At 35.4% G+C, this 144,179-nt stretch overlaps 1 non-coding gene across 1 annotated transcript; it reads left to right on the top strand.

Annotated features, from left to right (window-relative positions):
* The first annotated feature begins 30,382 nt into the window (after positions 1-30,382).
* Positions 30,383-30,489, top strand: LOC143678385 (U6 spliceosomal RNA). The gene has a single exon (XR_013173197.1). It is a non-coding gene; the product is annotated as a U6 spliceosomal RNA (small nuclear RNA).
* The last annotated feature ends 113,690 nt before the right edge of the window (positions 30,490-144,179 follow it).

The raw sequence follows: 144,179 nt of genomic DNA, 5'->3' as shown, positions 1-144,179 counted from the left end.
AGTGCATGTGTAAAATGGAATGATTTCTAAATGTTGTGTTAATTTCTTTTCTTTTTTTTGATTAATAAAAAAAAATTAAAAGAAAATATATTCACCAAAGTTATTTTTTAAATCTCTTTTCTGTGTTTTCTTACTGGAATTAACTTTCATTCTTCAAACATAAGTTTTTCTGCTTATTTATTTTGTCCTCTCCTCCATGATGCTGGTTTTCTCCATACATCTGGAGAGTCTTGGCAGTTAATCCATATTTAAGATTGAAGGACTGGACAGCTCATATGAGTTTCCCTTATTTTGTAAGCAGATAAATTCTATGATGGGCATGCCCTATGATTTGGAAGTAGCTTGGAAGTGTCAATGGAGTGCCGATCTCAAGCTTTGCTTGGAGTTGAGTGATCAAGAACATGGTGTTAAGATGAAGCATCTAAATTCTAATTTGATGAAGGCTTTCCTCTAGGAAACGCTAGAAGTTTTAAGGCTATTCTAATGAAAAAAAAAAAAAAGGTAGGCCTGTGCATGTGCACGTATGTGTATTGATGTATGACTACTCTGATATTACCTGCAGTATGACACAAAGCTGCTTCCTTCCCTGCATAAAGATGAGAGAGTGGGAGAACGGAGGACTCTCATTTTTCCATATATAGATCTTTAATCTTCCTCTTTTCAGCTTCACTTTTCACTCCTGTTCTTTGTCAAGTCTACAGACTCTAATTGAAGCTCCTCTGGGGTTCTGAGAGAAATGTAAACTTGTCAGAGTATGTTCTGGGTTGCAGCTTCCTCTGATCTACCCACTTTATCTCATCTAAGAATAAACTGAGTGCTCTTGTTTATTTATGAATACTTCTTTCTCAAGGAATTAATCCATTTTTGCACTTCAGTACTTGCATTTCATTGGGGTAAGGGATGAGGGCAAATACCTATGTTCATCTTAAAATGTAAGGTGTCTTTTAGAATGTCATGCAACAAATTTCATCATTTTTTTTGTAATTTTAAATGGCATCTCCACAAGTACCTGATATATAGAATAAGGAAATTAATATAAACTTGCTTTCCTCTAGCTCTCTTCTTACTTCCTTTACCTCAACTCTTCTCAGTTATCACATAATATTTAAATAACAAAGTTGATAACGTCTACATTTTTGTAAGCATAACTGCATCCCTTGTATTTGGTCTATATGGTGACTCTAAAAATGCAATGCCAGAAATTGTGTCTATAAATTGCATAATACCAAAATTGATACTCAAGGAATTTTTAAAGCAAAGGAATATTTTAACTTATAAATGTGATAATATGGATGATATATATTTTTAATTTTCCTCAAGTATTTTTTACTATTCTGTCACAACAAAAACATTTATGTTATATAAGGAATTTAACCAATGTTTGATAAGTTCTGCATTGTTATTGGTCAAGTAACATTTCTGATCTCCAAACACAATGACCTCTTTGCTGAAATCTTTCTTCTCACCCACCATGCATGAAATCTGATTGGTCTTTCTCAGCCTCAATTTTCTTCTTCTACCCACACTTTTATGGACTAATGGTTCAAATTCTACACTAAAAACGATTGTTTATGGTTTGTTTTTGTCTCATATTTAGCATCTCACAGCCAAAATTTGTATTTTAAAGCTTGAAGTCTGTCTTCCTTTGAGTTTCTGTTTCACACTTCCAGTTGCCTGTAGAACATTTTCACTTAAATGTGTCATGGACACCAAGACAGAATTCATCATCACTCCCATCCCCACCTCCATGCTGATGATGCTCCAGTCTTGGGCATCCTATGTTTTATTTATTGCATCACATTTTACCACGCCTGTTAGGCCATAACCTTATCTCTCCTACTCCTCTCCCATTAGAGTTGCCTCATTTATCATTTAATCTATCTCGCCCTTTACATTTGTTTATTGGTACCCAGGTCATTTTTGCCTATATTTCTGCAATAGTTCCGCAATGGCTTTCCTAACTTCTGTCACTGTGCTCTCAATGCATCCTTCCTACTACTATCCCAGTTATCTTGCTACAACCAGGCCGTACTATTTTATGCTCCAAAGCATTCAAATGTCCCCCAGTGTCCTCAGAGTACAGTCTACCATTCTTAAGCTGCCACTTAAGGGTTCCCACAATCCTGCCTGCTTCATCTCTACTCCTCTGCACCTCTCTCATGCAGCCAGTTCTCTTGCCCCATGCTTTTCTGTTTGAAGTGACTTCCTTTATACTGTCTGCCTGTCAAAATCTTATCCATCATTTATCTTCCAGCTCAACTTTCTGCTATCCCATAATGCCTTTCCTGATACACTTCAGTTGAAGTTTTGCTTGCCCTTTCTAATTCCCTGTTTAACTCTGTATCTCTAATATACTTGTAGTCAATTTTGGGGTGATTTTTCCCCAGGGATATTTGTTCATGTCTTGGGACAGTTTGATTGCCATGAATCTTAAGGGGACAGGGACTTCTGGCAACTGGTGGTTATAGGTCATGGATGTTGCTAAACATCCTACTATGCCCAGGACAGCCCAGCAGCAAAGAGTTATCTGGATCACAATGGCAAAAGTGCTAAGTTTAAGCAATCCTGCTTTTATATACTACTTGTTATACACCTCTCTAATTATAATCATTTGTGGCATGCTTAAGTCTTTCACTAATGTATAAGACATTGAGAACATGGATAAGTGATAATCTATATAATTTCCCTCACTGCTAACACAATAATTGTAAAAGGTTGTAACTTAACAAAGTCTTATTGAATTGAATTGTGGACTTTTAGCAAGCAAGTGCTTAATATCTGTCTTCAGGTCTCAAATATTTTTCTTGTCTCAACTTTGAACCATTCCTCCAGCCTCTCTAATCTTCTTATATTTTCCTGATTAGGCATCTCTCTATTTTCTTTCATACCATCCTTTGCTTACATTCTATAGTCTTTATCATACTGCATTATGATTTTTCCTTTATTCATTTGACTTTCTCACTCCACTGTCCTTATGGGTAAGAACAATATGCATATATCAGGGCATCTCCAGAGCCTGGTAGTTTCTGGAGGAGGTCTTTGATAAACAATGTGAATTAAATGAATAAAATAATTATACAAAATAGTTTTCAGAAAACCTATGAAGCAATTTCAATTTTTCAAAGATTTTTTATAATGAAAATTAAAACAGACATCTGCCTCAAGTAACTTAATCTATGCCTTCTATTTTAGCTATTGTGCATATTTGATAGCCTTAGGGAAATAGTGTACACGATATCTGGGTGAACCAAATATTCTCAAACTACATATTTCTTATTATTATATTTGTTCATGTTCTGACAGGGGCTGCCTTACTTCAGTGTTTCCTAAAGTATAGTTAATGGACAACCTGCAGCAAAATCATCTGAGTGTGCTTAGCTAAAAAATGACAATTAAAATTTCTGGAGTTAAGGACCACAAATAAGCTCCATGGGTGATTTTTTATGCATACTACTGTTTGAGAATCACCAATTTCCTTGTATTTTCCCATTTGACATCATAAAGCAAGCTTCTCCCTTCTCTTCCCACTTACCTTATTTTCATAATATGTCAATAGTAATATCTACTATTTACTGAAACTTTCCTAAATGCCTAATAAATATTTTTTCTAAATGCCCAATATTTTTTTTTTACATTCCCACCAACAATGTACAAGTTTTCTTCATGTCCTCACCAATATTTATTATTTTCTACTTTTAATAATAGCCATCCTAGTAGGAGTGATGGTTTTGACTTACATTTCCCCAATGACGGATAATGTTAAGCAGCTTCCATATGCTTATTGTCCATTTGTACATCCACTTTGGAGAAATGTATAGTCAAGTCTTTACCAATTCTTAAAATTACATTTTATCTTTTGATTGCTGAGTTGTAGTTCTTTACATATTCTCAATGCCCAATATTGCAATAAGTACATCATGTGTATTATAATATCAATTGTATATTATAATGTCAACCAACTTAAGAGGAAGATTCAACTATTATTTCTATTTTGCCCTGTGGGATACCAGGTACTGAGAGGTTAAGGAATTCATCTAAGGACACATATAGAGTGACTTTCAGATCTTGTTTCAAAATTCATGTTCTTAAACATGATACTTTCTTGCCTCAGCATCTTTTTTCCTCAGCTGATCATGAAATGTTCTCCAATTGGGGATTTCCATTTATCTTCAGACAACTCAAATATATTCAGATTGACTTCATTATTCGTGACTCAAAAGATTAATGGATTTTCCAGATGTATTCCATTTAGAGGGCTGGATTAAGCTCTTATGTTTCAATATCCTTAATTGATGAATATTTTCAAAGTGTTTTCCTTTCAACACATGATGGAATCATTAGTAAATATAGATTTAGGACTGTTGTGAAAAGTTAGGCTAAATTGCCCATCACTGTTTAGCAGTTTGAAGAAAACCTCAAACATGAAAGGCTTTTAAACCTTACTACTGGCTTGACATGAGCTGGCAAGGCTGTTATCACCTGATAATGCATTTCCAGGTGAGCTAAATTTTCCATAGGCCATTGTTTCCTGTAGTGATGATAGCTTGTAGTTGCACAGCATGCTGAGCAGACTTGAAAGAAATTGCCTTAGATGGTACATAGAGCTGCACAATTAATGTGCTCCATTCCCGAGAAAAGCAAAGAGAATATAATGTTGGATGGTCTCATGTAAGAAATATATTTTCTCCTCAGCTAAACACTCACCCCTAAACGGTCTTTTCCCCTCCTGAGAGGATCCAAGAGCTGCTTCTCAGGCCAGTACCTGGCCCTGTGAGGCTCTCGGTCAAGGACAGAGAATGAGAGCAGACACGGATGATGCCACCCTCTATTCCTACCACCTGTTTATTGACTTGGAAACTCACGTTTGTTTGTCTTTATCACTGCCCAAACTGTTCTTCATCTAGTATTTTTCTTGGCTGCTGCATTCTGCTCTCTCCTCTCTGTGTAGTGTATCGTTGTAACTGGGATCCTGATGGCTCTCGTTTTACGTCCAAACGGTTTGAGTTTCCCCTTACCATATGGTCATCCTGATGTTACCATTTGCCTCAATCATCCTTTTTGTAGCTGCTTGAACATCTTAATTGATCTCATGAGCTATGTTAGGGATTTATAACAGGCATCAGTATAATTCATCACATACACACACACAGGCACACATACGGATTTAGTCTTTTTTTCCGATCGGATGTGTGCTACATATACATAGATTACATAGATATGATTCTCTAAAACCTAGATTTCACCTTAGTGATAACATAAATGAGCTTTCAAGGGCTGCAGCTCACTAGAGGAAACAATTACCTATGTTCACTTCTTCTGATAAGGTATTTTCCATTTCTCTGAAGTGTTTGGTGTATTCCAGCATACTTAAGCCTTTTCCTCCTGCTTAAACAAAGTGACAAATATACTCAGTTTTAAGAGTTTTCTGAATAAGCTGTGAATTCTTATTTTACTAGGCACCAACATTGTTTTTCTTACATTTTCACTCATTTATTTTCGGAATCACTAAGATGTAGAAAATCTTTAAACACTGTGAGTTCACATTTTTTTTTTTTTAATCAACCAACATACAAAACTTGCATTGGGCCTCTCCATATTTATCAGTTATTTCATAACTTCTCTCATATTTGGCATTATTTCATTGACTCCTATGTCATCAAAGAAAATTCTCAAAAACAGAAGCCTATAACTATGTAATCTCATCCCCGCCCCAGCCCCTCTAAACGCAGTAGAGTGAAAGCTAGCATTATACTCTAGAATGCCAGTTTACAAAATTTCCTGATGGGTGTCTTTTAGGCCTGTCAAGTTAATGTCCACCTTTCCTGTGGGAAGGTGATTGCCTAATTAGGTTATTCTTGCTTAATTAACTTATAAGTTTATTACAATCTGAGAATTGTGCTCATCTTAAGTAAACTTATCAAGTAAGCAAAGGTAATCTTTGATGTAATCATTAGCTTTCCTGTACCTACCAACTGTCTTTCTTTCTTTCTTTGTATTTTGTAAGCAGGGAAAAAGCCTGCTTTAAAATGTTGCATTCAGTTTTACATCAAGAGTTTGTACCTCATCTAGGTATGTTACCTTTGAAGACTGACACTTTAAAATTGTGAAACAAAAGGATTTATCTTCAGGCAGAATATTGAAGTATTATGATGATTTATCTCTTGTGGGCCCATTGGATGATGCTCTGGTCCCTTGAAATCGTATTCCTGAAGTTACGTCTCTTGTGTGTAGTGCTTTGCAGAATATCAGACAGATTTCCTGACTCTTTCTAGGGGGAGGCCCGTTGGGTCTTCTACAATCTAAAGTCAGATCTCTCCAAGGAGAAAAGAGAACATTGAATGTCCTAAATAAATAATAGCAAAATGAATCTGAGGCAACATGAAGCCCAGAGTTTTTGTTCAATGGTGTTGGCCCACTGGGGAAAAAATAGTGAATAAATCATTCTCAGTAGGCAGTAGGCCATAGAACTTATTTAGTGTACCTATGAGATTTTACACAGAAGATCCAGGGAAACAAAAATTACACCTTTTGCTTGATTTAAATTTTTTTTTTACTTTTGTATGTGAATTAACATATTTCATTTTAAGTGGTTTAAGTTGAATAAATGAGTACAAACAAACACTAGAGCACATACTTGGCTGGCTGCATTACTTAGACACTTTGAGCCTCATTTTCCTAAATTCTGAAATAGAAATATTTGAACTTACCTTTTATTTGAGCTCTGAGATGGACTAAAAAGGCCCTTTGTAAGTAGGTTAAAGTTTCTGCAGAGTGGCTCCAGATAAATTCTTTTCATTTTGGAGGGCAGAATCATTGAGACAGCATGGGTCAAATTCTAATTTTATAACCCTCTAACTGTGCAATTATAGGAAAAATAGCTACTCCTTTAACATGGGGATAATTGTGTCTGTCTTTGAAGGTTGTCATGAGGACCAAATGGTAAAACACATGTGCACAGCCTGGCATTGGGTAGAGTAGGCTCTTACTAGTTATATTTTCCTTTCTGATATTGAGGTGTGTGGCAAAGGATGAATCTTTCTTCTAACCAGTATTAAATCTACAGACAGTAACAAGACATCCAAGGATAATGCTATTGCTATAGACACAATTCTTGTAAAATACAAACAACTGAATTGAAGTTTACATAATTGGATAACAACAGAAATGAGACTTCCATCAATAGAAGCAGATCCTTGAATGAGAAATTGACAGAGGTAAATTTTGGGAAATCAGCTTGAAAGCTGCTAAGGACAAAGGATGACAAACTATGTATTCAAAAACATATAGAAAGGTGAAAATAAAGGAGAATGAGGGATGCTTCATTCTAAACTTGCAGGTCTAGTCAAAAAGTCTTTTGGCAACCAAGAAGGTTTAGACAAAGATAGTGCTCTCGCTATTCTTCAAGGCTGTGGTTTGAGAGTAGGATTTGGGATTATTTCAAATTGTAGTTAATTTTAGAGCTTGGATTACCTAAGAGGTGAATGTTATCAGAGGCTGTGACATTGCATGGGCTGTGGCCGGGGCCTGTGAAGACACTTGAGATGGCCAAATGAGCCAGGATAGAGCTAAAAAGTGTGGTTTCCCTCCTAATGGCCTCAAGGAGAACCAGGAGGCATGCAGAGGACAAGAAAACAAGGAGACAGTGGCATGACTGGAGGGAGTGATGTTCAAAAGGACTCCAGATTTTAAATAAACACAAAGGAAGAATGATTGGGTAGCAGCAGGGATTATTCCCACAGAGGTGATAATTGACGACGCTGTAACTGGATGAGATCGCCAAAGGCTAGAATACAGAAGAGGACTTCAAGGATGAAATCCTCCTGGGTAGGCCAGCGCTGACTAAAGGAATAGAATCCCGAAAAAGAAATTGTTCTGTGAAGTGGATGGAGGTGGGCATTGAGCCTGTTTTTCTGTTTGTTTGTTTTTTTGCCCTGTGGCTCCCTGTCAGCCTATTTTGGCACATTCATTTGTTGATAGTGAGTTAGAGGCTTGTTTACCTAATATCACCTCACCAGCCTGCCTCAGGGGAGAAGAAAATCCGCCATTATTTCTGAAGTCATACAGTCTCTCTGGTAGTTAGCGTTGTCTCCTTTTCAAAGTCTCTTGATTCATAAGGGCATTTCTCACAGAAAGCCCTTGCCTCGGACCCAATGCCACTCATCTGTTAAGAAGAGGGTCCACTGCTAAGAAGGAGGAAGCTTGTCAACGTAGGTTAGATATGTTTCCACTTCTCGCCTTATTCTGTGACCAAGATACAATTTTAGCTCCCCATCACAACTGCATTCAAATATGTGTTCCGTTTAAAAGTACCTCTTAACTATTATATTCGTATATTGAAGGTTAAACAGTAAACATACAGTTTCTGTAGTGATTTAACTATGGAGAAATGTTTTAGATGCTTAAATTGGGATTATCTGGACCTTATATTTGTTATCTAACATTGCCTAATGTCAGGGCAGAAATGGACCACTAACTTGTTGAGAATCATCTTTCAGGAGGGAAGACATGTTCCCAAAGTATGCCTGAGGAATCAAGATTTTGCCATAGGCAAAGGAATTCTATTCGTCTGTAAATCTTTTTCTTTAATATGCTGCTTAAAAACAATAGCAGTAATTTATCAAGGGTTTAGTGAACACCAGGTACAGTGCTAAGGGTTCATAAGTATTGTCACAGCTAACCACAGTTCTGTGAGTTGCTTTGTTATCTTTATAAGTTATCATAACTGGGACATTTTTTTGGAGTGAAGGGGTAGCATTATTAATAATTACACAGGCATATACGGTCCCTTTAAATAAATGCTCATCTCATTATATGAAAATTGAAACATAGAGACTTTGCAAAATTTGCCATGACGAGTGCAATAAATAATTCAGGAATAACATAGATAACTTTATTATTTTCTTCTATACTTATAACAGTTGTCTTAGTTCTTGAAAACTAGCAGTAACAGAAAATTTAATCCTGGAACTAAACCATTTCCACATTAAAACTGGGTAAGTGCATTGTTAATTGAGGTTTCCTCACCCTTTCTCCTAGCCCACAGTGCTGTGTGTTCCAGGAATACTGAGCTCTCCCAGGCATCGTGACAGTTGACCTTGTAGGGCCCCCTGAGACTCTGGAGTGACTCCTCTACAATGCGTCTGTTGTTAAGCATGCTATCCTACTCTGGTCCTCTACCCTGCCTCTCTCAGGCCTCTGAAACTGCTTTCCTCAGTCCATATTGCAGTGCCCTCTCCATTTCGATGCCTATATGAGACACCCAGCTTCTAGGGATTTAACCTGGGAAACTGGGCCATGCGCCTGTTTCTCTGGTATCCACCTCATTCACCTGGGGTTCCTTGCACATATTTCTGGACTTGGCCCAGAAGACTGAGGAGTTGCACACCTGCTCAGACACCTAGCATCCTTTAATCAATACTACTCATCACCTCACCAATTTTTCTTCTCCAGACATCTGGTCAAATTTTTATCTCCTTCCACAGTGGCCAGAACCTTCTCTCATACCTGATGCATTCTCCCTTTCTTCTGTGGATTGTGGCTTAAACTCTATTTCCTTATTTTTACCATTGATATACAAAGATAAATTTTTACAATTCTAAACATAAATCTTTTTTTTTCCACTTCTTAAGCTTAGGTCTTGCAAGCTAAACATGCTTTTGCATTGGCCCTATCATCTCTATTATAGAATACCAGAAGTTCACAAAGGAACTTAAACAAAAACCTGACTGCTATGACAGTATTCTTGGGCCTTCACATGTTTGAGGTAACAAGACTGAGTTGTGTGGAAAGTTTTAATGGTGAAAAAACTGCAAGGTAAAGAGGATCTACTAAGGATTAAAAAACAAACAAACATCAGGACAATTATTTCCAGGACTTTATGACCCTATTAAGTTTCTTTTGACCAAAGCACAAACATTTCTCTATAAATGGATTCATAATATAAATATTTGGCATTTTGATTTATTTTACTGATATGCATGTTCAGATATAGGAAATTCCAGTAAATAAAAATTATGTCAGATATCTTACTCCTGTGCTACTGCTCAACCTCAGGCCCATTTTCAGGTCTACAAAGACTCCCTGTGGCTTCTTTTCTCTTTTTTGCTTATGTATAGATTTTGCTGTTTTCTTTCAGTAGTTGCCACTATCCACTCATATTGTAACATTTCTTGTAATATTTCTCCCAAAAGCTTGGTTGTAAAGTGGAACACAATACCCTCCACTTCTTTAAAAGCAGTATTACATGGAAGAAAAAAACAGAATACTTCTGTATATATCTCTGTATACAATTAGAAAAAGAAATAGACACACATGCATATAGACACACACACCTATGATGTTAGAACATTCCATGGGTATAGTTGTTTTCAATTTAATTTGCAATGTTTGACTCCTTTTTGAAATGTTTAAGGAATAAATCAATGCCTAAGTTTCAAGTTCCAGGACTGATTTTACTAGCTATGTGACCTTGACAAAGTTCTTTAATTTATCTGAACTTTAGTCCTTCATCTGTAAAACTGACACTACAAAGTAATACTGCCAAATTCACAGTTGTTGTCATAATAAAATTAGCTTAAGGAGACTAAATCAAGCCCTGGCATAAAGTTGTCCTTCAGTGCATGGTCGTGTTATTTTTTTCCCCTTTCTCAAACTAGAAAGAGAATCTGGAACAAAAGGGATAACTTTCATAACCTAGAGAAATAGGGAAATGGAACTTAGGATTCCTTCCTACCCCCTGCCTCTACCATTGCCCCAAATGGACATCCCTATTTCATTTTTCATGGAATAAGTTGTGTTTTTGAAGTTGTGCTCTGGTTACTATATCTTATCATAGTTTTGTACGTTCTCCCTGGAATGATGTGTAATTTTAGCCACACTGGCTGATAATGCCACATTAGGATTACAACTGGAGACATTACAAGCATGAGAATTGGCTTTAATGTAGATGAATTTGGTCTATTTTTCCTCTTTTTATTTTTTTTTCCTTTTCTATTTCTAATTCATCTTAATATTAAGCAAACTGTGCTTTCTTCCTTTGTACAAATAGTTTAATCAATATTCTTTCAATTGATCTAGTATTTTTATGTAAATTTTATTGGCATGGTAAATAAGCCATTCCAAAAGGGATGATGTGAATGAAGGAAAGTGAATTTTTAGGAAGGACAATAAAATGGCAAATCAGAAATACTGCAATTTAAAACTTAGTAATTCACCCATCAATAAATGATTGAATTCCTTTGTTCCAAGTAGAACTTGTGTTAATAAAGAATACACTAGAAGTTGCAGAATAGCAATGATTTAGACACAATAAATCCTAGCATTAAGTTTAGGTATGGAACTTTGAAACAGCTTTTCTTTGGATGGCATTAGACGTTTTTGTTTTTTTTTTAATCTTTATTGACTTTGAGTATTTATCAATTGATAGTATGGGATAGGTTGGCTGGTGAAATGCTAAGAAAGCATGAAAGTAAAGTCAAGCTATTTCAAGATTGCATTACCATTACACTTGTTCAAGAAACGATTTTCTTCCTTTAAGTCTAGTGCATTATATTCAGAATTTCAATAACTCATCTGAAACATGTACCTCTAAAATTATGTAGAAGATAGAACTTAGCACATCATAAAATCAAGAACACAGGATTTGGGAGTTGAACAGGCTTGGGTTTAATGCCCAGTTCTGACACCAACAAGCCACCACCTCTTTAAGCAGTCTAAATCAGCCCGAGTCTCAGTCTCCTCATCTATAAATGAGAGTAATGCATCTATGAGTGAGTTGTCAAGAAAAATAAATGCAACAGTGCATGAAAACTTCTCAGCATGAAGACTGACACGTAGCCTTCAATGAAGAGTGCCCTTATTAAAGTAATATCATGAAATATAAATAGCTACCAAGTTGTATAATGATACATTTTTCAGTCTGTTACACTAGATCTTCAAGAACTTCTTAAGCTCAAGGGCAAAATCTGTTCACCATGAAGACTGGGATGTGCTGTAATGTCATGGAAAGAGCACAGACATTTATTCTTCTGACTAAACGTGTGCGCTTGAAAATCACTTTACATCTCTGACTACCAGTTTCCTCAATTGTAAAATGAAAATAATATGTCTCCCACAGAATTTCTGTTGGAATTAAATAACGAATGCTAAGTGCTTAGCAGAGAACCAGCAATGAGAAAGTACTTCATGATGGGGACAACTAGTGCAATAGGCAAGGCTTGCTCTCTTAATAAATACTGGTCCCTGACAACAGCATAAATGTACATATTTTTTTTTCTTTCACACTTATTTTCTCATTTTGCTAATATAGCTGCTTTGAAAGTTGGTATGAAAGGTGCCATCACTTATTTTATGGATGAGAAATCTTAGGTTCTGAGGCATCTCTTTCTTCATATCACACAGCATAACAGCTACACAACTAGAATGGAAAAGCATATCTTTTAGCGCTCCACTTTTGGTTATTTTCTGGGACAACAGATTACATTGTTATTTCAGAATTACTGAAATGTTTTTATTCATGTAAGGACTTTAAGGCCACAATTCCCCCTGCATTAAAACAGAATGGAATACACAGCAATCTTCAAGCCATTTTCCTCCAAAACTTGGAATCATAAATGTGACTTTGTTTTTAAATTTCTTTAAGAAATTTCAGAAAGTGTGCCTAGGAAATCATTAATTAAAGTTGACTTTGTTCTTCTTCACTAAATAGAGTGACTAAATAGCATGGTTTTCAAACTGTAGTTTGGGTTCTTACAAAGAAAACTTGGATTTTCCTGTATTTTTCCACTGCAGGTGAATTTGATGTTCAAAAGAATGAGAAGACTAATGAATCTGATTAGAGCAAGGCAGAAAGTGAGGAGGATGTGTGAACTTCCCCACACAGATATCTAGCCAGCTAATTTAAGCTTGGATGTCTGTTACTTAATTTTATTTTAAACAAAATTGGCTCTATTTCCTGAAATACATGATTTAAGTATGTACTTCAATCTTTACCTGAACTAGTCTAATTTTGAGATCCTAAGATCAAATTAGTAAGGTAGGGCACACATAAAGCATGCATTTTCAGCTCTAATGTGGCTCTTTATTTACTAACATCTTCTGATACCTAGGTGCCTCATACTAGTGACTTGTATTGACACAAAAGCTTTTTTTTTTTGCAGAATTGTTTGCAATTATTTTTTCCATCATTTTTTTTTTCAAAATGTGCTCCATATAATCAGTTTTATTTGGTAAAAACATACTGATGACCAAAGGCATTTGTGCGATACTGGGTTAAATTATGTAAGCATGTAAGCAGGGGACAATAGAACTCAAAGTTTCCTCATTTTTTTGTTTTTTAATCAAGGGTCACTCTTTACATAAAGCATTGATTCTTTATAGTTTCACATGACACATACTTTGGTAGATCTTATCTGAGCTTGCATAGTGAGGACTTTATTTAATAGCTATATCACTTTTCCATTTTCTATGTTGTAAAATAATTGTAGGGTGACCAACTTCTCTGAGTTGCTCCAGGATTTTTCTGGTTACAGCACTGAAAGTCCTGCATCTCAAGAAACCCTTCAGGGTGAGGCAAACTGGCCTGGTTGGTTATTCTCATTGAGCTGGATTCATGTTATCTAATTTGACATTGAAAAATGTGATTATCATTGTAGTGGTTTTAAAACATGTACACAAATGCTTTTACACTTGTCCCATTAAGAGGCAGAGTTTAATTCCTCTCCCTTTCAATATAGGCTGGCTTCAGTGATTTGCTAAGTAACCTTAATGACTCCTAAAGATTAGGAAATAAAAGGCAATGCAGCTGCCTTAAACCTGGCTCTATCTCTTGGGGTATATGCTTTTGGAGACACAATCTCCTGAAGCTTTGATGCTTAAGAAACCACATGGAGATAGAGGATACCTAGAATCTCACCTCTGAACCCCCATTCCAGCCTCAAAATCTTTGTGTCTTCCCAGCCCTGTTTCCAGACATGTGAGTGTACAAGCCTGCAGGGTGATTTCAGCCACAGCCACCATCTGACTGCAACCACCAGAAGCCTGAGCAAAAATTGCCTAGCTGAAAGCAAAACTGCAAAACTATGAGAAATATCAACAACAAATGATAGCGCTTTTACACCACCAAGTTTATTACCCAGCATAAATAACTGGAACAAAACTAGTGATACAATCCATTCTGTCCTATTGAGAAGATATTTTTCCAGGTTAATTGGTACTTAAGATCACTGAACTAATGTCTTCACTAGTCTAAGAAATATTTATTGAGGTCCTACCACTTAATTTACTTTGAGGTAAAACAAACACAAAAAACTTACAACACAATTATATTCAACACATTTATTTAGTACCAATTACATTTATGTATATATTTATTATTTATATGCTGTTATATTTATTTAATTTAAATATATATCACCCTAAACCTAAGTATGTTACTTTAAGTTCTTTTATGTTTTTATTACTACACAATAAAAAAAGAGTTTACTTTAAATATTGACTAATAAATAAAGAAGGGAAAAAGATGAAAAAGAATAAAAGAAAGGAGGAAGGAAGGAAGAAAGGAAAGAAGGAAGGGAGAAGGGAGGGACAGAGGAAAACAATAGGGATCTCATTAACAAGGTCAGTTCTAAAGGAAATCTGTAAAAATAAATAGAAATACATGAGAAGAATAAGGATTATAGAACAGTTCTTATAGTTTTCTAGAGATAGGTTGGTACGTGAGTTAGGGTAGCTGACTTTCCCTAGAGTATATGGCATTATGCGCTAAGTGAGAACAGCTTAATATAATGTGTTGAGGATTTGTGTTTGATGGAAGCAAACAGAGAATTTAGGGTTTGATTCAAATTCATTAATTTGTTCATTGATCCACTCATTTATTCCACAGTATTTATTTATAATTATTCTGAGTCCAGCAATGTTATAAATATGAACTACAGTAATAAGCAAGCAAAGGAACATTCCTCTTTTTCAGGAACTTACATTTCTAGCAAGGGAAACTAAAATTAAACCAGCAGAATAATTATATCATGAAGATTCTAGAATTAATGAATTTCATGAGAAAAATTCATAAGAGAAGAAGAGGTTTATTTTTGATAAGGCAGGTAAGAACTTTTTAATTAAAGTCATGATATCTAGGCAGGGACTGGAAAAGTGAGAGTTAGTCATCCAAAGGTCTGAGAGAAGAAATTTCTAAGCAGAAGAAACAACTAATGAAAAGCTCCTGAGGTAAAAAGGGCAAGCAGGCCAGTGTGGCAAGAGCGAAGTGAAGGCATGGGAGCCATCAAAGAGTTGGGAGAGACAGGCATGGAAGAAGTCCCAACCCTCATAGGCCACGCAAAGTGCTTTTGATTTTACCCTAAGTTTAAGGAGAAGTCATTAGAGAGTTGTGATCAATGAAGAGCCATGATCTGACTTAGGGTTTAGAAGATAACTCTGCCTTCAGTGTGAAGAATAGCCTGTGAGGAACCAAAGAAGAAGCAGAGAGGACCCCCTAAGAGGTTACATAAGTAGTTAGAAGAGAGTTGATGGGGGTTTCCACCACAATAAGTGGTCAGTTTCTGGATTCGTCTTCAAGGAGGGACTACTTGACATGACAAAGGATAGCATGCAGATTCTGAAGAACAGTGAGATATCAATTATGACTGATAATAGCATTTATATTATTGTGATAGGTCTTCAATCCTCTCTATCAGTGTACCCCTACATGTACTAAAAGAGAGTACCATCAAAATTCTAGTATATTCTAAGAGTTTTATTTAATTAACAAAGCAATAAGATATTCCATGAATACAAGGTAATCTTACAAATGAGTTATGAAAACATCCTAAGGAATTTACAATTCCATCAAATTGTAGTTGTTTTCTTTATGTTAAAATTCTGCTAATGTATACAGTTACTGAAGCAAAGCATGTCATTTTATAATATAATAATGTTTTCTATTTGAAGTGGATATGATATGTACTTCAGGAAATACATTGTTAAATGTGTCTGCATTTGAATAATAAATCTTTAATAAATCAATGAAATTAATAACCACTGTATCCAAAAAAGTAAATGAGCATTATGTTCTTCTAGTTGCTTCATACTCTTCCTTTGGATTGAAGAATATTAATTCCTTCAGACAAAATGGATATTAAACTTTTACCAAGAAAATAAATTTTTTACCACAAGTTTTATCCGTTCATGATATCTGGAAAAATTTTCTTAAAGCATATCCACTATTCCATGTCTACGAGATTATTGGGTTTTCTTATTATTATCTTCAAACATGCTTTGAAGTTTTACAACTTCAAAAAGTTTTTGAAAAAACTTTTTGTTTTTTCAGTTTTACAAAAGTTTTCCAGTTTTACAAAAGAAACTGAAAATAAATTGTATTCATCACAACACTGTTCAAAAATAAGAATCCTAATCAGGAAAACACACTGAAATAAGGAAGATTGCACTATATCTCATAAACACATATGATTTTCTGTGATGTGCAGCTTCTTTCCAGTGGTTTTTTTTTCACTTTTTCAGAAATGGTTTTCATCCATTTTTTCCTCTTGATATCTGATAGTTTCTTAACTTTGTTTTGCACACTGTTTTTAAATCGATTAGTTGATCTTTTTACCTTCTAATCCTTTTTCCAAACTTTTCTTGCTCAAATTTTTATTTAATCCTAAGTGGTCTGTTCTTTAAGTTTCTTCTTGCCAGTTTTAATGGTCCGTAATTTCCAATGGAAATTCTGCTGCCAGAATCTTCCTTCCTCTAGTGTTAATGGCTGCCCTTGAGAACCTGCCCTGCCCTCCATCAACTAATTTGAGTCTTTGAGGGGGCAGACAAAACAGATGGTTGGCACAGGCTAGGATGATTCACTGTTTGAAATCATGGTGAAACATTTTTGAAATTGGTGAGGGAGAGGGAAGCCTGACATTTGACAGAGCCACGTAAAAATTGCAGTATCCAGACGAAGTTCAGTTTAATTTTGACTGTTATTTTCCAGATGTACTGATCATATGATTACAATTTTATGATTATATCTAGTATATACCTTTTCCCAAATGCACTATAATCATTTCAGCAAAATGAGTTTATCATCGAGTGTCAATGTCAAGACTATTCACGAAGTCACAGTCTTGCCCTAACATATTTCTTTGTGCTTTTCATGACTTGTTGAATATTTCCTCTATCCTCATTCATTTGAAGCCTACCTATTTTGTGTAATCTGTCTCGATATCACCCAACTGACTTCTTCACAAATTAGAGCTACACTGGAAACTCAAATTAATTCAAGGGAATAAGAAAACAATATATTTTATGATACTATCATTTATAGTCTAGTGCCTCAAATTTATGACACAAGATCATGTGGAGTGAGTGACCTGTTACAATGGTGCAAGGTGGGAGCACAGGTTCAGTGTCCGACAGGAACTTTCAGCAAATGATCCCTTTGCTGCACAGAATAAAGATTCCCAAAAAGACAAATCATCTCCTTCCCTTTACATAGCACACAGAGTTCAAAAGAGCTGGGGAGGAAGTCTCGTGGACTGCCCGTCTCCACGGGGTGACCGAGTTCTCTGGGTTGGGGTCTATATAGATGCAGCTCTGCCTACCCCCCTTTGCGCTGGAGAAGAGAGACAGATTTATACGCTGAGGGTGGTTTTTATCCACCTCGGGGCAAGAGGGCCCTGGCACTGAAAATTCCTGTTCTGATAAGTATCGGGGCCTACCAGTTCCAGGTTTCCGGGTTTAGGGTCTGGTCGGCATTTTTCATTAGACTTGCCATCTCCCCCAGTTTGTAGAATGGCCCACAATAGAAAAGGAGGTGAGGGGTGGAAGGCCAGAAGATGGTCCCTTAGCACATGTTTGTGTTGTTTCCAAGGAGAAGGTGGGGCTAGCTGAGGTTTGTGAGATGGTCATTTAACAGGTTCCCATGATTTCCCCAAAGAGACTATATTACGGAAAAGTACTTATGGGATTAAATCATTGTGGCTATATAGAAAGAATAATGAAATAATACAATTTAGACAAAATAAAAACTGAATCATTTTACTCTAAATATCTTCCTAAATTGAATCCAAAAGTTACTTGTTTTTATTTTATTTCATTTTAATGAAATATAACAAAAGTTTTGCAAAGAAATACCCTGAAGACTGAATCTTATAGACCAAGCATTCTTAATGGAGGGTGTTCCCTCTCCCACCAGGAGCAAAATTTGGTTTTTAGGATATACTAAAAAACATCATAGATATTATAATGCTTTGTGGCTATTCAAAGGGCAACAATACATAAACATATAGCAGTTTGTGAATTAAAATATTATTGGTAAGGGGATTAAGAATAGAATATTCTAAAAAGGCTCCTTAGGAGGTATAATGTAAAAATGTTTGAGAAATATAGCCATAGAACAGGATTTTTGTTTTGTGCCAATGTAATGGCAAATAGTTTATGACCAACCTTCCTAGATATTTCTAGATAATTTCCTGAACATCGAATAGCAATCAACAGAGGCATGAGTTTACTCATTCAAACATATATGTAAAGGGGATATTTTTAAGTAAAATATAAAAATCCATAGACGGGAGGATGCATCAGTCATAAGGAACCATCTAATAGACCATGTTTAAACATGTACACAGAATGTTTCCTACCTAAACATAAGAAGGTCTATAAAACATATTCCAGGCAATATCTCCCTAAAGCCATTTCCTTGCACTAAAATCAGCTGTGAAAATGATGCCTCCTTCCTTTCTTTCCTTGCAGATATTAATGCAATAAGAAACTGGAGCAATAGAAAAAGAGTGGGTGAGTTTTGCAACTTAATGAAAACATATGTACATGCATAACACACAAACAAATATTATCTTATATTGTCAATATTTTTACTAATAAAATATGTGGAGATTACAGGATCAGTTCAAATATAAAGAAAAAATCACGAAACTAATTTAGTGCTCTGTGTGCTATAGTGAGGTCAAGGTGAAAAAGTCTCAATACATTGGATTGTTTAGAGGAAGATAACTGGTGATCTATTAAAAAATACTTTCACCAGAGAGATTGGTCCAAAGTCAGATTTTAGGGGAAGAGGCATTCAAACGTTACTCCAACTACTCTGTCATTTATCACACTGCATCTTGTATTTTGTTGATTCGTTTTGTCCACCTCTGGATCATAAACAACACAGTGGCAGGACCCTGCATGCTTCATATATACACACAATTACATACCATGTTTAATATATGCATATGTACAACTTTTTCTAGACATTATACAAATGTATAATGTCTAGAAAAACTGTGTGCACACATGCATGCTAAAATGATATTTTGAAATTTAAAACACTTGCACAGGAATGAAGGCCTAAAGGACTAAAGGTAGACTAGCCTTTGAATTAATTAGTGTATATGGAAAAAAATGAGAAGGGTGTTAGAGGAAATGGTAGGAATTAAGGAAGTTAATTTTAGGACTGGCAGTGCCTGGAACCTCTCCACAGACTGTTAGACACATTGCAAATAAACTATGCTCAGTCCAATTGCCTCACACATTTTTGGCATTATTGTACATCTCAAAGCAGTAAAAATCTATAGGAAATTAGAGACATAGCCAGGGTTAAAACTTTAATTAAATTTATTGCTAAACTTGATCCCAAGTAATGTTCAACTTTTATTTTCTGAACTCCTTTTCTAATGTTCAATTTATTATATTCTTTGATTTCTCATATTTTTCTTGAGTATGATGTCTTTAGACATATGATTAGAATCTTTATGTTTAACAGCCAGTGGACACCACCCTTTCCAGACAGATTTATAATCTTAATTTGTTTTAATTTGCATATTAGGTATACTAATGTTCATCTAGTTGTCTTTCCAAGTTATAGCAATAATAAGAAATCACTTTAGTTATTAAAATTTAAAATAATATGCTAAAGTTTCTATGAGAAAGGTGATTAATATGCAAAATAAGACAGATAATATCAGCAGAAGGATGGGAACTATCCAAAATGATTGTAAGTGCTCTAAATAAAAAAACAGTAACAGAGATGAAGACTGTCTTCAAGAAGCTTATAGGTGAAATAAAAACAATAAGGGAAAAACAAGGAAGTCTATAGAAATCACCCAAACTAAAACAGAAAGGAAAAAAGAGTGTGTGCGTATGGATAAAAAGCAGAAGAAAACATCCCAAAGGTGTGGGAAATAAGCACTATAACATTTGAGAAAATAATCTCAGGAAGAGAAGAAGAAAGTATTAAGCAATGAGAAATTTTGAAAAATATAATGACCTAGAATTTTACAATTTTATGACAGACGCTAAACCACAGATCAAAGAACCTGAGATAACATCTACTGGGATAAATACTGAAATACACCACACACACCCAACATACACACCCACCACACACAGCCAATACACACACACAACACACTTACCCAACACACACACCCAACACACACACCCAACACATGCATATGATATTCAAAATGCTAAAAACAAAAGAAAAAGAAGAAATACTGAAGGAAGCCAGAGGTGGAAGAAATAGCATTGCATAAAGAGGAAATGTGAAAATAATATTTTCTTTGGAAACCATGCAAGTTAGAAAACAATACACTGACGTATTTGAAACGATAAAGAAAGACGTGGTCTTCTCAGAACTCTATACCCAGTGAAAGCATTTTTCAAAAATGAAGAAATAACAAAGATTTTTTCATACAGACAGATTAAAGAAGTTCATTGACAGCAGATGTACATCATAAGAAATGTTAAAAATAGTTCTTCAGGCAGAAAATTTATGATATGAGACTGAAAATATGGATCTACACAAATACATGAAGAGCATTGAATATGGAATAAGTTCTTTCTTATGTTTATTGCCCTAATGGATAGCTCATTGCATAAAGGGAAAGTAGTAGTAATTCATTGAGTATTTATGGCATAAGTAAAATAGGCAATTATGACAAAATGGCACAAAGGATGGGCAGGAATTGAGCAAATACTGGGTGTGAGGACTTTACACATAAAGTGAGACACATCATTTGAAGTAAGATTTTCATTAAATAGGTATATCATAAAAGTTGTGGTAACCATACAAAAATACAGAAAGAGAATAAAAATAAATCAATAAATTGGATAAAATGAAATCATAAAAAAGTGCTCAATCAACACAAGAGAAGGCAGAGCAGGAGAAGACAAAGGGAACATATGGATAACATCGAAAATAGCTAACAGATGCAATATTTTAATTCAACTATAATAATCTAATTAAATACGAATTACTTAAATACACAAGTTAATGGTCAGAGATGATCAGGTCAGATAAAAAGCAAGACCCATTCATATTTTGTCTAAAAAAAATACCACAATAAATAACAATACAGGTTAAAAATAAAAGGATGGAAAGTATTATTTTATGCAAACACTAAGCAAAAGGTAGTTGGGATAACTATATTAATTTCCTACAAAGCCGACTTCCTAACAAAGAAGATTATCAAGGATAGGGAGGGATATTATATAATGAAAAAAGCAAATATAACAATATAAAATATGCAAACTCCTAACAACAGAACTTTGAAATACACAATGGAAGAACTGATGGAACTGAAGGGAGAGATATAAGTGCACAATTGTACTTGGAGACTTCAGTGCCCCCCATCAGTAATTGACATAACAGGTGGTCATTGACAGTACAATCAGTAAAGATACAGGCAATGAGCAAAGCCACAAGCCAGGAAGTTTAAATTAAAATTTATAGAAAACTCTACCCAACAACGACAAAATAACACTTTTTCTTCAAATTCAGAAGGAGTATTTACCAAGTTAGATCATGTTCTGAGCTGTAAAACTAACCTCAGGACATTTAAAAAAATTGAAGACATTATAAAGTACGCTCTCACACCATGAAGGAATTATGCTACATTTCAACAGCAGAAATCTATCTGGAAAATTTACAAAATGTAAATGTTAATAATGCCCTTATAAATAAAGCACGGATCAAAAAGGAAGACTTCAAGGAAATTAAAAATATTTTGAACTGAATGAAAAAAAAGTAGAGCATATCAAAATTTGAGGGCTGTAGCTAAAGCAATGCTTGTGGAAACAGATAGCATGAAATGCTTTTATTGGGAGAAAGAAAGGTCTCAAATCAATGATCTGTGCTTCCACATTAAAAATTGATTTTGTACAAAAGCTAATTAAGCCCAAAACGAGAAGAAGGAAGGGAATAAAAAAATTATAGTAGAATTCAATGAAATTGAACATATAAAAACAATGACCAAGAAATTTAAAGTCTGTATCCTTGAAAAGATCAATAAACTTTATAAACTGTACAAGTACTGATCAAGAAAAAAAATAGAGGAGTACACATTACCGATATCAAGAATGAAGGAGAGGACCTCACTACTGAGAGAAAATGTTAAAAAGGCAACAAGGAAATAATATGAACAGCTTCATTCCATAATTTCAACAAATGAGGTGAAATGGAATAATTCCCTGATAGACACAAACTACTGGAACTCACACACTAAAAAGATAATGAGTAGTCCTCTATCTATTGTAAGAATGAGTTACAGTTACAGATCTTCCAAAAAAGAAAATTTCAGGCCTAAATACTTATATTGGTAAATTCTAACAAACATATAATGAGAAAAGAGTACTCATTCTACCCAAACTATTGCAGAGAATCCAAGAGGAAGCAACTCTACTCATTGATCCCAAACTATTAGAGTGTGAAAAATGAAAACTATTAAGTTTAGAATGGAGAAACATGGCAGACACTACTTTAACAAAGTCGCTGAGTAATACATCACTAGTAACAAGCCATATTCATATCATGCATCCCCCTGATATGATGGAATTCTACTCAATATCCATAGCCTCAGTATAATCATTAAAAAAAATCACGCCCAGTTTGAGGTACGTTCTACAAAATACTTGGCTATTAATCTTCAAATTGTCAAGATTGCAAAAGAAAAAGAGACTGACCAATGGTCACAGATTGAGAAGACTAAGGAGAAATGACTCTTTAATGCAATATAGTATCCAAAGTTGGATACTGATATAAATGTTAAAAATTACACTGTGGTAGAAGTGCTTAGTTAATACTACAATACCAATGTTAATTTCTTAGTTTGGGTAAATGTACCATGGTTGTGCAAACAGTTAACATTAGAGGAAACTGAGTGAAAAGTATGCAAGGGATCTCGGTACTAGCTTTGCAATCCTTCTTCAAATCTAAAATTATTTCAAAATAAAACGTTTAAGAAGTTGATTTAAAAATACTAATTTCTTGCCTTTTGCTACAGGGCACCTTTGATCATATGCTTTCTTGTTCCATTCATATGGCTGTTGGTATGTAAATTGATCCTGAGTATTACTCTGTTACTAAGGTATTTATTAGGGTTTATATGAATTAATTACAAAAGAATTTCAATCACAATTATGAAAGATTACATCTTAAAGAATGAATTGCACCACAGAAATCACTTCACTTAAACATTTGAAAATATAAAATGTCACTTGTCCAAGTAAATCTAATTAGAATTTACTCCTAATTGATAATAATGAAAGACCCTTGCTAGTAGGATAGGTTACTTCTTGATTCTAGTTTTAAGTAATTTAAAAATTGCTGAAAGAAGAATTTAAATTATTTTTAAATGGAGATAAACTCATGTAAAATATGTCATCAGAAACATTTTAATGATAATTATTATAATGAGCACCATAAATTTTTAACTGATTAATTCAATCACAGTGATCAACACCCATTTTTATTTATTACATCAAGAATTCTAGGGCTACTTAATAGGCCTAGAAAAAAATGTTTCTGTTGAATAAATCACTCCCAAACTGAGTATGTGCACAGATTGAGTTATTTTGCTATACTAATATAATGTAGAATCACAAAAAGGGAATATGACATTAATTATTAGCCTTCTAATCCAATTTATATTTTTATATTAAAAAACTTGTAAGTTGGAAAAAAGTATGTAAAAAATGCAGAGTTGCCCTTTGATGCCCCTCATGCACGCAGTTTGTTCTACTATCAAAACCTTGCACTTGTGTGGTATTTTGTTACAACTGATGAAGACTATTATTCTAAGGATACTAATAACTATAGTCTATATTTACGTTAGAGTTCAGGGTTCTCTATATTGTACAGTCCTGTGTTTGTTTTAAAATTTTATTCTATTTTTATGTAGGAACCCCAAAATTTCCCCTTTTAACCACATTCAATTATTTAATTCAGTGAGTTTAATTATCTTCACAATGTTGAACAATTTAGTTTTTAAAATAGTTGAAAAGATTGAAGTACAGAGGGTGTATGAAACTGTCCCCAAATCACACTTTTGTAAAGAGAGAGCCAGAAAAAAAATTCCAGTTTTCTTGACTCCAGAACAATTGATTTACTTTAGCCATACAATGCAATCTCAAAAAAAGTGAGTCAAAGGAAATTAAACACACACACACATTACAGCAGCTTCCTCATGAACAAGGGATTAAATGCTATTTAATGAAATAACAATCAGAGATTATTGTTGGCCTGAGATTGGTTATTGATTTCAGGAAATGTTAATATGGCCTATAAATTAGCTGTCATGATCACTTAATGAAAAGTAAAGGTGAGATCAATGATGGAAAAGGTTACAAAACAGATGTAGTAAATTTATAACTTTCCTGCAAATCTAAAACTATCATAAAGTAAAAATGCTATATGAGAACACACAGTGGCAGGTAAGATATATTTCTTGTATGTATATGTGGGTTTGCATGTAAATAGATGCAATAATATACCCTGAAATATGGATAGACATAATCTCTGACTAGTGAGAATGTAATTGCTTTATCATATTTTAGTTTTGCTTGCCCACATGTCATTAATTTGTGCAATACATATTTAAGACTGCTATAATAATAAAGGCTGATTTAAAAAAAATAAAACAAAATTATTTCCATTACTCTAAAACAGAAGAAGCAAAACCATAAAAAAATGATACGAATGCTTTGCTTATGGTTGATACAGTCATTTAAGAGATTGAACACGAATCAGATTCTGTATGCATACATACACAAATAGACTAATTATTTACATTTTGAAAACAATTTCAAGAGATGTTTTCAATCTTCCAAAGTAACTCCTATTGACATGAGCAAATCATAGCAAACATTTTAGCAAAAAACAAAATTGTAGATAGTAATAACTATTCAATTCAGAAGTTCTCAAAAGGCAACTTTTAATACACAGTTATTATAAATAAAGTGATTATTTTTCTTTGAATATACATAGTATAGTGGGCATCTTTCATAGCACCAATCAATTATTTTGTTTTTAGTTTTGGAATTATCAGAATAGGTATTAGAAGCTCTAAGAAAATGGATTTCTTATTCTTCCAAATGCTAATTCTAGCAATTCAACTTAAAGGAAAAATTTTGCATATCAATTATGAATAATTGTAATAAATGTGTTTCCTAGTTTTCTCTTAACTTGTATAGTCTGTAGAAAAGAAGTATCTCAACCAGTAAGTTAATAATATAAAAATACTTTAAAACTATATAACAGTTGATGCAAAAAAACAAGAATAAAAAGAGATAGTACCACCTCTGGGAATTTATATTTTATTTCTCTGACATTATCTTACAGTCTCCCAGATCGTTCTCACCATTTTAAAAAAATGTATGCTGGATTTAGCAATGTCTTTCTCTTCACGTGTAGATTTAAAATGAACTGCAAAACAACTCCAGTTTGTAGAAAAAAATACAATACATGACTGTTTTTTCCCCAACAGTTGAAAACTTGAAAGCCTTGATAATCCCTAACATGAAAAACAAGTTAATGATTTTATCACACAATCAATTCATAGACTCTTTCTTATCTGATCTTATTGACAATGACAAATGAAAGAGCTGTCTGTATCCTGTATCACTGCCACTTAAAATATGCTGTGGAAATAGTCCTCCTATTTTCCCACACTTAATAGAATTTATTTTTAAGTCAATTAGAATGGAAAGGAACAGAAAGACTCCTTGCCCAGAAGCCAAAAGAAGAAGATTCCAAATACAATTATATTTAATGGCATTTCATTCAAAGTCGTAAAAAATTCTGCTATTTGTAAATTTGACGTATGTATGCCTACCTATATGTAATCTCCAACAATTAAACAAAGGAAAGTGTAGCAAAGAAAAAGCAGAACAAGTAATATAATAAACAATCAGAGACTAATTTTGGAAAAGAAAACAAAAATAATGATTTTTATGTTTAAATCGGATCTTAAATAGAATTTCAACACGATTATTTTATATTTGGCTTGAGTAAATATTTCAACAGTAGTCAGCTTACTAAATTAAAAGCGAAGTTTGCTATGTGAAAATTCCTTATATCAAGTTTTTTTTTCTTTTTGATGGAAAGAATGGCTACTTTCTTATCAATTGTATATTGTAGAATACATTTTTCAATCATGTTCAAGCAAAATGTATATTTTAACCACTGCATTTCTCTTTGAATGGCAGATGTCTCCTACCCATGTTGAAGTAAACAATAAAATTGATCTCAACTTTAAACACAGGATGAGTCCTGGATTTCTGTTTCCTGCAACATGGAAGACTAGATATTTACAGTTTCCCTTCCATGTAGCCTTACTAAAATATTATAATTCATGAAAAGATTGTTAATGCATTATGAACAGATAGAAATTAAGAAAAAAAATGTTAAGTGCACATTCTTAGCAAAAGTAATACTTATGCCAAAGTTTGCCATGGGACTATATGAATAATCTTATTAGTTTGGGCATGAAGATATTGGGTCATGAGGTTAAATAATAATGGAGAGATAGTGACGTTTCAAAACACATCTAATCAGAGTTCCAGGGGCGTTAAAGAGATAACTAGAGAGATCCATTATTCAAGACAATGCTGGATGAGAATTTTCCTGATTAAAAGAAACATAACAATACTTGGATTCAAGAAACCAATCCAATTCTATTGAAAGGAAAAGCAGAGAAATCTGCAATTGCACAAATCATTTTGAAACTACAGAGCATCAATGAAAAAAAAATCTGAAAAGTAGTCAAAGAAAAAAAAACACAGATTACGTAGAAACAAACAGCAAGAAAATCCAGAGCTGAGTTTTTAACAGCAACAAAAAGCAAGAAAGGAGTTAATTATGGCTTCAAATTTGGTGCGGTGGGAAGGAAGCAAAATCCTACAGCTAGATAAATTGCATTTTGAGTATTTGTGAATGAACTAACGTGGGCAGATTTTACTAGAAGAGAAATCTAAAACACAAAAAAAAGAAATGAAAGAAAGTCAGAGAAGTAGTAAGTCTTAGTGAGTCAAGAATATGGTAAATTTAATATTGTACACATAATGCCAACCTAATGTTAATTGTATAAAACATAGATGGTGTCTCCTGTCTACGGTTAAAAGTAAAGATAAAATTGAAATATTGGATCCCAATAATATAAGAAACAGTAAGGGTGTGTTTTAATTGAAAAGTAATTCTAACTACCTATATTAATTAGAATGAGAGTACAAATATTTGCTCAATTTTTTAGTTTAATTCACATGCTAATATTTTCTAGAGTAGCCATCAAGAAAAAGAAAAGTATAATTTCCAAAATAGTACAAAGGAAAAAAGGAGAATGGATTAGTGATGAGGGGAATCTTAATCAATCTAAAACAAGTTAAGGAAAACACCTAAAACACTGGCAAAATGAAAAATTAGAGGAAGTTCTTAACAGAATACCAGAATTAATCCAAATATTTCAGTGATCACATCAATTTAAAAATCCAGGAATTATCATACTGATATTTAAAAAAGCTTTATTAATTTATGTTAAAATAAAAGCACTACTGTTTTGTGAAATGAAAGTACAAAAAGACTAAATATGAAAGTCTATAAAAATCTCTGTACAAGATAGCAGTAAGAAAACTTGTACTTATATTAGTATCAGATTAAATTTGTTAGGAAATTAAGACAATTCTAAATCTGTGTACACATAAAACACAACTTCACAAATGGACAAAACTACAAGGAAAATCAACAATTTTACTATCAGATTGGAATTTTTAAACACATCACTTTCAGTAATTGATAGACCCAAAAGAAAATAAAAGGCAGTAAGAAGTGCCACATCATTACAATTTTGACGGAATGATCATATACAAAACATTAACCCAAGATACATTTTTATCAAACCCACCCACATAAAAATATTTTTGAAAATTGAAGTTGCATTTAAGATTATTGATGATTTAAAACAACAAAAACAAATAATTGTGGGGTTTATAAAATACATGAAGTAAAATGTATGAAAACAAGAGCAGAAAGAGGGGATGGGGTAGGCATATCTACGTATAAATTTCCATTCTACATGAATTGGCATAATATCCCTTGAAGGTAGCCTGTGAAATGTTTAGGATGTGTATTGTAACTCTAGAGCCATTATTAGAGAATAAAAAGAAGGAAGCAAAGCTAAGAAGTGGAGATGAAATGTAATCCTCAATAATACTCATTTCAAAATAAGGGAGAAAAAAGGAAAACAAGAACAAAATACAAATGGGACAAATAGTAAACAGACAATAAGATAATAAATTTGAACCTAATCATATTGATAACTATAAATACCATAATTAAAGACGAAGATTAAAAAATGGGAAAATTAACAACTAATTATATGCTGTTTCCGATACACATGTTTTAATCAAGAGAACATATATAGGTTAGACAAAAATGAATGGAAACATTATAGCGTTCAAGCTCTAAGTATAGGAAAGGTATAGTGACCATATAAATAGCATATTAGAAGACACTTCAGGGCCAGGATTAATATCAGAGATAAAAAGAGTTATCATAATGATAAATGTATGCATGTACGTATATATGCATATATGTATGTAAGTATGTATTAATAGAGATTCAAAATAAATGATTCAATGACTGGTCAAAAATAAAGAATAAATAGGAACAAACATATTTAGAGATTTCAACACTTTTGCCTCAGTAATTAACAGTCTGAATAAAAACTCAGTAAGGAATAGGAAGACATGAACAATATAAAAAAATCACTTCATTTATTGACATTTAAAAAGCACCACTAACTCCACCATCAATAGCAGAACGCATATTATTTTCAAGTGCACATGGAACATTCAGCAAGATAATCTATATGATAAGCCATAAAAACAAATTTTAGTAAATGTAGTATGATTTATATTGTACGGAGTTGAGTATAGAGACTACACAATTTCCTCAAAGAATACAAAGAGGGAGGAAATGCCTTTTCTTACTATTTCTAGTGACTATTGTGCTGGAACTTCAGCCTGTGCATTAAGATAAGAAAAAACATAAAACGTTGAAGCAGAGACATAAAACTACATTTATTTGGAGAAGATATGATCTTTTATGTACAAAACCCTAAGGAATCTAGTGGTAAAAATGTCACTAGGACCAACAATTTTTCAAGTTCACCAGATACAAGGACATTATACAAAATATCTATTTTATTTCTATAATCTGTAAACGAACAATTGGAAAACTAACTTTTAGAAAGGAATGGTAATTGTACTAGTAACAAAGTATGAAATGTTTAGTGGCAAACAACAAAATTTATGAAAACATTTATTTCACACAAACTATTAAAAGAATAAATGTTCATGCATTAGAAGAATAAATGTTGTTAAGATGCTAATTCTCTCCAAATTGTTCTACAGATACAATGCAATCCCAATAAAAATCCCAACAGGCTTGTGTGCATGTGTATGTGTGTGTAAATTGAGAAGCTGATTCTAAAAGAAAAGGGCAGTGGATAGCTAAAACAATTTTGAAAAGAGTACAATTCTGGAAGACATACTAGTCTGATTTTAAATCTTACTAAATTGCTCAGATAATCAAAATAATGTGATATTGGCAGTGGATATTTATAAATGGAATCAATGGACCATAATATTTCTAGGGTCAATTTTGTGAGGTAACTCAATGAAGAAAACACAATTTTTTTCAAAAAATGTTGATGGCAATCTGGATGTCCAAGTGAAAAATAAATCTCAGCTTTTTTTTTTCTATCTCATACGCAATAACTCAGAATGAGCCACAGAACTAAAGGTACAAGCTAAAATCTGTAGAAAACCTGGGAGAAAAATATCTTCAACACCTCGTAGAAAGCAAATATTTTTTTATTTTTTTATTTTTTTTGGCTTTTTAAAATATATATATATTTTTTTATTAACGGAAAAAAAGAAATTAACACAACATTTAGAAATCATACCATTCTACATATGTACTCAGTAATTCTTAACATCATCACATAGATCCGTATCTCACACCTTATACAAAAGCAAATATTTTTTTAAAAGAAAATCCCACTAACCATAAATGAAAAAATAATGGTAAACTAGACTTACAAAATTAAAAAAAAAAAAAGTGCTTGCTTCGGCGGCACATATACTAAAATTGGAACAATACAGAGAAGATTAGCATGGCCCCTGCCCAAGGATGACACGCAAATTCGTGAAGCGTTCCATATTTAAAAAAAAAAAAAATTGTACTTTAAAAAAATAGTAAGAAACTAAAAAAAGCCATAACCAGAGAAATATATTCACAGTGCGTGTATCTGGCAAAGTTTTGTATTTAGAATATTTGAAGAAGACAAAGAACTCTATTATATAAAGGGCAAAAAAGGAGATACAAAGGAGAAATACAAAGGCCTAAAAGCACATAGAACCATGCTAAACATGTCCTTTGGGAATTGCAAATTTAAATCAAAGTGAGAAAACACTACATACCCCAAAGAATGCAAAAACAAACAAATTTAATTTTTTTTTTAAAAGGAGGAATATATACAGCAACACAGTAATAGTGAAGATGGAGAACAACTGGAAATTTCATGTATTGCAGATGGAAGGAATGGATGAAATGGAAGTCTTTCCATTTTGGAGAACTGTTTGCCAATTTCTAATCAAAGTAAGTCTATACATTTCATATGACCTTGTGATTCCACTTCTAGCTATTTCCCTAAAATAAATGAAAACACATCCACACAAAAAAACTTATGAGTGAATATTCAAAGAAGCTGAATTCAGAAGAACTGGGTACAGCCCAAATGACCATCAACAGGTAACTGGATAAACAAACTGTTACAAACTCATATAGTGGAATACGATGGACTTGATTGCAACTCAGGAAGATAAAAGGGAACTACTGACACACAAAGCAGCATAGATGAAACCACTATGCTGAAAGAAATTGACACTAAAGAGTATATACTGTAGGATGCCACTGAGAACAAAATTAGAGGAGAAGATATATATATATATATATATATATATATATATATATAGTGAGAGAAACCAAGAAAGCAAATTGGTGGTTTCTGGGCTGTTTCGTGAGGCAGCGGTGGGGAAGGTATGACTAGTATGGGGCACAGAGTAACTTTTTGGGTTAATGGAAATATTCTATTATGGTCATGGCAGTGGCTACATATGTACACAACTTTGTCATTATGCTTAACATAGGTATATCTTATTCTAGACATTTCATACTTCAATGAAGTTGATTTTAAAGATGAAGCACATTCTGGGCCATGAATAAAGTCTTTGCAGATTGATAAGACATGCTCTCTTGTTGAATTGACTTGAATTTTGATAGTCATATTCCAAGAGGTAAGAGTGTAGTCACTTATTCATTTTTAAAAATCCAATTAAATATGTATTATAAACCATTATCAGTTTCCTGTAGGAAACAAAGATAAGAAAAGATATGATCATTACTATTATGTTAATAACATTTCCAAAAACTACTGAAGATATAATTAAGTGAATAGAATGGGAGACTTTTCATGATGGTCTTATTTGAATGTTTTCTGGATGGACTGTTCATTTCTCACTTAGCTATTTCTGAATCTTGTATACTTTTAGCATAGTAATAACAGTGATCAATTTATTGGAGTGAAAATCAGTTCATTTTTTTTGTTTTTAGTTTTATGAAGAATAAAAAACACACCACAGTGCAAATAGGTCCCATTATAAATTTTATATATATATATATATAAAGCTATAGCTATAGCTATAGCTTTTCCCCCAACCATACATGTGGAAAAAAAGTGAAAACAAAATCTTGTAAATCATTGCATTACCAATTTCTAACTTATTAAAGATTCAGGTAATGCTTGCCTGATCCTGCTCTGATCAGATAATATTTCTAAATCTAAAAATGGTATCACTAGTGACCTAAGCATCAAATCTCTTCTGGTCGAACATCATCAAGCATAGGTTTCCCAAATTAGCAGGAGAATATCTGTTTAGCTGGAGAAAATCAGTCTTCTGATCATACCAAGTGCCAATTAGCCCAGCTACTTTTCAGTACGAAATACATAAACAACAAAATACGAGGTGTATGATTGCAAAAGACATTCCTTTTACAAAAGTTTAGATTTCTAGTTTGAATCTTTCTGCATTTCAGCATTTGAAACACTCAATAGCTCTACCCCCATTTCAGGGGGGAAAAAGTCAAAGTTTCTGCATGTGGATATTAAAACCTGTGATTTCTCAGATGAGTCCATGTTTACCAGCAGGACTCACCCAGTGAGACCAGCTGAACATCCAGTGTAGTTCCCCTCACTGTGGTCAGTGAATCAGCAAATGTTACAGGAGTTCAGGGTGAAATGCCAGGTGCTATTTCAACAGTATTTCTTTCACAACCCTCAGGGTGTGGTCACTGTCAGGCACCGATAAGGTTACTGGAACTCAGTTCCTCGGGTGGTCAAGTTAACATCCTCTACCCTCATGCTCATGATCTGTGAGTATAGAAGGTAGTCACAGAGACCTGGTTCCCTTTTTTGGGCAAAAGGCTACTTATACTCAACCACAAGCTACTTATTAAACTCTGTCTGGAAAATATTATTCACTGAAAACATGTCTCAATAGTGCAAAGTTTAATTTTGTAATTAACCAAACCATCTGTCATTGCAAGATTCTCTTAAGGCCATCCAAATGGAAGAACTTTTACTTATACAACCTAGAATGGGGAGGTTTAGAGGTTTTTTTTTTTCCTAGTGACTGCTAGAGGGAAATGATACATATTTCAAATGATGGCTACAAAAATACAATTAAAGTTTTAGCTTTCTTCTGTCAGTGGTGACCAAACTAAGTTCCTAAAGAGAGTCCCTTACATCTTTCAAATCAGATTATTACCCTGTCCGTAAAGTGTTTAGCTCTCTGCTTTATGCAGTTAAGTTTAGGTAAACATGGATTTTGTTGCAGTGAAGGACTGCCCATCTGTTTTCACTGTATGGATAATAGCAACATTGCATTGAATTCACGAATACCTACTAGACAATTAACTATTAATAGGTTGTATAATTTATTCTTCCTTTTAAATTTCAGTGTTTTCTATCTTGAGATTTAAAATACATACACGTACACAAAACACAAAGGAAGCAGATATCTAGGAGGGATTAAATATTAATCAAAAATATTTTCCAGATAGAGTTGAGAGTTGGGTTGCCTTCAGTCAAGTTTGGGTTAAGTTTGGATCTTTAATGACTATTGTGGCACATTTTGCATCAGCTTATTTCAGCCTTGCACCATCTTAATAGCTGTGAACCAATAGCCCACGCTGGATCTTAAAAACAATTAAAGACTTTGGTGTTTTTATGTTTGCATGTATGTTAAAGAAGCATCACAAGATTTTTAGGATTTTAAAATTAACATTGCGCATCTACATCTATATAATTGTAATATATTTATCAAATATCCTGAGATCACATCAATGAGAAATTATTCTGATTAATTTAATTTGCACAATTCTCTCCACATACTGTTAATTCATATCATTAACTTTGATGCAGCATAGTCTGTATTCTGACAAAGCAAATCACTTTTTATTTAACTAATAAGCAAAAAGGAAAGGAGGATGGAGGAAGAAAGGAAGGAAGGAAGGAAGAAGGAAGGAAGACTATTCGATGGAATGGATGCCAGAGACATTATGGTGATCCATACATATTGATTGTTAGGCACTTCCACAAGTCATTGGTCCAATTGGTAAAGTCTCACTCAGTAGTTGAGTAGATGCTTTCATGGTCAAGTAGGAGATCTGGTCCTACATTACCTAAACATATCAAACCTCACATTGAAATGCCACTTGCATAGATTCTTGACTCCAGTGAAGAGGATGGACAGGATAAACAGTTCTTGTCCCTGAAAAACGTGGTTTCTATGGGTTAGCTATTTTCCAATGACATCAGCTTCATCCTGCCACCTGCACTCCAAAAGATTGGTCTCAAGAGAGTGATGATGTCATCATGGCAAAACCATCACTCCTCAGTGTTGTTATATTGAGTCAGTTGAACTTGGCCCCATATTGGTCTGGTTTCTGTTCTTCTGGCTTAAACCCACAAGTTGTGAAAATGGTATTTTTTTTTTCTAAAAAATTAATGTCTTCTATTCTAATTGGCTTAATGATCAGTTACTCTTTAAGAGCATCACCTGGGTAATGACGGAGTAATGTGGCCTGACCTCAAACAGCACATGACAGGCTTTACCATCTTTTTAAGTAAGTTTCATAGCTATCCCACTTTAAGACTTCTTTTCCAGTATGTAATCTGTGTGTGAACAATGCTTGTATAGTTAACCAGTTGCCAGAAAATAACTGCCATTAAAGGCAGAAGGAGAAAAGAAAGACATTAATTATTCCTAAATTGTAAACTATTTTAACCTATTAAGGAAAAAAATCCCAGTTTGTTAATTCCAGATTGGAATAATAAGTACAATACATATCTTTACATTTCTCACTGAAGAAAATAGAAAAATGAGCCCAGCAAGATTAATACAATTATTAAGTGGATTGTAATTTCTAGTTATCTACCTTTATTCAGTTTTCATTAGTACACAGCTGTTAAAGAAAATACTAAATACGTTTACATGTAATGGTGAACCTTAGGTTTTAGGATTGCAACTCAGTTTTAAAGTAGCACAAATGGATCTAATGACCATGAGCTAGACTGTCAAACTCTTTATCTCAGAAGATCACTGGATGATTTTCTCAGACAACAAATAGCAAAAAGACAATAGATAATTCCATTCAGTTCTAAAAGTATACCATACATATTCAGATTAAGTATTCAGTATCTTAAAGGTACATATTTAAGACTTTCATTAAAACTAACTGAAATGAACAACAGCAACTAATATTAATGAGGAAATTTTTACCTATTATTGGTTACCTGAGAGGGATTATTTTGAAAGGAGAAATTCTTCCCCAATCCCTCCACCTAATCACTGCTAATCTGCAGTGATAAATAAAATGAACAAAGTAATAATCCATTATGACCTTAGGCCAATTATCTCCAAGTAAAAGATCTTGTCAAAAAAATGTTATTTTCACATCTTTTACGAGTCTCCTATCTTATTACTATCTAACATTTCCCAATTGTACAGATTAAGCAAATTTTCCCTTTATTTGTTTAACTATGCTTTAAACTCTCATGAATGTGTTCTGAGAGAGGGTAAAGAAACTATCCATTTGTGCTGGGATAAATAAGACATTGCAAGAAAGCACTGATAAGAAACTACATGGGGAAACTAAAAAAATTATTATTTTAAAACTCTCTTTTCATTATTGAGTTATATATGCCATAATTATCAGCAGTCCGTATGTTTGTAAAACTGGTACAGATTGGGCTGGTTATATGCTACTGAGTCATCCAGTTTGGGAATTTACCAGTAACAAATCATTATACTCTAACCCTTTTGCTCTACCTCCACACATATTTTCAAGAAGTTATAATCAGAACAAAAAAGAAATGTTATAGAGTCTTAGGTTTGCTAAAGATTCAAATATTAATCTGGGTCCAAAATAGCATGTTATTTTCCACATGCTTTTAAATTTACCTGAGTTTTAGAATTGCAAAAATTCTATCAAAATCGGGAGGACATAAATCAACTTAAGTTTATCAAAAGCAGCATTTTCTTCTCTTCAAAATATCAGTGTATAAGGTACTGAATATCCTGAGAAGAAAATGATTTTTCATAATGAGCTTCTATGACAGTAACCTTGTACAAGTTATCATCTAACAAAAGTGACTGATTGTCTTAGAATTTTAACATCATATTTTTCCATTGGCTAATTTCAGCAGCAAAATCTTCAGGAATTGTCTAATGCTCAAATACTATTGCTTAAAAATTAAAAAGACTCATCCTTAATTAAACACAAAACACAAGTTTTTGTATATAGTTTCAGAATATAAAACCCAATGGAAATTACCTTTATGCTTTAATATTTATTCAAATAAAAACAATAAATATTCACACATTATATATTCAGGGATAATAAACAATCTGTGCTAGAGCCAAGCAATTTTGTCAGTTAAAATAATTGTGAGAATTAAAATGTTTAATTATCTGTTTGATGCAGTACTTCTTGGACATAATATCCAGTTGCTTTGAATGTGTCCTTTAAATATGCTTTCAGAGCTTTCAAAAGGTTGCTTTCCAGTTGCGAAGATTTTTGTTTTCCCTGAAGTCTTACAGATTGGAAGAGAAACTAAAGGAAGTAAAGGGGGAGTCACAGATTATTTTTTACAAATTGATCAAGAGAATTTCCTCTCAGATTCAATAACTATATAATAGAATATACTTAAATATGCTTTTGCTATCAGGATGTTTGGGTGCCAATTAGACCAAAGTATGAGAGTTTTACATATTAGGAAGAAAAATAAATGTAGTATCAGAAAATGTGTAGAGTGAGCCTAATTCTCTATAGCCCACAGAATTTTTGTTGTTTCTTTGTTTCACTGTTTCCATGATATCTTGGAGGCATGACTGTTTACCCCATTTTAAGAATTGAATATAGTTTGTATTGGCAATGTTTCATTATAGACTCCCTCTCAGAAATATTACTGTATTGTATTATTACATTGACTGATGCCTTATCTATCAGGCATTGATGATCTTATGTATCAGGGTCTCTCAGTATTAGAAGCAATATATGTCATTGATGAGGTATTCAACTAAAATTGCTTTTAGTTTTCTCATTAATAGTTAATAGGTAATATTTGTTTCCACTGGGACCTACAAATGGGAAAATAAAATGATGTACTTAGCTTTATTTATAATTTCCCTATAGTTGGCAGAAACATATATATATATATATATATATATATATATATATAGAACAAGCAAATATGTATATTAATTTTTTTTATTCTCATCTCTTACACCAGTGACTCATAAGTAGAGCAGTTGGGAAATAGATTCCTAATCTGATTTCATAAATTAGGGTGGGTTTACATTCAAGTGATAAATTATAATTATACCACCACTACCCAGTTTTCAAATATGGCTAAGAAACTTACCTTTTCCCCCTATCTATACTTTTCTACCGCTTTTCCCAAATTAGCACCTCCTACCACAACCCCAAACATTTTGGCTCCTCTTCATAGCTTATACGCCCATTATCAACACCTGTGTGTACAGTTTGTTCCAACAGAAATCATTCTCTCTCTTCAGAAGCAAATAAAGCATATGGCATTTAATTCAATAAGCACACCCTCAAATATTTTAAGCAACTTCTTGATTTTCATAATTCCGGCTTCTTAAGTGCTTCCTTTTTTTCACCTCAATTTCAAAATTACTAGGTATCATATGATTATTGTAAAGTTGTGCATTTTGCAAATCAACCTCAATTATTATTAGTCTTTGCTTTTTCAGCAGGAGGAATAAATTCCCCACAGTGGCCATTCATTTGCCTCTCAGCATGATCTCGTCCCTAAAGAAACTTGAATATGAATCTACTTCCTCTTTACTGGTTGAAAAACAACAAAAAATGTTTGATTAGGGGTGAGCATGTATATGAATTTGAAGCACACATATAGGTAACAGCATGCCCCTGGCACCACCTTATCCATTAAAAGCAATTTCAAATTCCCAAATTCTTATTTCACAGAAAAGCGAGACACTGGGGATTAGTAGGTAAGCTATTTGTAGGACTTAGAAAATGCAAGCACTCCCAGTAACTCACTGCACTTTGCCCCCATTCCTTCCCTCAAGCTAGAAAGACTTGGGGGAAAGTTGCCAATCCATTAGCATTTCCAGAACTGATCATACTTTCTTGGAAATATTCTCTTCCCAAGATAGTACTATTGGAATGATAACAAGAAATATTAAGCCCAACTTTCCTGGCTCTCTCCAGGGTCTTGGGGAATAGGGTAGTTTCATAGATATGCTTTTGGAGTCACCTATTATAGAAATTTGAAAAGTTGAACATCTGTAGTTCATGAAGTTTTTCTCTGGTTGACTTTCTCCTGCCAAGGACCCTTTGCTTAGGGACTGGTAAAAGCATGATGAAAGCCCTACACCCTTCATATCATGGTAGTATTAAGATCTCTTATTACTCACCATATTTCCAAGGGTGATACTGTTCTCACAGCACTAGGGTGGTTAAGACTGTTAGCAAGAAAGAAGGAAGGAGAAACCAAAGAGAGGAGTATTAGAACGTCAGATTTTATTACAAGTGCCATGGCCAATTGTATATAAATAATAACATTAAAAAAATGATTCTCTTCCTCTAGAGAAGCAAAGGTTAAAGTTTAAATAAGATAGTTTATAAAAGAGGTTAAAGTCTATTAGTCCAATTTTTTATTTCCTTTCCATCAACACCTTCCATTTCATTTTACTCCCTCAATAAAGGCATGATGGCATTTAGGAAGCTCACCTTAAATGAGCCATCCTAAATATAAGTAGGTGATCAATCTAAACTTAAAAGCTTCTAGAGGGACATGACTGCACATTAGATTTAATAAGTTGCAATAATATGCAATAAAATAATAAATTCTTATTTTTATTTTATTGATAAAATTGAGTATGCACATATTTTGTATTTACAATAGAGAATGCAATGTAAATGGTGCCCTCTGGAGCTGTGCAATATGGTAGTCCCAAAACTCTCATTTATTATATGGGTTGGTCACTTCTGAAAACATTCATCCAATGTTCTAATTCTGCAGGCATAAATTCAGGTGAGGAAAGCATTCCATTTTAAAACACCATCAATAACAAAAAAATTAAAGAATGTGAAACAAATGAGTATTGTTAAATTCTAGTATGCTTGTTGATCTTATTAGCTCTAGAGTATAGTGCCTTAACCAACTTTTCTCCTTGTCTCCTCATGTGTATTTTGAGATATGCTTCTAGAGCCATTCAGCATGAATTTCTGCTGTCAGCTAGTGAACACTACCCAATCTACTAAAATCTCATCTAAGTCAAGTACTAGGTAGTCTGCTTCCCTGAGCCTTCAACCAAGATTTTTTTGGGTGGGGTCACATTTAATTTTGATCCTGTCTCTTCTGTCCTATTGCATTTATATCTAAGGACAGTCTGAAGCTAGTATTGTTGCTATTTATCACTGTCTGGCAGCAGGTACTTTAATTCAAACTGATCAGCAGCTATTTAGATTCTCTGTGAACTCATGGTGTAAGATGCTATAGCAGAGTATTTGAAGAGCTTTCTGTACATTTTATGATATCATCATGATGTGATGTAAAACACCAAGGGGCAGGCTGCATTTCCTAGATGTCCCTACACCTCGTGTCAAAAATCTGAATCCTCTTTTGTCAGTAGGCTAATTAGCTTATGTCTCCAGAGATTCTCAGCTATATTATATTGGAATTTAAATTCAGAAGGGAGTTGTCAAGCACTTTTCTGCATTCAGCAATATCCTCATACTCAAGACTAACATCCTCTTCCTTGTTTACTGAAAGTCTGAAGAGTATGTGACCTTGTATAACTTAAGAAACCAGTAAGCAAAGGCAGTATAGAAAAGTACAGGCAACGTGAGGGAAAGAAGTAGAAGACAGAAGGTATGCTTTGCAATTGGACTCTGAAAGGTCATCTAAAGTTGAAGACATTCACTATTTCTCAAGTCTATTTTGGTAAATTAATTCAGATAAAACTAAAATGACTCAAGTTTTTACTCCAACCGTTCATACCTTCCTTCCAGGTAGTACTCATTTCCTAAATCATATCTTGGTTTCTCTAGTCTATGGAGTGACTGGAAATGACTCATTAATAACCACTTATGAAGTTTTTTTCTGGGAATCATCTTTCACAAGTAAGATATAACCGTGGTGAATTATACTATGAGCTAAACTTGTTATCTTTGTATTGAATGTGAACATAGAGATTCATGTCTGCCCAGACAAAAGGTTTACTGGAATTGAGTCCATGCTGTGTATCACAGTATTTTGACATCTAATTCTCTCATCAAATATTAGAGGAAGTTTGCAGCCAGAGGAGAGATACATACCCATAGTCTGATTCAGAACATTCAAGAACTTGAACCAACAACTGCAGGAACAGCAAAATCACTGTGACTCTCCAGAAAAGTGGGATCCCCTGGAAGCTCATACTATGATCCTATAGATCGTATTTGCAGATAAGTTTCCTCTGGAAAATGTCCTTCTTACTGGTTCTAAAACTACTCATGTAATCATTATGTGACAAATATATGACAGTAACTTCAGAGGACTATATTCTAGGTTTTTGGTCCAATTCATTTAGTGATTCTAGAATTTAGTCAAACCAGTAAGATAGGACATGCCCCATCTTGCACATTGGATGACTGAGGCCAATTGTAGATATATATTTTTTAATAGCCTTCTGATTTTATACTGCATTTCTTTTGTCTAATAATACATAGCATCAGGCTCAATAAAAACAATTTTTAAAACCTTCATTGACTATTTGCTATATTCTAATCACTTTCATGCACATTGTTTATATTAAACTACATAATGCAACACTGAGATCAAAATAAGTACCCTTAATATTTAGTGTAAGTGAGACTGACCAAAGTCCCACACATTTAGTAAATTATACAGCCAAGATCTAAACTTGATTGGCATGGACTCTCAGGCCAGTACACTTCCTGTTACATGAAAAGGAGTCTGATGACATTCACAATAAACCTTAGGACACAGCCTTTCTTGTCTCCTACAAGGTCTAAAGCATCTCACAATCTTATCTGAACCAATCTAACTATAATCTCATCTAAGAAGAAACATGGAAGGGAGGAGGTTAGTGGAGAGAAGGTTCCAATTTCTTCAGCCCTAGGGGATACATGTTCTTCAATTAATTAAGAAGCACTACTGCTTTCTTTATTTCCCATTTCTGCTCTCCAAACCACCATTTTAACTCTATGGTTGATTTCATGACGTGAAGTTAACACTCCCAATAATACTCAGTCAATGGCATTTCATACTTCTTTATCTTATTCTAGAGTTGTACCAAAATTTTAAATCCTATGTCACAATAACTGCTGAGGTTTTGGGTTAGATATTATCTTTTTTCATATATTCTCTCTAGCTACCATCAATCTGAGAAAAGAACAGCCCATCAATTTATGACAGTAATGAGGAAATTAGGCAAAGGCTGGGATCTCTCCAGACTAGGCGAGACAATCTGCATGCAGCAATTTTAAAGCCATATGATGTTAACTTTCAAAATAAAGAAAGACTTTAAGATTGACTCAGTTCTTCGTAGTCACAGAAGTTGAAAAAGATAACAAGCAGTTGAGATGCTGCAAATAGAGCCTATAATTAACCTCTGCCATCCTTAAAATGATTACCTATATTCTATAGCAATAGCTTTATTTGCAACATCTTGGTATAAATATCCCAAGGCAAACTGTCATAAAACCAATAAAGATAATATTATATATTTTAGGAACAAATTTGAAATAAAATTAAACTGAAATGGAAATGAGCTGGAAACGAGATTCTTGAGTATTTGCATGTTAAATGAAGGACGGTGGGCATGCTCTGATAACAATACTATTCTCATCAGAATGAACATCTAACATCTGAGAAGATTTCCTTCTGACAAGACAGAAAAAGCTTTGCTGAGACAGGAGGTAAAATTCACAACTGTGACATTGCTCAACTGTTTCTTGAGTCCCACTTCCACTTCTCTTTTTTCCTAGTTATTTAAGGGTTTCAAAATAAAGGGCAGACAATCCACTAATATTTTCCAATTTAGCTAGCAGCTCATTAGAATAGACAATTGGTAGCACTTTCAATTAAGTGTGCTTAACTCCTAAATATGCATTGAATTTATATTTAAAGAATCTGTTACTGCATGGTAATTACATGGAGCAGGGAGATGGCACATTCCAGATTCCCTGAACACATTCATACACTGTCAAGGGAAACTGGAAAGACTTGACCAAGTTCCTTTGATGATGCATTCTTCACTCATCTTTAAATCAAAATCTTCTCTAATACAACAAGTATTGTATATTCATTGCAGTAGTGTGGAAAGTCAGAAGAAACACAAAAGAAGAACTTATATACATTTTTGTATATCAATGTTTACGTTATAGGCAATTTTAAATACCATTCTTAATAAAACCACTTGTCTTTTAAAATATGTTCTCTAACATCTAAATACCACCCAATAAGCAACTATTATTTTTCCCAGAATAATTATTAGATTGAAAAATAGCGTATTGTCTTCTTTCTTCTCAAAAGTTACCTATTTTCTCCTCCCTGCGTTATATTGCTATGAATTGATGCCTCATAATTATATAGACATAGATATAGGTGTAGGTAGATGCACACAGTAGCCCAATAAGATAAAATAACATGGATAATTCTTTTTATCAAAAGTGCAGGAAGAAGATGCTTGCTTTATATATACATTAATCAGAGCATTATCTTGAATATTCTCTTTCTTGGAATGTAGAGCAAAACAAACAAATTCCCTATCATACAGTTGTTTCAAACAAAGGTGTTTGGAAGCTCTTGAAGAGGAAAGACGTTTGTTCATTTGTTGAAGTGGAGATAACAGTAACCATAAGTATGAATTAATTTTGAGTAACACATGTTGAAGGCCAGAATTATAAATAACTATAGAGAATCATACTGGTGATAATATATTGTTGCAAGATGAAGTGCATTTATTGAGTTATACTGTAAGGACTGTTCTAACTTCCATCAAGAGCTTCTCCATGAGTTATCTGAAGCAAGGGTACAGGAGTAGAGCTATGGACCCCCTCCTTTTTTGTGTGATGCTGGATCCTCTTATGTCTGCTGCTTCTGGCCACAGGCAGCCCCTTCTTTTACCCTAATCCAGCACACAAATATTTTCTGTTTATTTCCTGCTGTGAGAAGTGTTGGGAAGCTCCCTTTTTATTTAAAAAGTCATTTAGTCCATGTTCTTGACCACATAAAGCATATGACCAAACTTAGTGGAATGAAAACGTTAAACCCACAGTGTTTAGCTGAGGATAATATCCTAAGTTAGCCATAGAATAAAATGTAAATGGAAACAATTGTGTCTGTAAAGCTTCTGAACTTACTTTTCTGTTTACCTAACTTATTTTGACAAGCCTAAGTGATCTACCCAATGGATTTCAAAAGTTCCATTTAGGAATCATATGCTCTCTGGTCATCTGGCCTCCTGTTCCTGTGCACAGTCCTTACTTTTAATCAAGTTCCATTCCGTCACATCAGTATCTTTCTGGGTGACTGGATAGTAATTTGATAAATCATTTTTGGTTAAGTGGTTTAAAGTGTTAGTCTATTTAGATAACATCTGCATTTTACAAGGGATTATCATTCTTCTGGAAAGCAAGGAGTCCATCTGATGCTTGTTTGTATAACCAATAGGCAAAATGTGTGGTTCATAGCTGATGCTTGATTTTTGTTTGTTTCTTTGTGTGTTTCCTTGCTTTTCAATGAATTAATGAACACTTTCTAGTAGAAAAACATAATTACAGTAGAGAACATTGTAGGTTCCTCCCATCTGTTACGATGGGTTGCCTACCTGTACAGACAAAAGGGTTCCTCAATGATGGTTGAGATGAAGGACAATTTCATGCTAGAATGGAGAATTTACATGCATTGGCAAGGTAGGGGTAGGTAGTTGTGAAGGTATTAAGTCCTCACTGCATATTGTGATGGACATTTTTCCTTGATATGTCTTCCAAAATGGTTCAGGTTCACAAGGAGAGAAAGTGTGTTGGTCTCTTCATTAAGGCTATTTTTAAAAGGGGTTAATGCCGTTTATATGCCCTGCAAATATAAGACCTATCATCTGATAATGGGATACGAAAATCTTTCCACGTTTGTTTCTTTCCCATTGTGACATATTTTATTTTCAAATTAAACTTCTCACATTTGGATGGGAACAGAGTATGTTCTTTAAATCCTAGCAAGGAAAACACGCAGAATGGTTTTGGATTAGAGGACATAAGGTATTTCTCTGAGCAGCAAGCCAGTTTTCACGAGGGGGCGGTGTGCTCCCAGCACCCATCTGTGTGCGTGAGAACAGACCTTCCACCAGGTGTCCCCCCCAAACACACACAGATGTAGAACAAGGAGAAGGTGTCCCCAGAGGAGAAGAGGAATGGACCTCCAGTAAATTACAGAGACATGGTGTTCTGGCTGCAAATCTCACCAAATTAATTGAGGAGGAAAAGATAACAACATGACTCATTATGCTCTCAACTATAGGTATAATTGCAAATAAAAATGGATTTATTTTAAAAGTAAATATTAAATGCCACAATTCATTGTGCTTTGCAGTAAGAGGAACACCAAGAAGTATAAGGCATACTTTCTGGCTTTTGAGGTGTGTTCAGTCTCATTGAGGGTAATTGTGCCCTGCCACGAAATGAGAGGTAACAATTCAATTTGGTATACCTTTAAGATAAGGTTCCTTAGGTGGCATAGGTGGTGCCATACCATTGTTTATCAACATTTTCCCTTAGGTCGTAGGAGTCACTAAATATTCTTCTGAAGGAAAGGGAAATAATTAGATGTGTATTAGTAGAGTGGACAACTGGGTGGTGGTAAAACAGAGTGGTTGAACACACAGGTCTGGAATTTATACTTTGGGTACAGTTTCTGACTACCAGTTATAAGATGGGAGAACATTACAGAAAGTGGGAAACCAGGAAATCAGGAAGGAGTATCAGTGTTGGGTCTGGGAAAGGTCAGAAATGAGCCTACAGAAGTAGGCAATGTCTGGTTTTTGTGAGTCATGGCCTTAGCCTTCAATGTTGATTTTTTTTATACGTTGTGTGCCAGGGTCACATTTCATTATTTTTCCATGTGAGTATCTGTTATCGCATTTTGTTGAATTTTTGTTTGCTTGTTTTTCTTTTCTTTTCTTTTCTTTTTTTTTTTTTTTTTTTTTGCATATTTGTTTGTTTTTTGGGAAATGCATGGACCAGGAATCGAATCTGGGTCTCCCGCATAGCAGGTGAGAATTCTCCTGCTGAACTACACCTGCACCCCTCAATGCTGATTTATGGTTTATTTGTTTGTTTTCAGTAGACAGCGGGAAGCCACTAATGGGAGAGGTTGTTTTCTGGTGAATGAAAATCCACTCTGAAAAGAAGAGGTGATATACTTACACTGGGACCAGAAGAACCCCCTGCTTTAGACATATCAAAAACCCAAACAAATAAATGTATAAATTATAGATGTGCCTTTGGCATTTAGGATCTGGCACTAAGCTGCTCAACAGTAGCATATTGAGACTCATAACCTAAGTCTCCTCAATCTCACGCCATTCAGTCCTCAAGGAAGTGCTCTTCCACAGCTCCTATCCTATGTCCTTGAAATAATAGGCAACTGCAACCGAAGATGTATGGGGTTTGTTCCTGCTGATCCCAGGGAGCTGCAGTGCTTCAGAACGTGGGGAAGATTCCGAAGCCCTTGGTAAACAGAAAGACGAATTACTTAACTTGTCAAATCTTTCCTCTTAGAGAGCATCATGCAATTGACTTCTGTATAACAAAGTATCATTTCCCAGGAGTTTGAAGCATCCACATTCTTGCTTCTTTTGATGGTCTAATCCTGGGTTCTGGCAGTACTCATGAATTAGCACAGTATTTGCAACAGTATGCTTGGTGGCTGAGGAACTGTCTTCAGTACTATGCAATTCACAGTTAACTTTTTTTTACATGCAGCTCCAGATGTAACTTGGTGATGCATAGTACCAATTTTTTACAACTGTACTAGGTAGGCACAGAACAGAACTGTGATGGTTTTATTTTTATAAATGTATTTAATAATATTTCAGAAAACTTTCCAAATTCAAATTAAAATTTTCATGTCATTCAAATATTTTTAAAAATCATATTTAGTAACTATAATTTAAATTTTAACATTTATCTCTAGTGGGTGATTTTGAATTTTTAAGAAGAAATATATTTTGAAAACATAAAAACTAATTTTTCCTTTTCCACATTGACTTCATCATGCATTTTAAGCAAAGTATGTGCAAATTAAATGCCCAGTAAATGTGATTGCATTTTAATCTTTATCTTTTAGACAGATACTGCCATTAGAATTAACATTATATTAAAATCATGAACATAATAACTTAGGAATGATTTTTCTGAAATTAAAAAAAGAAAAATGAATTATTGAATAAATAAATAATTTATTAATCATGTCTTTCTTTTATGAATCATTCAAACTTTAACAGTCCATCAGCAGAACACTGATAAATTCAAAACAATAATTAAATTCTGCTATATTCACTTATTTTCAGGCATTTAAAATACAGAGTTTTATGATATAATTTTCAATTTTGTCTTTATGAATGATATTTGATAAATACAGAGGGGGGAGTACTTTTTAGCTTGCTATATAATTTAAAAATATTCAGACATGCTATGTGTGGGCCTGCATTTGCACTCTCACCACAGGCTCTGTGAAGATAGAGGTGGGCTGGCAAGACCAGAAACAGTTTGAATTAAGGACATTTTAGACGAAGTGACAGTAATAATAATACTACAAAATAACATAATTTTAAAAACAAAGGAAATAAGTTGTCCCCTTTATCTGAGAAAAAAAGTCAGTGTCGTGAAAAGACAGGTTCTTTCCTCAGTTCTCCTTTTTGTCTGTTGGCTTGGTTCTCAGAAGGTTCCTGGTGGCACAACGGCTGCTGCATTTCAGTCATACATCTTTCCAGACAAATCCATTAGGAAAAGGGAACTCCTCTTCTGGTGGCTACTGTAAGAATCCAGACATTCATCTTTTTGACTTGCTTAAGTTATTTGCCCACCCTTGGGGACACTGAAGTACTGATTGCCTTAGAATCAAATTATTAGAACCACCTATGGAGTCCTGTGACAACACTAGACATGCAACACGAAATAAAGGTAGGCAGGGGCCATCCTCAAATAAAAAACAAAGGGTTGTCACTAGAGGACAGGAAAAGGGCTACAAGGGAGGCGGACAACTGTTGCCCACTGATTTCAGTGCACACAGACTACCAAGTGAGAAACTACGATTGTGAACTAAGCTGGCAATAGGAAGGGGAGAGAAGGAAGTCAAGAAATATTAAGTACTTTGGATATATGAGAAGAGATGCAGATTGATTCCAGGGTTGCAAGAGAAATCCAGCAAAACCTTCAGGTTTTGTTTTCACTAATAGGGCAATTTGAAACGAGAAATAAAAGAATAAAAGCACACTTGAAGGGAAAGGTAGTGAGTTCATTTTTATGGAGTATAAGGTATTGCTAAGACTTCCAGGAGAAGATGTTAGATTGGGACATGGATATATCCCAAAGATAGGTAGAAAGGTTGCTGCTGGTGATAAATAAACATCACGAGTATGGGAATGGATTGCCTCAGGACAGTGTGGAAAGCAGAGAGGGAAAATAACTGGATGGAACACTGGGAACAATCAAGGATTGAGCAGGGTAAAGGGCAGACCATTAAGCAACTAAGTATTTTAGGAGACACTAGGGTCACCAAAGTCAAAAGAGGGTATGTTTTCATAGCAGTAGCTGATGCAATTGAAAAATCAAGGAAGAGGTAGAAGGCAGGGTATCCTTTGAACAATGATCTTGATGATGACAATTACAGTGGAGTGGGTCCCATGGAAGTCATACTAGAGTAGTTGAAGAGAGAAGGACAAGGAAGAAATGGAAGCTATACGAGAAGAATATACTATTTCAAAATTTAGCTGTAAAGGAAAAGAGAGAACTAGGGTTGATAGATAAAAAAATTTTGACACTGAAGAGTTTAGAACGTGTGGGCAGGCTAGTGGGTAGATGTAGAAGAAAAACCAGGAGAGAGGAACACACAGTACACTCACATACAGCAGTCAGGCAAACAATTGTTACAGAAGAGAAATGGTTATGGAGGGCTTACTTTGTGCCAGGTATTATGCTAATCACTGTCTATACATTATCGCTTTAAATCTATTCAATAATGTACATTAGTGCATAATTCAACATAGTTCATGGTAAAAGCAAAATTCAAACTTTAAAACTTGCATAACTGTTACTCCAGTTCTCTGATACAGATTATCTGGTAAATAAATCACTAAAATCATTTTTAAATAGGAGCAATGGTTTAATTTATATTGATCTGGGCAAGAAAAACAGGAAAGACAATGATAGAAGAAAATTTTAAGCCTGGCAGTGGGTTGGTGGTGAATCTCATTTATTGCAGTGAACATATAATGACTTAGTTTGAATATTTATGAATATTTAAGTCATCTTAATGAACAACATGTTCTCCCAAGTCAAAAGCAGGAAAATAAGTTGGGATATCTGTTCATGAATTGACAATGAAAGAAAACATCATTACCTAAGCAATAGTATTTCCATATTCCATTAATTCTAAGAAGTTTATGTGTGTATATATATATATATATATATATATATATATATATATATATATATATATATGTATACACACACACACACATATATATATATACTTGCTATTGGTATTTTTACATTAATGACAGGTTATGGTAATGGTGTGATTTAAAACTGATAGGTTTTGATTAGATTTGATTTTTGTGAAATATAAGAAAGATGATAAAAAAAATTTTTTTTAAATAAGTTTAGGTTTGTTCACTGTTATCCTGTCCCATCCAAAATAGAAGGTTATTGGATCTAGGAAAAAACACTTTTCCAAAGAAACAGTTTCAAGACTCTTGCCCTTTCACTGTTCTTTTTCCATACTCAAGAATAACTTCTGGCCACTAATTTATTTTTTGATTACTCTGATAAAATGGCCGGTTATGAGAGCAAACATAAGTGTGTTAGCTTCTGCAAGGGAATTAACCCATGTTGTAAACGAATGCATTGGAGGTCTGATTTATATCATCGCTGGGTGAGTGAGTTTAGTTAGCCAGCCCAACGAGGCAGTTTCTAAGCCCACCAGACCAAGATTAAGCCCTTAAGTACGCTGACCCCATCTGCGAGCTCTTGCCCCACAGTGAAGCAGCCTCTCTTTCAGCTCTATAGTGTGGTTCTCAAGCTGCAGCTCGGACAATGTTGAGTAGGAAGGCTTTCCGCCGCCCTCAGGCAGCAGCACCTTTGCATGCCCCCATTTCACATACGTCTCTGGTCTCTTCCAATCAGAAAATTAAAATCGCCTTTGAAAATGAGTAATTCCTAAAGGAAATGCCGGTGATTCTTTTGAATTGCCAGAGTAAGTCAGGCCAAATTAAACATTTATGTGAAAAGTAAATGGCTTTGGAAAGAAAAGAATATCCAATTTGACAAGTATGGCTCAGCCTCTGTTACAGATTGAGTTTTCTACCCAACCTTCACATAAAAGTGACCTAGACAACTATAGAACTATGGCTCATTACATAGTTGATAAACCTCAATAAATGTGATTGAAGAGTCAATTTTCTTTAAACTGAAACACAATAAATACATATTAAATGCAATTAAATTCTTACTTGTGACATTTATAAGCAGTTGGAAATCTTTACTGTTTTTTTGTATTAGAAAAAGTGTGACTGCAAAAACAGCAAAACTAAGTTAAACTTAGAGGTTAATTAGTTAAAACTAAAACATAGGGGGATAAAATAGAAAGATAAATCCTATTTTAGAAGTTGAACTTTTATATTTTCTTCACAAATCATATTATATATTGGATGAGTTGAGATCAAAACATTATATATAGGTAATATAGTATATATAAAGGGATGACATTTTCCTGAAAATATTAGAATTTATTTATCCATATAATTTAAGGAAAGTGAAATTTCTTTTCCTAATGAAAACTATATTTGGAAAATCATATCTTACATTTTCACTTGGGTTGTGTCAAAGCAGTCTCCAATAACAGTTCTTAGCCTTTTGAGAGTGAAATTTACTCATATCTAAATCTTAAATCAATATCAGAGATAAAAAGTGAGGTTACATCAGGGCTTAGAGATAAAATTTCCAAATGGTTAAAATAATTGAATACTAAAGGGGGGACATAAAATATTGGTGTGAAGGCAATGGTTGGATTTGGAAAATTTATAATCCACAATAAGCTCAAAATAGCTACAAAATGAATTATAAAGGGATCTGAATCAACAAATGTGAACCAAGAAAGTGTTGCCCCTCTTAAATGATGTTTCATGAAAAGCAGAAATGAATCAAGGACTAGATAGAATTAATCAAAGCCTAATAGAATTTCAGGCATACAAAGTGAAAGTGAGAATAAAACCAACTGTTCAAGTACTTCTAACTTCCCTAAATGCAGCTGTCTAAAAATCAAGAACACTGAGGTAAAAGTATTCTTATTTAAATATCTGAGTAATTGCCTTATTTTCCATTGTGTAGTCTGTCTAAATCTATATTTCATATACTTTGATAGCTCTAAAATAATCATAGTAGTGAGAGTGTTAATTTCTCCATATGGAAAACACTGTTTACATTACAGATGTATCATATCAACTATTGTTCAGGACCACATTCTGAGGAAACTGAGGCAAGAAGAGTAGCAGTGGTTTAGTCATCAGCTACAGAATTTAGTAAGCCCTGGTGCTGCAAATTCAACCATGTCTAGCTGACCAAAAGAAGCAGTGACACACTTCACTACTCTAGGTATGTGTACAGAGCTGATCCCACAGTGATTCTTGGGGGCAAATAGTTTGTCCTTTGCCCATCAGCAACATTTAGACCTTCTTGAATGCATAGGTTTCCATGGAAGGTAACAAATTGAGTCCAACTGGGCTAAAATTAATATGGAAAATATTAGAGGCCAGCATTGGACGTTAAGACAATCTAGTAATGTTTCATGGTTAGCAGAGTTAAAGGCAGCTGAGATATCTAATAAGATGAGTACAGTCAAAGACCCTATTTCAGAGTTAATAGGCAGATCATTACAAGCTTTGACCAAAGCAGTCCCCATACTGACCTAATCAAAATCCAGAATGAATATTATCATAAAGTGCATGATGAACCAATTAGCCTGGAGCTGGGTTGCTTCTATCTGCTCAAGTATATCAGCTGGGAATGGTAAATTAAAAACTAAAAGGAAATGAGGAGGAAAAAAAGCACTAGAGGCAGAAGCATTAGCTTAAATTCTGGGCTCCTATGCAAAAGTTTCAGAGAGAGACCCCTTATGCTTTGATAGACACAAACAAATCCACCAGTCTCTTATAATGAACCAGTATCCTTATGTGGGCCTCTACCTCAGGGACAGCACATATGGTACTTCTTTCCCACCTAGATAGGTAATAAATAAAAGATGCCTTCATTTACTCTCTTAAAGTTAAATGTTGGGCCACGGTGGCTCAGCAGGTAAGAGGCTTGCCTGCCATGCCCGAGGACCTGGGTTTGATTCCCGGTGCCTGCCCATGTAAAAAAAAAAATTAAATGTTAATTATAGAAAATCTTCAAAAACAGTGTGAGTGGAGTTTCAGAACTTCGTGTTGATGAAGCTTATGGACATGGGCAAGATCACTAGAAGCAAAGGCAATTTAGTAGAAATGTAATAAATATCCTATCCAGAAATAAAGTTTTACTACATCTTGATTTTCCTATGCATTCACATTTTGTGCCTTTTCCTATGTCAAATTTGGAGGGAAAAAAATGGAAAAGTAGAGTTTAGATGAAAAATAAGAGAATATAAACAAGATATTCTTAAAAGTTAAGGGTTTACAAAAAAAAAAAAAGTTAAGGATTTACATGGCACATTTCTCTGGATGTTTTCTTAGGTGTGAAGACATCAAGTCCAAGACCTTTTTTGGGAGGTGTGACTGAGTGAAGTAGTACAAAAAAACAAACTTGAGAATCTGTAGATCAGGAAAGAACTTGTACCCATGCAATTACTTAACCATTTTACTATGATCGATTCCCTTCCCATAACTTAAAGTCAGCTTTCGTTCATTTGTTTATTTATTTTGGTCTTTGTTTTGTTTAAACAGAGGGTTGAATTTGAAATTCTCTGAAGAATTTATAATTTTAAAATGTTCTTACTTGACTACATTGACTCGTGGACAATGGTGGGAAAAGAATAATTTAAAAAATCAAATAACAGAACAAGAGGAATTTTTTAAACATGCTCTGTCCACCTTGTCAAATATAAGCAGAAAATGTTTGAATGTAGTTTTCTAGTCTTCTGGCAAATTTTCCTTGAGTTATCTTCCCTTACTTTCTCTTTATTATAATATCCTAACTATAGCAACAATCATTATCCCCTTCAAAATAGTCACCTAAGAAAATTATGTGTGTGTCCATTGCTTCTTCTGGGAATTGCCCCTACAGCAAATGTTGACAGTGGAAAAAAAGTGTTATTTAGGAGTTGCAACTTGTTTTAATAAAAAAAAAATATTAAAACATATTTGATCACCACGCTGAATCTCAACTCACATTAGATTTTTTTTTAGAAAAATAAAAAAAAATAGTTTCAATACTGAATTTCTTTAAAATTATATACGGGGTGCAAGGGTAGTTCAGTGGTAGAAGTCTTCCCTGCCATGTGGGGTACCCAGGTTCAATTCCTGGTCCATACACTTCCCAAAACACAAACAAGCAAAACAAACAAACCAAACCAAACAAGCAAACAAAAAATTCAACTTATAATGCTGCAATAACAGAATAATCACATGGAAAAATAATGAAATGTGATTACACCATACAGCATACAAAAAAAAATTGCATACAGAAAGTGGCCCAGCCTCTAACAAAAGTTCCATAAAATCCACAACAACAACAGAGTTTCTAAATTAGTTTGCAAACAAACAAATAAGTCTTCTTATGTAAATATTACTGACCCGGATAAGAGAATTTGCCTTCCTAATGTGAATAATCTATTTTGTTGGGAATACACTCATTTGTGCCTCTGAATCCAGAACTGTTCATCAATATTGCCAGTCATGCCTCATAGCTGGGTCCTCTAATTTATCTCCAGATGGTAAATTCAAGTCAAAGTTAGTATAATAAAATGGCATGGGCATTGGAGTCAGACACACTTAACTTGAAAACATAGCTTTACCACTTGCTAATTATATGATTTCAGGCCAGTTACTGAGCCTTGCTTCATCAACTTATAATTATGGGAATATTATCTAATCTTAGGGGTTATTTTGATAATTAAAAAAAAATTGTGAACGCTCTAAGCACAGTGCCTGGAACAGGGCAGCCGCCGAAGTGCTGCAGGGAGCCGCGTTGCTGCTTATTAGCTCCTTTGCATGCATTGTAGGGAGCTGGTCACTCTGAGCCTCAACAGAAAGTCTCCCTACCCGGGATAGGTGGTCGCAATTTTCAGAAAATAGGTAAAATTGGAAAATTTCATCGTGAATTGGAAGGACCAAGTCAGAGAGCCAGGGCCGACAATGAATATCTTTGTACCTAGGAAGAGGGGAAAATGGCGACTAGAAAGAGGCCAGAGTTCCTGCAAATTGGCAGGTAGCCCAGAACCCTGACTCCTACAAGAAGATGCGAAAGGTTTTAATTTAATAGTTGATTTAAAGGAGAGACCCTTTTTCATCAGAGTGGCAGCTCATTTGGGAGCCATTGGAAGGAATTACAGTACATCTGGCAACTATATACTTCATTTGGAAGCAGTGGGTGGAGGCTTAAGCTTCTCTACAAACCCAGGGAGCATTACCTTTGCAGAGACTGCACCAAAATTGAAGCCAGGGAGGGGATTCCAGTCAGAGGGTTTTAAGACATATGATAATGCAGCTTTCTTTTGAACATCCTTGTGGATCTGGTTACTTTCAAACACTTCGTGTTTTCACGCATGGGGACTCACTCTCCAATGAAGCCATCCTGCGAGGAAACTCATTGGCAGATAAATACTATAGATTGCATTTTACCAAATACCTCGAGAGCATCAAGAATGCCGGTTTAACTGAGAGCACTCACTATATCTGTGGCTCTGTTACTGACATACACTTCTTACCTCCTCTCTCGCAGAGCTTTGCATAAAGTTTTCCTTCTTTCTTTCTTTTCTTCTTCTGCTTTTGTTTTTTGTCAGAAAAAATTATGAAAGTGTCACTTTCCCTTTGCAGTTAATTCAGGAGAGATTCTCAATTGGAGCAGGGCACATTTTCATGCAAATACAGCAGCCCAGTTTCCAGCCCCCTAATAGCTTCTTACAAATGATGTGCCATTACAACGAGGTTTATTTAAACAAATTTAATACATCTTTAATCAAGCTGGAGAGCATTTTCAAAGGTCACGCTCCAAATCAGGATCACTGTACTGAGCTTATCAAAGTATTAGCTTAAGGGGGAGGGAGAATTATTTCTTGGACAAGTAATTTTAGGCAAATCTTTATTTACATTTTTATTCAGTTATTAAATTTTATTCCTTTCCCTCCTCCTTCTAGTCTCCATTTATGAACCTATAAGAAAGTCTGCAAATGGAGCTATAAGCATATCACTGCACTCAGTTCTTCCAGAGGCGACGCCTTTGAACACAGAGGGTCTAAAATGCAAGGACAAGGGACCAGGCATTCTCAATGTCAGAGATAATCTTTTAGTGCCTCTGAAGCATCCTTCCAAGAGGTCTCACATTAGGCTCTGTATATGTTGCTAAAATTCGAATGCATTGTTTCTTCCGTGGATAAATGAAATCGACATTGAGACTTGCCCTAACCTAGACACTCATTTGTTTTCCTCTCCTTGTTCCCATCTCTGTCACTGTCTCGGTCTCTCCTTGTCATTGTCTATCTCTCTCTCACTCACTTTTTATGTAACACATGACACAAATGCAGACATGTTTTGACTACCCGCCATGTGCCAAACCCCGTGTTCTGCTCCATCTCTGAACCGTCGTTAACTAGTTCCACAGGCACTAATATGTTTATTAAAGGTACTAATATGTTTATTAAAGGTTCTCTCTAATTCTTGAGTCTTCTGCATGAATATTTATGGAACAGAAGCTTCCTAAGGAAAATAAATTTATCTCCAGTTCTAAATCTTTGGACAAATGTCAGTAATGGCAACCGCCATATACAGTCACGTTGACTGAGGAAATGCCAGTATTTTCAGAGTGCAAGCTTCTGATTCATAAAATTCAATCCTTTATCCCAGTATAAAAGTAACTAATGAGGCCCCAAGATTAAAGGGGAAGTGAACTCTGCAAGAACACAGAAAGAGCTGATGGGAAGAGAAGAAGCTACTCCTGAGGATTTTAATGCTCATTAGACTTAGGAGCTTTCAAACATCTCAACAACGTAGAAATGAAACAGAGCATGTGAAAAGACAACCCTGAGATAATGAAAAGATCATGCAGTACTGCTTTGAATCCATTCTTGGGTCTTAGCTCACTACTGGCAATTGCCTATAGGGTGAAGCAAACTGGGGGCCCAGAACAAAACAAGAGAATCACAGAAATGATGATGATTGCAGGCCAGTAAGGTACAGAGAATTGCCTCTCCACCTAAACGAGCTGCCTGCAGCACCCACGGAGCACGCAGCGGCCACGAGGTGAGATGGACGGTCACAGGAGATAGGTGGAAAACAGAAGAGAGAAAAGAAAACTGTTTATGTTTCCGCTGTACAGGAATTCATATGTAACCAATAACAACAGAACAGGGATCAATAAACAGTGATTTGGGGACATGGGTTGATTCACAAAGAAACTATCGAATGCTTTATTACTCGGGGAGCAATACACACACATGCACACGCACATATTAAAACTCAAGTGTGTATTCAGAGGTATAAATTTTTACTTGCAAATGGATTTCTTTCCCTTTTTTTCCTAAATTTGATTCTCTCCTTATTCTGGAGGCACAGAATCATTTTCAAGTAGAATGTGTCTAAAGCATGATAAACAAAGGTGTCCTAGAGTTTGGGGTATTTTTGTATCCCTGGCCCATTGAGATTATGCACCCATTCAAAAAGGTGATGGGGTGGGGGACACATCTAAATTTACCCTAGCCTTTATACATGGAAACCTTTCTTTTAAATAATTTCTGGTCAAATTTTATCTATCTTTATGTGTTTACGTCATTTATAAGCCACTCTGTCATGGCCAGGTGAGTCCCTCTGCCTCATAAACTCCCTGCCTTCCCTGCAAGTGGGCTGCACAATGCCTTTCCTTGCACTTGTGGTTTCAGTTTCCCTTCTAATTCATAGCATTTACTGCTGTTCTCTCCGTACAATCCAGTCAGACTTCACTCATCTTTCTGCTCCTGATCTACCTGCCACCTGGTACTCAAGAAATATTGGCACAAAACTCCCAGAGGCTGTGATGCCAGTGATTGTGTTTCTGCAATCAGGTGTGGATGTGATTGGCACAGAGAACAGTGGGCCTCAGTCCTTGCTGCCTAAACTAATCACCTGTTCTGTCTTCAAAACATGTATCCTAGCTTTGGTCTCAGACACTCTATAACATTGTGTCTGGACTGAGACTTGGCATCTATATTTTGAAAAAGTTTCCCAGATGATTCTGTAGAAAAAAATTACTGGACTCCTGACATGTTCATGTCATCTCCTTGTCTAATTCACTTTCTAGCTGTGTCATCCAATCACTCATTCTCTCCAAGCCTCAGTTTGAAAGATAGAGATCCATTCGTTTGTCTTTTTGTTCTTCTAAAAGGCATTTGTCAAGAGTTCATTGTGTACTTGGCATAAGTGAATCTCTCCAAGAAATTTCTGCCTAGCGGAGTAGACCGATCCAAATTTGATAGGTAAGAATAAAGACCTAGGAGCATTGTCAATACCAAAACTCTCCAGGAAGTCAGCATTGCTAAGACCTCAACTTCTGTAAGTTTATAGAACAGAGATGGTAGTGGGATGTGCAGCTGTCAAGGTAGGCTAAGATGAAATGTTTAATGTTCTGGAAAAATATGCCGAGGAATTTGGAATTTTTTGTGAATAAATGCTTTACCAGTTACCTGTTTATCTGTTTTCAAGTGGGAATGGCATGCACTCATATGTAAACGAACACATAGATATATAATTCTAAGGGCAAATTTAGTGTCAGGATAGAGGTAGTGACAAGGTCAGGAAAACTGATTAAAGAAGAGAAACAGGAAGAGGAACATTCGAGAGTAATTTGTCAGGTAGAATCAACAGACTTGGGTGACTCAATCTAAGCAATAAAGATATCTCCAAGCTCATTTCTACTGCATCACACTGGAGAAGGAATGAAATGATGGACATGAAAATATTTTGTATATGAAAAATAACTTGCAGTGCAGAAAGTCATAGTATAATTGTCTTAGGACACAAACATTGACCCAGTTATTAACTTCAAGTTATTAACTTCAAGTTAATAACTTGAAAGATGTTATCACTAACTTGTAGACAACCTCCATATGTTATTTAATAAAATTAAAAGAGGGATGACTTGGTTCTGTGAAACATGATTTTTTTTCACAAATTGAGGAATCTGGAATTCTGAAGACTTACCCTTTCTCAAGCTCTGATTTTCCATGTTGTTGTAAACTGATTCAAAAATACATCTTTTTGTCATATCTCCCTCAACAATTAAAAGATGGTAAAATTATTTATCAACCTCCTATAGACGATGGTCCAAAGATTCAGTGGATCAAGTGTGAATTATTTGACATTATTATTCATACTTACCCATTTCAAGGTGCTTAAATCATAAACAGAAATACAAAACCCATGGCGCTCACTCTTGAGGTAGGGGGTTATGTGGTAGGGACAGACACTCACTCTGCAAAACAGAAGATACCTTCTCTATAGTAGGACCTTTCACTTATGTTTACATTGGATGTGAGTGGGGAATAGAAAGGAAAATCCTGGCTAGAAATTTACTTTTGCCCAAGAAAAACAAAATAGTCTAATCAGGGGAGACAAAGTGGTGTTTAGAAAAGCATTATAATGGACCCCATTTCTGTTGTACGGTAGGCTTTTGAGCCATGTCTTGAAAGTGGAAAATGAGAAATTGTTACATGACACAATTCTGGAAAGTAATGTATAGGGCCATTTCTATGAAAGATAGGTACTCTTGTCAATATCTTGCCTTTAGGGAATAGCTGATCTGCTGTTATAGAGTACTGTCGCTCAGAATGATTGTCTCTGAGAAACACTGTTCACCCTTGGGACATGTGTATATTCTGTCCAAAAATTTAACCATGAGAGCCTAGAAGTTAGCAAAAAGAAAGAGGTGACATATCTGAGATTAAATAAGTCAGCCATTTTAGACACATTACTGAGAATTCTTACATACAAGAGGACAGATTTTATTAGCCTACCATCCTTGAGGGCAGAAGGCTGCATTTACCTAAAGAGAATCAGAAAGGATGCACTGTTAGGAAAAATTGAAAGAGGTCAAGACTCCAGAAAGAAAACAAAAATCAGGAACTAGCATCTACTAATTTTGGCTCTACTCAGTCAAGTTCCTGGCTTATGTTTTAAAAAATAAAAGGATTATTTTTTAAAGTATGGGTAGTGTTTGGGGGGCGGGATGCAGATGATGCATTTACTTGCAAGAGTAAGAAGTCATTATCAGGCCATAGGTTGAAGGGGCAAATGGCAGGAGTGGTTATGGGTATCCTAGAGTGAAGCTGAAAGAATGCTTTGGGAAAACAATGACCCTGTAGTAGGAGTCCGTGGAATGAATATCCCAGATTCATTTCCTCCCACTTTCCAACAAATTGCACCGGAAGCCAAAGGGCAAAGTAGCTCCTAGACACAGTCCTCAAAACCCAGCTTCCTGGGGCTCCGAGGAGAGCAGATTGTAGGAGGGCAAAGATTGGAACTGGATGGCAGAAAGTACATGGTGACCATTACTGTGTTTACGTGTGGGTTTGAGAGCTAGAGACAGAGATAGACATTGAGACAGCTCGGGCTGTGGATGGGGGTTCTTTTGCCTCTTAGTCTATAACCGGAAGTTTTTACTTGTCTTCTTTTATCATCATTTCCCTGAGTTTCTCCTAATAGTTCAATAAAGTATATTTCCCAGCCTTGAATTATTGGGCTAAATGAAAGCCTTACACATGACACTTCTGTTGAGAGGAGCAAAGCAGGGCCACCATGGACCAAGGAAATCTATGAGTCCTGGAATTTGAGAGGGTGGCCAGCCACAAAGCCAAAACTGACTCAAGACAGATATTTGGTAGGGAGGTCTAGGCAAGGCTAAGAGGCAGAGCAGTTTAGATGGGCACGGTGACAGAAGACAGTCCTCTCTCCTTTTTAAACTTTTCTTTTTTTTCAAATATACAGAAAAGGATAGGGTAGCAGCATTTAGGATACACTTTATGAATATTATTATAGCACACTTATTTTGATAATACCTGTAATTACCAACAAGTGGATTAGTCCTATTTACTTATTTCTAAATTGCATTGTATAGGTCCTTGAAGAGATTCGGAATTTTTTTTTTTGACCTTTTAATTACTTCGAACCATTCACCAAGAACCTTTTGCAGCTTTCAACCTTTCTACAGAAATGCTCACTTGAATGAAAGCGAATAGTCTGCAAATTGACTTCCAGGATGATTTCCCACTATCACTCAAAATGGATTTAGGCCAACTCTTTCAGCCATTAGCTATGTGATGCAAATTGATTTTAATAATGCATTCTAAAAACAAATAGAAATGATTATTGTATGGATATATTCTTTGGATTACCTGCCCTTTAGTTTTAAACCAGATAAATTAAAATTTATCTCACATCCAATTTCTATTATTTAGTAATTAGACCCCCTTTGCTTTTGGTTTCCAACTAGATAGCAATTAATAAAAAGACAGTCTTTTTCTTGGAATCCAAGTATGGCGACCACCTCTTCGGAAAAATATATCCTCTGCAGAATGTCAGGTGGTTTGTCAGGAAGTGGCAATTTTTTCATATATATTGGAAAATAATATAAAAATAAGTGGAAGCATCTTTCAGGAAAGTCATTTAACTTCCTGTGAATATTCATTATATATAAGACAGTCTTTTTTTTCACCTTTCTATTTGCTGTCACTTTATCCTCTGTAGTCCCAGGAGTCTGCATAATTGTGTTGCAATTTAACATCTTTATTAATAGTCGCTATTAGCTTTATAATCACTATATAATCCTTATAGTATAATTTAGTAGCCTTTATGCTTTAATCATAAATCTTTTTACATAAGGCATTTGGGTGAAACCTCTAAGAATCTCTAGGGAAAACATTATATATATATACATATATATAAATATACACACTATATATATATAAAACATTATATGTATATAAATACATACACATATATATATATATAATAAACATATCCTTTAAATACTTATGTTTTCAAATCTGTAATATTGGACATTGAATTTTCTGGATTCATATTCTAGGCTCTCAGAAATATGGGAAAGTATGGGATTGTGTCTGAAATCTCATGGAATCTTTGCTAACAAAATATCTGTATTTTAATTAATATGTAACACTAACTTTTTATTTTTTATTTTTTTTTTTTAACATGGGCAGGCATCGGGAACCAAACCTGGGTTTTGGGCATGGGAGGCAAGAACTCTGCCACTGAGCCACCATGGCCCGCCCAATACTAACTTTTAAGAGTAAGCATTACTTTTTAATATAGCAATTAGTAGAGAAAAAACAGATAACTACAATTATTGTCTGTATAAGTATACTTACTTTTTTTTTTTTTTAACATCGGCAGCCACCGGGAATCAAACCCGGGTCCTTGGGCTTGGCAGGCAAGCACTCTTACCTGCTGAGCCACCGCGGTCACCCTATACTTACTTTTTTTTAAGCACTATTTGCTTTGTTGTTTTTGGCATGGGCAGGCTCCAGGAATCGAACCCAGGTCTCTAGCATGGCAGGTGAGAATCCTGCCACTGAGCCACCATTGCACCGCCCAGTATTTACATTTTTTTGATAGTTGTTTTACAAACATCATCAAAGTTCAAATTTTATTTGAATTTACCTCTTAAAAATACAGAAATATCTGTATATTAATCACTATTGTTTTTGGTTTCAAATGAAATTGTTTACAATGAACCAAGCAAAATATTTTATGCTCACCTACAATTGGACTTTATATTCATATGCAAAATACAATAACTATTTTACTGGGCGAAATCTATAAAGCTAAAACGCTTTAATGTGGAACACTTAAATAAACAAGTAAATGTACTCTCCATTGACTAGATCCTAAAGAAATATTTGCATTTTTGTTTCACATGAGTATAGAAAATAAAAAATATTTAATGAGAACACCTTCCCATCCAAATTTGAACTAGTCAAGACAAACCCATGGTCCTACAGTTAACTGATCTACTAGTTCGTTTTCATGAGAGCTCAGAAATGGGAAACGTGAAGGTACACCGCCAGAAATTGGAGCACTGTGGAGACTGTGACAGCTTATGCCCCATAGCTCCTGAGTGAAATGACCTACTTTTCAAAATATAAGAGAATCGAATCCTTTCCCTTACTTATCTCTTGAGGTAAGTGTGCCATCCTCCTGCTAAAAGACCCTATGTAAAGAAATATCACAACTGAACTGCAATGTTATTTTATTGGCTTAAAATGTCTCCAAATCAAGAAGTGGAAAGTTACTATATTCTTTTCTCCTTTACAACATATTCAGTTCAAAAATTTTTGGAACAGGACCCACCATGGAAAATGTTCAAAATGTATCCTCTTGATAGATACTAGATTGATACTTCAGAATGAGATCAATATGTCCTCACATTTAAATAGAACATCCCATTACAGAGAGCCAGGCTGTCAGGATTGGATTGCATGTATAATCTTCCTTAAATGAATTAATGCTTCCAAATGAATAAGACGAAATAGAGTAGAAAATAATATTCTCATTGCCAATCTATCATTTTAAAGTCATACCTAGGCAGTCCATCAACATCAAGAAGATAGGGACATCTGCTACAGTTTTCTGAAACAGCCTAATTTGCATATTTGTAAATATTAAATATAAATTTAGAAACTGATATTTCCTTTTTCTTCATAAGTGGTCATAAATCATTGTTGGTGTCTGAATATACGGGGGTGAATTGATTTCTTCTATTCTTCTCTTAGGAGCATTGCTAGTTTTATTGTCCAATTTTCTAACAGTCTACTCTGTGGCAGAATATTTATACAGCCTAAAAATGTAAATACCTTTTCTTCTATTTCATTCTCTCCCTTTCATCAGTCGATGTGCTATGTTTTACCCAGTTTTCTGCTTAAGTGCATCAGTGAGACACTGATTCATTTTCAAGTGTCTATTAGATAAGTATTTGTTATTCCACCTTTACTCCATATCCTTAATTTCAAGTTCATCTGAGATATGGACCATGCAATAGAGCATATTCACAGATCTAGGTAATTTTCTAAAGGCCAAACGTTGGCTGACAAGAAAACAATGAAAGCCAAGTAAATATCATCTTGCCTTTGCTCACGGAGAACATTTGTTAACCAACTTTTTAATGTCTGAGACTTTTTCTTTTAGATTAAATTCTCTGGTTCTTGTTTTATTATTTCTTGTTGACACTCTAGTCAATAGTTGAATATATATCAATACTATTTTAAAATGCATTTGTTCAGTAAATTGTAAAAAATATATAATAAAATAGGGAGGTCAAGTTATGAATGGGTTATGCTCCAAACATTTATCTGTAGATAGCTGCTTGTCACTGGTAACTCATGAGCCTATAGAAATATGAATGCTAGGTTCCCAAGCTGGCCCACACGCAAATCATACTATTTAATCCTAATCATACCAGCCTCAGTTCATGACAGCAGGAGCCCTGGCACTTTAGGGAAGAGGTGAATGAAGGGGATAATGAAGACAATTACTTTCCCTATCCTCCCTTCTTTCTTGGATTCAGGAACTGTGTCCATACTTTTTTGGAATATTTAATTTTAAATAGTTACATCTTAAACTGCCTTTTTCTGCATCCTTCTTCAAACTCAAACCAATCCTCCTTACTGATTCCCAAGCACCTAAAAGTAATGTTTATAGCTTACGCTTTTTAGCTCTTTCTTTGTGCCAGGAACACAGTAATAATGCTGTGAGTAGGTGAACGTAAATTAGAACGTAAATGCTTTACATGTAAGATTTTATCTCATTTCAGCCACAACCCTGTGACATAGGCACTGAAGTTATCACCATTTCACAGATGAAGAAACTGAGGAAGAGAGCGATCCAGGATGTTTCATTCAATGAGAGAGGGGCTGTGCCAGGTCCCAGCACATCCCGACCCCCGAGCCCCGCGGCGTTGGCAGCACGCGGGCGTCTCAACTTCGCAGAGCGCCTCGCCTCTGCCACGGCACAGCCCCCAGAGTACCTGCTTGTTCGCGCAGTTCGTCTAAACTAAGTCTTAGGAAAGAAGCAATGTTTTTTTATCTGCTTAATGCTGTTGCTCCTAAACCTTCTGAGAGGGATTTTAAAAGGAGAAGCTTTTCAATTCAGACAAATATCTTATGTGGATAACTTCCGTTCAAAAGAAAAGTGAAGGGAAAAATAACTCCCTGTTGGGATGAGAGGTGCAATTTGCTCGGAGCCCTTCCAGTATCCTCCTCTTTCTCCTTGGGGCTCCCTTTTCTTACCTTATTTCTTAAAAAAAAAAAAAAAAAAAGAAAAGAAAAGAAAAATACCCTTCCCATTATGAAAATATCATCTAGTGTCCAGTTGTCTTATGAAATTTAGAAAATAGCAAGATAAAAGATAAATCATCCTAAATCCTGTCCAACAGAGAAATCAAATGTTAACGTTGTTGTATGCTTTTTTTTCCCCAACACCCATACCATCCCGTGTGTCTTAAATAGATATACTTTGGAGAGACCTTAAGAATTGTTTTGTTCCCCATTTCTAATTTTTTTTTATAGCATTGGCATTTCCCCAGATTTTTACCAAATGTCTGAAGTTGCAATGTAAAATGTATGAGTAATATCTCATCATGTACTCTAAGTGGAAAACATGGAGCACCGATCTTAGATCCAGTGGTCATTTGTATACAGGGGTTTATAATTCAGGGACTCACTCTCAAATATAATCTTTTCTTCTATGTCCTCTAAAAGGTGGGAATTGTAATGCAGTTATATATATTTGAATATGGTTAATAAAGAAAGACGATGCCTCAAGATAAACAATATCCCGTTCATTTGTTCAGGCGGTGGCTGGCTGGAGTTACTCACAGGTTATGTGGATTGCTGGAATAAATGAAACCCAAAGGATTGCTTTTGAATTTTAAAAGTAATGTCTCCTTTTTTTGGACTTATCAAGAACATTTTTAGGGATTAAAAGTCATTTTTTAACAACATAGAACTTTATTTTTTTCTTTATGGCTGGCAAGAAATTGTTTAGTCCCTAATACCTTTTATATACATCTGTATATACAGACAAGCCAAAGGTGGGCTAACTCTATAAGGAAAGAATGACAAATGAGCAACTTATTTCCTACCACTCCCTAACCCGTCGATTAACTTTCTTTCTTGTCAGCCTTGTGCAAATGAGTTCACTCAGCAATAAAATGTATGAATGATCAAATTCTTCAGTAACTTCGATTCTAATAATTCAGTTGGTTGTCCTATTCCTATACTTTAAAATGCTAACAAATAAGCTTTAATGTTTGAATCAAAACTGCTCTACATGCCCATGACGATGGAGGCAGCACCTGAGGAGGCAAATGCAATTCTGGCATCAGAGACTGACTAGATGTTTTGGTTTCACGTCTGCTTGGTTTACAACGAACTGTTCGATGGCCGGTCCTTGCCTTGCTCTCTGTGTTGCAGGCTCATGAGCAATGGCTGCGTGGGACCCACTGTTCCCACGCTTCAGGATTATGAGGCCGGGATTTCCTGCTTTGACTTCCTAGAAAATTATTCTCAGTTTTTAAAAAGTAACTAAAACTGTCCTATCGGTTAGCTATCAAGGCCACACGTTATATCAGTATTGCAGACTTTATCGGCAAACATAGGAAATGGATTTAAAAAAATTAAATATAACAGGAAATATGTACAGATGAAAAAATCCAGGTCTTGAGCCTTTAACAATTATTTCCAAGCAAAGACGAAAAAGACTCCAAAGGCTTTCACTCTCTATTCATTTTTTCTGCTCTATTAATGACTGGACAGTTACTTTTACAATACCTTAGCTATAATTTGAACTGATACCCTTATAGCCAAGTGCATTAGAATTTAGAAGAAATTCCCAAGAGGAATACTTACAAGGGATAATATATATGTATATTTCTGTGTAAGCATGCGTATATAAAGGAAAGTGAATAGGTCAGCAAATATAGGGAAATTTATTCATCATAATGAAGTGTTTTCCTCTCAATAATCCTATTTCTTTTATAGCCCAAGTATTTAGCTTAAGAAAGCTGACTCAAAAAGGGGTAAATGCAACTTGTACTTCTAGTGGCTGGATGGACTAGTTTGCCTTTTCTTGGTTAGAACGAGTGAATAATTCTTTTCAGCAGCATGAGGAAAATCCAGCTCAGTTTCCTGCATTCTAAATCAATCTCAGGTTTAAGAGAAGGTGCAGGCTTAAAAGTTATTACAACTCCACTGTTTTCTCTGATAAATTACATGAATAACATTTGAGACAATGCATTGTTAAATATTTATGTCTATTACTATAGAACCAAGAAAAGCACAAGAACCCCTAGAAGAATAAATATATTTACCTAAATAAATTACTAAGACAAATATACTCCTGTGTGCTCTGTACCAATAAACAGTAGGTATTCACTAAATTGTAGAATATAAATGGTTCATTTCCTCTAAATGTACACTGAAAGATCTATAACATGTTACATGTTTCCTGTGCTTTGCATATATATTTCAATATTCATCATGAAAAACCTTGCTTATGTGTCAATATACATTACTTTGCATATATTAAGAAAGGCTTTTTTTTTTTTTTAATTTTAACATTACGGATGCTTTTTACCATGGGGGAGAGCTTAGGTCTTATTTCATGATTAACCCTTTCATGGCACATTCCTTTTTCTCCACATGACATTTGCACAAAATGAATTGCTTGCTTAGACACAGCTAACTAAATAAAAGCAGGCCAGAGCTGATAGTATGAAAAATGGATTTTCATTACTGTTTCATTGATTCTTGTAAATAAGGGCCTGAGGCCTGCTCCGAAAAGGCTGCAAACAGTAATAATTTAATCTGAGGTGACATAGACCAAAATGTATGTGGACAAAAATCATCCTTGAATATTAAACAACAGCCTCAAGACAGAGAAAAGTGTTGCAGGCGAATTTAAATGTATGCAGATCGGTGAGTAACATATTTAAAAACAGAAATTAAAGATTCCTGTCATAAATCACATTTGCTGCCATGGATATGCCTTGTTATGCTGGCGTTTAAGAAAACCTGAAAGGTTAAGGCAGTTGGTGCATTAAATCGTACAAGGATAATTAATACTTTTCTTGTGGCTATTTATAAGAAATGGAAAATGTAGTCAGATCAGCTGTGGCACTGTAGTAATTTGAGGGGGAAGCAATGAAAGCATGAGTCAATAGTTTAACTGGACAAATGTCAAGTGCTTAATGATGCAGTATCCCAATTTGAAAGCCTTTTGAAAGTTGTATATTTTTTAAATGAGATAAAATAGTTCATTCTCATACCACAAATATAATTTGTTTTCCTCTCATCATCTTTATATTGCCCAGGAAATAAAAAGCAATTTTTCACATGGGATTTTCTTTTTGGAAGATATAATGCCTCAGTCACCTATGCTGTAGGTTCCATATGAAAAGAAGTACCAGTTCTGAAATAAAACATCATATATTCTGCCTCTCACCCTATTCCCCCCAAAATACTAATAACACTGCTTTTTTTTTTTTGAATGACTAATTTACTTGTCACATCAGGAATTAGATTAGTAACATCAGAGTCCCCTCCAACAAGTTCCCCAGAGAAAATGTACCTTTTTTACACACTGAATTTAGGATTATGATTACCCAATTATTTAAAAATCCTCCTTTCATATCTGGTAGGCTTTCTATATTCTGAACTAAAATCAAGCTTTTTATTAGTATCATGCATTATGAAAATGTCCCCCCACAAAACAGAAAGTTTGTGCCATCAAATCCTCAGGCTGTGAAAGGGCCATTCCATCTCTCAGGACACCATTACCTGTATAATATTCCTTTGAGCTGAAAGGAAAGGAATGACTGCCCTTTGGAAAGAAACTATATTTGTTTGAATAAAATAGTCTCATGATCATAAATGCACCACAAAAAATATTATAGCTTACCAAAATTGGCTTTTTTTAGTTGGTTTTAAAATAACAACTAAAAATTTTGCTAATACATTAAAAGTATAGCCCTATAATTTTTAGTACAAAATTAGCATGAGATAAATAGGATAGTTCCTTTAAAAAAAAGAAAAACTATCCTGATATAGATGCATGCAGATACTTTTCTGGCTACGAAGTAGATTAGTATTTTTAATGGTGGAACTCAGGTAAGGTACCTAATAGAACTCAAATGAGTATTTAATATGATGGCTTTTCAAATGTCTTGTATATAGACAAGCAACATAAGTTCAACCTGGGATTTTTCAAGACTGTGCTATCACTGAACGTTTTCCATTTGCCTGAGGAACCAAAAAATCCTTTGTGACTCCCCAGATTCTTTAAGTAGGATGGGTCAAGAAGCCTTGTTCACTCACCATTGATAACTAACACAGATCGAAGTGATAAGAACATTTTCAGCTTAGTATTCCCACCCAGAATTGAGATCGCTGGGCAGAGAAATGGTTATGCATACCATCTTCAACTTCCTTGTACAGCTTGGGGCTCATTCATACCTTTATTCTTATTGGTATTAACCCTCAATATGAAGCACTCGATGATGATTCTGAAAGTGAGAATATTACTCTAGAGAAAGCTACAAGTCAAAATTTGTTTTAGATCTGTAAAACGTTTTTTCTTAGAAAAAAAAATTTGTAAAAAAGGAATAACATATATATGTAAAAAAAAAAAAAACAGGCTAGATTAATGAGATCTCTTTTGCTAGCATCTGCAGGTTGGTGATTGCTTAATGTGTTTATCCCTCCCCTGTGACTCAATTTCCAGAGACATTGCCTCATAGGTAGATGAACATCAATACATCTGGTCTGGCAAATATTATATGAGTAATTCCCCCTTTTGGCCAACAGTCTTGATTCAAGCAAAAATGATGTGGCTTCAGGAGTTATGAGACTGGTTTAACATCATGACAACTTTCCTAACCAAGCTTACAAAATTCAGAGCATGAGATCTGGTAAGGCTGGGGTCCAGCCGGAAGACTGAAACTAGACACAGCCACAGGAAGAATGAACTTCTCGTGTCCACACACTGGCTCAGAAACCATGGAACAAATACTGTCTCTGCTTAAAACACATTGGCCCTGGACCAGAATCTACCTGATTCAAAGAAAGTAACCTTAGAGATTAACTTGTGATTCAAACAAAATTGATCATCATTGACTGTTGTTTCCATATCTCTGTAGACCGATCCCTAACTTATTACAACCTTTACTATTGATTAAAATCCTCATTGCCAATTTGGTGATCAATTTAAAAATTCTTTGGCAGATTGTTTTAAACTTATCTGCAAGATTATTTTCAGTTTTCAAGGTTCTTTTTAGATATTGGTATTAAACATACACAACACATTTCCCTGGAAGCAGATATAACCCAGCTGTTAAGGATAAGATAGGAAAAACAGATTAAACATGAATTGCAAGTGAGAAATTTTTCTTGGAGAGAAAGCCTCTGTAAGTTCTATTGCAAGGTGTTGAGTCTAGGGAATAACATTTTATGTCTCACTATTACTTACTATTGCAGGATAACCACATCCTTTGCAAGATGTGAAATATTTTCTATATAATAGGAGATTATTGTCTAGACTACCATCGAGGGTCGATTAGCAAGAATAGGGACACAACCTCAGAGTCAAAGAGCAAGTACTAGCAATTCTAGAAATAGGTTTGATTTATAGGCCAAATAATTACGTTCTAAAATCCACAATCTATAGGTATAACACTAATTTTGCCAGTACAATGTGCAACAATAGTTTCAGTGTAAGTAGGGAATTAAGAAGAAAAAAAACTCACAAGCTAAAAAGGGTAAATAAGAGAGAGAGACACCGGAGATGCTAATCTCTTAAGAGCTGTAAATGGCTCCTGTGAGCCCGTTATTGCCTGAGTAATAAATATAAGTACTGTGCATGAACATTAACCTCTGCAAAAATATCATGTGGATGTGTAGCACATGGACTTGTAAAGTGGCAGCTGCACTCATATATAAGTGTAAAATGAAATGACTCCAAAGTAGCTATAATGTCCTATCGTGGCAGGCCCGGTGCACGCCAATGCATTTACATGATCCGAGAGACAAATGAATTGGCTTTAAATGTATCATTAGCTGTGAGCCTCACAATTTGCCATAATTGACACTACCTTTCAATATCATGCAGAAAAAACAACAACAACTGTATTAAAACTATGGAGAAAGCTATGGCCTCAAGTTTTCCATATAGGTCTGAGCATGGAGTCAAATTTAATTGTACTGTTTTAGAGAATAAAAAACATGCTCTAGACCTGAATTCAAAACAAACTCTAGGGAACATGTATCATTTGACCAGCATAAAACTCCCATGAGATCTCTCTTCAACAATCATTGGTTAAAATGCACACTCAATAAACAGAAAACAACAGCACAGGAGAGGGAGAGAATATAAATATTCCATTCAGCTTAGGTTCTGGAATGTGATTTCCCAGCAGTAATACTAATAAATAACCAAGTGATCTTAAATATCCCTTAGGCATAATTTTTAATCAAGTAATTTCACTTCTAAGAACACATGATTCTTATATCATGTATAAAGAAGATCATCGGAGTTATTTGTAATGAAGAAATTTAGAACCCACATTATATCCAATAACAGGGGAAAGGATAAACATTTAAAATATTGCCATCAGCTGTAATACTTTGAATATTCAAAGAGTATTTAATGACTTCAGGAAAATCTTTAAAATATCAAATGAATAACAAGGTATAAGATTAAATTATTAATTTTAGAGAAAAATTATAATGTATCCATATTAAAAGAATTGCAAGGATATGCACACACATATTAGCAATACCTTTGCTCAAATATTTGTGATATTTTTATCTAAACTTTTCTGTTTTTTTCCCAAATTTTATAAAAACTATTACTTGTATAATCAGAAAAAAAAGTTAAATTTATCAGACTTTCTAAGTAATAAAAAATTTGAAAGACTTTTACAGTAAGGTAACAATAAAAAACCCTCTCCAATCTACCAAGGTCTCTCTTCTAACTCTCTTCAAACCCAATTACATTAATTTTCTTTCTCTTAAAACAGGGTTTTACTGATGTCTCGTTTTAGACTTCTCAATTCTCTGTAGTGAGGATGAAGAGCGAGGTGAGATTTTTCCAAGGCTGGAATTATTAAAATGGGTTTTAAAATGCAGGGATCTTTTCCTTTATTAAATCATCCTAATAAATCTACATTCAAATCCCTGTCGCTGCAGGTGGCCCTGTCAGCTTTATAAACATATAAACATGACATTAGCCACATTTCTTGACCTTCAAACTGCCACATGTGAAGCTATTGAGTTGACAAAGAACAAGCTCCTTTTTTTTTTGCCATTTACCACAATCTTTGGGGTGAATAGACTGACCCTATGTGCTGACTTGACTTCTGAGCACCCATACCCAATGCCTAGCCCTCCCCATTGTAAATTTGCCATGTGCTGCAAACTATAACTGGCCAAACTCTTTTGCTAAATTGCCTACTCAGATGCTACCAGCCACTCAGTAGCCTGAATTATAAAACTGGATATTATTTGTGACTTCTCTTTTCTCCTGTCTACCCTAAAAAATATAACAAGCTGCCATTCTGGATATACTGCCTATGTAAGGTCTTCAGCTCACTCACTGACCATTCGCTTCGGCTGTGTCTGGTCCAGGCCACCATCGCTTTTCATCTGGACTCCTCCACCAGCCTCCTAACCATTCTCCCAGTACTCAGGGTCTACAGTCTTGTTTCTGACAGCCGGTCTCCACATTTCAGACAGATTCACATATCTAAAACCCTGATCTTATCGTGTCACTCCTCTACATAAAATCCATGGCCCTTAAAAATAAAACCCAAAGGCCTTAGCAGGATGCTCAGGTCCCTTTATGACCTTCCCCTGTTTTCTTCTCCAGACTCATCTTCCAGGGTGCCCCACCCTGCCCATTCACTTGCTCCCATTGCTCCAGCTATTCTCAGGTTGCTAACATGCTCTTTCGTAACTCTTAGCTTCAGCACTTGCTGCTTCTTCTGCATAGAACTCTCTTCTCCCTTCTCCAGCCCCCCAGTCCGTCATTTCACACTCTTCAACTAGTTAAGCCTTAGGTAACACACTTATCACTGAGTCTCTGCTTCCTCTGGACTTTGTTAGGTGCCATATTTACATGCTTCTATTACATGCTTCCCTTTCTCAAGTATGAGACTTGCCCCATTATATTGTAATAGCTGAGTAATTATTTGTTTTCTCCATTAAATGACATGCTCTATGAAGGCTGGAAGGGTATTTGTCATATTCGCTATTATATCTTCAGTCACTGGCTTATGTGTCATATATAGTAAGTGCTTAATATTTTAATGTATGAATAAATGAAAGACATAAATATTTTTCATACTTTATAGATCAAACAGAAAGTAATCTTTAGTGTTTTATTTTGCAATGGAAGTGTATTCTAACCAATTAAACATTCTACACACTGAATCTTCATGATGATTATAATTATGATTGCATGGTGCTTACTATGAATCTCACTTTTTCTAAGTGCTTAACATATATTACTTCATTTAATCCTTTAAACAACTTTAAAGTGATGTTGCTATGCCTGTTTTATATATATTAAATAATTTTTCTCAAAGTCATACAGGTAGTAAATTGTTATTCAGGGTAGTACTGTGGTCACTGTAATAGATAAACCTACATTTTGAGAGGCTTTATAGAAGAGGTATCTCTCTTTTCTGCAAATGTCTCATTGCAGTCCTAAGTGAATGGTGATTTGAGGGTGAGGAAACCCTGCCGTGCAGACACTCACGTAACCAGACTAATAAATTTCTGCCAAAAAAACATGTGGTTTTCAGAGTCATCTTATAAGGTGCCATAAAGATAATAGAAGGAGAAGCCTTTATGGGACAAAACTAGATAGAACACACTCATAGCCATCCTAAGAGCGAAGAATGCCGAGAATTATGCTTATTGAGAAAGGAAAGAGATGATTTTGGTAATGGTTGAAGTCTCTACTATAGGGGCTGAGGTGGATGATCTTGGTCTGCACTCTGGTGGGAGTGGGCTAATGAGTAAGATTTCATCAAGATTTTACTTCAGTCAAGGTGTGATCCAACTGAATCAAGTTGGACTTTCATCTAGAATCTGGAATCCTTGATAGAAGGAAATTTCATCTAGAATCTGGAATCCTTGATAGAATGAAATTCAGACAGAAAGAGAGAAAGCCATGGAAGAAGCCGGAAGTCAACAGAACACAGAAGAGTTCCCATGTGATGTGCATTGCCAGCATGTGCATTGCCACGTGATGGAAGAGCCACGGAATCAAGGCTTGCCATCCACCAGCCTCAGAACAACTTGGTCTTTGGAGAGGAAACACCACTTTGCTGACTTCTCAGTTTTGCACTTCTCCTAGCTTCAAATCATCAGATAGTAAATTCCTATTATTTAAACTGATTCATTGTATAAATATTTGTTTGAGCAGCTAAGAAACTAAGACAAGGGTGGAAGCTAGATTTGAACCCAGACAGTCTGGCTCCAGTGCCCAAAATTTAGACTACAACGAACCTCCTCTACAAGGAGTGTGCCTTACTTATTTCTATTTAATTTATCTTTTAATTAGATGGATTTAGTATGTCATAGTACGTTATGCTTCCTATTAAACAAAATGTAGATTATGTGTATTTTTTAGGTGTTTGGTCTCAATGAGACAGACTTCTGTTCCTCATATGTTTATATAGCAAATGTCTGGCATAATTAGTTCTGAATAGCTACTGGAAGAGATTGGTAATATCATTGCCAAAACTTTATCTGCACTCTAGGTAACTACATGTTTCTAACTGTAATAATAATTATACATTTAGACACTTTTCACTGTCTGTGGATGTTTGACTAAATCCAAGAGGAAAGAAGAGTTGGCTATATGTAATAACATCATTATTTGACATTTATAAATGACCGTTTAAGGGACAAATTCATGGGCAAACTTTATTAATTACATAAAAGTTAACCAACATTAGTTGAATAAAATCTGAGGGATCTTTTCTCTGGGGTACCATAAATGGCAAAGATTGCCAGAGAAAAAGAAAAAAATCCACAACTGACAGATGTCTGACATATAAATTGGAATATCAAAGGGATTATCTGAAAATGAGAATTCGTTTAATGTAGAGTCAGTTACAAGCAACATAAAACTTGTAAAACGTCAGTTTGAAATATTCTTTGGGAAGTTTTGTGATATGGAATAAACACACAGTTTGGGAAATTAATCACTCAAGACATAAATTTGGTCAGAGAGGTTGTAGAAGTTTGGACCTCTAATCAGTTAATACACCAGTAAAATTGCCAACTGAGTGGTTTGAAATAATCACTTTAATTTGGTCATGATTTTGTGTAAGAGGGTCAGGAATTTTGTAGGTACTTACTGAGGAGTTCTTGCTTGGGTCTCTAGTGGGATTGCAGTCATATGTCCTGGGAGAGCAGTCATCTTAAAACTCAACTGGGCTGAATCTCCAAGCTGGTTCGCTCCCATGCTAGCAACTGATACTGGCTGTTGACTGGGAGCTCAACTGAGCTGTCTCCCGGAACATCTAAATGTGGCCTCTTGAATGTGTTAGTGGCAGAGTCAGCAGATTTCTTGAATGGAGGAAGCTGTATGGCCTATTCTGACCTAGACTCTGAAAACTCAGTGTCACACCTGCTGGATGATATTTGTCACAAACAAGTCACTAGGTGTAACCCTGATTAGAAGGGAGGAGACATACCATGAAAAATTCTTATTGTGATCCTAATCCTAAATGGATTGGTGCTGTTGTTCTAATAATAATAATGATAATAATAATATAATCATAATACCTATTACTAATAGAAATAGGGAAATTGGTAGAGGGCTGAGTAGGATAAGACAGAACTTTTGACAAAAGTCTCGGCATTTTCCCTAAAATCTCAACATGCTCTTCCTTGATTTCATCACAGTGTTTCCTTTGATCAAAATTTAGCTATTTTTCATTTGTGTTATATAAAATATAAATGAAGATAATATGATAATAGAATTATTTAAAGTCTCTGACTGTGTCTGGTTCTTTGCCAAATTAATTTAAAATATCTCCTCAGAGATGACTTCATCTAGATGGATTCAAAACAAAGTTCATCCAGTTATTTTTAGGACTCTTTACTCCCTCAAACTTTATGCCAATCACTTCTTTGTGTTTTGATTAAAATCATGTGCAAACTATGATTCCTTAATTATTCTTACATTGGCCAATTTGGTCTTTCGGTTCAATATTTTATATAAGAAGTAAGTAGATGTCAGGTTTTACTTATTATTGACTAATATTTTATGATCTTTGGACCAATGGATACACAGCATATTAGAGATAATGTAAATTACACTGATGATATCACTTGACTATCAAGAAATAGGAGTGAGTAGTTTTAAGAAAATGATACTGATTGGTGATTGTTATAAAGAAGCAAGGCTTATAATAAGCCACAGGAAATAATATCCCTTCTCCCTCAGATCATCTTATTTGACCCTTAATATGCACCTGCTATTTGATCAATGCAAAACTATTTTATCAAGATTCCTCATTTTAAAAATATTCTGATGAATTCCTTTTGAGCCTAAATCAGCTGGAGGTTTGGTTGGGAATCTACTCAGAGAAAATGCTAATTATGAGAAAATATTCTTTGAGAGAATTATTGATGGTGCCTTTATCTGTTAGCATCTTCTTAAGTATTGTTTAAGTTGAAACCTAACACAATTTTTTATAACAACAATGAAGTCTAATAGATAAATGGGTCAATTCATGAAGCAGATTTAAAACTGATTTTTAAAATTTATTTATTAATTAAAAAATTAAGAAACCAAATAAAACATCAACATACGTAATCAGTAATTCACAATATCATCACTTAGTCGCATATTCATCGTTTCTTGGAACATTTGCATTAATTCAGAAAAATAAATAAGAAGACAATAGAAAAAGAAATAAAACGAACACAGGAAAGAAAAAAAAAGATTATACCTATCATACCCCTTACCCTTGCTTTCATTGATCACTAGCATTTCAAACTAAATTTATTTTAGCATTTATTCCCCCTATTATTTATTTTTATTCTGTATGTTCCACTCCTTTGTTGGCAAGGTAGATAAAAGGGAGCATCAGACACAAGGTTTTCACAATCACGCAGTCACATTTTGACAGCTGTATCATTATTCAATCATCCTCAAGAAACATGGCTGCTGGAACACAGCTCTGCATTTTCAGGCAGTTCCCTCCAGCCTCTCCATTACATCTTGAATAACAAGATGATACCTACTTGATGCATAAGAATAACCTCCAGGATAACCTCTCAACTCTGTTTGGAATCTCTCAACCATTGACATTTTGTCTCATTTCCCTCTTCCCCCTTTTGGTCGAGAAAGTTTTCTCAATCCCTTGATGCTAAGTCTCAGCTCATTCTAGGGTTTTTCTCAATCCCTTGATGCTGAGTCTCAGCTTATTCTAGGATTTCTGTCCCATGTTGCCAGGAAGGTTCACATCCCTGCGAGTCATGTCCCACATAGAGAGGGGGGAGGGTGGTGAGACTGCTCGTCTTGTTGGCTGGAGAGAGAGGCCACATCTGAGCAACAAAAGAGGCTCTCTTGGGGGTGACTCTTAGGCCTAAATTTTAAGTAGACTTGACCTATCCTTTGTGGGGTTAAGTTTCATATGAACAAACCCCAAGACTGGGGGCTCAGCCTATAGCTTTGGTTGTCCACACTGCTTGTGAGAATATCAAGGATTCAACTTGAGGAAGTTGAATTTCTCCCCATTCTCACTGTTCCCCGAAGGGGGCTTTGCAAATACTTTTCCATTCACTGATCGAATCACTCTGGGATTCATCGGGGCATCACTCTGGACAAAACAACAAAATCTTATGTCCTACCTGAGATTCCAAGTACTTATGACGTAAAACTGATTTTTATGATAAGTCCAGTCTTGCCAACGTTGTGAATGTATATTAATTGGCTGCCTTTGAATGGCCAGATACTATTATAGAATGGTATGATGAGTGCCCACATGCATAAAAACATCAAATATGTAATAAGTCAAGTGGTGCTATGAAGAAAAATAAATCAGCAAAAAAAAGTATGTAGAATCATAAAGAAAGAGTGAAGCATTTTATTTTAGATAGACTGGTTAGGGAGTGCTTCTCAGATAAGAAAGCACTTCAGAAGAGATCAAAGACAGGGAGTGAGCTGTGTGATAGCAAACTAAAATATCATTCTAAACCAACGGTCTTGTCATGCTGGGGCAGAATTTTTCCAGAGGTTTATGAGATGCTTGTTAGTTTGAGAGTTCTACCTATTCTTCCTGTTCTCTCTTCTCCTAAGTCTGTTGTCCAGCTTTCACATGCCGTGTCTTCTCTTAGCTACTGTAAAAAAGAACTTTTGGCCTTAAAATTGGTAAGGCTGGAGAGAATCCTCTCAAGCTAGCAGCCTTCTTGACACAGAAGACCTTCTTTTAAGGGATCTGGTTCTTTTGTAAAAGATTTTGATGGTCAGGCACATATTTTCTCTTGGCAGATGTTGTACTCCAAAAGCAAATAAACCAGGTTTTTGTTATGTGATACAACTCCACCTCTTCCATGCATGCACTTACTTTGTTTCCAATGAATTAATGCAATTCTCTGGTTCTCTACTGGACAAGTTTTAAAATCCCAGTGGCCAGGCCACATACCCAGAACACTGACATGAGGAACTGGAAGTGAGAGCCAAGCATCATTATATCTTTTAAAAACCCTTAAGTTTTTCCTATGTTAACCAAGGTGGAAAATCACCGTCCTTATCCATAAACCATGCACATATTAAACATGTGACAAATACCGGTAAAACTTAATGAGTTCTAACTATTGTTCAGGAGAGAAAATTGAAGCTCAGAGAAAGGAAATGTCTTGCCCAAGATCAAAGAGCCAATAACTACAGCAGGCTGGCCCAAGGGAAAATAATGAGGACAGAGGCACTTTTGTCCTCCTCAGCATGGTAGTGTGCAAGAGTAGCAGGGATGGGGGAGAGAGTAGTTGAGTAGATTTCCAAGAGTTCAAAATTCATCATTTTGAGGCCTGGTCCCTGACTTCACCTCCTTGGGACATGGCTGGGTGATGATGGGAAAGCCTTGCATTTGAAAACCAGTGTGACCAGTTCCGTAAAGAGGTGATCTGCCCTTTCTTCCAGTGGGAATATTTATTCTTAAATTGTTGTGCATTCTTCATCTTTCCTTGTATCCTTTTACTTTTTTATGAATTTTCTTTTCACTTTTCATTCTTTAATGTTTTCGAAGTGAAGATTTTGGAAATATTTGAAATTAGTCAATCACTAATAAATTCATTTCAGTGCAGTCATGTCTACCCTTTGCAACTATTCAACATGTAATTGTCGCATGAAAGAATATTGCTATCATCTTGAGCGACATAATAATTTCACCATGCTTTTTTTCCCCCTCACTCTTGCCTCAAATAATTCTACTATTCGATGATAAGAATATGCATTTCAATGGCTTCAAAACCTTGGCTATGAAACATGTTCACAGGATCAGCTCCCATTAGGTGACACTAATACCATTTTTAAAGGATTTGGAGCAGTTGCCTGTTGATCACCATGTAACTGAGATGGCCTCATTCCATCTCAGGTGAATTGGATCATCATGAAATCTCTAAAGCAGCAATTCAGCAAATCATTTGTCATTCAGCAAACTAACATACAGCAGCTCCATCCGATTTTTGGAATAATTCATAAAATTATTACTAATAAATTCAAATAGATGAAAAGCTGGAAATAACCACAATATGGAGTGTAGTAGGGCAAGTATGGCATGACTTGTTTTAAAAAAGGGTGGTTTCTGGGGGTGCAAGTGTAGTTCAGTGGTAGAATTCTCGCCTGCCATACAGGAGTGCCATGCACTATCCACAAAACAAACAAGCAAAAAAAAAAAAAAAAAGAAACAAAATAAACAAAAATTCAACAAATGGTGCTGCAATAATGGGCTTACTCACATGGAAAAATGTTGAAATGTGAACCCGCCAAACCGCATAGGAAAAAATAAAAGGTGGCTTCTGAAATGTTTGACCCATAATATTTGTTTTATGTGGCCACTGACTTGAATGCTTTGGACATAGGAAATGTTCAGTGAAGACTTCTCTGAGAGGTGATGCGATAGTACTATAATTAGTGTCCAGAGAAAGATAATTAAAACAGTATGCAGCACTGATTTTTTAACTACCATCTGGGGATATGCAAGCAAAAATGTCACCAAAATCTTATGTTGGTATTTGAACTCCTCATAACACTTAGGGCTTTCTGCTTAAGTAAAAACTTAAGCACCCATTTCAGACATATTAAAATTGGGCACTTCAAAAAATTAAATAAGATGTGGAAATGTTTTGGAAATAAAACTGGTAAATAAGTATAATGTAATATTATTATTCATAGATGCATCCAAATTTGGGTATTTGAGTGTGAATCTCTTTTGAGTGTTTATTTTAAAGTTTGCATTTTTAATATTATTTTAATTTAGCCTTGTAATTAGAACATTTTACTTTATACAAAGTGTTTCCACCCCTTTTGTCCTGCAAAGATATGCACATTCCATTCAAGTCACATGCATTTAGTAGTTCATGTACTGGAAATACTAATTGTCATTTAGAAGAAATCAGGGCTTTGTATTGACCCCAGTCAAGTGGGTTTTTTCCCTTGAAATTTTGAAATAAGAGAAATTCATTGAAGGAATGTGTTTGCTGTAGGGAAAGGAGGTGGCTTTCTGTGAAGATTCCAGTATAGTTACCTGCACATATGGTTGGGTGGACGTAGGTATGTGTGGATGTGTGAGCTAATATATTTCTGGTTGATAACTTCTGAATATTTCTATTTAGTGATAAAGCACCTTCAATTTTTTATCCCGAAGAACTCATAACCTCTCTACAAACCTGTCATTATTCTTGGCCTTTTCTTGACACTTCGGAGTTACTGTCTCCTTACTCAGCAGGCCTGAAGCATGCACCTCATCTTTACCTCCTGGCTCATCCACACCAGATCCATCCAAAAAATGACCAAAGTAACATCAGTCTCATCAGGGTAGTGTTTCTGTCGTCAGTCATTTCTTCTCAGTTTCCACTGGATTTCTGTCTGGGTGCTCTAGGTTTCGGTTTCATTAGACCTTTGTATACACACACAAACACACACACACACACACACACACACACACACACACACAAAATCACTTAGTAATAATCTTCTGTTAATTTTAAGTTATTAGACCTTTTTTTAGCTCACACCAATATCAAAGATATTTTAATTTTATTTATTCCACTTCTATTCCACTTTTCTGCTTTATCCTGTGTACCGAATAATTTCTGAACTTCTTATCCAACATGTGCAGTCTCCCCAAATATGACCCTTAGCCATCAGAGTGCAAACCAAGGAATATGGCCTCTTCATTTTTGTCCTTACTTATTACAGAGGTCAATGAGACCATAGACCCTGGGAGGCCCTGTTCCATTCTGTCTGCTCCTACACCAGAAGTTCATCTCAGTTCATAATAAACAGTCAATGAATGCATTATGTGCCAAGGAATGTGAAAAAGAGTGGAGATGAAAAAGATGAAGGGTTTTCCAACTGATGTTTGTCTTCTAGTGGAAGAGGGAGACATAAAAAGTTGATTCAAATAAAATAAGCTGTAAGTGTATTAGGCATTTAGGGTGAGATGGGATTACATTTCATGTAGCTCTTTTGATTATGGAGATCTCCCTGACTAATTATCATAATTATCCTGGTAAAGAACAATAGGAAGTGTATTTCAGGCAGAAGGAACAGCAAGAACACAGGCATAGAATTGCAGTTAAGTGTGCAGTGCAAAGGAATTTAAAGGCACTTCCTTATTGTATGAAAATAAATGTGAGACAGAGACTAGCCAAAGATAAAATTGGAAAGGAAGAAGTGTATTAAATTATGGAGGCCCCTTTGAGCTTACATTTTATCCTCTGCAGTATAGAATGTGATTAAAAGTTTAATATACTCAGAAACTACCACTGATCACGGAGTTAGCTTGTACAAGATATATAAAAACGATCAAGGTAGGCTTTGAAAATAAAGGATGGTACTATAGTGATTAAAAATGTGGCTTCTGGGTTGATCACCTGGGCTCAAATCCTAACTCTTAACACTTTTTTAGCTAGAAAATTTAGGAGGCAGTTTACTCAACTCTTTGGAGCATTAGTTTGTTATTTGAAAAAATGTATAATAGTTAGTATGATCTATCACTGATGGTGCTGGCTTGACAAATGAATAAGCTAATACATTGCAGCATTTAGCCCAAAGCCTGCCATATAATAAGCACTTCATAAATGTATGTTTATGGATATTGTCATTAAACCAAAAGACAGGGCTGTTCACTCAGTTAAGAGGTGAAAACAACAGTTCAGATGAGAGACAAAGGCTTGAATTGAAACAGATATGGAGGGAAATGTCTGACACATAGTGTATAGCACATGATATGAATTCAATGTATGCTAGACAATAAGTTAGATATAGAATTAGACATGTTATAATCAAATAACATAGTTATAAACATATAAGTAAAATGTTTTATTAAATTAAAAATTACTTTGCTATTGTGCTATAACTAAGCAGAAGAGAAAAAAATATTGATTGATTAACTTTGTTTTTTTTCTCCACTGAATTGGCTGGTTGATTTGGTATTTGAAAGCCCTGGCCCAATTTTGTTTCTTGCAATTAGCCTAAGATTTATAAGATGCAAAAGGTAGAGATTAAGAAAGATAATTAAATTTTATATGGTAATTTAAGATATATAATGAATGAATGGCATTAGAGAATACTTTATGATTAATTTGCCTTTTTAAAAAAATTCTTCCTTGAAATGAATGATTAAGTAATTCACACTTCACACTAGGAAACTGCCATAGGAACTCTTGCTGCTGCACTGATGATGCAAAGGGGAAATTCCCCAAACCCCTCAGTAGGGTATTTCCCTCTGTAAATTTACTGTATCTTCAGCTGTGGAGCAGCTGAAATTGCTTTTAAAAAATGCATTTATATAAATAATCCCCATCTTCTGGGTTCTTTTTTGCTCTCATTTGTTCCCCAAATCAAATTTTGAGAAAAATTGCTATTTGCATTCCTCATATAGTGAGACATGCCTCATACAGTAAAGAAATGTCATGTAATGTAATTTGAATATATTAGCTATAAAAAAGCAGAAGCAAATTAAGAAAATAATTTCATTTACAATAGTATCTAAAAGAATAAAATACCTAGAAATAAATTTAATGAAGGGTATAAAAGGCTTGTACCTGAAAACTGCAAAACAATGCTGAAATTAAATACCTAACAAACTGGCAAGGTATCCCATGTTCATGGATTAAGAGTTAATATCATTAAGATGTCAATATTACCAGAAGTGATTTAGAATTCAATGTAATCCCTATCAAAATTCCAGCATACTATTTTTCAGAAATGAAGAGAACAATCCTCAAATTCGTATGCAACTTCAAGGGCTCCAAATAACAAAGGCAATCTTTAAAAGAACAGGGTTGAATGACCTCCACTTCTTGATTTCAAACTGAACTGCGAAACAACAGCAATCAAAAAAGTGTGGTATTGGCATATGTATCTAAGTTGAAAATCCCAAAAGAGACCCTTACATCCACAGTCAATTGTTTTTTGCCAAGGGTGATAAGTGGTGCAATGAAGAAATATAGTGTCTTAAAAAATGATGCTGGAGAAACTGGATAATTACATGTAAAAGAATGAAGTTAGACTTCAAGCTCATATAATATAACAAAAAAAAAAAAACATAACAAATTCCCAAAATAGATCAAGTATCCAAATATAAGAGCTAAAACTATGAAACACTTAGCAGATGACATCTGGACCAATCTTCATGACCTGGGATTCAGCAATCGATTCTTAGTTATGACACAAAAAGTGTGAGCAACAAAAGAAAACATAAATTTGACTTCATCAAAATTAAAACATACTGCATTGAAGGAATTATGAAGACAGTGAAAAGACATCTTCCAGAATTGTAGAAAATAGTTGCAAATCATATTTCTGATAAGGACTTAATACTTAAAATGCATAAAAAACTTTTATAATGCAACAATAAAAAGGCAATCAAATTTTAAAAATGGGCAAAGAGCTTGAATAGACATATGTCCAAAGAGGATATACACATGACCAATAAGTGTATGAAAAGAGGATCAACACCATTAACACTTAGGCAATGCAAAATAAAATTACACTGAAATACCACTTCACACCCACAAGGATGGCTATTATTTCAAATAAAACAAAACCAGATAGAAACAGTAAATAACAAGAGTTGGAGAAACTGTAACCCTAGTGCACTGTTGATGGGAATGTGAAATGGTGTAGCCACTGTGAAAGCAATACTACATTGATTCCTCAAAAGGTTAAATATGAAACTACCATGTGACCAGACAATTCCACTTCCAGGTATATAACCAAAGAAAGTGAAAACAGGATGTCAGATGGTTACACACACACCAATTTTTATCACAGCATTATTCACACTAGCCTAAATGTAGAAACACACAAAGTGTCTATCAACAAATGAATGAATAAACAAAATGTAGCATATACAGATAATGGAATACTGTTTGATCATAAGAAGAAATGAATTTATGAAACATACTGCAACATGGGAGAACCTTGAAAATATTATGCTCAATGAAATCAGCAAGGCATATAAGGACAGATATTGTCTGATATCACTTCTAAGAGATGACTAGGAAAAGCAAATTTCTAGGGATTGAAGATAGAGTAAGGGTTGCCAGGGTATGAAAGAAGCAGAAAAAAATGTGATTTTTTATGTAACGTGAATTAAATCTCAATAAAGAGATAGCACTGGTACATAATAAAGAAATAATCTGTCCTTCAAGTTCAAGCTACTTATATAATTGGACTGGGACAATGTCCCTCATTATGAACCCTTAAAAGGTAGAAATTATATCTGGTAACCTTCGCATTATTTGTCTGGACCAAAACTTGACAATAATAAACACATGAAAAATATTTGAAAATAAATGGCAAAGCAGTATCATAGAGGTAGGGATGCAGAAGATAAGAAGAGTTCCAAACAGGGAGATTGTGAAAGTTTTACTTAGGACATGTCATTTTAGCTGCATGGTCACTGCTGAGGAATTCAGTAGAGAAAATTGGGTGGGGAGAGAGCAGGCCAGACTAGCAAAAGCAAAGACATCCAAGTGGGAATATAGTTGCATAATAGTCAGGGATAGGCGCATAAAGAAAAGATAGAAGAATCACATGGAAGAGTATTCTGGAAAGGTAGATAGACGTCTGTGGTTGGTCTTTAAAAACATACTAAAGAGATGGAACTTTTATTTGCTGTCAAAGAAAAACCACATTTTGAAGAGGAGCGGGGCTGGATCTGTTCCTTTCTTTAAGAAGATAATTGGCTGAGAATTATTTACTGTTCCTGTATAAAAATCAGGAACAAAGCAGACAGCTGTGTAATGGAAAGTTCTTTATCAGATCACACTCAGGACACACACACACACACACACAAGCAAAACACAGACAAAATGCTCTTACATTACTTCTTAAAATAAAGTGGCTCCTAAGTAAATCAACTGAATAACCAAGAATAGAATGCATAGATTTAAAAACCCAAACCAATTTTGGTTAAATTATATGCTTTCTCTCTATAACATTGAAAACAAATCTCAATATTTTCGTTTTTTAACCTTAGGTCAGATGGGCCATAGATGATGAGACCCTAGGAGACATACTCCCCTGGGTGGATTATGGACAATTGTCACTGTCCTTACTGAAATAATATTAAAACACTTCCCTTCCCATTCTATATAAAAATATATATATTTTATAATATAGAATATATTTTATAATATAAAACATATAGAAAATATGTATATATTATAAAATATATTACATATTTTCTATATATTTTATAATATAAAATATATTAGAAAGCATTAGAAAACAAATTATAAAGGGGATTAATGTAGAGATAACCTTGCACTCTCTGTGGTACTTGTTTTATTGTTTTGCTTTTGTTTTTATGTAAACCAATGCTTGTATAAGATTAGTAGAAGAAAAATAAAATAAATTCCCTCTGTACTTCACAGCTGATTGGGAAACACTTCAGAACCATTAACTTTTAGTGCTAAAGTGATTAAAAATAATTCTGTTAGGGGAAACCCAACTTCTCTTTTTGTTTGAACAGAAAGAAAAACTCTAATTCCTGAAAACACTAAAAAATATTTTAAGAGGAATCCTTCTGGTCAGTATAAAACTGGGTATCTCAGGTCACAGTTAAGTTTCTTGAATCAAGTAGAGTCTTACTTAACTAATATATTAATATTTTTTACCCAAGTAGGAAAATACAAAAATTAAAATACCTACACTAAGCTTAATATAATTGGTAATTTAGTCGCATGTGTTTTCTTGGTTTTCTGAAAATAGGAAGAGTGATTTTTATTCCAAGTGGGGAGGAAAATTTTTAAAAACATGCATATTGGAGCCAAAAGCCTTATTTGCTGTGAAAATTGCAAATGTTTGCCTGGAGCAAATATGTGAAAATTTGCAATTTGTTGTAGGTGTGGAGTTTTGCTATTTTTCACAGTGGAAGAACTGCTCTGTGTAGTTTGTCTCCCCACCCCACCCCACCCCCAATGTGTGAATTCTCAGAGAAATTCTGAGATACATGCATTTTGAAGCCAAAGATGGCGAGGAAGACAATTACTTTCAACAATAACTCAATTTTTTGCCATGTACACCAATGAAATACTTTTTTCCAAAGTTGAATGCATGCACTTATGATGAAGAGCAGTCTCAATTATGTATTCAACTTTGATCTAGTACAAAAATTTCGTATTAATGATACTATAATAATTTTACGTAGAGTATATTGATCTGTAAAATAAAAGAGATGGAGAATAGGTAGATTAAAAAATTTTTTATCATTTAAACTTGTAAATAAGAATCTAAAGTCCTGATGTCAATCTTTTATATGCAAAATGAGACCCAAATATTTTATTGAATTGAATCAATTTTCTTAAGGCAGCTACTTAAAAACTCCAAAATTATATAATAATAAAAAAACTCGTAGTTACTTAAGTACATAATTTATTTTTTCACTTATAGTTGAAGGCATTTATTCCTGCAGTTAAGATTCATTGCTTGTTCGTGAAAAAGGGAATAAATACTTCCTTTTGGTCAATGTGATACCATGACTTCCACGTTCCATTTGTCATTCAGCCTTTCCTGAGAAAAATTGTGAAATATTTGAATTGTTTTCTCAGCCACCCTCTAGGCAATGCCCACACAGAGTAATTCCTGAAAAGGACTGTTGACTTCTCATTTGTCACACTTGAAATTTTTAAGTCTATTTCTCATTTCATCAAGGATGACTTCCTTTTAAACCATTAAACTATAATTAGCATATTTCTTTAAGTGAATTGTACTAATCGTATTTCTCAGAGTTATCCTTTTCTTCTCAGGTAAGATGTGCCTTTTAGACTTCTCTCAAAAGACATATAAGACCACTTATTTCTTGTGGTCAGCGGGATTCTCTCACATGCTGAAGAAAACCTAGACAGTTTGTCTTAAAATTACCCAATTAGTCTACTCAGGTAAAGCAGATTTTAATTACAATAGTGTATATTGTACATAAAATATTCTGAAAAATCATCATATATTTGTATTAGTGCATATGTTGTCTTTCACTTTTTAAATATTACAAAGAATAAGAATTGACAAACTTTGCAGACTATTTCAGCATCTCACCTTGGAATGATGCATGAAGTTGTTTAGATTAGTTTGGTTTTAATAAGACTTAATACTTTTGAAGTTTTTCTTGACATCATATAACGCTAATTCAGGTACCTGTTTGTTTTTTTTCCATGCATTTCTGAAGTCTGGCACAGTTATTTTTCCATAGGACTAAAGAGAAAAGCCATGATAATGTCTCAGCCTATATGCATAGGGTAAAAAATGACAGAGAGGTAGATGAGGAAATCACCTATTTACAAATATGCTACAGTGTTTTGCCAGTTAAAACAGTAACTTAATTGGAAATAACAGCTAGAATTAATTTTAGAGAAAATGAATTCTAAAAAACTATCATCAGTCAGACCAATGATTATAACATAAGCTAACGTTAACAAAAGATAAAACAAGTTACAATTAAATATGCAAAAATACCTTCCCTTTAAAAAGAAATAACAAACCACAAATTGATGAATGGGAAAACAAAATATGGTGTATACTCGATGGAATATTATGCAGCTGCAAAAAGGAATGAAATTATGACATGAGACAACATGGATAAGCCTTGACAATAAAATGTTAAGTGAAATAAGCCAGACCCAAAACTACGAATATTGCATGATCTCACTGATATGAAACAATTAGAACAAGCAAATCAACAGAGTCAGAATCTTATAGGTTACCCAAGGACAGGGTAGGGATTGAGAAATGGGCTTAAAAGGCTTAAAATGTACAGAGTTTCTATTTGGGATGATGGGATAGTTTTGGTAATGGATGATGGTGGTGGTGGTAGCAAAGCATTGTGAACAGAATTAACAGCCCTGAACTACATAGTTGAGCAGGATTAAAAGTGAAAATTTTAGGTTGCATATATGTTAGTAGAATACAAATAAAAATAAAAAATTCATGGGACGGCACAACACAAACAGACCTAAGTTAAACCATGGGCTATAGTTAACAGAACAATTATAAAATGTTTCCATCAATTGTACCACATGCACCACACCAATGCAAGATGTTAACAATAGGGTGTTACACAACACACTTGCATTTTATGCATGGTTTTTCTTTAAACCTACAGCTTTGCCTTACTTAAAAAAAATGAGAATAAAAAGAAACAACTCAATTGTAAGATTTTTTGCTATATTTTGCACTGCAGAGAATGCATCTTTAACTCTTCAAAGAATTTCATTTACAGATCACTCTTTCAGCTAAGATTTCTGCTGGCCAATAAGCACTGACAAATGCCTCCTTTCTACAACCAGACCATATTGCTACCCCTTTTTCTTATCTGCCCAATTAGCTTTATAGGCCTCAGCTATCACCAGGCTAACTACCTTCGAGCTCTTACATGAAAGTTCCTTATCCCAGGCTGCTCTATTCATCAGGAATCTAGCGAAACTTAGGTTTGAATAGTTTCCTATGAAACAACTCCCACTCAACTGATTTGTGGTCCCTAATGAACCATAAGCTGATGGACAATTACTCATTTGGCCGAGGCCCATGGCACATGTAGAGGATACTCAGGATCTCACAAGGCTGCATATGTGACTTCCATTTAAGTTCAGATACAAGATTTTCGACATGAGCAAGAAGCATAACGAGATTCTAACTGGAATCACCATGAAAGAGCAACTTTGAATTGAAATTTCAAGTTCCCTGTGATTGGTGTGCAGATAAAGCAAACAAAATAATAATAAGGGTAAGAATTTCCCACATTTAGAAAAGCAAAACTGTGTTTCAATTAAAATAGAAGTTTCCAGTTTTAAACCATCACCATGGTATATTATAACTAGGAAGGGAATGCATTTTTAAGACCTTCATCAACATGCTTTGTTTTTGCAAATGATTGTCCTCATATTATACCTTATTTAAAATCAAAACAACCAGGAATAAAGGACGGCAATGGAAATCTCATTTTTAGAGCAAAACTAAACCAAACCAAACTTAAAAATAGCTTGCTAAATCTTATGATTAAAGAAATACTATTTATGCTAAACAGGCATTTCTAGGCTCACTTTCTTGTAGGCACCTCTTAAATACCTCTGCACAATTCATTATCAGGTAACTAGATGATCAGAAATTTGCCTAAGGCAGAAAGATATGTATTTAGACATTGAGATAGCACTTGAAAAAATATATTGCCTGACTTTATTTTACTATCATCTGATCCAGCATCCACAAAGAGAGTGTGAAGGATAAAAATGAACTCACAACAGAGCAAAGCAAGAGGCAGCACTTCTTAAATATTCATTGTTCTCCCTCCAAAGCAACTCTTCCCATCCCAGGCAGGTCTTCTGCACGGAATTTCTGCTTGCACCCTTAAGCTAAGGTCTCAAGCAAGTGCTTGGTCTCATCAGCTGAGAGCAAGGATTGTTTTTCTGTTCCTTTTCCTTTTCCTCAATTTTGGGGATGAGGCATCACTTCAATCTAAGCCTATAAGGCTAGGTCACAAGAATAAATTTAGGTTTGCAACCAGTGAAATATGCTTACTAAAATAATTTTTCTTATTCATGGATGTATTGAAAAACATAAAGTTCACTTCACTGATATCTTCCTCACTCTTACTTCCCACCACAATTAAATGCTGATGGTATCAGTATAAGTTACAATGAGCATCAACTTTAGTAAGCATAGAGAAGAACAGAAGGAAGAAGAAAGGAAGTGGAAATTGAGTCAACAGAGAAGGCCTGTAATTTTTTTTTTAAATCCCATTCAGATATTTATTTTGACATTCCAGAAGGCTTCATCTGTGGAAGAAAATCCACCCTTAAAAGGAAAAACGTATTATATAGAAATTCTGCTTCAGGATGATTTACACAGGGGGATACTTTGACTTGTTAGGAGAATCTGTACAGAAGAATAAAGAGATCTTGGCTTGGCTCCAAAACCTCATTGGCTCTCCCTAATGCCATTTCTGAAATCCTAACAAGCAGAATGGGCTGCCTCAGTAAACAATCTTAATATGTATAATTATATGTAGTACATTTTACTAATGTATATTTACTAATCTATTTGAATTTGGCTGAGCCTTGGGATTTTTCGTTTTTGTTATTATTTTTTTTCTTTTCTTAGGGGACAGGACATGTTATATGCTTTTCTCTAAGTTTTGCAATATTAATTTGACTACTGCCAAATAGCCTCCTTAATATTTATTGAACTATAATAAATTGCCAGTTTTGCAGATCAAAAATGGCCAAATGTGAAACCATTGCCCTCCCTACTATGTGGGATAGGATATCCAGGGATGAAAGTTTACCTTCCAGTGTGGGAGATGACCCCCAAGAATGAGTCTGCCCCTGTCAACAATGCTATCCTGACCAAAATGGGGAAAAGAAACATAACAAATAAGGTTTCAGTGGCTGAGAGAGTTCATATAGAGTCTAGAGGCTACTCTGGAGGTCACTCTTACGCAGACTTCACTTAGTCATTGTAACTATCAGAACTTGCCAAACCCCAACCAAAACCACTCCTGCCAATCATAAAGAACATCTAGAGCACTATGTAAGATTCTACAAAGGTTCTACACACGAGGGTAACTTTCCAAAAACCTACAGCCTCCAGATGGGTCCCTGGACGAGGTAAGTCCTGAAATGCAGAGGGGCCAGCCTTTCCAGAACACCAACTAATTCCATTTCCCTACCCTATATTATCAATCACCTTCCAACATCAGAAAGTTAAAATGGGTATAGCTCAAATACCCCTAAATAGTGGGAGAAAGATCAAAGTTGATGGTGGAGTCATACAGAGAAGGTTGGGTTTAACAAATGAGTATGAGTGCTGAATCAGTACATTGATATTTTTTTTTTAGTCTCCAGTACCTAAGAGAAGCTGGGAAAAAACCCCTAAAATTATAGAATTGTAACCCATACCCAACTCTGAAATCTGTTCTACAACTAATTGTTGCAATGTAGGTTGAAATGTATTGCTTTTTTGTGTATATGTTATTTTTGACAAAAATTAAAAAAAAGAGAAAGAAGAGTATATTAGAGAAGATAGGATTTACAAATGAATATGACCCCTGAATCGATATATTGATATTTCTTTTGGTCTCCTGTGCCTTGGAGCAGCTAGAAGGAAAAATGAAATATCGTGGAACCGTAAACCATACCAAACTTTAAAACCTGTTGTATAACTACTTGTTAAAATGTACTTCGAAATTTATTGCTCTTTTGTATATATGTTACTTTTCACAATTAAAAAAATGTTAAAAACATGGTCAAATGTTGGCAATTTCATATAGGTCAACTTCCTTTGGGGTTGAATTGTTTTCAATTAAGAGGGAAGGACTGGACCATAACTTAAGTAGGTTTTGGCTGATAGCTTTCTCCTGGAAATGTTATAGTACCTTATAGCTTTATGTTTGGCCAGTTCTTTTTCACAGGTAATTGACAACATTGTTCAGTTGAAAATTATTCTTTTAATTAACACATATATTATAATTTCTATACAAAACCCATAAAAGATTAAAAATCTTATGAAAATTATTCTTTTCAGCTGTTATTCTTTTTAAGTTATATTAAGAAATGCACTAGTCAAAATATAAATTTTGTACCAAATAAACATTCTTTGCTTTAGTCTCACACAGAGGTTAAAGTTTTAAATTATGAATTACCATCTATTTTCAACACCCTGCAGTACTGACATTCCTTTGTTGTTCCTCATGCAAAAACATTTTTAAATTTGTACATTTAATCACTATCATTATACTCTCTAGGCATTCCTAGATTATACCACCTCAGTCTTTATTGTCTATCTTTCCTTCTGATCTCATTTGTGCCCCCAGCCCTCCTCCTTCTATCATTCTCACATTCAGCTTCATTCAGTGTACTAACATTATTGTATTACAATTAGGTAGTATTGTGCTACCCATTTCTGAATTTTTACAATCAGTCCCGTTGCACAATCTGTATCCCTTCAGCCCTAATTACCTAACATCTATTCTATTTCTATCTCCTGATGGTCTCTATTCTGAACTGAAATTTTCCAAGTTCATTCACTAATGTTAGCTTATATCAGTGAGACCATACAGTATTTGTCCTTTCGTTTCTGGCTAATCTCACTCAGCATAATGTCCTTAAGGACATTATACGTCATAATTTTATTCTGTTTTACAGTTGCATAATATTCCATTGAATGTATATACCACAGCTTGTTTAATCATTTGTCTGTTGATGGACATTTTGGCTGTTTCCTTTTCTTGGCAATTGTAAATAATGCTGCTATAAACGTTGGTGTGCAAATGTCTGTTTGTGTCCTTGCCCTCATGTCCTCTGAGTAGATACCTAGAGATAGTATTGCCAGGTCATATGGCAATTCTATACTTAGCTTCCTGAGGAACTGCCAAACTGCCTTCCACAGCAGTTGTACCATTTGAAATTCCCACCAACAGTGGATAAGTGTGCCTCTTTTGCCACATCCTCTCCAGCATTTGTCATTTTCTGCTTTATTGATAATGGCCATTCTGGTGGGTGTGAGATAATGTCTCATTGTGGTTTTTATTTGCATTTCCCTAATAGCCAGAGAAGTTGAGCATCTTTTCATGTGCCTTTTGGCCATGCGTATTTCCTCTTCTGAGAAGTGTCTGTTCATGTCTTTTGCCCACTTTGTAATTGGATTGTCTGTCTTTTTGTTGTTGAGTTGAATAATCTCTTTATATATTCTGGATACTGGATCTTTATCTGATATATCATTTCCAAATATTGTCTCCCATTGTGTAGGCTGTCTTTTTACTTTCTTGACAAAGTTCTTTGATGCACAAAAGTGTTTAGTTTTGAGGAGCTCCCATTCATTTATTTCTTTCTTCAATGCTCGTGCTTTGGGTGTGAGGTCTAGGAAATTGCCTCCTATTATAAGATTTATAAGATATTTCCCTACATTTTCTTCTAAAAGTTTTATGGTCTTAGATCTAATGTTTAGGTTTTACCTGTTCTTATAATAATCAAGTTGTGATATCACTATGTATGTCTAGATACAATTTTTAAATTATTTCTGACTTTGGAGAGACAAAAAAATGGTATTAATTTCGATTTAAAATATTATATTAATTAAGATATTTCCATTTTATGCAGATATACATTGTTTTACTTTAATAGCACTTTGGTATCTTACATTGCTCATGTTAAAAGTAAACATTTTGTGCTTGGAAATTGGGAAATGTTTAATATGCAAGAAGGAATACATCTTCAAAAATAGACCTATGAGGGCCGCGGTGGCTCAGCGGGCAAGAGTGCTTGCCTGCCGTGCCGGAGGACCCCGGTTCGATTCCCGGCCCCAGCCCATGTAAAAAACAAACAAACAAACAAAATATAATAAAACAAGAAAATGTTTAAAAATGTTTCCCTTTCTTCCTCCCTTCCTTCCTTCCATCCTTCCTTCCTTCTCTGTCTTTCCTTCCTTTCCTCCCAAAAAAAAAAAAAAAAAAAATAGACCTATGAATGTGATACTCCATAAGTTAGCCACTTAATATGTTGTAAAAGACTTGGGTTTATCTATATCATTGAGCAATGATTTTGGTTTGATGAGCCAATTCAAGGAGCCCAGAAAATCAGTAAACAAAAAAATATATAAAACAAAGCAAAAATATCTAAGTTCCTGAATTACATGGTGCCCATTAATGAATAAATTGGTCATTCAGTTGAAACTATAAAATCTTTATCTGTATATTCAAAAAATGAGTTTTTCAATTATTCACTTTTGAGATATTTTTAGAATTAAAATGAACTTGCTTTAGGAAATTATTTTTTAAGCCATTCCCTAAACTCGTGAAAGAGTAAAAATGACTCCACCCACATATCAAACCAGTATTCTGGAGGTACAAATGGCAGGTGTATCAAGAATGTGAACACACCTTTGGGCTGACTCTGGTCCAAATTACAGACCTGACTTTAAGTGGCACCAGATGCCAGTAATTGGCTGCATCTGATCCAAACTCAGTCATGAAGTGACAGGAAACAACACAGGGACAAATGTGTTCCTCCAGTCCTGCTGTACTATGATAAAACAAACAAACAAAAAACAGGAAAGAATTATAAATGTAGAAAGAAGAAAGTCTGGGAGGTCCCTTTTGTTCTGTTTATCACCCTGTCTTTATCCAAATGGAATGACTAGTGCCTTAATACTTCCATGTATCTCCATGAACTGGAGATGAGACAGAAGATGAAACAGGTGTGTAGCATGCAAATAGCACTTTGAATCCATTATGTCATTTAATAAGAACAACGATATTTGTGGGAAGTACAGTATGCCCATTTATAAGATGAGGACATTGAAGGACAAGGGATTGGAAACTTCATCCAAGGTCTTACAGAGGTTAGGAGGCAAAGCAAAGTTGAGAAATTGTCCCAAATCCTATAACACTGAATTTATGGTTCTTTCAGTGCTTTTGCAATGTCTTACTAATTAACCCACTCAAAATGAGAAAAGAAAAGATTGATAAAGATTTAAATATGGTTTATTAATATTGCCTGGGGAAATTTAAAAAAAAAACAATAAAGATTCCTCATCTCCAGCTTTAGATACTATGTTTTAGGAAGTCTAGGATTTTTTTGAAGTATCTGTTTCTTGTGTGTTTTGTTTTGCCTTTCTTACATTTCCTTTCAGTGATATTGCTGCTCAGCCAGATCTGGAAACTTTTTTTAAAAGATTTGAGACACCGTTAAAGTATTTGCATTTTTTAAAAGCAGAAAATCTTTTAAACAGAGGGAATTAATCTCTATACAGAATTTTGGCATTATCTAATGACTTGAGAAGGTATCTTAAAGAGGAGGCACGTCTTGGCAATTAGGACATGAAGAGAGCTACTCATGCAGCTTTCTCAAAATTGTACTCTTGGTTAGAGAGCACATGCCTGGAACATGATTAGATCTTAGACCTTAAATATAGGTTATTGTGCAGTTTATCTTCCTGGGCAAAAGACAGGAGAAGACAGGTCTTCTCCTAGGAGAAGACCAAATCTAGGTTCAAAGATTAGCATTGTCGCCTCTATCAGCTGCATGAAACTTAGAAACGATTTTTAATCTCTATTCATTTATCCATTAAATGTATATAATCATATGCATCTTGCAAGATTGCCCCAAGAATAAAATTAACTATTGTACAGTGCATGGCCTAATAAGTGTGTCACGAGTATAACTAGAAATCATTTGAAAACGTGTCTTTGAGCAGCAGCGACTTTAACCTCAGCACCATCCTGTCATTGTATCTCACTTGTCTTCCTTTATTACTAAAAAATGCTGTGAAAAAAATAGGTCTCTCTGGGCAAATTTGTTTGGCAAATACCGAGGAACCCATTTTCATTTAAAAATTAATAATAACCAGACTAAAATCTGGAAGAAAGTTTTTGTTAAAAAAACACTTTAACTTCATTTAATCCATCATTCCTATAAATATATATTACTGTGGATCCCTCTCCTCATGGATTATCCTATTAATATCCTGGAATTAATATTTCAAAAAGCATACATTGGGAAAGAGCCTTCTTTTACTAATGTCATAACAATATACGTGATTTTTCTTTAAGGCAAATAGAGACAGGGTACAATGAAATTTAATTATAAATTAAAGTGTACAGTGTTGTAAGTATTCAACACATATTTGAGGGAGCGGCTGAAATGAACCTCTCTCTAATACAAGATGTACAGGTATAGTACAGCCCCATTTTTTCTTGTTTTGCATGTAGGTGTGAATGTGTATCTATGTGTATGTTTGTGTGAGTATGCGTTTGCATGTGTAGGTGAGTTTATGTATGTTTCCATAGAATTAGGAATGTCTTTGCATAATTACTATATTAAATTGAGAAAGACTTATGAAATATAATTCCCCATTCAATGAAAAAGGGTTTAAAACAACTGTTACGCTGTTTTACTCTTTATTCCATATAATAAATATAAAAGAGGTCTTAGAAAGTCTATTAATTTAAATATTAGATCAGAACAAAAACTACAAATAATTTCTTTTAAACTCTTTTTTCCCCGTATTCCCTTCTGCTTCTCAGATCTCATCTCAACTGGCTGGTATTTTCAAAAATAACAAATGTATTTACCAAAGCCGAAGAACTAAACATTATGTGGTATGCAAACCAAGATTTAGGTCCTTTAAACACTCAAGATAAAGCAACTAGGGGTTTGACTTTCCCTAAGACCAACTTGGGGAGCCCATTTGTTTGTCTTTTTTTACATGGGCACTTGGTTTTCCTAATGTCCAATTTCCTTTCAATCAGTAGGTACTTAAACTTTGGCCCAAAGGCTCCTTTCTCCTTCTCTCTCTGGGCTGACTCTTAACCGTTCACTTAGTTATATGGAACTCTTCTGGGACCTCTGAAGAACATTTAACTTTACAAATTCCTCACCTGTTTCAAACTATGTGGCAGAGTACCCATTCCTGGAGAATGCAATTATTGGCGAAAGACCGAAAAATGAACCCAAGGAGAACAATCCTTATTTTGATCCTGTTCAGAATGCTTTCTGCCGAAAGCAGACTGTTAGGGAAAGGAAGTTCCCTTGCCCATGTCTCCCTCCCTTTTACCATTTCATGTTAATTATGAATGCACAAAGTATAGAGAAGGCCAAGTTTGTACCTTCAGACCATCAGTTGACATGGTAGTTGTACGCTTTTCTAAAACTGTGCCCCTTCCTTTCACATTGCTTTTCCTAAGCAATATTTCTAGCTTTATGCATGTCCCTATCAGTCCCCAAATGTCATTTCTTGCACTTTCTCTTTTCTGAACATAAACTTTAATAAAAAGGACTGTTACACTTACACATGCAAACCATTACATAGCACTGAAGAAATTTGAATTCTCTTAGATTTAAGCATCTAATGGAAGATGCCTTAGTTTTCCTTTATGATTTCTCTCCCTTGGCATTCCTTTCATCTAACAGGCACCCCACCTCACCCATGGCAATGAACTACACAGTATTTAAGAGTGAGAAACCTTCCCTAAAGACACATCCAAAAATGATTTTTTCTCATATCAAGAGCCCTTTAAAATTCTTTTTTAAAATAACACTTTGAAAAAAATAACATCTGTTTAAATCCTTTTATCATGATTTAAACACATTTTCAGTTATCACATTTTTCTTTTTTTTTCCTTTTTTTTAAGTTCTTTTTATACCTGTTACCATGGACACAATGTTGCTTGTCTCAGTGTCTAATTAAAATGGTTACTTGCACAGCCAGGGAATTAGAGAATAATCACATGCTGGGGGAGTGGCTTCAAAATCTAAGGGAACGATTGATTAGGGTCTTCTGTTAGAAATGTTTCTCCTGTATCAAAATCCTCTCTCTACTTTACAAGAAATGTCTTCACCAATAAATCATGAAAAGGGCTCAACATACACTATTTTGCAGCTATAGGCCAGATTTTAATCTTAATATACTTCTGGTCTTTAGACGTGGTATAAAGAAAGAATTGGGTATCCATATAGGTCTGCTTGTGTTTGGGGGTAAGGGAGGGTAGGAAAAGAATTCCCTCCTTGCTAAATTATTGAATATATGACATTTGGTAAAAAGTAGAGTTAAAAAAATTATTGACAAAAGGATTTTCTGAATTTCAATGCATCTTCTAGTAAAACCACACTTCATCTCTTTTTATAAAGTCAAACCCCTCATTTTAGAATATATGCCTTTACTCTTGTTTTCATTAAGAGAAAAGGTGAGTGCTTTCACATGGTCAAAGCCTTTGTTTAAATTTAATTGTGATAATGAGTTTGTCAAACATGTCATCAAGAAAGCATATATTTAAAACCGGATAAGTCAGATAGCATTTCCCTTCCTTCTTCAAAAACAGTGCTTCTATGGGCCAACCAATGGCACTGTGGACTTCCAGCCTACCTAGAATAAATGGTGACAGTGCAGAAAGTTACATGGTTTTCTAGAGAGGGTGTAAGTCCAGAATTTAGAATTGTCAGGGTTGGAGAGTCTTTATAATTCTAATTTATTTCCCACAACCTACCCATTCTTACAAATTTTCATATAACAACTTAGTATAGTATACATAAGTCCAGCAACTTATTAGAGAGAGTTGGAAGGTGTTCAGAAGATTATTTAAAGTGAAGGTGTTCAGAAGATTATTAAGGTGCACAGCATGCACCTACTGTGAACTTCACATGATAAAATGCTATTGATTATCCTATTTTTTGTTATTAAAGAAAATCCACAGAAACAAGGGATTCTACTGAACAGTAATATAGTGACAATTAGAGGTCAAACAGTAGGGTTGGTGAGAGGTTGACCAGATGGTGTGCAAGAGGTCAGAATTCAGGGTCACCTCAGGTGGAAATAAGTATAAGGCTGAAGCATCATACACCCTCTATAAAAATAATGGAATGGCTTCTAAGTGTCCTTCCTTCACTCCCAACCTTCTGGGATATTTAAATTATCCAGCACAACTAAATTAGTATTTCTCAAACTGCTCATTGTTTGGGAATTATTGACATGAGACTGCAGAAAAGAATTTTGTGGGAGATAAAATAGAATCCCCAGTTTTAGTTTCCTCATTAATAAAGCAAATGCAATATAATGGATGGGTTTAATTGGTGGGAATGTATGGGTTCATGGTTTTGAGACTAGGAAAAAGTCCAAACACAGGCATTGAAAAGGTGATGCTTTCTTCCTAAAACTGGTGCTCTAAGGCTGGCTTCCAATGATCCTTGGTCCTTGCCTCCTCTGTCACAGCAATGCACATGGCATCCTCTCCTGACCTCTTCCTTCTCTTCTGGGTTCTGTGGACTTTCACCTTCTGGCTGCTCTCTCTGTTTGAAAGGCAAACCCCATTAGATTTTAAGGTCTGAGAGCCATATCTATGGATTGATGCTTTGTCCTCCAGATCTGATGGGGCAGGAACCCCCACACTTTCCAAGTGCTAGCACACCAGCCATGCTCTCTAGAAAGCTTGGGTGAAGGCATCACCCTCTTCAAGCATTAGTATGGTACCAGGACATAGGGCCCATCCTCTCCAATCACTGAGACCATAACTAGGCTCTACAGAAATGCTTAGACACAAGTCCTACCTACACCAAGTATTAAGGTGCTAGTGCTTTCCCTGAACAATGAGGTGGAAGGCCTAGCCCCTCCAAAGCAAGGGTGAACTTGAACATTTCCACATGCATGAGTGGGCTTGCTTTTTTTGTACAGACTTCAGCTTCCTTGGTTCTGTCCTTGACATCATTCTTCCTTCAATCCATCCCGTCTGCATTCTTTTCAGTACAGGCTAGCAGTGATTCTGCTCATACAAATTTTGCAAAAACTTTGTCAGTTTTACATGCAGTTCACAAGGATCCAAACTTCACACAGAAGAACTTTCCAGATATCCTTTAAGCATGGACATATTTCCGATCCTGACTTCCACCAAAATGGCTAACTGGTTCCATGTTCAATTAAACCTTCACATGGAGTCATATTCTCTGGGCAATTACTTCCTTGAAGGTCAGGGACATCCTTGATAGATCTGTGTCTAGCCTTAGTTTCAGACTGCTATCTGAATATGCTAAGAATTTTTCAAACGATAAATTTCTAGTTTCTTTGTACTTGAGTTCAGTTTTCAGCTTATGCCTTTCTTCTTGTATTTTACTAAATGCTGCAAGGAGAAACCAGGCTTCACTTTCCAATTTAGCTTGGAGATCTTCTCAGTTAAGTATCCATGTTCATCATTTTCAAGTTCTACCTTCCATTGAACATCAGAATTCAATTTTGCTAAATTAACTACCTACTTTAAAACAAGAATAATCATTCCTCCTGTTTTCAATATGACATTCATTGTCATCTTCTAAGGTCTCATTAGAAGCACTTTTAGCAGCCATATTTCTACGAATAGTCTCTTCAATGCAATCTGTGTTTTTCTATCAAGCACCTCTCAGTTATTCCAACCTCTACCCATTACACAATTGCTAAGTTATTTCTACATTTTTTGGTATTGACAATAGCAATACTCCAATGTCTTGTTACCAAAAACTGTCTTAGTTTACTTGTTGCTAAAGCAAGTGCCATACAATGGTTTGGCTATCCTATTATTTAAATAGGATTTTATTGGTTCATTGTTTTGATGTTAGGAAAAGTCCAAATCATCGTGATATCTACCCAAAGGTTGGCATTCTAGGGCTGACTGCCAGTGATCCTTGATCCCTGCCTCCTCTGTCATATGACAATGTGTACATGGTGGCCTCTTTTGGCCTCTCCTTCTCTTTTGGGTTCCATTGACTTTCAACTTCCAGCTGCTCCCTCTGTGGCTTTCTTTCTCTCTTTGACCTTCCCTATAAGGCTTTCAGTAATAGTATTAAGACCTATTCTGGGCCACAGTTTATCTGAAGTAGCTCATGAAAAGGTCCAAGTATAAGGGTTCACACACATAATAATGGATTACTTTTAAGAACACATTTTTCAGGGTATGTAGCTCCAATCAACCACACCCATTAATTTTAAGGTAAACAATGAAATTTCACAAAACTTGTTTGAGTATGGTAATTGGCTTTGGCATCCAGTTCCAAAATTCTGCATGTCCATTTCCTCTGTCATTAAGATAATTTAGGTGAAAAATATTACGGCTTTGTGGAGTTTGCACTCTATCTCCAGGAAAAGCACTATGAAAGTCTATGACTGTCAGGTATATTCCACAGATTTTCAGTTGGTAAATGCTGTTTGCTTAACTTGATGTTTAAATCATTCATATTTCCCACAAAAACTAATGATTTCCACCCAAAACACAGTACCTATATTTTAAGACAGATTATTAATGTTGCTGAATATGAGAAATTTACTGATTTATGATTTAATTTTCAAGAAGTCAAAAACCACATTTTTTGCATTAATCCCATAGGGAGAAAAAAGGGATAGAAAAATGAAAATTTCTTCTAATTTAACTCCTAAATTCTTTCTCTTTTGACAATCTGCTGACTGTTTCAACAAATAGTATACCAACATTTAAATGAATAATTCCTGTAGTCTCCCACAACATAATTTAGAGCTCACAGAGGCAGGAAAAGATTTGTAATGATGACAAACGTCTCTGACTTGAACAAGGGATAAAAAGGGAAAATATTTCCAGAAAACCTAACTTGACCATTATCTTCATAATTTGAGAATCAATTTTTAAATGTGAACAGAAATTCAATTCACTTGTATCTAAATTTGTATCTTTCATGGTTTGGAAGGATATAGGAATAAGGAAAAGTAATATTTGGCTTAAATATTCTTGGCTACATTAAATAGGTACTATCTTCTTTTTAAGTAATCATTTTGGTATGTTTAAATTTCGTGTTTAAATTTTTGAAACTTAAATTCAGTATGGCCCCAAAGACAAACGCCACATCAAATCTAAAAGGTGCTATAATTCATTAAGGATATTTCTAATCAAGATAGTATTCATCCATTGAAAAAGCATTTAGTGAATTCTTTCTATGTACCTGGAACTGTTCTAGGTGGTTGAGATACAGTGGTGAATAGAAGAGAAAATAATTATTTTCTCATGGAGTTTATATTCTTCTGGGAAAAGCAGATGATAAATAAGAAAGTAAGAGAACTTCAGGGAGCAAGATTTGTGGGGGGGAAAGCATAAATTGGGTATGAATTGGGTACAGCTCTGTTTCTTTAATTTGGGAGCTCACAAAGGTTGTGAACATTATTACAAATGGATAATGGATAAGGGAAGTAAAGCATGTGAAAGTGTGAGATGGAGAATTCCCAAAAAAGTACCTTGAAAGCCATGATCAGGACCTTGGAGTTCTGTGTGAACTGGGAAGCTGCTGGTGTATTTTAAGCAGAGGAATTCCATACATGGTCAAATTTTTACTAACTATAACTCCAACTTATCAGGCATATTTCAGTGCCAATTGTACTTCCTCTGGGAATCCTTCCTTGGCCAACTAGTACTCTCTGTTAGATTTCTTCATAGCCCCATGATACCTTTCTCAATAACATTTGATATATCACATCATTTGATTTGTCTGTTTAATAAAATTCTCTTTTCACTAAACTCTGAGCTTTAAGTAGTTAAGAACATTGTCTGCACTTGTTTATCTTGCATATCCCTCATAGCAGAATGCTCTCATTAAGGATTTTCTGTGTTTATTCATGAAGTATGGACTGATCAATGAATGAAAAAATAAATGAATTAATTGAATAACTTAAAATTCTAGGAAGTACAAATATTGAAACTTCAAAGACATTGAAAAAGAAGTTTAGGAATGTTAAAATTGCTTTCCCTAATCTACCTAAATTGTCATGGGAAAGATATTTTTTTTAGTGAAAACCAACAGACATGGTTTAGAGACAAGAGCACAGACATGAATGACATTCTTATTCTGAAATATTTTGTTCTTTGCTCAGTATCCGGATTTATCAAGTAATAATTTTCATAGAACATACTAATAATTTTCATAGAACATATTTTTAGCTTGCAACTCAATGTCCTACATGAGCTACAGCTCTTTTCTGATATTCCTCAATGGATCTAGGAAAAATAGGGCAAAATATTAAGCTCGTATTTGTGTTCTTCATAGTTGGTGTGCCAGTCTGAATCTGTGGTGGACCCCAGAAAAGCCATGCCCTTTAATCCTCATTCGGTATTGCTGGGTGGGAGCATTTTTATTTTTTCCATGAAGATGTGACCCACCCAACTGTGAGTGGTAACTTTTGATTAGATGATTTCCATGGAGATGTGTCTCCCCACCCACTGAAGGTGGAGCTGCTTACTGGAATCCTTTAAAAGAGGAAACATTTTGGAGAAAGTTCCTTTTGGTAGAGCCATGAAAAGCCAGCAGACGCTGTCATGTTCGCCATATGTTCTTCCAGCTGAGAGAGAAATATTGAACGTCATCGGCCTTCTTGAACCAAGATATCTTTCCCTGAATCCCTTAAACTGGACATTTCTATAGACTTGTTTTAATTGGGACATTTTCTCAGCCTTAAAACTGTAAACTAGCAACTTATTAAATTCCCCTTTTTAAAGGTATATTGCATTCTGGCACCTAGCAAACTAGAACAGTTAGAGAGCCTGTATCCTCATGGAAGAGTTCCATTCATTTAGCGGTCAAATGTTCATAGCTCCACTCCTGGAACTAGAAAGAATAAAAGACTTTAGATAAGACTAAAGACTAAGATACAGAGACAAAGGGCCCTTCAGTATGATGTAGTACTGTATGAACCTGAATGTGTAGCTAAAGCATAAAAGGGGAGGACGAGGGTGGTTTGAGATGAGATTGATGCTAAACCATGCAAAGTCTTGTAGACCAACTTAGGAATTTTGATCTGCATCCTAAGAACGATGGGAAAACAGTGCAGAAGAAGGAAATGGTGATGGTAATGATATTGTCAAGTTTGTATTTTGAAAATATCACCCTTGTATAGTTTACAAGTTGCCAGAATGTGATATATCAGAATGTGAATGGCCATTAAAAAGGGGAATTTAATAAGTCACAAGTTTACAGTTCCAAGCTTATAAAAATGTCTAAACTAAGGCATCCAGGGACAAATACCTTAATTCAAGGAAGGTCGATGGGAACAGAACACCTTTGCCAGCCGGGAAGTCACATGCTGGCATCTGCTGGTCCCTTCTTCCTGGGCTCTGTTGCTTTCAGCAGATGTTCCTGTGGGGGTTCCTCACCTTGCTTCTCCAGGGCTGGGCTTCATCTCTTGGCTACCTTTGGCTCTTTCCAGGTTCTGGCTTGTTTAACATCTTGTGACATTTCCTGGGCTTCTAGCATCTCCAAGCATCCATGTGTCTTTGTTCTCCAAGTGTCAGCAACTGTATGTATCAGCTTGCTCTCTGTTGGCTCTGAGGCTTCTGCCATTTCTGACCCCCTCCAAATGTTTCCATTAAACTAATCAATACCCACCTGGAATAGGTGGAGTTACATCTCCACCCAGTGAAAAGGCCACACCCATAATTGGGCACACCACTTCTCTGTGGAGATAATCTAATCAAAAGTTTCCACACTGCAATATTAAATCAAGATTAAAAGAAATGGCTGCCCCCACACAATTGGATTAGGCTTTAAGCATGGCTCTTTTGGGTACATAATATTTTCAAGCTGGCACAACCCAGGTTGCTTTATAAGAATGATGCTTAAAGAATAATAGGTGACTAACCAGTGGTGCTGGCAAGAGTTGGTGTTACCTTGGACTCTGGGAGTGGCAGTGATGAAGAGAATAATGAATACATTGAAGGGATTTGGGGGATGTAAAATATGTTGTAGTGGTTGTAGTACTGTGTTGTGTGAAAGTGAAGACAATGTCAGGAGTGAAATCTAGGTTTCCTATTTCTGAATCTGATTGGATGGTGGTACCATTTACTAAGATAAGGGAGCTGGGAGAATAGCAAGTTTGAGGAAGAGTGTCTTTTGGTTCAGTTTTCAAATAATGAAACTGAATTGCCTCTGAAACTCAACTGGGAAATTCTAATAGGCCATTGAAATTCTGGAAGAGAATTCTAGATTTCTGGAAGAAAGTTCTACAGACCCATATTCGAAATTCTTTGGTTTATGTATAATAACTGAAATATGTGACTCGACTGACATTTCCCTGGGGTGGAAAATTGAATGAGAAGAGGACTTGTCACTGAGCCTGGAGATATTGTAGAAAGAACAAGATAACCTGGACTAAGAAGGAGGAAAACAAGGAAAGTGTGAGGTCATAGTGACAAAGGGAGGAGAATGGGCCAGTTTTGAAATAATTTACAATTTTTATTCTTCTACTTGATAAAAATATACTGAGGACTGGCTATGTATTATTAAGTGCTGGAGAACCAAGAAAAGTGCAACACAGTCTGCAAAACACAGCTTTGATCAAAATCTAAGCAGTCCTCCTAAGAGAATCAAGTTTGAAAACAAGGAAGTTGATATCAACTTAATCAAATCAAAATATTCATTACATGTATTGTTTTCAGATATGTTTTATATTGTGTGGTTTCTCTGTTTTTATGAGATTGCATCATTTTACCACGAAAGACAAGACTGTAGTTTAAGAATACATTGCACTACTTTGACCTTTTCAATATTCTATTTTTTGATTGGCTGGATTGGAATATCTCATCATGTCCGTCTAAGTAAGGGCAAGACTGTAAACAGTATGAACTTGACTACTCAGCCAATCAAATTATAGAGTATTGTAAAGGTCAAAGCAATACAAAATACTGCTATAATTTACATAACATATGTGCAGCATTACAAGTCTAATATTTTATCCTACAGACAAGAATTGAACAAGAACGTAAAAAGACAAATACGTTCTCCTGATGATAGCACTGTAAGTGTAAAATATTTTGTGGAGAAAATTTTCTTGAGGCTTCCAAGAATTTTATTGAAGCTTTTTTTTTTAAAAAAGATGCATTAGTTGGGGTTGGTTCAGGGCAAGAGCTAAAATGGAAGAAGTTGGCCTGAAAATCAGAAGATCTGCTTTCTAGTCCTTCTTTGCTACAACTAGCAATAAGGCTTTGAAAGGAGATTTGACTTCAGCACCAATTTTCTTCTCCATTTAGGAAGAAATACATTTATGGTTATTGATTTTAATAATACTAGGTGAGATTATTTTGCTACATATACAGCAGCGAATATGAATTTATCTCTACCTTCAAAATACATACAATCTTGTGGTGCATAAGATGAGTAAATAGGCAAAAACTACTCAGGTAGCTTGTAGAGTGATATTAGGAAAATCTTAGGGAATTCTATTTGTCATCTGCAATTGTTCTTCTCTGCCCCTGCCCCAATAGAAAGATCTATATTTATGTATAAATTGTAGGATATCGGTATCAGTATGATTGTCATAAATCTTAATGATTATGGGCACTTAAATTCTAGATCAGAGAAACGGTTTGAAATTCACCACTGAGACAAGAGGAGGCTGCACATTTTGGTGTAAAAATGGCATGATCCACATTAGAAACATAAAATACACCCGTAAAGCTTGCCTAACATTATTAAACAAAAGTAGCTACTGCTCTCCAATTTCTTTTTCATTTACATTTTCTAGGAAGAAAGGAATCTGTTGTAATTTCTTTCTTCCTTTTTTGCAACCCCTCCTTAAACACTGTCAATTTTGGAGAACATTTACTAAAAATTTAGAGAAGGCTGGAAATGACAGTGAATGTGGTATGATTTTTTTTAAGCTGCACTTTCTAGGTCAGTCATGAAAAATTATAGTAAAAATAGCTGTAATAAAGGAAAGTATGAGAATTCTGAATGAATATGCAAAGCAATGATAAATTTTCTTTGCAAAGTAACTTAACTTTGTGGACATGTAATTTCTCAAGCCAAATCAAGAGTAAAAGTATTGAGCAATAAATGAGAGAATCCAGTTGGCTATACTTGAACATCAAAATTAGGGGAAAAGCACATTTAAAATTAAACAACTGTTTTCCATTGATGAAAATGACTATCTGCTGAGTTATAAAGATTTCTCCTTCACACATGTTTATACGCAAAATAGCCTTGCAAGAGCATATTCAAAAGTTTCTATTGTTAGTTTTCTTATCTACAGAAAAGTTGTATTTAAAGTGGCTAAGCAAGTGTGATAATTTTGAAGTTTGTGGTTATTTTTTGCTCATCTAATATCACATTTAATATATTTAGAGAATTATCCTTGCACCTTTAGCTTCACAATTGCAATAATTTCCTTAAAAGCTGTACCTAATCTCCAGATTTTCTAAAACATACAAATGAAAACCACTGAAATTAGTGTCATTTACGTTGGGAGATGTATGTACATAATCGCTTTAAAAATGGAAGAGAAAATAATCTCTGGGGAATGAATTTTTTAAGAATTGCTTGGGATGATATTTCCAGAATTTTGGAAACAGTTATCTCCCCTGGGCACACATCCTTGACTTGCCTAGTGAAAGAAAAAAATTGGATTTACCAATGTAAAGTTAATGAATGAATTAAATACTTTCCAAGCTATAAAGTACTTTTAAAGTGATCTGATAGTGCAATTATCTTATTTTACAAATTAGTTCATTGAGGCAGGGAGAAGCTATGTGACTTGTTCAAAGTCACACATCTCATTAGTTTCAGAGCTCAAATATTCCAATGATTTCCCGTCTGACTCAGGGTAAATCCAAGGTCCTTCCAATAGCATCTGAGGCAGTGTCAGTCAGAGCCCAAGAAGAAGTTGACACAAGGATTTAACTGTGAAATATTTAATGATGGGCTCAATTACAGAGATGTGGGTAGGGTCAAGAAAACCAACGCGGGAAGCAAAGCATCTAAGGACAACCACAATGAGAAACCATTATTACTCCTAGATCTGAAGAGTAAAAGGGACTGGAACATTGGGGCTGGAGTCCAGGGACAGCGTGGGGCCATGGGAGGGCTGTCTGACAGAAAATGTAACTTAAATGCAGTCACTGACATAATCAGGGCAAGGCAGGGAGGAGATAAAGGGAAATAAACACTCTATCTTCTCTTTTTCTTCCCTTCAATTTGCAGATGGTGCCTTCATTTGGCTAACCCATTAAGGCCAAAGGAGTCCAGAGAGGTCAGCTTCCTGGGGCTCAGATGACATTGAAGAAAAGACTAGCAAAAATGAATCAGAGATGGATAAATGGCACATGGCTAATCAGCTCAATAATTCTTATGTCGAGTGTTACATGTTATCATCGTATCATCTGTTCACTAAACTGCTCTAGAGAAACTCCAACTTCATTTCAGTCCAGCAGATTAATTACTTTATATTCAGTAGCATGTTGATCATTACTGCTTGAGATAAACCACAAGTCTAAAAGCCATGGTCTCCACTTCCATGCGGATGTCCAATGTTGTCCGGAATTCTTGTTTCTTCAGTCTGCATGCTGTCTCCTTCTCCTCAGTGCCTCTTTTCTTTCCTCCCACTCTCATTAGGCCTCCCCTGATCTCCCCTTCTCACCAACAAATGACTTTATCACTTTGTCCATAGAGGAAGTAGACATCATCAGATGGCATGGACCATTTCTAAGTTTCCTATTAATGTACTATAAAATTTACCGTCATTCAGTTACTTTTCTTTGCTACCCCCTTTCCCTAATAAGGCTATTCCCATTTGTGCCCTGTCTAGATCTTAGCTCTGCTTTAATACTGGCTCACTAGCTCCCCATCACTGCCCTATCTCTACACCCCTAACTCCATCTCTATCTCTACCTTTATCTCTGTCTTGCATGCTATGTCTGCTTGCTCCTTTTCATCAACATTCAAATATACAATTTCATCATTAGAAGAAGAAGAAAACTTATGTTAGAGGAAGTAATGACACCTATTGTAAAAACAAAAACCAAAAATAGAACAAACAAGCAAAAACAAAAAAACAAATCCTTCCATATGGCAACAACACGATAAAATTCTGTTTCTGGTCTTGACAGAGTCAGCACAATGAAACTCCACTGAGGAATCTTTCCACCTGTGGTTATGCCACTTCTAGAGCCAGGAAAAACTCCGCTGGCAACCGGCAGCAAATGGGAAAAAAGAAAGACTGTGAAGGATTTCATGAGAGATTTAGGGCCCAAGCCTCAAGCACTGACATTACTCTCATCTACATCTAATGGTCCAGAGTTTAGTCTCATAGAGATACCCAATTAATTGAGCTAAGAGGAAAAAATGGAGTTGGCATTTGTTTTCTATGGCTGCTGTAACAAATTACTACCAATTTATTGGCTTGAAACAGCACAACCCGATTTTCTTACAATTCCGTAGGTTAGTCACATACCAGAGGTCTCACTAATCTAAAATAAAGGTATCAGCAAGGCTGTATTCCTTTCTGGAGGCTCTAGGAAAGCCTTTTCCAGCTTTTTTTGGCCTCCTGCATTCCTTGTTGTTACAAGCATTGGCTTGTAGTTATTTTGGTCCATCTTCAAAGTCAGAAATTTGACAACTTGCTGACCCTTCTGCAGTCACCACTCCCTCTGACCACAGCTGGGAAATGGTCTCTGCTTTTAAGGACTGATGTAATTAGATTGGGCCCACCTGGAAAATCCAGGGTAACCTTCTTCTCTCAACGCCCAACACCTTAATCCCATCTTTTGCCATGTAAGGTAATCTATTCACAGATTCCAAAGATAAGGACAGGATGCTTTGGGGGTTCTTATTCTGCCACATGTTTGGAGAACACACTGCGTAGCCTATTCTATAATTCATTGCAAATTTCTTCCTGACACCCCCTAGCTTTCTCTTTTCCTTCAAAGTGAAACTGCTTAAATGTTTTCTATATTCATAATCTCCAAGTAATTCTTTTCTATTCAGTTCTAAACCCAAAGCACTTCAGACTGTCATTTTACCTCTCCACTGCTACAGCTGTCTTCAAAGTCACAAAGAGCTTCTCCTAATTGATAAATCAAATGGACACCTTTCAGTTCTTGTATCAAAGCATTGGATAATTTTAGTCCACCTTGCTTGAAATACTCTTTTTGCTTGGCTTTTCTAATTTTTTTACTACCTTTCTTTTATCTCCTTCTCCCTTTCCAAGGGTACTGCTTCTTCTATTCATATTTTAAAAAATTGTCAATTTCTTAATTCTCTCTTAGGTCCCCACATATGATATGACACATTTCACCATTCAGGATTTAAGGAACTTAGAAATGGCAGGTATTTCCCTCTAGAGAGAAAGGAAAAAAAAGTTGTTAATTTCTGCTGCAAAATTTGTAATTTTTATTTCCTTATTCTAACATGTGGACAAAAAGTTCGAATTATATTCAAGGTACCATAGTAGACAAGGGGATGACACATAGCCACCCTTCAGATAATAGGGTTTTTTGGAAACTAACCACCCTTACTGTGCTCCTTTAAAACTTTCCCTGTTTTTAGAGGCCCAAATAATTAACCCGACCCCAAAGGCCCATCTTGGCCAGTCCGCAGTCTACCTCTCTCACCTCATTTCACTTTCATCAGTTTCTTAAACTCCCCATGCTCCCACCCACTGCAGAGCACATGCTGTTCCCTCTAGATGGAATAATTTGTCCTCAAATCTCTGCTCAACTAACTTTGTTATCTATTTCTTTAGATCTTCATTCTCATACTTTCTTAAGGAAACTCTCACTTGTCTTCCTTCACCAGGTCAATATGTTGTTGTGCTCTCATTTTACCAAATATTTCTCATTCTAAATGCAGTATCAATTTTACATTTATTTTAGTGGTCATTAGATTAGTATCTACATCCATCACTTGTTTGAAAGCTACATGTAGGCATAGGGTGTTCTTAAAATATATGCGTTGAAAGAATGTATAAATAAAAAACCAATAAGCTATATCCTCTAACTGCAGATCCTTCGAAAGTTACTACAGGTTTTAAATTTTAGATTTAGTCCATGTAAGAGCAACAATTCAAAGGCAAACAAACAAACTAAAAAAGCTGAGAACAGACATATTTCTTATGATAGTCACTTAGCACTATGTTAACTTCTAGAGAGTGGATCACATTTTTAAATCTATTATGTGTTTGGTGTCATACAAATATTGCAGCATTCAATCTCATATATCTGTTATTTAGTTTATCTTTTTTGTTTTATCCTTTTCTAAATTTGGCCAATTCTTTCTCTCAGCACTGTGCTAACATGTAAAGATTGGGAGATATAGAAATCAATAAAACAGTATAATTCAATTTTAATATTCATTTGAAGTCCTGAATGCATTCATTCATTCATCCACTCACTCATTCATGCATCAAACATTTACCCAGCACAGAATACAAGATACCATATGGGATATTAAAATGTCTTGATATACCAAACACATGAAAAAATTTCTACTCTCAAAGAATTCTTGATTTTAATATAGAACACATAAATAGCTGCAATAGAATGCCAAAGGGGGAAGAGCCATGCTCGTGGTTTAAACTAACTGTCAGAGAATTTTGGAAAGAAGGATCATTGCTAATAGGGATATGAGGAATGAAAAGATGTCAAGAAGATAGCACTTGCATTGTGCATTAATGGATTGTGGGGGTTTTTGCTTGGTAAAATCACATTTCAGGCTGAAAGATGACATTAGTAAAAACTGTGAAGCCAGAGGTCTCAAAGGGGAGTCCAAGTCATCCTGTTTGGTGTGTAAAAATCTATTATAGAACAATGGAAGGTAAAGCTGGGGAGGAGGGGTGAGTTCATTTGTCAAAGGCCTTGATTTAAGGTGACTATGCATTCCAGTCTGCCTATGGTTGCTCCATTTTATACCTATTATCTCAGTATACAATTTGGTTTGGCATCCGGAAATATTATTTCCTAAATAGCTATAAGTGGAACCACTTTATAAGACTACCAGATATTAAAACCAATTTACTGGTCAATAAATTCATATTATAAAGATTATATAATCCTGTAGCTTTAGAACTCCACCTTTCTAACAAAAGGATTTCAGAAGATAAATTATATGATAAACCCACTGGCAAAACCATTTCTCTAGTTGCTTATTAAAAGTGAGACAATAAGAAAATAACCTTTCTAAGACTCAGTTTCCGTACGCGTTAATATACAATATATCTTGGGAGTTAACTATTGAAAGTGTAGAATAAAGCTGTACCCAGCACATGTGGGTTTTCTCCTTTTGTTTCATTACTAAATAATCCTTAATTTCTTCTGTCAAATAATATTTCAAATGCAGAAATACAGTCCTTTTATTTATAGCATATTTTTTTCTAAATAAGAACTGCATTTATAAAGATGGAATTCCATGGTCAAAGGAACTGGATAACAGCATATTTTATCATTCTCTTGTAGGAAATCTTGTCTGAACTATTGGAAATTCATAGTGACCATCACTATCCAATTAAAGACCTTGAGAGATTCTGTAGTAAAAAAAAAGCCAACATAAAACAAAAAATATTTTAACTTTTTGTAACCACATTTACCAATTACTTTGTAGCAACTATTTGTTCAAGTTAAATAGAGAGACACTATGTAGGAAAAGATGCATCTCAAGTTCTTGTGAGAAACATCATGGGACTTTTTCCAATGTCGATTTGTGAATATCGATAGCTATTTATTGGAAATATTAGTAAATGGTTATGGAAGTTGGTGCATGCTATTTATTTGCCTATATCTTAAGTAGCTGAAACTTGTTTGGAAGGTGAGGGGGCAATCCACTCTGCTAGACCTTAAGGACCATACCGCAATGAACCTAAAGTCCATTCCAAGAATAGTTTATCACATCTTTTGTACAAGTGAATATCTAAAATCCTTCAAACTCATTGCTCCTTTTATGCTTTGCTTAGCTATTTAAGAAGGGGAATTTTCCAATTGTCCAATTTCAGCCTGCTGTGGTGGCAGCCCTTTCCAGGACAGCTTTCATTTGAGATATTCTTGCTAAAGGTCCAACTCAACTCTCTACTGCTTTTATTCGAGTATGTTACTTTGTGTTTGGTCTGTCACAGACACTCCGAACAACTGCTGAGCATCCTTCTCATAAATGTTTCATATACTTGACGACAGTATTTATCCCTTAGTTTCCACATATTTGGATTTTATTCAATATCTTTTTGGTTGATGAGGAGGAAAGGGAGCTAGAACTTATGTGTCATACTCTACATTGCTGCCAGCTCTATCTAAAACACAAATTGATAATGTCAGTCCCTGCTTAAAACCCTCTAGTGATTTCCCACTGCTTCCCAAGTAAATCCCAAGCTCCATAACGTAGGCCAAATGACCCTTCATCTTCTTGCTTCTGCCCGATTTCTGCCTGAATTTTTAATTTACTTTCACTCTAACCCAGCCACACCAGAATAATTTATGTAATATGCTATGCTATTTGACAACTCCATCCTTTTGTGTTATGCTGTTTCTCTACTTTTAGAAAATATCCTTTCTACCCTCTTCAGGTTAATGACTGTCTGCTCATGCTGCAAAACTGGGTTTAAATAAAAATTAAATTAAATGTAATCCCTTTTTTGTGCCCACAAGGCAGGGTGTTCATTCTATCTTCTGTTCTGTACTGTGTTTTCGCTGGCCTCTTTTGTTGATCCTGATACCTGGAAGTACAACTGTGTATTTGCCTTCTTGGTTCCTCCACTGCATTGTGACTTCTTTGAGGATAGGGTCTGTGTACATCAGCAGATCCAACAAATAGTAGGTAGAACAAGTAAGGTTTCTTTTTTTTATGAAACCAGAAGTACAGTGATAGTCCAGAGCTATTATTGCAGCTCAGTGACACCAACTGAGATTGGACCTATTTCCCCAGTTTGTTGCCCTCCATCTTTATTCTGATTGCCTCATGATCACTAGATGGTTTCTTCAGTTCCAGATATCATATCCTCAAACTTGTAAAGAAGATGAGAAGGAAGAAGGAGATAGTGTTGCGTAAAATTTCCCTGAACCACCTAGAATGCCATCTACATCTAACTACCTAATTGCATCACATGCCCACTGTAGTCACAAAAGAGTTAAGGATGATGAGTATTTTGGATTGACATCTCTAATCCCTTAAAATAATGCAAGTTTTGTCAACAAAGAAGAAAGGCTTGGGTTATAGGCAATTAGCATGTTTTTTCTACAGAGACTCTATCCTCAGTGCCTGAAGTTATAATTAATAAGTGTTCAGTAATGATTAGAGAAAAAGAAAGAAAAAAAGGAGATCAAGAGCTGGCTCTTAAAGCTATATATTATTTAATTTAATCATATAGAACTGTGCTTTCTCAAAGGATTCATAGTTTTGAAGTCATCATTTCTAGCTTTTATTTTCCCTTTTTACTGAATTTGAGTAAGAAAAACAGATTTGCCCCTTCTTAACCTGAACTTTTTGTAGAGTGAAGACATAGATTAAATAAATTATCTGTGCAACCACAACCAAAAATGCATTTTAAGCTTTTTAATAAAGGAATCCATTCTTATTACTTAGCGTAATTGTATGGGCATTGTCACATAACTAAAAAAAAAAAAAAATCACTCAAGAAACTTTGTATAGTAATACTAACTTTTGGGGTTCAAAGGCATCCCAATGAACACATTTTTTCTTTTTTTGTTTAATCTCTCACTTCCTTGTATTACACTGAAAAGCCAGAGTACAAATATTTTTAAGATAAACTCATTTATTTAGAGCTGATGCTTGGTTGGGACAAAGGAAACAAAGTAAAGTGCATTTGCCCTGTTCTCTACCTCCATTTCCTTTTAGCAGCTCTCCCTGATCCTACTGATCAAAAAAGAATCATTTTTCAGCAAGTATTTATTGAGCATCTCCTTTGCATCAGACACTGTTCTAAGTGCTTGGGATACATTAGGATACAAAATGGTTAAACACTTCTGTCCTCATGGAACTACCATAATAGCAGAGGGAGATACTGAAGCAAATTAAATAAAACATAAAAATTACTAGTTTGCTGAAAGTAATGTGTTAAGGAAACATTGAGTAGAGTAAGAAGGACAAGAATGGCAATATGTGGTGAGGAGGTTTGGAAAGCACTGAGAACATGACATTTAACAGAGGCGAGCTATGAGGAGAGCCATCCCGATACCTGGAAGAAAAACCTTCCGGTTAGAGGATACTGCCTATACCTCAATATGGGAGCATACTAAAGGAGGTTCCAGGAACAGTGAAGAACCCAGAAGACTGGAGCAGAATGAGCATAGGTGAAAACAGAAGAAACTGAGGTCAGAGAGATCATGGAGAGAGAGCCACATTGTGTAAGGTCATACATTTCAGTGCCCAAATTCCTTAGGATTGTTTCCCCATTGTCCTCTTCTACCTGTCCACCAAAACTTTTTTGTCAAAAGTACCTTAGATTAAGAATGGTCAAAGTGTCTGCCTCACTTTGTATAAGCTTGATTATGCAACAGTAACTGAGGCATTGCGCATTGCCATGTAGTCCACACGTAATACTTGTCCGTCGTGGATTGCTGGTTCTCTGCTCCATGTCTTCACCACTCAATGACCAAGCTGACAATACAGCTTCTACCTGAAGCATTCTTGTTATAGTGGCAGAAGGAAAAGAGAGCATGGGGAGATACTCTCTCGTAGAGGATCTACCTGTACTTTACCCAAGTCACTTCTGCTTACCTTTCACTGACCGAAGCTGGTCATATCACTAGACAAGCTAGTAACTGGACAAGAAAATATAATCCATCCACTATAATGGACAGCAACTATATATCAAAATAATAGTCTGCCACAATATTATATGTAATTTTACAACTTAAGTCTTAATAATATGATCATAGAAAGTAAATAGGGTCACAGAAAGCTTAATATACTTTTTTAGAAGTGACCTAAAAAGAAAATTTTACTTTCAGTTGATTATGTATGCTATTTCTCAATGTGGAAAATTTATGAGTGAGATAAAGATAAGGCATACATGTATTTTGGATAATTTTCATGTAAACACACACTGTTACTTTTGACACCCATGTTACCAAGCCCAAAGGTCAATTCTCTGTCCTTATTTTATTTGAACCGTTAGTGGTATTTGGGCACAAATGGTCACTTCCTCCATCTTAAAATACCCTCTACTCTTGGCTTCCAGGACACTACTTCTCATTGCAGTCATCCTTCCTCATTGTCTTCCTCTTCACAGTCTCCTTTGCTAGTTCATTTTTATCTACCCAAACCCAACATATAGTTATTCTTGAAGGACTTGAGGATGGAACTTCTTTAGAGGTTTAGACTCCCCTCCTTCCTTTTTTTGTTTTTGCCTCTTTTACCCATTTTTTTTTTCAAGTGCATTTATCTAATCTTTTGGCTTTAAATGCTCTCTCTATATTGGCAATTCCACAAATTATATCCACTGTCAACTGCATTCTTATGCATACAATTCTCTATCTACCACATACATTTGTGTGTTAATGAGGCATCTCACATCTAGCAAATGTAAAATCAGACTCCCAATCTCTCTTCACCCACCTCAAACCTGCTCTCCCATAGTAGTTCTCATCTCAGGATATAGAGACTCACTTCTTCCAGTTTATCAGGCCAAAGTTCTTATTCTCTTCTTTTTTTCTTTTTCTTATATCCAACTGTTATCAATCAGCAAATTTCAATGCCTTTCAATTGAAATCTTCCGAATGCAACCATTTCTCGTTATGTCCATTACCACTGTCCTGGTTCATGCTGTCATCATCATTTGCCTACATATTTGCAAAGGTTTTCTAATTGATCTCTCTGATGCAAACTTCACCCCTCTATAGCCTGGTTTCAACAGGGCAGTCGGAGGGATCGTGGCGAAATATGAATTAGGTGGTATCACTTATTGTCTTACAACCATCCAGGAGTTTCTCTCACTCAGAGCAAAAGCCAAAGCCATTATTATGTTTTATATGGGTTTATTCTGCTATATTCCTGACATTACTTCATATGATGACTCTGATCCTGTTTCAGGGACGCTGTCCTCTTTCCTCTTCTTTGAACTTCCCAGTCACCTACACTCCAAAGCCTTTTACTTATCATTCCTTCACCTGGAATATTCTCCACTCATTATCTACCTGGTTCCCTCCTCACTTTTTACAGTTCTGTGTTCAAATGCCACCTTCTCAGTAAGGCCTTCTCACTAACCACTGATCACCCCTTCTGAACCTGGAACTTTATATTCTTCTTATTCTGCTTTATTTTCCCCACGGTGTTTATTAAAACTTAACCTTCCATACATTTATGTCCATTATTGTTTACTGTCTTGCTGGGCATTCTGAAATGTAAATTTCATGATGGCTGGAACATCCTTTTGTTCATTGCTATATTCCCACCTTTAAACAGTACTTGTCATAGAGCACAAATTCAATAAATGCTTTCATTTAATATGAATAGATAAATAAAACAAAGCATTTAATATGAAAATATGAGTCAAACCAAACAAAATATAGAGGCAACATTACAATATTCCCCAAACAAAATATAGAGGTAATATTACAATATTTCCCTAATAAGAATGATAGTTCCCCTAATAAACACTCTTCTAAGTTATATTTAATGTTTGCATGTAAATCATTAACATTAAAAGACATCAAAACTACTTTGAATTCAAATATTTAATAAAGCATACAATTTACCTTTCTCTTTCATTAGTTTATTATGACTCAGGTTCACAATGATATACAAAAATAGAATCTGTATCTAGTAATAATGAGAAAACACTCTTAGAAACATCTGATAACTAAATATGATTTTCTCCCTTTCAAATAGCTATCACAATATAAATGCTATTTTAGTTTCTAAGGCCTCATAGATTATGATTTTTAGCTATAAAAATTATTAAGTAATCACAGTTAGAATTACTTACTTAAATGGTTCCTTTGAGATGATTAGAAGGTATTTCCTGATCATTTGGATGGCTTATATAGATAAACATGCATTAAATGTATTTCTACTTAAAACCTACATAGAAATAACCCCCAAAAGTCAGTTAGCAATTAGTCCTAATAATAAATTAAACTATTACCTGCTTCTTTTCCATTTTTTATTTTGAAGGTGGTCAAAATGAAAAAAAATAAAGAAAATTTAAAGAAATAAATTCAAAACTGCTGTTTCCCATGTTTTGATAGTGTGATTTCTTTTTTGACATTTGGAAAGCAAAATCACATTAAATAAAATAAGGTGAAATCCAATTGCATTTTTAATCATTTTTCTTATCAAGTTATGACCCTGAACAAATATTGGTGGTTCCATCTTCCATGCAGAAAATGTAACCAAATGAGATAAAAGTATTGATGGGAGGCAAGCATCAACATAACCTCTAGTTTTCCTTCCCCTCAAATACTTTCTTTCTCACACAATTCAAGCCACAGAGAGTTGTGAAAATATGTTGCCAATGCTCCCATTTTGGACACTTTTGCAAATTGTATGCATTTTCATAATTTCTTTCATTTAATTTTACTCTTCAATTCCCTTCAGGTTTTCCTTATTCCTTTTCATCCGTCACTTTTGTCACACCCACAAATAGTGAAATGAATGTGATAAGGAAAAAACAATTGTTTAGTGAACCAGACAGATTTCATTTAAGCATGGGATTTAGTGTTTTTGTGGGTGGTGGTGAGTTATTACAATATATATTCTAATATTGCTAGACTTATTTTTTTCTCCAAAGCACCTAGCAATCACCTTGATAGACAGAGATAGATAGACACAGAAATAGAGAGAATTCAACAGCTAATTTAACCTGGATACAAAGTTTAGGCATTTTAATAAATATTTTTTAATTACTTTTAGCTCTTTTTGGCATATCATCTTGATCTAATACACTCACATGGAAAGAGGAATGAACAACTCCAATATAATAAGAAATGATTGTAGGGAATCTAAAATCTGCCTGAAAAGATTATTTTATACAAATAGTAAAATGATCCTCTACATGGTCAGTATTCCTTGTCATAAGCCCCAGTGAAGTGTATAAGGAAGGCTGAGTGGGGGAACAAAGAAATTTTGTTGACATGGTAAAATGGAAACACGTCTAGAGAAATAAAGCAAAAGATATAAACCTGGAGAGCACAAAGTCCATCACATGTTTGTCTTCACGTGATTTCTTTTTTTCATGGGCAGACACTGGGAATTGAACCTGGGTCTCCAACATGGTAGGCATTATAGGCATGGCAGGCAAGAATTCTGCCACTGAGCCACTGTCATACCACCCTTCATGTGATTTCTTAATGACCTATAAAATATGCTCAGACATACCCAGGTAAAAATGAACACTCTTCTTCCCAAGATCAGAAATAAATAAAGTCCCTCTTCTTTGGGAAAGCCAATTTCTATTATGCCAAGAGGTCTGGAGGAAATGAAGACATTCCAATCATTAATATAAAATGCCTAAATTTAGAATATGAATAAAACAAATAGATATTAGTCCAAACTACTCCCATTGAAGATTTATTCATTGTCAATTGACTCCACATTGTCAGGGTCCTTGATGGGTCTCTTGGCTCTCATAATCTTTTGAAAGGAATGAAACTAGCTGTTCTCCTTGCAGTATTTCAAGGTTCTTTCTTCTGTAAGGTAAGCAGATTTTTTTACAGTCTTTCTGCGCAGCTGTCTTACCCACAGATGAAATTTCCTTTAAAAATAGAGTGCTAATTTAGAAAACAAAAATTACCTGTTGAGACACCTAAAATCCTGGGAAGTCTTCAGGTCATCACTAAAGCTAAGGGATAATTAAACTGCCAGCTTTCTGAGAGCAAAGACCATGTCTTCTAGTTTGTAATCTTCTCACAACCTATATATGTGCCACCCACATTCTTGATACATATGTTTGAGAGCCAATTAATTCCAGGATAGCCACATAAAATAAACTTCTTGGGCACTGAGAACACCAGGGTCTGATTTAGAACATCCTGAAATCTATGACCTATTGGTACAACTGTATCTCTAGCCAAAACAAAATGAAGCAGAATCTCTTCACCAGTGAGATCTGCACTTGTAGAGCCAAACTAGAATCAAAGCTAGTCAGCAAGAAGTTAGGATGATATAGGAAGTTCTTTATTTTTGCTCAAATATCTTGAATTTGGATATCCAGGCTGCCTACTGAATCATTCTTATACTTGATATAACTTCAGGAAGTCAAGAAGACCTTTGGCTCTCCCAAACCCTTCCCAATTATCCTTTAGTTCTCCTTTTGACTACTCTCTTGCACCTCAGAAAAAAAAGCTGTTTAATAGGGTCAGTGGTGAGGCTTCAAATACACATGCAACTGGGAGAGGTGGTTTATTGACTAAAACCCATCTAACTCTATGAAAGATATATTAGGAAAATATTCTAATGGGGGAGAGGGAAAGCAGAGGTTGTGGTTTCCTCAAAGTGGGCATGGTAGTTTACCTTTTATAATTTTCCTTCTTGCTGCCGTGAACACCAACCATATCTTAGCAGTCTATTTCAAACTGGTATGAATAACCAGCCATAAAAAAAAGAATATATTATATTCTACTAGGCATTTTTAACTCCACTTCACTTTTCAAGATTGCAAATGACCTTAAGTTGATCGATTTCAGTTCCACTCAGTACCTACTAAGCACTTCCTGCTATGATTGTTTTGAGAACACAGGAAAATCAAGTACAGTTCCAAGCTTCTAAAAACCCTAGCTCTCTGAATGGGAATTAAAACTGTAAAAGAAGGGCCACTGGAATTAAATAATGAGTAGAACCCATATTGCAATTATTGCAATTTAATTTTATTTATTTACAGATGAGGAAATTGAGGGTTAGAAAGCTAAGCGACTTCGACAAAAAAAGATAGTTCAAACAGGCCTAGGTCTGTTTGCCTAGGTATACAGGCAAACCAGAAAGAAAAACACATAAATAGCAAACATGAATTATTTTGCTTACTGTCAGGTTTCAAAATACATTTACACAGACAATACTTTTTTTTTTTTTTGATAATTTTGGTACAATAGTTTTTGGGTCACTAGGAAATAGTTTAGATTCTACAAAATATTTTGCACACACTGTGTAATCTAGAAATATCTGTGTGATGAATACATTGTTGAATGGATAAAATGAATGACTTAAGGTGAGTGAAGGCATTTTTCTAAACACCAGATCAAATAATTCTTATTTTAAACCCTCAGCTGTATATACAACATGTTTTGATGGTTAAAAATATTGGACAATAAAATGTACATATTTGCCATTGTATACACTTTGTTTTACATATATAGCACGCTTTTGTGGCCTGAATTATGAAAAAGTATGAATCTCACCTATATATAGTCTTTCTGATTATGTGTGCTTTTCTACAAATATGGAGAGAAAGAAGATGTAACGTTTACTGGCAAACTACAGACTGCTTCAGAATAAAGTAGAAAGAGCCGAATAGTGTTAGGGTTGCTGAGATTGCATATGTCACCCTGAAATGCATGTCACTCAACACGTATAGTTTTATGCTTTCCTTCTTTAGCTTTGAAAATCCACTCTTGCTTATAAATTTGCTTCTGGGTGAAAAAGAGAAGCTCTCTTCCTAATTTTGAGAGGAAAAAAGATGAGAAATAACAGAAGGACATTTTCTTCGGTGACTACACATTCGGTGAACAAGCAGGTGGTTTTGACAGATGAGTTAAAGGTCTGTCCATCATAAACGTGGGAGGTCCTCGCCCCTCTGACTGCTGAAGGGAGAATGCTGAAAAACAGTCCATGTGTAGACCGATCCGGAGAAAACGTAAGCAAAACTGCTCAAGAGTATGAGAGCCAGCCTAGAGTCTGCTGTTGTTGAAATGAATGCAAGCATGATTAATTGATTCATTATTCTTTGGAGAATGCTAACTTTCAGTCTACTTATTCTCCCATTAAACATATGCCTAAGTCATAAACTTGGCCCAAGAGTCATGATGATATACCAAGGCTTGCGGTTTTTATCTGATCATTCCTCCCTCCATACCTTTGGCTACAATTATATCTTTTCATTTCTCCAGGTACCTCCTCCCCTACCCCATACAGTTCTGGATACAGTATTGAATAAAACTCCTTAGGCTTCTGATTTGGGGGAAATGCATGCATATCCTTTAATTTGGTTTCCTCTTGTACAAAATATATCTAATACAAACTTCATTACTGACTTTGAGAGACTAGCTTAAGAAAACAAATGTGCAATCTCTTGGGGGACTGGAGTTATCTATAGAACAGTAAACTACTAGCAACATAAGAAATCCTTTGCTTGTAGTTGGTTCTTTTGTAATAGGAAAGGATTATAATGAATCATGAAGGCCAGTATTTCAAGCTTGTTCAAAGTGAGCACCATTACTCAGTGAAATGAGGAATCAGAAAAGGGGGTGTAATCAATGGTTAAAGAAGAGAAAAGTTTACAATATTGCACTTCAGTCAAGTAGTAGAATTTGTGCTTATTGACCACGACTCTGGACAAATGAATGAATTGACGATACATTAAAAACATCCTTAACATCTTTATTTTACATATATAATACTGGAAAGCCAAGAGGTAAAGTGACTTGCTCAGAGTCACACAAACACTTATGAGACAGCCTTAGTTACTGAAAGAATGCAAAAGGAAATGTAGGGACTAGATCCTGTGAAAATCTTTGTTCACAGGAAGCAGAGTGTTGGTTAGCCCTTTAATCTGCTGCTTCTGTTAGAAATTCCATTCAAATTGTCTTACTTTTTTTTTTTAAGGAAATAATTGGCTCTTCTAAATGGGTGGCCTTAAAAGTGAGTTTCACTGTCAAGCATAGTAAGAACCAGGCTCCAAACTAATGACCTTCAAAAATCTGTTTTTCTGCTTTTAATTGTGCAGGCTATATTCACAAGTACATTTTTCCTAGACCACTGGTTTTGTCGAAAACTAAGGTCGTATCGCAGGTAACAACTAGCAAATAAGTTTTTAAAAGTTTGACTTTTCTCAAGATAGTTTAAGCTTGATTCTCAGGAATAGCTCCTACAGGCTGGTTTTGGTCTAACGCCCAATCCTGAGCTCATTACAGTGGCCAGGACATTGACAACTCTGCTTGACTGGATCATGTTCATGTGCTTATTTCTGGAGGAGGAGGGTGAGATTAGCACATAATAAGTACACAAATGGAGGATGGGAGACTGGGGGTTTCCATATGTCTGCTTGTCTCTTGTTAATTGCAAAAGTGATACCCTTCCAACCCTAACCATTACCAGCATCCCTAAATTCAGGGGATTTTTTAAAATAAATTTTCATTCTTGAGAGACAAAAAGAACACTTGACTGGACTTTGTTGGGCTTCTACCTCATTTACCAATACCTTTTTATATTCCCTAAGGTGATTGACTCTAGATGCATAATCAATCTTTAAAGAGCTTACTTACTTGAATTTCATTCCATAAATGTAAATTTAAATAATTTAGATGTAATAGATACTTATTTTAGTATCCCAACTACTAAAAATAGATGCCACACAATGGGCAGGCTCAACAACAGGGATTTAATGGTTTGTGGTTTCAGAGTCTAGAAGACTTCCTTCCTCCCATGGTCAGTATCTTCTGGTTGGCCAGCAGTCTTGGGAGTCCCTTGACTTTTCTGTCACATGGCATTTCACATGGCAGTATCTTCTCCTTATTCTTCTGGATTCTCATAACTTGTAGCTTCTGGCTGTTCTCTTGGATTCTCTCTCCGCGGCCTTCTCTACAATGCCTCTAGTAATATGATTAAGATCTATTTTGACTTGGTTGTGCTACATCTTAACTTCAGGCCTCACTAAAATGTTCAATTTAAAATTCACACCTGCAGGAATGGATTAAGAACATGCTCTTCTGGGTGATATAACTCCAAACCACCACAAGCATTGCTAGCTACAATTCCTGAGGTTGTCTTCTGGGACCTTTAAAATACTCGTCCTAAGGTCAGACACATAGTAGGTGTTCAACCAATGCATGTTACATTTTATGGAGTTTATTTTCTTGAGCCTCAAGAAAAGGACTCGTTAGCCCTCTGAAGGCAGTTGTTAGAGCAATAGCTATGTGTCTGTGTGCAACCATGAAATAAACTAAAAGAAAGCTACCTCCCCAAACTTATTAAGAGATATAAGTTCTGAAAGATGAGAAAGTCTATATGACCCTAAGCAATATATTTAAAACCACTGTTATGACCAATTAATGGGTTGTGATCAGTTTCAATGATCATAACAATAGCTAAAAAAAAATTTTAAGTATAAATTGGAATATGACATTATGGAATAGAAAAATAAAAATTACAGTTGCGTGCATTACACACAATAGGGATAAGCATCACTCCATGAAATTTTATTTCATTTGTTGTTTATATGTCTGTGATCATAGTGGGCTGCACTGCCAAATGCATTTTTTTCATTGTTCTGCAGTCAAAACCAGTTTGAAAACACCACCCCTAGAGTGATGGTATGTGTTTGCTTTGTAAGTGCTCATGGTTTAGGTTGTCAGCTGGTAGCAGAATCAGAAGGCAACATTGACACCTAACATATAACCATATTTGGCAGATGAAGACCTTGGAGATCATGTGTCATGTATGAATTCAGCTTAGGCAAGTTTTCAATTTGTGCATAATGTGCTCATTGGTTTAGAACTCTGTGGATGTACGTGTCATTTAGTATGGATAGATTTGTCTGACTTCTGGTCAAATCAATGTTTATTGACAAAAATCTATTTTGTTGTTTTGCCCCAGAAATCTATATTGGCACCATTCCCTGTGGATATTTGGCTGGTCAGTGGCAACCCGAGACGCCAGCTAGAGCTTTTACTGTTTTTATGGTGCCAGCTGCTTTCTTGGCTTGGGTTTCTTTTGTTCAGATTGTAAATGAGGGCAAGACACCCAAATCCACCCCAGTGTGCTCGGTGGGAAATGACAGGAGCCCAATAGCTTAAGGCTAAGCAGCAGGAGCTTTCATGAATGAGGGGTCAGTATAGTGGTAGCTGGAAGTGTGGGACTGTGTAATGGGTGTCATGCACAGACGTAGCATAGAAGGGTTTTAGGACTATCTGTGTATGTGGGGGGGTGGTTACAGATGTATGTGTTTTGGAAAGATTCTTTTTGATAGAAATATCACTATTTTTTACTAAACAAAGTGATTACTTTTGTTAACCTGCATAAGAAAGGACTTAGACTGCAGGAAAAAAGTACTTTTCATGGAGTTATAAATCTGTGTTTTTAAAAAACTTTAACAAACATTACTCCATTGGTGCATTATCTAGGATTCTGTTCTTTTCCTTTTATTCGTAATTTGCACATTTTAGCCATTCCAAGATTGTTTAGGACTTCTGCCAGAGGAACAAAGAGGGAAACAGAGAAACACGGCATCTTTAAACCCTTCAAATTATTGCAGCCCTTGTAAAATGATGGGGATGGGGGATTAAAAATTATGTGTACAGTTAAGAGTCTGAGTGATCTATATATGTAATGGTCTGTTGTCTTAGATTTTCTGATTATGATAAGTAGTGGCGAGCTGAATGAACTTTGCAGGATGTTCCTTCTAACCGTGACACAGGAAGGTTTAAGACAAGGTGTGAGGGGCTGGGCCAAGGAAAGGGAGGGGTAGCAGTGGACCAGAGTAGAGGGCCAAGGAGAGTCTGCTTCCACTTATATGACCAGTTTGCATTTGCAAGATTGATGCTCCAGTACCACTTTTGGGGATGCATTGAAAAGAAAGTAGCTTCAGATTCAGGGACCATCCCAGAGGCATCTTAAAAGCCAGACCTGGGAAAAGGATGATTAACAATTGTCCTACCTCTTATGGAAAGGAACAAACAAACAAACAGAAAAGGAAACTATAATGGCAGTAATTAAATAAGGCAGGTATCTCCTTTTGGACTGATACAGAGATGACTTCCTAATAAAGTATTAATCCTTGACATAGAAAAATTTTCAGTTTTACATTTTCTTATGGTGTCCCAATTTTGCTTCATATACACATGCATACCTCTAAATGCCTCTGAATATATTCTGCTACAATTTCAAATTAAATAAATTCGAGAAATGATGCATTCATTTTATAAGGTCTATTCATGGGTAGGAGGGATAAAAAGAAAAACTTTCTAGAGCATTGTCCAATTTCTAAGCCGTGTTTCCCCTATCGATGACTAATCAAAATCTTGGTCCCCGATCCCAACACTTTCACATGGATTTGTTTTTCAACCCTCAGCGCTTTGGTTCTTGCTCATTCCGGCCACTCAGGTAGTCTGTGCAAGAAATGAGCTGAAAAGTTGAGTCCAGCGGGATTACCTGAAGTCACAGTCTTCAGTACAGATACTCAAAATTAAGGCACAGGCAACCTGCTTTCTCCTCCGCACCACCTGTCCTCTTCCCCCAAAACCTTGTCATCCAGCATCTTCACTGCCAATTTTATAAAATGGTCCTCAAAATCCAGTTTGTCCCCTTACTCTGATTCTAGAACAGGTTAAAAATGAATTTGTGATTGCCCAGAAGAAGAAAACAAATAGCAATGTTCTAATAATCTTCCAGGGAGTTTTGTCTTCATCTAACAAAGGGATGTCCTCCAAAAAAATAAACTCCACCAGAAATCAGAAGAGACACACCCTGAGCTCCACCCAACTCTCAAATCGATGAGAAGTATTTTTTAAAAGGAATACCACAATAATTGTTTTTCTGCTGCCTTGTATGAAATCATGAGACATGGAACGATTGCTAAATATTTCTAAGCTATTAACATGATCAAATGTGTGTGAGTAATGAAAAGGGATTCAGGAAGATTCTTTCAGTATTGAGATCACAAATTGAAGGAAAACTAAGAAATCAGCCTGATACCTTTAAAGAAAACATTTCTAAGAAAATTGATGGAGTAACAGCATGAGCCTTTCTCACGTAAATATTTGGGAAAATGTACTTCTGAGCCCACAGGAACTTATGTAAACGCATGAATGATGTAATACTTAGACTGTAATTAGGACAGAGCCACTTGTAATTTTTTTCCTAGCAAATGTCTTGTTTAGCTCACATATGAATTAAGTGCATCATTCAGAAAAAAAAAAAATTTAAATAAGTGGTTAGGACAGAAATCTATATCCAAGTTGGAAGGAGAGAGAGGGAAACCCAGCAGTCACATTAGCTATTCAGGATGCAGGCCATGAAGCTTTAAAAAAAGGATTGCTGGCATTATTTAAGGATGCACTATCCTTCAGATCATATTTAAAGGCCAAAGCAGTGCACGGGTATCTCTAAACATAGCTCAATTTTTGTCTGGGAGTCTAAGGGCATAGAAAAAGTGGATCTAACTACGAGTGTGCAGTCAACCCTTCAACCTTCCTCAATATACTCCGCATTTTGTCAGAAGCAGAGAAAGGGCTCATGCCACAGTAAGATCCATATATTGCAATCTATGACTCCAGGTTTCTACTTATAGGCCACATAACATGTGAGGTCCCAATATATGATCACCTAGAGGGCAAGTCCAGGGCTCGTATTACCTTATTATGGCCAGCACATCTCGATTGTCAAGGCTTTAGCTGTTCCCAGGGGTTTTCCTAGGTTCAAGAAGTCTGTACAACCAGTCATTCAAATGAGCCAGACAATTGGGGGTCGGGGTGGAGGGAGGTCTTAATTCTCTGAAGTGTTCAACTTCCCTGCTTGTTTATTTGGAGAATAAGCTTCTTGTAGCTAAGGCTGAGGATCTCTGATATATCCTCGCTCTGGATCATTAATACAGCAAAAATGCATGCTGCCATGGAAGGGAAATGTCATGCAAACACTGAGCCAACACATTACAATGCTGGTTTTTCCAGGAAGTTTGGGGACTCTAGTAAACCTGACATCAGAGCAGAGCTATAAAGATCGTGAAGAAAAGGCTTGGGAGATTGAGTGCATTTTGCCTCTTGCGAGTGTGAAATTAATATTAATGGAGACAACAGAGTTCAGTTCAGGAAATAGTGCTATTGAATTTGCCTAACAAACTGAACCACCAGGGTTATATAAATATACATCCATCCCAGTGATACAGCATTGGTAAGAGGGAATTTCTTTCAGCAAGGGGATGTGAGTAATGTAATATAAGAAAATGGCTAGACAAGCAATTCAGAATGTGTTAAAAAAAAAAAAAAAAAACTCCCTGGAAACTGTGTCTAAAGAGACCACAACTTTCTGGGAGAAAAAAAGAATTCAAAGGTGGGTTTGGTCTGCTTTAGTTTTTCTAATAAAAAAAAACAAAACAAAACATTCAGGTGAGTTACCTGATTCCCTTTTTTTTCCATGATAAAGAAAAAAATAAAAACTATATACTTTTTCTTTTTTTCTGAGTACTGGCAGAGACAGACAAAGAAGTCTTGCCTGCATTTCAGGTCTGAATGGTCTCTAATTTAAACAATACATTTATATCACTGACCTCTAGACCTGCATTTAAAGGTTATTACTCCATTGTTAAATACCCACATTTTCCTGTTTTGTTTTGTTTTTTTGTCCTTCCAGAAAACTGGCACTTTAAAAGTGCTTTTTTATTCTGCTATCCTCTTTGAGTTGAGGGTGATTGCATAATTAAACCTGGCTTGAAATCAACCATATAAGAGTTGAATGAATACCAAGTCCAACTGGGGAGGATTTACCATATGAATGTTCCTTCCCTAAGACTAAAACACAGGTTAGATTTCCAAGTTTCAGAATGTTGCTCAATGAAAGAAATATGTTGCCCATGAGAAAAAAATAAATCAAATCGTGGTGTAATCTATAATCAAAGCCACTAACGGTCACAAAGCATTCAGAACAAAGGTTTGCTGAGCTAGCAAAGATGTAGAAAAAGTTTAATACACGATCCAATCTAAGTGAAAGGTCTTTATTACCTAAAAGAATAAGAAAGTTTCTTAGAGTATTTTTTTTGCTATTGTTTTTATTTTTAAATCACCACAAGACAGGAATAGATCAATTCTTTCTGTGAAGCGAGAGACTTTTCAGAATATGAAATCTCTTGAGAGATAGAATGGCATTCAATATGCTATTTTTAACCCTAATTTCACAACTTTACAATACATTTTAAAAGGAATTTTCAATTTCCTTTTCTTACCTTGCCTTTATTTAGGACTATTCTAAATTTTTTCCCTCCTGGGGTGTTCCTATAAGAAAAAGCAGAGATTCATCTGTGCTTGTTTGATATTTGGAATTGCTCCTACAATAAACAGCACCGTGCGGTAGAAGGAATGCAGTGACAATGCATGCTGATCCCAGACTTTGTACAGTAGGATACAACAATATCTGTGTTGGGGGGAGAAAACAAAGGAACATTTTATTTATTCTACTATCCACAGGTAGTGGGAGAAAAATGATATTCATATGAAAGCAGATATCCCTGTTTCCATTCCATGCAAAAGCTCAATTCATAACTCAGCCTTAAGACACTTTTTTCAAAAAAATAAGGAGTGTGTGTGCACATGTGGCCCACATACCACCACCGAGTGGGTGGTGAACAGCAAATCTGTGGAATTAGCAGACAGAAGAAAATGGCCAGCACTCAGCTGAAGCAGGCATCTAAGGAAAGGACAGCTAAATCACTGATTGTTTTTGACCCTAACAAGATAATACATGTCTTTTGCAAAATTTCAGTTCTCCAAGCAACAGAAACTATAAAATCTGCCCCCCCTCCAGAAGAAAAGCTATGACTTTTTGATATTACAAACATTTTAGTATTGCAACCCAAATGAATCATACTTCACCCTTCTACTCTGGGTACCTCGGTAACGATAATATTTTATCCATTTCTGGTCTTCAAATCTTGTTTCTTTTCACATGCTCTGTCCTGGAAAATAAAACCTACTATTCCTGAGGAATATTTTTCTTTAAAGTTTTGCCATTTCTCCCAATTAGATGGATTCTAAAATAATGATGAACGGACATCCTCAGAGAATAAAGGGGCTGGGTCTGTTTGGATTTCTTATATTAATCCACAAATACTTTTGCTTTCAATTCTCTTTTAAGATTCTTCCAAGAGTTTCTTAACACTTATCAGCTAAGCAAGGATATGTGTTCTGGTCTGTGCCTGCTTCTAAACAGCATGGTAATGGGAACCGACTAGAACTCTTCTTCTGTCAAATGAAGGGTTGCAAATAGTTGAGCTTTAATGTTTTGATCTGCTTTCAGAGCAGTCCATGAATGTGCTTTATTATGGAAAGTCTTGACAGGGAAAAAAGACAAGCAAAACTGGAACCCTTCTCTGGCACATTTGCGCTTGACTTTTCCATGTGCCATTATCATGAGCTTGAGTCTCCTTAAGGTGCTGGTGTGACTGCGGAGGGGAGGAGAGAGTGAGCTGAATGTGGAGTGACCCTCATGCGTTTCCAAACAGAGGCATGTCTTTAATAAACAGGAAGGCACTTGGCTGGGTAGAAACACAATTACCTGAAACAGAACTAATATGAAGAATGGGAACACCATTTAGAAATAAAGAAAATTGAGATAACGGCCTACAAATTGTTCTTATGAAATAAGAATGTCTAAATGACCAAACTATGAGAAGAAATGGGAGGGATTTGGAAATCTGTAATTTTATTGGCTTCAGCCCTATTTTTCTAACACAAGTAAAAATCTCAAACTTGTGTCCAAAGCCCATTTGCAGTGCTTTGCCAAAAATCTATAAGGCCTACTGGAAAAGGTGCTGAGGGAAGGTAGGATCATGTCAAAACAGCTTCCCATGCTGATTATTATTATTATTATTATTATTATTATTATTATTATTATAAATGAGCAGGGTGGATAGTGCAATAAGAAGAGCAGTGTCTTGAGACTTAAGAGACCAAACTCTATCCCTGGTTCCATTTTATAAGTAATTAATTTAATTACTTATTATCCAGTATTCTTGACTGGAAAGAACACATAATGTCTAAGGTTCTATATGAAGAGTTGATATTTCTATATCTCGAGGGCTCATTCATGAAATGACCACTATAAATCTTTAATAATGTTAGTTTGTCCTCTTGGCACTTGCCTCTTCCACCAAGCATAATGCAACAGGGGAAGAGGCTGGCAGGGAGGGATGCAGGAATTGGTTATTCCAGGGCTCCCACACAGTGATATCAGGTATTGGGGATTGAAAGTTGTGTCTCAGGCTCACACTGGATGTTCTACTTGTGATGTTGAGTCATTCTAGAAAGTGACTCAAAATATTGCAAATAAAGGGTAAAGATACCAGACAGGAAAGCAAAGACCAGGCCTTACAGGTCTTATAGCAACAAAGCAACAAGATCAACAATCAGAATGGGAGCTGGTAACCATTGTGATGGCCAGAGCCTCGTGGGTCAAGTGCAGGTACTGACACAAATCAGGAGGGAGTCAGCAGTCCCGGCAAGTCACAGCAGAGACAAAAAAGTAAATATGCTTGACCACTAGTAACTTAGATTTGACTGGATGTTGAGTTGTAATATGCCTCAGATTCTAGATGTTTATGCATTTCCTATTTCCGTTTGAGGTTTGAAATTAATGCTCAAATCCTTTATGTGAAAACCAGTGGTCTAAAGCAAGAGCTGGGGATGAAGGCAGTGTGTGAAAGGAGAAGCAACAGCTTTCAGCAGGCTGGCCCTGAGGAGCTGATGAGTTTTACTACATGACTTCAGCTTTGTTTTCAGCCATGTGGGCCTTAGACTTAGTCAGAGGGAGTGGTAGGTTACACCCATACAGGTTGCTACAAAGTTCTATATATCTCCCAAATTCTCTCCTACAAATAAATTCCTTCATCCATGGTGATTTTTTGGCCATACAATCATTTTTTAACATATATCCTTTATAAAAAGCATGGACATACATGGGATGAGTGGGACACCAGGACATGTTGTTATGAGTGAGTTAACCAGATTGCCCTGCTGGGGCAGTGACTGTGAGGAAGGCAGCATGAGAGCACTTGCTATCTGGGGACAGAGTGTGATAAATGGGGAGAAATAGAGCAGAAAGAGGATACCAGGGAATATATCACCGAAGACAAAAGTCTTCTTATTTTTCCTGCTAAACCTAAAAAGTGATCAGGAGTGACTAGTACCTTCCAAATTGCAAAATAAACTAAAGCTTGCCTAGTAAATAGACTAAAGATTGAATGTGATTCTAGCTATATAGACAGCCTGCTTGTGTGGCCTTAAACTCTAGAGGGCCTAGTAGTTCCTTCTACTAGTCGAGAAGGAAATCCAAACACATCATTCCCTCAGCCTAATTCCTCTGTGCTGGAGCAGCTCTCTGGGATCCTTGGAAGAAAGGTGCTGTGTAACCATGAGGGTGTGGCCTTGGATTGCTGGGTGGGGAGCCTGTGAGGTCTTGGAGGGGGACTGGGTTTCTCCATGTGCGTTCAATTTAAGATTTTTTTTTTTCCATTTCTGGAACCCAGACAGGAGGCTGATGGTGTATGATATAAATCTGGAAAAGCCTATGCACAGAATGAGTAGATAAATAAATAAATAAATAGGCGCCCTGTGCCATAGATGAGTGCTGCTTCCTCACAAATGAGTCATCTCTCTCAGATTTGCTGGCAGAGGGGTAAGCAGGAAAGCATGAAGGAAGGAAGAAGAAGGACATTTAGTCTTCAAAGAGGATTTGTGATGTGTTGGAAGCTCTTCTCCCAGAAAAGGGTGAAGCAGAGCCCTCTTCACTTCAGTGTCAGAATGCGCTTGTCCCCGAGGTTGAAAGTGCTGGACCACCCATTTATTCCCTTAAGACTCTGCTGAACCAAATAACTCTCAAATTTGAACCTTGGAGATCCATAGTTAGATCCAAAATTATTTGCTCCATTGTCCTGTGCAATTGCATGTGTGATATGGCTAAAATGAAAATTAGTGTGTTTTTATTGTAATGCTTATTCAAGAATTCACTTAATGATGAAAACAGAGCAGAAAGCAACCTGAAATTATCGATCATCAGAAAGGGAGGGAAAATTTTTAACAATGTCATTTCTTTCCTATCAGTCATATTATATGATGCAAGTAAACTTATTTAATGGCAAGCTTTTTACTAAAAGATATTTGAAAAGTTTGAGTCATATTAGTAATATTTATAGAAATATAAATATAATTAGAAATATAGAGAAGTGAGAGAAGATAAGTATTTTAAGAGCTATGCTTCCTTTTCAAGGTCCATATTTCTTTAATTTGCAATTTTCACTCTGTATATGAAATGCTTCAGGCAGAAAGTACACAAAAAGCCCCATTCTACCAAATTTAGCAAAATAAGATTCAAAATGGAAAGAAGAGAATTGATAATGGTAACAAGGAAGACACCAAGTTATGGTCCACCAAATAGACTTTGGTAAAAATCAGGTAATACTACAAATAAGTAGACTAATATTTTTCATTTATAAAGAAGCCTTGAAAGCACTAAAAAGAATAGTGTTGAAAGTAGCTACATTAATACTTTAAATAACAAAACAGAATAGAGACACCCTGGGTATCTCTGTGCCTTCAGGAAGACATTTCCCAGTAGTGCATCATCAGATAGCTGAAAATCTCACCTGCTCTGTGCTCCAGCTAAGTTATTTCTTTTTCTGCTGTATGGTGGGGTTCACATTTCGTTCTTTTTCCATGTGAGTATCCCCTTATTGCAGCAACATTAGCTGAATTTGTGTTTGTTTGTTTTTTCATTTGTTTGCTTGGTTGTTTGTTTGGGAAGTGCATGGGCCAGGAATTGAACCTGGGTCTCCCACATGGTGGGCAAAAATGCTACCACTGAGCTACCCTTGCACCCTCACCCCTACACCCCTGAGGTTTTATATGTGCATATGCTTAAGAAACTTTGCTGCTTCTCAGTCTCTAACCCAAAGCCTGTATATTTCTATTTGATGGCAACAGAGAACTATTTTCAAATCCAGTTAATTTCAATGAAGAGTATTTAAACTGTCAGCCTCTTCTTCTCTAATATCAATAATGCATTTCTTATGACTTTTCTGTAAACCAGTGTTTCTCACAGTTATGCCCTTCAGAGTAGCAGCAACAAAATCAGCCTAGGGTGCCAGTTAAAATGCAGATTCCTATGCCCAAACCTGAGTCCCTGATTCACACCTTCTAGGGTTGGCTTCAAGACTCCACAATTTTATTAAGCTCCATAGGCAATTTTATACACAGCAAAAGTCCGAGAACCTTTGCTAAACCAGCAATAAGACAGTCCAGAGAATGTCTCTAACTACTCCAATTTTAGCTAAGTGATTATAATGATAAACATTTAAGGTAGAGAAATCCCTTTGTTAGGACATTTTCCTTGTCCTGAAGCAATCCTGATGAGCTGCCTTTTGGCAATAAAAAGAATCTGACTGAGAGGAAACGTCATTGGATTTCTAGACCAGTGGAAAGACTACCTGAAGGAGAAGAGGACCCAAAGAAAAGTAAAACTTTGCTATTTGTCCCCAACCCATGCAGTTGATTCTAGGAGCTTAGGGCCTAGAACATGGGTGGGCCAACTTTTTCTGTAAAGGGCCAGATAATAAATATTTAAGGCTTTCACTGGATCACTGCCATAATTACTCAATTTTGCTGTAGTAGCTTGAAAGCAACCGGGGATGATATGTGTTCTAAGAAAATTTCATTTATGGACACTGGAATTTGAATTTCATATAATTTTCAAATATCACAAAAGATCCATCTTTTGATTTTTTTAAAAAGCTATTTTAAAACATTCAACCTACCAGGTTGAACCAAAATAGGCAATAAGCAGGATTTAGCCCATGAACTTTGGTTTTCCAACCCCTGCCCTAGAAAAGTAATTCTCAAAATTGGATACCACCTCAATGGCAGGTTAAACCACGATTTGCTGGGCTCCTCTGGTGGAGTTTTTGATGAGCAAAATCTTGGTGTGGGAGGGGGAAATGGTGGGTGACCTTCTATTTTGCAATTCTAACATGCTCCTGGGCTGATTCAGTCCATTCCATTGCTCCCAACCTCTCTGCACAAACAAAATAAGGTGGTTGGTTTAAACACCCACTTCATTTAACAAATGTGGTCACTTTTCTTCTTTTTAAATTTCTTTTTTTAGAAAGAACAAGATAACCAAAATCAAATGAAGTTGTGAGAGAATACTTTTGTCCAGAGGTTACATTCTGGACGAAATACTGGTTTAGATTGTCAATGCCAGAGGTGGATATGTGGAAGATTTCCTGGCAAAAGAGACTGGGGAAGAGGAGAAAATGACAGAAAAACAGGGTGGAGAGTCCTAGTTAGCATTACATTAAGACCAGGTTTGGCTGATTCGCACTGACCTTAAAGTAATCTAATAGAGAGGCTGAAACCGGTCCATGTGAATCATTTTTTTCTGAATTCCAAGCCATTATTGTTATTTTTATTATTGAGGAAATAAAAATTATTGCACAGTCAAGTAATTGGTTGAAAATTCAAAACAACTACAAACAAATAAAAGCCCGGGTCCTTGTTTTTAGCCTATTTGCTTCTCTGTGCTACATGGAATGCCTAGATTCCTGTTTCCCATGGCAATCCAGGACAGAACAATTTCACAGAAGGATCCAAAAGAGCTTTATTTGGGGGGAATTTGACCTGAACTTGGAGGTTAAGGACTGATGGTGAGGAAGCAAAAAGGTCCATCTGCTTTGTTCTCAGTCCTACCCCCACGTCTACTTCCCCTGGGACACAGCCTTGTCAGTCATTCCATTCTCTCTCTCTCTCTCCCTCTCTCCCTCCCCCTCCTCCCCCATCTCTCTCTATATCTCTCTCTCAGCCGTACCTCCAAATTTTCCTTTTCAGTCACTCCTACATTTTTCCTTGAAAATCTGGAGTCCTAAAAATGAAACTTACTCAAACCTATTCTTTCCTTGGGTTTCCACCCTAATTAAGTTATCCCTTTCAAGCCAGGATTTACAAGTAAAGTTTGAACAAGAACCTCCATTTCTTCACCTCTCCTTTTACCCTGTCACTTTGGATACCCCACAATCTTTCCTGCATTAAATAAACTAAGGAAAGCTTTCCCAACGTGTGTTCTTCAGGATATATACTCAAGCTATGTACATACTCCTCAGTAGATAGACTCACTATAAAAGGGGTTCAGTGGCAAATGAAAATTAGGGAAAGAGAACTCAATATCCACTGCATCCTCTGGCCTTTGGTGCACCAGCGTCCACAGTAGCATAACAAAAGCTCTGAGAAGAGCTTCAGGGGGAAACCTGTTTCTCTGTTTCTCAGAAATACTTCAAGTAGTCCACATCACCTCACACACACCCAACAGATGTTTCATACATTTACTGTAACAACAGTTATTATATAATTACATAGTTATAATTTAATATGTATTAAATACTTCTATTCAAATTTTATTATCCAGCTGTATTTAAACTTAATCCTTTTTAGTAAATGTTATCCTAGGAAAATTCCCAATCAGAATTTACCTCCTAACTGTTCAATCCAAAGCTCCAGAGGTTGTTTCTTAGACCTCATTCTCTTCACCTTTGCATTATATGTGACTTTTGAAGTGCTATCCTTCCTGGAATCCTGGTACCCTCTCTAGTCTTGACATAATCATTGGTTCATCTGTTGATTTATGGCTTATTCACATTACCAGCAGAAATGTATTAATTAAGGCTAAACTCTCAGGCCACTCATCTTTCGCTTTAAATGCTTTCCCTCAAATAATTGAAATTCTCTCAAGGTTTCCATTATCTCCTGCGACTTATTTTCTATATTTGTTGCCTTTTAGGAGAACTCAATTCACCTTTCTATCTTTCTTGTTCTCTTCCTCAATGAAGGAGGTTGAGGTTAAAGTCCAAAGAAAGGTTTAGTCCACCATTTCTAGGGATGGAATTTCCAGAAGATCTGAATGATGTGAGAATGCAGTCTTTTCTCTCTTCAGTGCTTTTGAAATGGTGAGATCTTATGGCTGACCTTGATAACTCTCTTTATTTCACCCCTACATTGGATGTTCACATGAGTTTTGACTTTGACATTGGGGCTAAACCTCTCTTTCACATTCTTTGTCTGCCTTCATTTCTTGTAGTACCTGGGCAGATTTCCTTGGTATTATAGTAAGAGTCAAGGCTCTGAAATGGAACTCTAATTTAATTAGAATTATATTTTAATTCTAATTAAAAGATTTAATTAGAATCTTTGGGGCTAATTAACTAGTGTATATGTGTATTTGGTGGATGTAGAGGAACCAGAAGGATCAAGAAAAAGGTTAAGTACTTCCTTAGGTAAAGTAAAGGTTAGCTTAAGTAACCTTATGGGTTCCAACCTAACTTCTGCATTAGACAGAGTTCGAATCTCCAGCCCTGTTACTAAAAACAATGCCACCCTCCCTTCTTTACAAGTAATTCCCATATATACTTTGGGAACTTCACAGTGAAGAGGAGTGAGCCAAGCATATTTCTGAATCCCTGACCTAACACTACCCTATTAGCACCGATTCTCGCCATCATCCCCAAATTTATAGACTCTTCTCCAATCTGACCCCTCCCCCACCACTGTCAAAACACTCTAGGTTTATTTTATTTCATCTAGCCAAAAACGACATGTATCATCTTTTGTCTCAAACTGACTTCCTTGCCTAATATTTTACATATGCATTTTGGTCAATCACCTCTTTTTCCCTAGTCAAAAGGCTTCAGAGCTGATTAACTTGGTTTCTTTATCTCACTCCTCCTTCCTCTCCTACTTTTTCCAACTATCCTCATTGAATTAGCTACAAAGCATGCTGAATCTTCTTTCATAAAATTACTGACATCTATTCCTCTCTCTATATACAAACTGTCTCCAACCCACTCCAGACCTCACTCTTGAATTTGCATCATTACAAAAGCCTCATAGCAGGCTTCTTGTCTGCAGTTGGCATATGTGGAGATATATAACTTCATACTAAAACTCCTCCTTCCTGAGTCCAAGTCAAACATCACAAATCAGTCACAACTTTTTGGCCACTGATCCAGAAAGCAGCTGCAGAATATTTTTTCAATATAGGGCTACAATCAGGCAACCAGGACCAATAAAATGAAGTCACCATGAAAGTTGAAAAAGCTGGAAGCCCTTAGCAGAAAAAGCATTCAGAACCTGGTGGGAAATTCACATTGAACTGGTCAAAGAAAGCTAAGAGGATCTGAGTGGACCACACACAGTGCTTACAACAAAGGAGTATTTTTTATCAGTCTGAAAGTTAAGGAAACTGAGGCTTAGAAAGAGGAAGGATCTTTTCAAAGGTCAGCTAAATAAGTAATGTAGCAGAATACAAACACCAATGGACCTGACCACAAGCTTCTTGTTCTTAGCCACTTTTTAGGCTGCCTACTAATAATTCACATTCCTAGTCAAATCGAGCCACCCACTGTCCCCAATAAGAGCTTTGCTTCTTTTTCCCTGTTTCAATGCTCCCTTCTTGGTTAGCATTTCCCCACTTAACCTGCTTTCTTTTTTTCCATAGTACTTAACACTTGACAGTCTAAACATTTCCTTGTTTGATATTTGTTCTTCTCTCATTAGAATATAAGCTCCATGAGGGCAAAGACTTGTGTGTTTCATTTGCTTCTCTATCTCCAGTTTCTAAAACAGTATAAGTATGAAAAATTATTTGTTGAATAAATTAATGATGAATGAGTGACAGCCCCTTCCCAGTCATGAGAGTGGTTTAGGACTGTTGCCCATTTAACCTGTGATTTTCACTAAAGTTTAAAACTTGTCAACTCCATTAAGACTTTCTTGATTACTCCAGATATTGATGACTTCTCTCAAATGTTTGCTGTGGCAGTCAGCGATATTGTTTTCCATTTCAATTGTCTATTTAAACTGTAATAGTGTTTTAATTTCCATATGCATATATTTTAACTCACTTAGATCTGAGATTCTTGAGGAAGGATTTTATTTCTTTGGTTATACCAACAATCAATTATCCTTTAATTTAAGAAATATTTATTAATTATCTACTCTGCTAGCCTCTGGGTAAAGACAGACCAAGAATATAAACTGTGTCCTCACAAAGCTAACAGCATAGAGAAAGAAAATGGCATTAAGCAAGGTCAAAAAATAAAGACTAATTATATACTGAGATCAGTGCTCTGAAAGCTACAGAAAAAGGATGATGTAATATGATGTAACTAATTTAGATTGGAGTATTAGGAAAAGCATCAGAGGAGAAAGTGACCTGAGCAAAGGTCCTGGGGTAGGAAAGAGCTTAACAAGCTTAAGGAAATAAAAGAAGAACAGTATTGCCGGAAGGCAAGCAACATGGGGATGAATTAGGTGAGATGAGGCACTTACTGAATATATTTAAATGATTGATGCCAAATGAGGGATATCACAGATCATCCATACCCATGGACACGATGTTTTAGGCAGGAGAATCTGTAAACGATATCATTTTACTTTCTTTGTTTTGTGTTCTCTAACATTTATTTTATTCTCTAGCATTTTAAAAAATATATAGAAAGTTGTTTTAATGATTAGAATTCTAGCTTTAAGCCTGCAATTTCAGGTACTTCTTTAGATGGTTCAGGATTCTAGAAAGAAGTAGGAATGGAAATCTTGGCAGCATAAACTTTTAAAATAAGTTACTTTTTTCCTTTCAGAGAAGGACATAAAAAATGTAGATGAAGGAAATCATGGAAGAAAGGTAGTCATAATGAAAAAAGATGGTCAGCTCTATGCAATAGGTCTAAAATTTGTTTGTAGGTATGCAGGCATACAAATTATTTTAAAAATTAAATTATGGTGATTAAAGTTGCAAGCTAGATACTTATATCATCCAAAATAGGATGTCAGGTCTCATTTCACTTCAAGTTTAGGTTAAAAGTTATGATTTAGTTTAGTGTTTCCTAACACTTTATTTACATACACACTGATGTGATATTAGAATCACGTCCCATTATTATGCAAGCAGTAAAAAAAACCACAGTTTTTAATTAAATTAGCTAAAATCTCAGGTTAGAAAATAAAGTGTTTAATTTTTCTGAAGATTTCTTATCCATGATACTATATAAAATCCATTATAACTAAACAATAAAAAATTAAACTTTAAAGTCTTCCTATTAAGAATGAACTCTGAGGGTGGTGTAACAGTGTCTCAGTGACAGACTTCTTGTCTGCCATGCCAGAGACCCAGGTTCAATTCGGTTTGATTCTCTGAACCTGCCCATGCAAAAAAAAAAAAAAAAAAAAAGACTCTCAGCCTCTCCTGCAACCTGTTATTCCCGAAGGATACAGTTGCAAGGACCATGTCAGAGCCCATGCAAAGGAAATAAATGAAATCAAATGAGTCCTAGAAATCACTAGAAATTTAGACTAAAGGTGTTAATGACTAATTAAAATCTGCTCTATATTAGAAAAGGAAATGATTTCAAGCATTCTAATTTTTTTTTAAAGCAGAAAAAGAATTGAAACTCTCTATTTCCTTCATTTTGGCCAAGGATAGTTCTCAAGTCACAGTTTTTTTACATCTCTATGCTAAAATTTCAGCATTTCTGTAATAATTTTTTGCTGTACAAATCATGAATTTTAGGAGAAGGGATATGCCTAATATAAACTGGTCCTCAAATGGTTAAATATATGATTGTTCATGATTTCCAAAGTAGGTGGTTGGATATGAATAAAAGATAACACCTTCTGAATATAGTCACTAAATTGGGATTAGTTAATTGCACTATAAAATTATTATGATCTACAGGATAAGAAATGTGTTACACATTGTAATTTCTAAACCAACACATAAATTCCATGGAGCACAGTCTCACCTTGATGCACAATGATGTACACACACAGCCCCATTAGTATAAATGGGATTTACATACAATTTCCCTTTAGGAGCTAAAGGAGAAACGAAATCAACAAGATTATTTCTGGGTTTCAGATAGAAATTAGCAATCAGATTATCCTGAACTACAAAATGTAAAGTTTCATACAAGAACGTGTTTGTACTATGCTTTCTTATGTTCAGTGCTTAGGAAGAGAAATGAAATAGTTTTACTGAAAATACTTTCAAAAGGCACTGATGACCTTCATCTTACCTTAGGTAGAGTTTTCCTCTTGGTTCACGGGGGATATCCTCAGCCAAAACACCAGCCAAGGTCATTATTGTTACAGTTTTTATTCAAACACATTTTTAGTCTTTTTACTTAGGAAAAAGACAGGAGGGATTTCTTAGAGGAAAATAACTTGGAAAATGAAGAGAGATCTATAATCTTAGTTTACACAGCTTACAGTAAAGCTTAAGGTTAAAGCAAAAAACAAAACCAAAAACATAGCAAAACCAAACTTACAACAACAGAGGCAACTGCTTTAAGGTTTTAGAAAAGAAGGATAAGAAGAAAAAAAACCTCAGGGTTTTAAAGTGATCTCAGAATGTGCATGAATCTATTTGTTGGTGGACTATGAAAAAGAAAAATATTTAAAGGAAAGATTCATTAAAACCTCCTATTTTCTGGGTTGTTTGTGAATCCTTGGTGCACCAGGACCGTCATACTTTAGTCTGCAATTGGCATACGTACAGATTCATAAGTGGGCTCCAGTTAGACAGACAGACTCATTAATTCTCTCTTTATCACAAACCCAAAACATCTGGGTATTGCCCTTTAAAACAACATCAGGTTAAGAAAACAAACCATTTCTCAGACCTGACAAAGGGTTTTGAGTTACAGGATGAACAATCTTAGGGTGAATAAACTAATATGTGTGGGTATCACATGTAGGTTATTTAGAAGTGGATTCACAAATTCATGAAATTCTTAAGCCCCGAGCTCTGCATTTCTGTGTTTCTATCCTTGTTTACAGATTTTGGCTAAAATTGAACAAAATTAAATACATTAAATTTATTTAAATAAATTAAGCTTGTTTTCAGATAGGGTTTTGAGATAGGTTTAAAGTCCCCAGATCACCCATGTCATCTCATTCTTGGGATAACTCTTACCTTACTCTAAGGAAAGGGCCAGCCTATCCTTTCTGACACTGGACATCTGAGGGAAATTTTCAATAATGAATCATGTATTTCCAAGGTTTAACCAGAGGTTTCTTGTTCCTTTTGAAAAGAAACTTCATGTCTCCTCCTGAAACTCTGCGATTGCTACAAAGTCAGTGAGCTACTCTGGCTGTCATACACATGATCAGATCTGATCTGAAAACTGTCTACAGGAAAGTGTGCTTTTCATTAAATGGCTTGCACTAAAGTAAACCTCGTAGCCAACTGGCAGATGCCCAACCCTTGTGGAGATACCAGGCCCACTTGGATTTCAATATCACTGCCCATTAGAGAAAAAAGTGTGATCAGATCTGAATTGACCAGATTTCAGGAGTTGCTTTCTTTTAAATGTGCTGTTGTTAGCACTTTCAAATGCAAAGGGACATTAAAACACATATATACCCACAGGTTTTGTTTTCATTTCACCTCTTCCTGTTCTATTCTTTTAATAGCGGTACTACAAAGAGGAACTTTTGATAATTCTTACCAGCAAAGCCCAGTGTTACAACACAGTTAACTACCCCCGAGCTTCTATTTAAGGTTACCTGGCGTAGTAACTGTGCCAGATGTAGTTTTGCTATTGGATAATTTGATTTGCTGACAATGTGCACTGCTTTAAAATAGGAAGTGCCTAGGTGACTGGTGTTCAAACCACACATACTCTTTTGGTTAAAATGAAATGTGAGTCTGAATTTAGCCTTTAATTACATTTCCTTCCCTACCTCCAACAAACAAATTTTTATAACCCTTCCAATGAAAAAAAAGTCATATTTTGTGAATTACTACTTTGTTAGTAGCGCCGAACCAAGTATTATTTAGGAAATTTTCTATTCTTTGTATTAATTGAGGATGTGCAGCTGCTGTATTCTCAATGGTTTTATCAAATGGCTCGTGACTTGCCTTGGAGGCTGCTTGGCCATGGGATTTTAGGCTTTCATCTGAACTACTTACTGGTGACTTGAAATTACTGTTGTAAAGGCCCTAACAGAATAAAGCAAGCTATTGCATACTTTAGGTAATACAAGTGAGCTTCTGCAGTATCGCAGGCACTTGGACTTGCGCAAAATCATCTTAATTTCAGGGATAAGAATATACCCAGATCATGTAAATAATAAAATTACCATTGGTAAGGAAGAGAACTGCATGTCAAAAGACAGATGAAGTGGAATTGCATAAGAGAAGCATTAAAACTAAGCATTCCTTAAATTATCTTCCCTAATAAGATGTGGCTGTCATTTTTCCATTTGACTTTAGCCCAGTGGAATCTGCATTGTTCCATCAGGATTGTTCTGTCAAATGAAAAACCTGTCTACATTTTACCATGTGCTTAAACAAGCAAGACTAAGTATTAAATCTGAGGGATCTGTGCTTAGGAAATATTTTTACAAGTGGAAACTTATTCAGCTTAGATAGTTCATTCATTTTCCAGAGGCTTTTAAACCTGTATTATATATTAAATGTCAAATAGCTATAAAATCTCTTTAACTATTGATATCGGTTTGTAGATAGCAATATAAATCATGACATAAATTTGAATAAGTAAATTACTTTATCTAAATAAAGATTTGGTGCAATGCTCTATAGTTACATGGCCATTGCCTTTCTGTTACATTGAACACAAGCAAGCTTGAATTTTTTTTTTTTTTTGGTCCTGGTTTCTAAATAATTTCATAGAAAATCTACATTGCATGTTTTAAAATAAAAAAAGTGGTGCTAGGCATAATAAAATTATGTTATACATTGAGTGTGCATACTTCAAATTTAAAGTATATCTCTATAGTTAACAGAGATATTATGATAAATATAAAAGAAACAAAAACTGTAATGCTATGGTAGGTTCTCTTAAGACCTTATATTGGTTAAGGTTTTGCTGCCTGACCAAACTTAAGTTTCTTTTTCAATAGTGTAAAGTAAAAATGGAATGTTCCTGATTTGGGGAAACTCTTTTCCTAGTAGTTCTTCAGGGACATGGTCTGTGTTCATCTTGTAGCTTCTGCAATTTCAGTATGTGGCTTCCAGTGTCGCCATGATAGTCTCTGTCTGTCTTTGGAAGGAGAGACAACGTGGAAAGCCACATGGACCTGGCTTGGAGGTGATCTGCCTTACTGTCCTTCACATTCCACAGGCTGGGACTCGATCATGCGGCCAACACAAACTGTAAGGGAAGCTGAGAAATTGGGTCAAGCTCTATGCCCGGTAAGAACGATACAGGTTTTATGAACAGATGACAAGTCTCTGACACCTTCCTATTTTACATGTCCGTACAGCTGTCTTCTGCATAGTCCTTGCTACATGATCATTTTATTTATCAGACCCATTCATGACCATGTCTCCAATTCAACTGTCACTGCTTTTATTCATACTTCAAATCTTTTACCTTGTCATTTATTCCCCATATGATCTGGATCTCTTATAATTTTTCATATTCATCTTCTGCCAGTCCTTGTATTTCATCTAAATTATGCCAGACTTTGAGAACTTCTCTAAACAGGCCACATTCTCACCTACATCAATATGTGTTTGCATATTTATTTATTCCATCCTAAAAGCCTTCCCCTGTTTCATATGGGGAAATCTACTCATCCTTTAAGATTCAAATACAGTCTTAACTTTTTAAAGAAATTTTTCTTTACTTTTCTGGAGAGAATTGGTGTTTTCCTCCATATGTATAACTTATATATACCTCTTTTTATAGCACTTGCACACTCCTGTAATTAGTTTACAGAAGCAAACGAAGTTTGTCTCTTGAATAAGATTTGGAGACCCTCAATCTTATGGATTATATGATAGTATTCTTTCATCCAAAGCATCCAATATAGAATCTAGCACACATCAAGCTAAAAGATAAACAGAATCCATTATTTATCTTCAGTAAGCTAAATTATGTTGAATTAATAAATTGAAGATAGTCTAAAGTACAATAAAGTAAGCTTTCTTGTGAATGTAAAACACATAATCATTTGGAAATTCAACGATCAGCTCCATAGTTCAGGGTTGGAGATATTTCTTCAAGCAGTATCATACCAAAGAATTTCTATCTATCCTGTCAAGCTAATCCCCTTAAATGACTGTTCTAGTTTGCTAGCTGCCAGAATGCAATATACCAGAAACAGAATGGCTTTTAAAAACAGGGAATTTAGTAAGTTGCTAGTTTACAGCTCTAAGGCCAAGAAAATGTCCCAATTAAAACAAATCTATAGAAATGTCCAATCTAAGGTATCCAGGAAAAGATACTTTGATTCAAGAAGGCCAATGAATTTCAGGGTTTCTCTCTCAAGTCGAAAGGCACATGGGGAGAAAACAGTCAGAGTTTCTCTCTCTCATCTGGAAGGGCACATGGTGAACATGGTCAGGGTTTCTCTCTCATCTGAAAGGGCACATGGTGAACATGGCATCATCTGCTAGCTTCTTCTCCTGGCTTCCTGTTTCATGAAGCTCCCTGGGAGGCATTTTCCTTCTTCATCTCCAAAGCTTGCTGGCTGGTGGACTCTGCGTCTTGCGACTATGTCGTTCTGCTCTGTTCTCTCTGAATCGCCTTCATTCTCCAAAATGTTTCCTCTTTTATAGGACTTCAGAAATTAATCAAGACCCACCCAAATGGGTGGAGACACATCTCCCCTAATCCATCTTAACAACCACTCTTGACTGGGTTATATCTGCAGGGAGATGGTTTAATTACAGATTCAAGTATATAGTATTGAATGGGGATTATTCTGCCTTTGTGAAATGAGATTAAAACATGGCTTTTGTAGGGTACATACATCCTTTCAAACCAGCACAATGACCTTACAGATAACACCTATTTTTTTCAATCATATACTGTAA

This window comes from Tamandua tetradactyla, chromosome 3 (genome assembly GCF_023851605.1).
Source record: "Tamandua tetradactyla isolate mTamTet1 chromosome 3, mTamTet1.pri, whole genome shotgun sequence".
Lineage (NCBI taxonomy): Eukaryota > Metazoa > Chordata > Mammalia > Pilosa > Myrmecophagidae > Tamandua > Tamandua tetradactyla.
This window is presented reverse-complemented; position numbering and strand designations above follow the sequence as displayed.